At 41.4% G+C, this 121,139-nt stretch overlaps 6 protein-coding genes across 11 annotated transcripts; 3 read left to right on the top strand and 3 right to left on the bottom strand.

The window, feature by feature from the left end:
• Positions 1–58,702: 58,702 nt before the first annotated feature.
• On the top strand, positions 58,703–63,277 carry LOC147316410 (uncharacterized). The gene has a single exon (XM_086259908.1). It carries the CDS (start codon positions 58,799–58,801, stop codon positions 60,491–60,493), a length of 1,695 nt encoding a protein of 564 aa, XP_086116034.1. The 5' UTR covers positions 58,703–58,798; the 3' UTR covers positions 60,494–63,277.
• On the bottom strand, positions 61,501–65,672 carry LOC147316411 (zinc transporter ZIP9-like). The gene is made up of 7 exons (XM_086259909.1): positions 65,098–65,672; positions 64,818–64,923; positions 64,437–64,595; positions 64,273–64,341; positions 63,858–63,943; positions 63,640–63,774; positions 61,501–63,525 (listed from the first exon to the last, which is right to left on the bottom strand). Exons 1-7 carry the CDS (start codon positions 65,191–65,193, stop codon positions 63,265–63,267), a joined length of 912 nt encoding a protein of 303 aa, XP_086116035.1. The 5' UTR covers positions 65,194–65,672; the 3' UTR covers positions 61,501–63,264.
• Positions 65,673–68,837: 3,165 nt separating this feature from the next.
• Positions 68,838–94,506, bottom strand: LOC147316412 (mechanosensitive cation channel TMEM63B-like). 4 transcript variants are annotated; one of them, XM_086259901.1, is made up of 24 exons: positions 94,164–94,506; positions 87,620–87,831; positions 87,262–87,341; positions 79,087–79,149; positions 78,263–78,353; positions 78,120–78,157; positions 77,881–78,023; positions 77,275–77,326; positions 77,057–77,165; positions 76,894–76,964; positions 76,350–76,427; positions 76,150–76,270; positions 75,614–75,747; positions 75,371–75,508; positions 74,735–74,888; positions 74,454–74,560; positions 74,248–74,334; positions 74,094–74,159; positions 73,734–73,896; positions 73,247–73,352; positions 72,886–73,053; positions 72,658–72,773; positions 72,468–72,539; positions 68,838–71,477 (listed from the first exon to the last, which is right to left on the bottom strand). In XM_086259901.1, exons 2-24 carry the CDS (start codon positions 87,809–87,811, stop codon positions 71,298–71,300), a joined length of 2,529 nt encoding a protein of 842 aa, XP_086116027.1. In that variant the 5' UTR covers positions 87,812–87,831; positions 94,164–94,506; the 3' UTR covers positions 68,838–71,297. The 4 variants fall into 4 exon arrangements, with proteins under 4 accessions (XP_086116027.1, XP_086116028.1, XP_086116029.1 ...); XM_086259902.1 differs by lacking the exon at positions 79,087–79,149 and adding an exon at positions 79,453–79,497; XM_086259903.1 differs by lacking the exon at positions 79,087–79,149 and having other exon boundaries at positions 94,164–94,505.
• A 123-nt stretch (positions 94,507–94,629) lies between these two features.
• Positions 94,630–96,346, top strand: mrpl14 (mitochondrial ribosomal protein L14). Of its 2 annotated transcripts, XM_086259910.1 has the most exons (4): positions 94,630–94,648; positions 94,749–94,817; positions 95,014–95,116; positions 95,918–96,346. In XM_086259910.1, exons 3-4 carry the CDS (start codon positions 95,037–95,039, stop codon positions 96,282–96,284), a joined length of 447 nt encoding a protein of 148 aa, XP_086116036.1. In that variant the 5' UTR covers positions 94,630–94,648; positions 94,749–94,817; positions 95,014–95,036; the 3' UTR covers positions 96,285–96,346. The 2 variants fall into 2 exon arrangements, with proteins under 2 accessions (XP_086116036.1, XP_086116037.1); XM_086259911.1 differs by lacking the exon at positions 94,630–94,648 and having other exon boundaries at positions 94,701–94,817.
• Positions 96,347–96,544: 198 nt separating this feature from the next.
• capn1a (calpain 1, (mu/I) large subunit a) lies at positions 96,545–106,636 on the bottom strand. 2 transcript variants are annotated; one of them, XM_086259906.1, is made up of 23 exons: positions 106,494–106,636; positions 105,414–105,431; positions 104,496–104,742; positions 102,737–102,806; positions 102,523–102,641; positions 102,304–102,437; positions 102,029–102,197; positions 101,848–101,931; positions 101,662–101,747; positions 100,661–100,735; positions 100,006–100,166; positions 99,716–99,885; positions 99,606–99,617; positions 99,242–99,453; positions 99,111–99,150; positions 98,940–99,005; positions 98,698–98,755; positions 98,476–98,540; positions 98,298–98,366; positions 98,143–98,221; positions 97,678–97,791; positions 97,516–97,574; positions 96,545–97,429 (listed from the first exon to the last, which is right to left on the bottom strand). In XM_086259906.1, the coding sequence occupies exons 3-23, from the start codon at positions 104,739–104,741 to the stop codon at positions 97,403–97,405; spliced, it is 2,115 nt and encodes a 704-aa protein (XP_086116032.1). In that variant the 5' UTR covers position 104,742; positions 105,414–105,431; positions 106,494–106,636; the 3' UTR covers positions 96,545–97,402. The 2 variants fall into 2 exon arrangements, with proteins under 2 accessions (XP_086116032.1, XP_086116033.1); XM_086259907.1 differs by lacking the exon at positions 105,414–105,431.
• A 3,548-nt stretch (positions 106,637–110,184) lies between these two features.
• On the top strand, positions 110,185–118,122 carry LOC147316415 (calpain-2 catalytic subunit-like). The gene is made up of 21 exons (XM_086259912.1): positions 110,185–110,550; positions 110,683–110,752; positions 110,928–111,046; positions 112,286–112,419; positions 112,518–112,686; positions 112,789–112,872; positions 112,980–113,065; positions 113,390–113,464; positions 113,901–114,061; positions 114,156–114,325; positions 114,420–114,431; positions 114,570–114,781; positions 114,930–114,966; positions 115,151–115,216; positions 115,292–115,349; positions 115,434–115,498; positions 115,616–115,684; positions 115,777–115,855; positions 117,470–117,586; positions 117,671–117,729; positions 117,815–118,122. The coding sequence occupies exons 1-21, from the start codon at positions 110,314–110,316 to the stop codon at positions 117,836–117,838; spliced, it is 2,103 nt and encodes a 700-aa protein (XP_086116038.1). The 5' UTR covers positions 110,185–110,313; the 3' UTR covers positions 117,839–118,122.
• The last annotated feature ends 3,017 nt before the right edge of the window (positions 118,123–121,139 follow it).

Below are 121,139 nucleotides of genomic sequence, written 5' to 3' on the forward strand. Positions count from 1 at the left end.
CATAGGAGAGCGTGACCTCAGCCAGCTGACAGCCCCTCTTACAACACCCTCAGGCCCAGAGGAGCCCTGCCTGCTGAAGATGCTGCGTAAGGCTCACATTGGTGAGTGTCCATCTGATAAGTGAGAAGTTTGCTAAACAACGAGACTCATCAGAATCCAAATACTTTATTAACCCTTAAGTAAAAGACAGAGGGGGAAAGTAATAAAAGTTAAAGCGTGGAGAAAGAAGCAGGAGCAACTGAAACGGGCTGCATGCACACACAAGAATAAGCGTTGTTAACATCTGTTTTGTCTGTCTGTCTTAGGAATCTCGTTTGTTCCCAGGGAGATTGGTGAGCACCTTGTTAACATCAAGAAGAACGCCCGTCATGTTCCCAGCAGCCCAATTGCTGTTATGATCAAGCAGTCAGGGATTGGTGACGTGTGCGTGTGAGTGGACCGTGGCTGACCAAAGCCAGGACTTTTCAGCCTTGAGAGTTCTTCATTGATGCAGGTATATGCTCAGTGAAAGCATAAATACTGTGATATTTTTCTTTTTAAACATTCAAATAGAATATAATATGAGAATTTCGATGTGAAATTTAACCTTTAAGTGACTAGTACTTTGAGAACTGCCATCAATTACACAATGAAGTTCATTTACATACAGGTTCTTGTATTAGTAATGCTATATTGTACATAGAGACAGAATATGACATGAAGGGCTTCTGACCACAGAAAAGTAAAAGGTAACTGGGCCTAAAGACTAACGGGAGAGAAACACGCTTTCTGTGATTCTATTTGTGTTTTTGTGCTAATCTTGGATATCTTAGGTTGTCTCATTACTGTCATATATGTCCTGTCATTAAAACACTGGCTTCTAACAACTAACAGTGTCTCGAAAATAATTTAATAAATAAACTAATAATATGGATGCATGACTTTTAACTTGTCTATTTTTTAGGCTGAACACTGCTGCTAATGTCACTTAGGTAAATGGTTTCAGGCTCTCCCCTCCTGAGTTTGACAAACGTTCAGGATCAGAAAATGTGTCACTCACAGGTGCTGTAGCGTATGGCCACAGCTTCACTCTGAGCTCCATCTCCATAGAGTGCAGACAGTGATATCTCATACTCCTTAAAAGTCCTTGGTCAGAGGGCCCGGTGGCGCCAGTGTCCGGCAGCCTCGCCTCTGTCAGTGCGCCCCAGGGTGGCTGTGGCTACGATGTAGCTTGCCATCACCAGTGTGTGAATGTGTGTGTGAATGGGTGGATGACTGGATATGTAAAGCGCTTTGGGGTCCTTAGGGACTAGTAAAGCGCTATATAAATACAGGCCATTTACCATTTACCATTCCTTAAGACACAGGACAACAGTTTATTGAGATATTGTATTTTTTTTACTTCATAATATGTACTCCAACAATCCAATAGTTCTTCCCCACCTGTCTCAGGTCGCCTCCACTTAGTGAGGTAAGAAACATCATCATCAGCTGCAGCTTCCCAGCGCACTGTCATGTCACTGTCTGAGAAATTAGTTACCCTAAGGTCAGAAGGAGGAGGCACCTTCACTAGAGGATTCGTGCAAATTTGATATATTTGACTTCTCTGTTTTTTTTCTCTCTGAATTATTTTTGAAAAGGAAAAATAATAATTTGAATGTGAAGCAAAACATGTATGGTGCTCGGTAAAGATGACACACCGACCCACTCCTTTTTTGTTTTTGTTTTTTGTTTGAGAAAGTTTGTTTTCATATTAAATAGTGTCAGTGACGTCATTCTACCCGACTACCACAGGTAAAGAAAAGCCTGAATCTGTAGATCTTTTTCTTTTCTTTTTGTCTAAAACACAAGAAATAAAAAAGGCAAAAAAGCCAGGGAAACATAGGAAATAATGTTTTGTCAGGCAATGACTTGTTGGCACAAGAAGAGTGGTCGTTGGTAGCCATGACAACAAGGAGGTGTGTTTGTTGCTGGCAGGTAAAAGAAAAAAAGCAAAGCAAAGCAAAAAGTCAGGGGAAGCCCAGGCTACGAGGGGTCATCCCTTGGAATTTTCACTCCAAGATCGCCCGCCTGGACCTCCCCCTAGCAGGTGAACATACAGAGGGAAGTGAGCCGAGGGCTCGAACCCGGGCCTGTATGTTGCTAGCCTGCTAGCCCGCCACATGTGGCCACATGACGGGCGAAGAGAATGGGGCAAATTGTTCTATTTAAAGAGCACTACGCGCACATCGTGCGATCAGCCTTTTCCATTAGCTGGAGACCACACATTTTTGCACTCAAAAATAGCGGCGGGGCCTCAGTCTGTCTGTGGGGCATCGGGTATACCGGCCATTTGCCCGGTGGGCCGATGCTAATTTTGCCTTTTAAATGGCCCAATGTTTTGTTGTTGTTGTCGTCTTTTTTTCCTAACTGTGTAAACAGTGAAAGGTGGCGGATTGGACAGATGCTGGCAGACGTGTAAAAAGAACTCAGTTGTTTGGTAGTGGCTATGGTGGAGCTTTCACACATTCAGTCAAATTAGCAAGTGGTGGAGGCCAGCAGGTGGATGGGGGAAAGGACTGGAGGTGGAGAGACCCAAGGCGGCCGCCAGTCCGACTGTCAGGTGAAATGAGCTTCAGGTAAGAAGTTATGACCTGCAGTCTATCTGGGTCAGACCAAGTTTAGGTGGAGTTTATTTTCCTTGTGCTAACTTGTGCTAACGTTGTGCTACAGTCAGTTACAATAACTCGTACTGTGTACTAGCTAGCATGATGGAGTTTCTGTACAGTTGGGTGGGTGCTATGATGTTACTGGTGAACTTTATTTTATTCATATGGTTAGTTAGTAGAGTTGCCAACCGTGCCATAAAAAACGGAATCCTCTGGTATTCAGAGTTAATATTATGCGTTTTGTATTGAGCTGAAAATAAACTCGATTTGTCCCGTACTTCAGCTACAATATAAAAAAGACAAAAAGCTGGAGTTATTCTGTGTCTTTGCTGCACAGCTGCCTCTTCTTCTCTCGTTCTCCCTCTCCTGCTGCTACTTCAATCATGAAACTGATCAATGATCAGCTGATCGGCGTTTCTGCCACAAGTCCCGTCTCTCTTGCTTGTTTATCTCCCGCTTTGCGCCAGAAAGAGGAAACTAGCAGAGGTCGTGTTAAACAGCAGAAGCGCCTTTAAACTTGATAAGCTGTTGTTAGAATTTATTTAATTCGGTGCAATTACTTTTTCATATAGGACCAAGTATGTTTGGATAGCTTTTTCCCCTTGAAAACTGCCGTTTAATATTAGACATTCTTGTCTAATATTAAAATTTATTGATCTGAAACGTGTAAGTGTGACAAATATGGAACAAGATACGAAATCAGAAAGGAGGCAAATATTTTTTCACAGCGCTATAGTCTGTAAATGATCTTTTGGCTATAGTAGATCTTTGACTTGTTCCTTTTTTAATTGTTTGTTTAAAATAGTTTTCTCTAGGTTAAGGCGCACGGTCCAGGCCTACAGAGCAGTGGTCTGGCTGTTGGAAAACCCAGTGAACTCACAGTTGATGCCAAGCAAGGAGGAAAAGCTCCTCTGAAAATTATAGCCCAGGTATATCTGGCTTTGTATATGATCACAAATATGTTAAATATATTGTATGTACCGTATTTTTCGGACTATGAGTCGCACTTAAAATCCTTTAATTATCTCAAAAATCGACAGTGCGCCTTATGTATGAATTGTGGTTGTGCTTACTGACCTTGAACCGATTTTATGTAATACACGGCGCTTAAAAATCTGTCAAAAAATGTTTTAGTACGACTTTGGTAAGCTACGAAGTCGCACCGCTTGATGGATTGTCGGAGCATTACGGCTACGTAGTCAGGAGCCTGGCGGAGTGATACGTACTGTGCTGCAACATAATATTACTGTATTGTGTGTGGATCATGACCCCAAAATGCCACCTGTTAAGAGACATGCTGACGAAGCGGATTTCAAACTCAAGGCTGTCAGTCACGCAGTAGAACATGAGAATAGAGCAGCTGCGAGAGATTTCAATAATAATGAATCAATGGTACGGAAGTGGAGGAAGCAAGAAGAAAGAGTTGAGTAAAGTTTGACTTATCTGGCTGTTTTGTTTCGCTTAATGCGTTTTATAGTCCAGTGCGCCTCATGTATGAAACCAGACCTGTTCATCGACAGTGCGCCTTATGGTCCGAAAAATACAGTGTGTTAAATCTGATTGAACTATAATCCCTTGTCTTCTGCACAGGATGGTGAAGTCAATTCTGTGGATGTCCAGGTTAAGGATAATAGCAGCAGCACATACACCTGCACCTACACCCCACGTAAGCCTGTGAAGCACACTGTGATGGTCTCCTGGGGAGACGCTAACATCCCTGAGAGTCCATTCAGGGTGAGTATGCACTCACACACTCTCTCACTTTCACTCTGGCATGCAAGGTTTGCCTTTTCTTCTCACTGAAAAGTCTCTTGAGTTTTGGTGTTTGTGCCCACAGATGAATGTCGGAGCAGGCTGTCATCCAAACAAGGTGAAGGTCTCTGACCCTGGAGTGGCAAAGACGGGCCTCAAAGCCTTCCAGCCAACATACTTCACTGAAGGCGGGCTCTGCTGCAGATATTCCACTGGACATAGGAGAGCGTGACCTCAGCCAGCTGACAGCCCCTCTTACAACACCCTCAGGCCCAGAGGAGCCCTGCCTGCTGAAGATGCTGCGTAAGGCTCACATTGGTGAGTGTCCATCTGATAAGTGAGAAGTTTGCTAAACAACGAGACTCATCAGAATCCAAATACTTTATTAACCCTTAAGTAAAAGACAGAGGGGGAAAGTAATAAAAGTTAAAGCGTGGAGAAAGAAGCAGGAGCAACTGAAACGGGCTGCATGCACACACAAGAATAAGCGTTGTTAACATCTGTTTTGTCTGTCTGTCTCACAGGTGCTGTAGCGTATGGCCACAGCTTCACTCTGAGCTCCATCTCCATAGAGTGCAGACAGTGATATCTCATACTCCTTAAAAGTCCTTGGTCAGAGGGCCCGGTGGCGCCAGTGTCCGGCAGCCTCGCCTCTGTCAGTGCGCCCCAGGGTGGCTGTGGCTACGATGTAGCTTGCCATCACCAGTGTGTGAATGTGTGTGTGAATGGGTGGATGACTGGATATGTAAAGTGCTTTGGGGTCCTTAGGGACTAGTAAAGCGCTATATAAATACAGGCCATTTACCATTTACCATTCCTTAAGACACAGGACAACAGTTTATTGAGATATTGTATTTTTTTTACTTCATAATATGTACTCCAACAATCCAATAGTTCTTCCCCACCTGTCTCAGGTCGCCTCCACTTAGTGAGGTAAGAAACATCATCATCAGCTGCAGCTTCCCAGCGCACTGTCATGTCACTGTCTGAGAAATTAGTTACCCTAAGGTCAGAAGGAGGAGGCACCTTCACTAGAGGATTCGTGCAAATTTGATATATTTGACTTCTCTGTTTTTTTTCTCTCTGAATTATTTTTGAAAAGGAAAAATAATAATTTGAATGTGAAGCAAAACATGTATGGTGCTCGGTAAAGATGACACACCGACCCACTCCTTTTTTGTTTTTGTTTTTTGTTTGAGAAAGTTTGTTTTCATATTAAATAGTGTCAGTGACGTCATTCTACCCGACTACCACAGGTAAAGAAAAGCCTGAATCTGTAGATCTTTTTCTTTTCTTTTTGTCTAAAACACAAGAAATAAAAAAGGCAAAAAAGCCAGGGAAACATAGGAAATAATGTTTTGTCAGGCAATGACTTGTTGGCACAAGAAGAGTGGTCGTTGGTAGCCATGACAACAAGGAGGTGTGTTTGTTGCTGGCAGGTAAAAGAAAAAAAGCAAAGCAAAAAGTCAGGGGAAGCCCAGGCTACGAGGGGTCATCCCTTGGAATTTTCACTCCAAGATCGCCCGCCTGGACCTCCCCCTAGCAGGTGAACATACAGAGGGAAGTGAGCCGAGGGCTCGAACCCGGGCCTGTATGTTGCTAGCCTGCTAGCCCGCCACATGTGGCCACATGACGGGCGAAGAGAATGGGGCAAATTGTTCTATTTAAAGAGCACTACGCGCACATCGTGCGATCAGCCTTTTCCATTAGCTGGAGACCACACATTTTTGCACTCAAAAATAGCGGCGGGGCCTCAGTCTGTCTGTGGGGCATCGGGTATACCGGCCATTTGCCCGGTGGGCCGATGCTAATTTTGCCTTTTAAATGGCCCAATGTTTTGTTGTTGTTGTCGTCTTTTTTTCCTAACTGTGTAAACAGTGAAAGGTGGCGGATTGGACAGATGCTGGCAGACGTGTAAAAAGAACTCAGTTGTTTGGTAGTGGCTATGGTGGAGCTTTCACACATTCAGTCAAATTAGCAAGTGGTGGAGGCCAGCAGGTGGATGGGGGAAAGGACTGGAGGTGGAGAGACCCAAGGCGGCCGCCAGTCCGACTGTCAGGTGAAATGAGCTTCAGGTAAGAAGTTATGACCTGCAGTCTATCTGGGTCAGACCAAGTTTAGGTGGAGTTTATTTTCCTTGTGCTAACTTGTGCTAACGTTGTGCTACAGTCAGTTACAATAACTCGTACTGTGTACTAGCTAGCATGATGGAGTTTCTGTACAGTTGGGTGGGTGCTATGATGTTACTGGTGAACTTTATTTTATTCATATGGTTAGTTAGTAGAGTTGCCAACCGTGCCATAAAAAACGGAATCCTCTGGTATTCAGAGTTAATATTATGCGTTTTGTATTGAGCTGAAAATAAACTCGATTTGTCCCGTACTTCAGCTACAATATAAAAAAGACAAAAAGCTGGAGTTATTCTGTGTCTTTGCTGCACAGCTGCCTCTTCTTCTCTCGTTCTCCCTCTCCTGCTGCTACTTCAATCATGAAACTGATCAATGATCAGCTGATCGGCGTTTCTGCCACAAGTCCCGTCTCTCTTGCTTGTTTATCTCCCGCTTTGCGCCAGAAAGAGGAAACTAGCAGAGGTCGTGTTAAACAGCAGAAGCGCCTTTAAACTTGATAAGCTGTTGTTAGAATTTATTTAATTCGGTGCAATTACTTTTTCATATAGGACCAAGTATGTTTGGATAGCTTTTTCCCCTTGAAAACTGCCGTTTAATATTAGACATTCTTGTCTAATATTAAAATTTATTGATCTGAAACGTGTAAGTGTGACAAATATGGAACAAGATACGAAATCAGAAAGGAGGCAAATGTTTTTTCACAGCGCTATAGTCTGTAAATGATCTTTTGGCTATAGTAGATCTTTGACTTGTTCCTTTTTTAATTGTTTGTTTAAAATAGTTTTCTCTAGGTTAAGGCGCACGGTCCAGGCCTACAGAGCAGTGGTCTGGCTGTTGGAAAACCCAGTGAACTCACAGTTGATGCCAAGCAAGGAGGAAAAGCTCCTCTGAAAATTATAGCCCAGGTATATCTGGCTTTGTATATGATCACAAATATGTTAAATATATTGTATGTACCGTATTTTTCGGACTATGAGTCGCACTTAAAATCCTTTAATTATCTCAAAAATCGACAGTGCGCCTTATGTATGAATTGTGGTTGTGCTTACTGACCTTGAACCGATTTTATGTAATACACGGCGCTTAAAAATCTGTCAAAAAATGTTTTAGTACGACTTTGGTAAGCTACGAAGTCGCACGGCTTGATGGATTGTCGGAGCATTACGGCTACGTAGTCAGGAGCCTGGCGGAGTGATACGTACTGTGCTGCAACATAATATTACTGTATTGTGTGTGGATCATGACCCCAAAATGCCAGCTGTTAAGAGACATGCTGACGAAGCGGATTTCAAACTCAAGGCTGTCAGTCACGCAGTAGAACATGAGAATAGAGCAGCTGCGAGAGATTTCAATAATAATGAATCAATGGTACGGAAGTGGAGGAAGCAAGAAGAAAGAGTTGAGTAAAGTTTGACTTATCTGGCTGTTTTGTTTCGCTTAATGCGTTTTATAGTCCAGTGCGCCTCATGTATGAAACCAGACCTGTTCATCGACAGTGCGCCTTATGGTCCGAAAAATACGGTGTGTTAAATCTGATTGAACTATAATCCCTTGTCTTCTGCACAGGATGGTGAAGTCAATTCTGTGGATGTCCAGGTTAAGGATAATAGCAGCAGCACATACACCTGCACCTACACCCCACGTAAGCCTGTGAAGCACACTGTGATGGTCTCCTGGGGAGACGCTAACATCCCTGAGAGTCCATTCAGGGTGAGTATGCACTCACACACTCTCTCACTTTCACTCTGGCATGCAAGGTTTGCCTTTTCTTCTCACTGAAAAGTCTCTTGAGTTTTGGTGTTTGTGCCCACAGATGAATGTCGGAGCAGGCTGTCATCCAAACAAGGTGAAGGTCTCTGACCCTGGAGTGGCAAAGACGGGCCTCAAAGCCTTCCAGCCAACATACTTCACTGAAGGCGGGCTCTGCTGCAGATATTCCACTGGACATAGGAGAGCGTGACCTCAGCCAGCTGACAGCCCCTCTTACAACACCCTCAGGCCCAGAGGAGCCCTGCCTGCTGAAGATGCTGCGTAAGGCTCACATTGGTGAGTGTCCATCTGATAAGTGAGAAGTTTGCTAAACAACGAGACTCATCAGAATCCAAATACTTTATTAACCCTTAAGTAAAAGACAGAGGGGGAAAGTAATAAAAGTTAAAGCGTGGAGAAAGAAGCAGGAGCAACTGAAACGGGCTGCATGCACACACAAGAATAAGCGTTGTTAACATCTGTTTTGTCTGTCTGTCTCACAGGTGCTGTAGCGTATGGCCACAGCTTCACTCTGAGCTCCATCTCCATAGAGTGCAGACAGTGATATCTCATACTCCTTAAAAGTCCTTGGTCAGAGGGCCCGGTGGCGCCAGTGTCCGGCAGCCTCGCCTCTGTCAGTGCGCCCCAGGGTGGCTGTGGCTACGATGTAGCTTGCCATCACCAGTGTGTGAATGTGTGTGTGAATGGGTGGATGACTGGATATGTAAAGTGCTTTGGGGTCCTTAGGGACTAGTAAAGCGCTATATAAATACAGGCCATTTACCATTTACCATTCCTTAAGACACAGGACAACAGTTTATTGAGATATTGTATTTTTTTTACTTCATAATATGTACTCCAACAATCCAATAGTTCTTCCCCACCTGTCTCAGGTCGCCTCCACTTAGTGAGGTAAGAAACATCATCATCAGCTGCAGCTTCCCAGCGCACTGTCATGTCACTGTCTGAGAAATTAGTTACCCTAAGGTCAGAAGGAGGAGGCACCTTCACTAGAGGATTCGTGCAAATTTGATATATTTGACTTCTCTGTTTTTTTTCTCTCTGAATTATTTTTGAAAAGGAAAAATAATAATTTGAATGTGAAGCAAAACATGTATGGTGCTCGGTAAAGATGACACACCGACCCACTCCTTTTTTGTTTTTGTTTTTTGTTTGAGAAAGTTTGTTTTCATATTAAATAGTGTCAGTGACGTCATTCTACCCGACTACCACAGGTAAAGAAAAGCCTGAATCTGTAGATCTTTTTCTTTTCTTTTTGTCTAAAACACAAGAAATAAAAAAGGCAAAAAAGCCAGGGAAACATAGGAAATAATGTTTTGTCAGGCAATGACTTGTTGGCACAAGAAGAGTGGTCGTTGGTAGCCATGACAACAAGGAGGTGTGTTTGTTGCTGGCAGGTAAAAGAAAAAAAGCAAAGCAAAGCAAAAAGTCAGGGGAAGCCCAGGCTACGAGGGGTCATCCCTTGGAATTTTCACTCCAAGATCGCCCGCCTGGACCTCCCCCTAGCAGGTGAACATACAGAGGGAAGTGAGCCGAGGGCTCGAACCCGGGCCTGTATGTTGCTAGCCTGCTAGCCCGCCACATGTGGCCACATGACGGGCGAAGAGAATGGGGCAAATTGTTCTATTTAAAGAGCACTACGCGCACATCGTGCGATCAGCCTTTTCCATTAGCTGGAGACCACACATTTTTGCACTCAAAAATAGCGGCGGGGCCTCAGTCTGTCTGTGGGGCATCGGGTATACCGGCCATTTGCCCGGTGGGCCGATGCTAATTTTGCCTTTTAAATGGCCCAATGTTTTGTTGTTGTTGTCGTCTTTTTTTCCTAACCGTGTAAACAGTGAAAGGTGGCGGATTGGACAGATGCTGGCAGACGTGTAAAAAGAACTCAGTTGTTTGGTAGTGGCTATGGTGGAGCTTTCACACATTCAGTCAAATTAGCAAGTGGTGGAGGCCAGCAGGTGGATGGGGGAAAGGACTGGAGGTGGAGAGACCCAAGGCGGCCGCCAGTCCGACTGTCAGGTGAAATGAGCTTCAGGTAAGAAGTTATGACCTGCAGTCTATCTGGGTCAGACCAAGTTTAGGTGGAGTTTATTTTCCTTGTGCTAACTTGTGCTAACGTTGTGCTACAGTCAGTTACAATAACTCGTACTGTGTACTAGCTAGCATGATGGAGTTTCTGTACAGTTGGGTGGGTGCTATGATGTTACTGGTGAACTTTATTTTATTCATATGGTTAGTTAGTAGAGTTGCCAACCGTGCCATAAAAAACGGAATCCTCTGGTATTCAGAGTTAATATTATGCGTTTTGTATTGAGCTGAAAATAAACTCGATTTGTCCCGTACTTCAGCTACAATATAAAAAAGACAAAAAGCTGGAGTTATTCTGTGTCTTTGCTGCACAGCTGCCTCTTCTTCTCTCGTTCTCCCTCTCCTGCTGCTACTTCAATCATGAAACTGATCAATGATCAGCTGATCGGCGTTTCTGCCACAAGTCCCGTCTCTCTTGCTTGTTTATCTCCCGCTTTGCGCCAGAAAGAGGAAACTAGCAGAGGTCGTGTTAAACAGCAGAAGCGCCTTTAAACTTGATAAGCTGTTGTTAGAATTTATTTAATTCGGTGCAATTACTTTTTCATATAGGACCAAGTATGTTTGGATAGCTTTTTCCCCTTGAAAACTGCCGTTTAATATTAGACATTCTTGTCTAATATTAAAATTTATTGATCTGAAACGTGTAAGTGTGACAAATATGGAACAAGATACGAAATCAGAAAGGAGGCAAATATTTTTTCACAGCGCTATAGTCTGTAAATGATCTTTTGGCTATAGTAGATCTTTGACTTGTTCCTTTTTTAATTGTTTGTTTAAAATAGTTTTCTCTAGGTTAAGGCGCACGGTCCAGGCCTACAGAGCAGTGGTCTGGCTGTTGGAAAACCCAGTGAACTCACAGTTGATGCCAAGCAAGGAGGAAAAGCTCCTCTGAAAATTATAGCCCAGGTATATCTGGCTTTGTATATGATCACAAATATGTTAAATATATTGTATGTACCGTATTTTTCGGACTATGAGTCGCACTTAAAATCCTTTAATTATCTCAAAAATCGACAGTGCGCCTTATGTATGAATTGTGGTTGTGCTTACTGACCTTGAACCGATTTTATGTAATACACGGCGCTTAAAAATCTGTCAAAAAATGTTTTAGTACGACTTTGGTAAGCTACGAAGTCGCACCGCTTGATGGATTGTCGGAGCATTACGGCTACGTAGTCAGGAGCCTGGCGGAGTGATACGTACTGTGCTGCAACATAATATTACTGTATTGTGTGTGGATCATGACCCCAAAATGCCACCTGTTAAGAGACATGCTGACGAAGCGGATTTCAAACTCAAGGCTGTCAGTCACGCAGTAGAACATGAGAATAGAGCAGCTGCGAGAGATTTCAATAATAATGAATCAATGGTACGGAAGTGGAGGAAGCAAGAAGAAAGAGTTGAGTAAAGTTTGACTTATCTGGCTGTTTTGTTTCGCTTAATGCGTTTTATAGTCCAGTGCGCCTCATGTATGAAACCAGACCTGTTCATCGACAGTGCGCCTTATGGTCCGAAAAATACAGTGTGTTAAATCTGATTGAACTATAATCCCTTGTCTTCTGCACAGGATGGTGAAGTCAATTCTGTGGATGTCCAGGTTAAGGATAATAGCAGCAGCACATACACCTGCACCTACACCCCACGTAAGCCTGTGAAGCACACTGTGATGGTCTCCTGGGGAGACGCTAACATCCCTGAGAGTCCATTCAGGGTGAGTATGCACTCACACACTCTCTCACTTTCACTCTGGCATGCAAGGTTTGCCTTTTCTTCTCACTGAAAAGTCTCTTGAGTTTTGGTGTTTGTGCCCACAGATGAATGTCGGAGCAGGCTGTCATCCAAACAAGGTGAAGGTCTCTGACCCTGGAGTGGCAAAGACGGGCCTCAAAGCCTTCCAGCCAACATACTTCACTGAAGGCGGGCTCTGCTGCAGATATTCCACTGGACATAGGAGAGCGTGACCTCAGCCAGCTGACAGCCCCTCTTACAACACCCTCAGGCCCAGAGGAGCCCTGCCTGCTGAAGATGCTGCGTAAGGCTCACATTGGTGAGTGTCCATCTGATAAGTGAGAAGTTTGCTAAACAACGAGACTCATCAGAATCCAAATACTTTATTAACCCTTAAGTAAAAGACAGAGGGGGAAAGTAATAAAAGTTAAAGCGTGGAGAAAGAAGCAGGAGCAACTGAAACGGGCTGCATGCACACACAAGAATAAGCGTTGTTAACATCTGTTTTGTCTGTCTGTCTTAGGAATCTCGTTTGTTCCCAGGGAGATTGGTGAGCACCTTGTTAACATCAAGAAGAACGCCCGTCATGTTCCCAGCAGCCCAATTGCTGTTATGATCAAGCAGTCAGGGATTGGTGACGTGTGCGTGTGAGTGGACCGTGGCTGACCAAAGCCAGGACTTTTCAGCCTTGAGAGTTCTTCATTGATGCAGGTATATGCTCAGTGAAAGCATAAATACTGTGATATTTTTCTTTTTAAACATTCAAATAGAATATAATATGAGAATTTCGATGTGAAATTTAACCTTTAAGTGACTAGTACTTTGAGAACTGCCATCAATTACACAATGAAGTTCATTTACATACAGGTTCTTGTATTAGTAATGCTATATTGTACATAGAGACAGAATTTGACATGAAGGGCTTCTGACCACAGAAAAGTAAAAGGTAACTGGGCCTAAAGACTAACGGGAGAGAAACACGCTTTCTGTGATTCTATTTGTGTTTTTGTGCTAATCTTGGATATCTTAGGTTGTCTCATTACTGTCATATATGTCCTGTCATTAAAACACTGGCTTCTAACAACTAACAGTGTCTCGAAAATAATTTAATAAATAAACTAATAATATGGATGCATGACTTTTAACTTGTCTATTTTTTAGGCTGAACACTGCTGCTAATGTCACTTAGGTAAATGGTTTCAGGCTCTCCCCTCCTGAGTTTGACAAACGTTCAGGATCAGAAAATGTGTGACTCACAGGTGCTGTAGCGTATGGCCACAGCTTCACTCTGAGCTCCATCTCCATAGAGTGCAGACAGTGATATCTCATACTCCTTAAGACACAGGACAACAGTTTATTGAGATATTGTATTTTTTTTACTTCATAATATGTACTCCAACAATCCAATAGTTCTTCCCCACCTGTCTCAGGTCGCCTCCACTTAGTGAGGTAAGAAACATCATCATCAGCTGCAGCTTCCCAGCGCACTGTCATGTCACTGTCTGAGAAATTAGTTACCCTAAGGTCAGAAGGAGGAGGCACCTTCACTAGAGGATTCGTGCAAATTTGATATATTTGACTTCTCTGTTTTTTTTCTCTCTGAATTATTTTTGAAAAGGAAAAATAATAATTTGAATGTGAAGCAAAACATGTATGGTGCTCGGTAAAGATGACACACCGACCCACTCCTTTTTTGTTTTTGTTTTTTGTTTGAGAAAGTTTGTTTTCATATTAAATAGTGTCAGTGACGTCATTCTACCCGACTACCACAGGTAAAGAAAAGCCTGAATCTGTAGATCTTTTTCTTTTCTTTTTGTCTAAAACACAAGAAATAAAAAAGGCAAAAAAGCCAGGGAAACATAGGAAATAATGTTTTGTCAGGCAATGACTTGTTGGCACAAGAAGAGTGGTCGTTGGTAGCCATGACAACAAGGAGGTGTGTTTGTTGCTGGCAGGTAAAAGAAAAAAAGCAAAGCAAAGCAAAAAGTCAGGGGAAGCCCAGGCTACGAGGGGTCATCCCTTGGAATTTTCACTCCAAGATCGCCCGCCTGGACCTCCCCCTAGCAGGTGAACATACAGAGGGAAGTGAGCCGAGGGCTCGAACCCGGGCCTGTATGTTGCTAGCCTGCTAGCCCGCCACATGTGGCCACATGACGGGCGAAGAGAATGGGGCAAATTGTTCTATTTAAAGAGCACTACGCGCACATCGTGCGATCAGCCTTTTCCATTAGCTGGAGACCACACATTTTTGCACTCAAAAATAGCGGCGGGGCCTCAGTCTGTCTGTGGGGCATCGGGTATACCGGCCATTTGCCCGGTGGGCCGATGCTAATTTTGCCTTTTAAATGGCCCAATGTTTTGTTGTTGTTGTCGTCTTTTTTTCCTAACCGTGTAAACAGTGAAAGGTGGCGGATTGGACAGATGCTGGCAGACGTGTAAAAAGAACTCAGTTGTTTGGTAGTGGCTATGGTGGAGCTTTCACACATTCAGTCAAATTAGCAAGTGGTGGAGGCCAGCAGGTGGATGGGGGAAAGGACTGGAGGTGGAGAGACCCAAGGCGGCCGCCAGTCCGACTGTCAGGTGAAATGAGCTTCAGGTAAGAAGTTATGACCTGCAGTCTATCTGGGTCAGACCAAGTTTAGGTGGAGTTTATTTTCCTTGTGCTAACTTGTGCTAACGTTGTGCTACAGTCAGTTACAATAACTCGTACTGTGTACTAGCTAGCATGATGGAGTTTCTGTACAGTTGGGTGGGTGCTATGATGTTACTGGTGAACTTTATTTTATTCATATGGTTAGTTAGTAGAGTTGCCAACCGTGCCATAAAAAACGGAATCCTCTGGTATTCAGAGTTAATATTATGCGTTTTGTATTGAGCTGAAAATAAACTCGATTTGTCCTGTACTTCAGCTACAATATAAAAAAGACAAAAAGCTGGAGTTATTCTGTGTCTTTGCTGCACAGCTGCCTCTTCTTCTCTCGTTCTCCCTCTCCTGCTGCTACTTCAATCATGAAACTGATCAATGATCAGCTGATCGGCGTTTCTGCCACAAGTCCCGTCTCTCTTGCTTGTTTATCTCCCGCTTTGCGCCAGAAAGAGGAAACTAGCAGAGGTCGTGTTAAACAGCAGAAGCGCCTTTAAACTTGATAAGCTGTTGTTAGAATTTATTTAATTCGGTGCAATTACTTTTTCATATAGGACCAAGTATGTTTGGATAGCTTTTTCCCCTTGAAAACTGCCGTTTAATATTAGACATTCTTGTCTAATATTAAAATTTATTGATCTGAAACGTGTAAGTGTGACAAATATGGAACAAGATACGAAATCAGAAAGGAGGCAAATGTTTTTTCACAGCGCTATAGTCTGTAAATGATCTTTTGGCTATAGTAGATCTTTGACTTGTTCCTTTTTTAATTGTTTGTTTAAAATAGTTTTCTCTAGGTTAAGGCGCACGGTCCAGGCCTACAGAGCAGTGGTCTGGCTGTTGGAAAACCCAGTGAACTCACAGTTGATGCCAAGCAAGGAGGAAAAGCTCCTCTGAAAATTATAGCCCAGGTATATCTGGCTTTGTATATGATCACAAATATGTTAAATATATTGTATGTACCGTATTTTTCGGACTATGAGTCGCACTTAAAATCCTTTAATTATCTCAAAAATCGACAGTGCGCCTTATGTATGAATTGTGGTTGTGCTTACTGACCTTGAACCGATTTTATGTAATACACGGCGCTTAAAAATCTGTCAAAAAATGTTTTAGTACGACTTTGGTAAGCTACGAAGTCGCACGGCTTGATGGATTGTCGGAGCATTACGGCTACGTAGTCAGGAGCCTGGCGGAGTGATACGTACTGTGCTGCAACATAATATTACTGTATTGTGTGTGGATCATGACCCCAAAATGCCACCTGTTAAGAGACATGCTGACGAAGCGGATTTCAAACTCAAGGCTGTCAGTCACGCAGTAGAACATGAGAATAGAGCAGCTGCGAGAGATTTCAATAATAATGAATCAATGGTACGGAAGTGGAGGAAGCAAGAAGAAAGAGTTGAGTAAAGTTTGACTTATCTGGCTGTTTTGTTTCGCTTAATGCGTTTTATAGTCCAGTGCGCCTCATGTATGAAACCAGACCTGTTCATCGACAGTGCGCCTTATGGTCCGAAAAATACGGTGTGTTAAATCTGATTGAACTATAATCCCTTGTCTTCTGCACAGGATGGTGAAGTCAATTCTGTGGATGTCCAGGTTAAGGATAATAGCAGCAGCACATACACCTGCACCTACACCCCACGTAAGCCTGTGAAGCACACTGTGATGGTCTCCTGGGGAGACGCTAACATCCCTGAGAGTCCATTCAGGGTGAGTATGCACTCACACACTCTCTCACTTTCACTCTGGCATGCAAGGTTTGCCTTTTCTTCTCACTGAAAAGTCTCTTGAGTTTTGGTGTTTGTGCCCACAGATGAATGTCGGAGCAGGCTGTCATCCAAACAAGGTGAAGGTCTCTGACCCTGGAGTGGCAAAGACGGGCCTCAAAGCCTTCCAGCCAACATACTTCACTGAAGGCGGGCTCTGCTGCAGATATTCCACTGGACATAGGAGAGCGTGACCTCAGCCAGCTGACAGCCCCTCTTACAACACCCTCAGGCCCAGAGGAGCCCTGCCTGCTGAAGATGCTGCGTAAGGCTCACATTGGTGAGTGTCCATCTGATAAGTGAGAAGTTTGCTAAACAACGAGACTCATCAGAATCCAAATACTTTATTAACCCTTAAGTAAAAGACAGAGGGGGAAAGTAATAAAAGTTAAAGCGTGGAGAAAGAAGCAGGAGCAACTGAAACGGGCTGCATGCACACACAAGAATAAGCGTTGTTAACATCTGTTTTGTCTGTCTGTCTCACAGGTGCTGTAGCGTATGGCCACAGCTTCACTCTGAGCTCCATCTCCATAGAGTGCAGACAGTGATATCTCATACTCCTTAAAAGTCCTTGGTCAGAGGGCCCGGTGGCGCCAGTGTCCAGCAGCCTCGCCTCTGTCAGTGTGACCCAGGGTGGCTGTGGCTACGATGTAGCTTGCCATCACCAGTGTGTGAATGTGTGTGTGAATGGGTGGATGACTGGATATGTAAAGTGCTTTGGGGTCCTTAGGGACTAGTAAAGCGCTATATAAATACAGGCCATTTACCATTTACCATTCCTTAAGACACAGGACAACAGTTTATTGAGATATTGTATTTTTTTTACTTCATAATATGTACTCCAACAATCCAATAGTTCTTCCCCACCTGTCTCAGGTCGCCTCCACTTAGTGAGGTAAGAAACATCATCATCAGCTGCAGCTTCCCAGCGCACTGTCATGTCACTGTCTGAGAAATTAGTTACCCTAAGGTCAGAAGGAGGAGGCACCTTCACTAGAGGATTCGTGCAAATTTGATATATTTGACTTCTCTGTTTTTTTTCTCTCTGAATTATTTTTGAAAAGGAAAAATAATAATTTGAATGTGAAGCAAAACATGTATGGTGCTCGGTAAAGATGACACACCGACCCACTCCTTTTTTGTTTTTGTTTTTTGTTTGAGAAAGTTTGTTTTCATATTAAATAGTGTCAGTGACGTCATTCTACCCGACTACCACAGGTAAAGAAAAGCCTGAATCTGTAGATCTTTTTCTTTTCTTTTTGTCTAAAACACAAGAAATAAAAAAGGCAAAAAAGCCAGGGAAACATAGGAAATAATGTTTTGTCAGGCAATGACTTGTTGGCACAAGAAGAGTGGTCGTTGGTAGCCATGACAACAAGGAGGTGTGTTTGTTGCTGGCAGGTAAAAGAAAAAAAGCAAAGCAAAGCAAAAAGTCAGGGGAAGCCCAGGCTACGAGGGGTCATCCCTTGGAATTTTCACTCCAAGATCGCCCGCCTGGACCTCCCCCTAGCAGGTGAACATACAGAGGGAAGTGAGCCGAGGGCTCGAACCCGGGCCTGTATGTTGCTAGCCTGCTAGCCCGCCACATGTGGCCACATGACGGGCGAAGAGAATGGGGCAAATTGTTCTATTTAAAGAGCACTACGCGCACATCGTGCGATCAGCCTTTTCCATTAGCTGGAGACCACACATTTTTGCACTCAAAAATAGCGGCGGGGCCTCAGTCTGTCTGTGGGGCATCGGGTATACCGGCCATTTGCCCGGTGGGCCGATGCTAATTTTGCCTTTTAAATGGCCCAATGTTTTGTTGTTGTTGTCGTCTTTTTTTCCTAACCGTGTAAACAGTGAAAGGTGGCGGATTGGACAGATGCTGGCAGACGTGTAAAAAGAACTCAGTTGTTTGGTAGTGGCTATGGTGGAGCTTTCACACATTCAGTCAAATTAGCAAGTGGTGGAGGCCAGCAGGTGGATGGGGGAAAGGACTGGAGGTGGAGAGACCCAAGGCGGCCGCCAGTCCGACTGTCAGGTGAAATGAGCTTCAGGTAAGAAGTTATGACCTGCAGTCTATCTGGGTCAGACCAAGTTTAGGTGGAGTTTATTTTCCTTGTGCTAACTTGTGCTAACGTTGTGCTACAGTCAGTTACAATAACTCGTACTGTGTACTAGCTAGCATGATGGAGTTTCTGTACAGTTGGGTGGGTGCTATGATGTTACTGGTGAACTTTATTTTATTCATATGGTTAGTTAGTAGAGTTGCCAACCGTGCCATAAAAAACGGAATCCTCTGGTATTCAGAGTTAATATTATGCGTTTTGTATTGAGCTGAAAATAAACTCGATTTGTCCTGTACTTCAGCTACAATATAAAAAAGACAAAAAGCTGGAGTTATTCTGTGTCTTTGCTGCACAGCTGCCTCTTCTTCTCTCGTTCTCCCTCTCCTGCTGCTACTTCAATCATGAAACTGATCAATGATCAGCTGATCGGCGTTTCTGCCACAAGTCCCGTCTCTCTTGCTTGTTTATCTCCCGCTTTGCGCCAGAAAGAGGAAACTAGCAGAGGTCGTGTTAAACAGCAGAAGCGCCTTTAAACTTGATAAGCTGTTGTTAGAATTTATTTAATTCGGTGCAATTACTTTTTCATATAGGACCAAGTATGTTTGGATAGCTTTTTCCCCTTGAAAACTGCCGTTTAATATTAGACATTCTTGTCTAATATTAAAATTTATTGATCTGAAACGTGTAAGTGTGACAAATATGGAACAAGATACGAAATCAGAAAGGAGGCAAATGTTTTTTCACAGCGCTATAGTCTGTAAATGATCTTTTGGCTATAGTAGATCTTTGACTTGTTCCTTTTTTAATTGTTTGTTTAAAATAGTTTTCTCTAGGTTAAGGCGCACGGTCCAGGCCTACAGAGCAGTGGTCTGGCTGTTGGAAAACCCAGTGAACTCACAGTTGATGCCAAGCAAGGAGGAAAAGCTCCTCTGAAAATTATAGCCCAGGTATATCTGGCTTTGTATATGATCACAAATATGTTAAATATATTGTATGTACCGTATTTTTCGGACTATGAGTCGCACTTAAAATCCTTTAATTATCTCAAAAATCGACAGTGCGCCTTATGTATGAATTGTGGTTGTGCTTACTGACCTTGAACCGATTTTATGTAATACACGGCGCTTAAAAATCTGTCAAAAAATGTTTTAGTACGACTTTGGTAAGCTACGAAGTCGCACGGCTTGATGGATTGTCGGAGCATTACGGCTACGTAGTCAGGAGCCTGGCGGAGTGATACGTACTGTGCTGCAACATAATATTACTGTATTGTGTGTGGATCATGACCCCAAAATGCCACCTGTTAAGAGACATGCTGACGAAGCGGATTTCAAACTCAAGGCTGTCAGTCACGCAGTAGAACATGAGAATAGAGCAGCTGCGAGAGATTTCAATAATAATGAATCAATGGTACGGAAGTGGAGGAAGCAAGAAGAAAGAGTTGAGTAAAGTTTGACTTATCTGGCTGTTTTGTTTCGCTTAATGCGTTTTATAGTCCAGTGCGCCTCATGTATGAAACCAGACCTGTTCATCGACAGTGCGCCTTATGGTCCGAAAAATACGGTGTGTTAAATCTGATTGAACTATAATCCCTTGTCTTCTGCACAGGATGGTGAAGTCAATTCTGTGGATGTCCAGGTTAAGGATAATAGCAGCAGCACATACACCTGCACCTACACCCCACGTAAGCCTGTGAAGCACACTGTGATGGTCTCCTGGGGAGACGCTAACATCCCTGAGAGTCCATTCAGGGTGAGTATGCACTCACACACTCTCTCACTTTCACTCTGGCATGCAAGGTTTGCCTTTTCTTCTCACTGAAAAGTCTCTTGAGTTTTGGTGTTTGTGCCCACAGATGAATGTCGGAGCAGGCTGTCATCCAAACAAGGTGAAGGTCTCTGACCCTGGAGTGGCAAAGACGGGCCTCAAAGCCTTCCAGCCAACATACTTCACTGAAGGCGGGCTCTGCTGCAGATATTCCACTGGACATAGGAGAGCGTGACCTCAGCCAGCTGACAGCCCCTCTTACAACACCCTCAGGCCCAGAGGAGCCCTGCCTGCTGAAGATGCTGCGTAAGGCTCACATTGGTGAGTGTCCATCTGATAAGTGAGAAGTTTGCTAAACAACGAGACTCATCAGAATCCAAATACTTTATTAACCCTTAAGTAAAAGACAGAGGGGGAAAGTAATAAAAGTTAAAGCGTGGAGAAAGAAGCAGGAGCAACTGAAACGGGCTGCATGCACACACAAGAATAAGCGTTGTTAACATCTGTTTTGTCTGTCTGTCTTAGGAATCTCGTTTGTTCCCAGGGAGATTGGTGAGCACCTTGTTAACATCAAGAAGAACGCCCGTCATGTTCCCAGCAGCCCAATTGCTGTTATGATCAAGCAGTCAGGGATTGGTGACGTGTGCGTGTGAGTGGACCGTGGCTGACCAAAGCCAGGACTTTTCAGCCTTGAGAGTTCTTCATTGATGCAGGTATATGCTCAGTGAAAGCATAAATACTGTGATATTTTTCTTTTTAAACATTCAAATAGAATATAATATGAGAATTTCGATGTGAAATTTAACCTTTAAGTGACTAGTACTTTGAGAACTGCCATCAATTACACAATGAAGTTCATTTACATACAGGTTCTTGTATTAGTAATGCTATATTGTACATAGAGACAGAATTTGACATGAAGGGCTTCTGACCACAGAAAAGTAAAAGGTAACTGGGCCTAAAGACTAACGGGAGAGAAACACGCTTTCTGTGATTCTATTTGTGTTTTTGTGCTAATCTTGGATATCTTAGGTTGTCTCATTACTGTCATATATGTCCTGTCATTAAAACACTGGCTTCTAACAACTAACAGTGTCTCGAAAATAATTTAATAAATAAACTAATAATATGGATGCATGACTTTTAACTTGTCTATTTTTTAGGCTGAACACTGCTGCTAATGTCACTTAGGTAAATGGTTTCAGGCTCTCCCCTCCTGAGTTTGACAAACGTTCAGGATCAGAAAATGTGTGACTCACAGGTGCTGTAGCGTATGGCCACAGCTTCACTCTGAGCTCCATCTCCATAGAGTGCAGACAGTGATATCTCATACTCCTTAAGACACAGGACAACAGTTTATTGAGATATTGTATTTTTTTTACTTCATAATATGTACTCCAACAATCCAATAGTTCTTCCCCACCTGTCTCAGGTCGCCTCCACTTAGTGAGGTAAGAAACATCATCATCAGCTGCAGCTTCCCAGCGCACTGTCATGTCACTGTCTGAGAAATTAGTTACCCTAAGGTCAGAAGGAGGAGGCACCTTCACTAGAGGATTCGTGCAAATTTGATATATTTGACTTCTCTGTTTTTTTTCTCTCTGAATTATTTTTGAAAAGGAAAAATAATAATTTGAATGTGAAGCAAAACATGTATGGTGCTCGGTAAAGATGACACACCGACCCACTCCTTTTTTGTTTTTGTTTTTTGTTTGAGAAAGTTTGTTTTCATATTAAATAGTGTCAGTGACGTCATTCTACCCGACTACCACAGGTAAAGAAAAGCCTGAATCTGTAGATCTTTTTCTTTTCTTTTTGTCTAAAACACAAGAAATAAAAAAGGCAAAAAAGCCAGGGAAACATAGGAAATAATGTTTTGTCAGGCAATGACTTGTTGGCACAAGAAGAGTGGTCGTTGGTAGCCATGACAACAAGGAGGTGTGTTTGTTGCTGGCAGGTAAAAGAAAAAAAGCAAAGCAAAGCAAAAAGTCAGGGGAAGCCCAGGCTACGAGGGGTCATCCCTTGGAATTTTCACTCCAAGATCGCCCGCCTGGACCTCCCCCTAGCAGGTGAACATACAGAGGGAAGTGAGCCGAGGGCTCGAACCCGGGCCTGTATGTTGCTAGCCTGCTAGCCCGCCACATGTGGCCACATGACGGGCGAAGAGAATGGGGCAAATTGTTCTATTTAAAGAGCACTACGCGCACATCGTGCGATCAGCCTTTTCCATTAGCTGGAGACCACACATTTTTGCACTCAAAAATAGCGGCGGGGCCTCAGTCTGTCTGTGGGGCATCGGGTATACCGGCCATTTGCCCGGTGGGCCGATGCTAATTTTGCCTTTTAAATGGCCCAATGTTTTGTTGTTGTTGTCGTCTTTTTTTCCTAACCGTGTAAACAGTGAAAGGTGGCGGATTGGACAGATGCTGGCAGACGTGTAAAAAGAACTCAGTTGTTTGGTAGTGGCTATGGTGGAGCTTTCACACATTCAGTCAAATTAGCAAGTGGTGGAGGCCAGCAGGTGGATGGGGGAAAGGACTGGAGGTGGAGAGACCCAAGGCGGCCGCCAGTCCGACTGTCAGGTGAAATGAGCTTCAGGTAAGAAGTTATGACCTGCAGTCTATCTGGGTCAGACCAAGTTTAGGTGGAGTTTATTTTCCTTGTGCTAACTTGTGCTAACGTTGTGCTACAGTCAGTTACAATAACTCGTACTGTGTACTAGCTAGCATGATGGAGTTTCTGTACAGTTGGGTGGGTGCTATGATGTTACTGGTGAACTTTATTTTATTCATATGGTTAGTTAGTAGAGTTGCCAACCGTGCCATAAAAAACGGAATCCTCTGGTATTCAGAGTTAATATTATGCGTTTTGTATTGAGCTGAAAATAAACTCGATTTGTCCTGTACTTCAGCTACAATATAAAAAAGACAAAAAGCTGGAGTTATTCTGTGTCTTTGCTGCACAGCTGCCTCTTCTTCTCTCGTTCTCCCTCTCCTGCTGCTACTTCAATCATGAAACTGATCAATGATCAGCTGATCGGCGTTTCTGCCACAAGTCCCGTCTCTCTTGCTTGTTTATCTCCCGCTTTGCGCCAGAAAGAGGAAACTAGCAGAGGTCGTGTTAAACAGCAGAAGCGCCTTTAAACTTGATAAGCTGTTGTTAGAATTTATTTAATTCGGTGCAATTACTTTTTCATATAGGACCAAGTATGTTTGGATAGCTTTTTCCCCTTGAAAACTGCCGTTTAATATTAGACATTCTTGTCTAATATTAAAATTTATTGATCTGAAACGTGTAAGTGTGACAAATATGGAACAAGATACGAAATCAGAAAGGAGGCAAATGTTTTTTCACAGCGCTATAGTCTGTAAATGATCTTTTGGCTATAGTAGATCTTTGACTTGTTCCTTTTTTAATTGTTTGTTTAAAATAGTTTTCTCTAGGTTAAGGCGCACGGTCCAGGCCTACAGAGCAGTGGTCTGGCTGTTGGAAAACCCAGTGAACTCACAGTTGATGCCAAGCAAGGAGGAAAAGCTCCTCTGAAAATTATAGCCCAGGTATATCTGGCTTTGTATATGATCACAAATATGTTAAATATATTGTATGTACCGTATTTTTCGGACTATGAGTCGCACTTAAAATCCTTTAATTATCTCAAAAATCGACAGTGCGCCTTATGTATGAATTGTGGTTGTGCTTACTGACCTTGAACCGATTTTATGTAATACACGGCGCTTAAAAATCTGTCAAAAAATGTTTTAGTACGACTTTGGTAAGCTACGAAGTCGCACGGCTTGATGGATTGTCGGAGCATTACGGCTACGTAGTCAGGAGCCTGGCGGAGTGATACGTACTGTGCTGCAACATAATATTACTGTATTGTGTGTGGATCATGACCCCAAAATGCCACCTGTTAAGAGACATGCTGACGAAGCGGATTTCAAACTCAAGGCTGTCAGTCACGCAGTAGAACATGAGAATAGAGCAGCTGCGAGAGATTTCAATAATAATGAATCAATGGTACGGAAGTGGAGGAAGCAAGAAGAAAGAGTTGAGTAAAGTTTGACTTATCTGGCTGTTTTGTTTCGCTTAATGCGTTTTATAGTCCAGTGCGCCTCATGTATGAAACCAGACCTGTTCATCGACAGTGCGCCTTATGGTCCGAAAAATACGGTGTGTTAAATCTGATTGAACTATAATCCCTTGTCTTCTGCACAGGATGGTGAAGTCAATTCTGTGGATGTCCAGGTTAAGGATAATAGCAGCAGCACATACACCTGCACCTACACCCCACGTAAGCCTGTGAAGCACACTGTGATGGTCTCCTGGGGAGACGCTAACATCCCTGAGAGTCCATTCAGGGTGAGTATGCACTCACACACTCTCTCACTTTCACTCTGGCATGCAAGGTTTGCCTTTTCTTCTCACTGAAAAGTCTCTTGAGTTTTGGTGTTTGTGCCCACAGATGAATGTCGGAGCAGGCTGTCATCCAAACAAGGTGAAGGTCTCTGACCCTGGAGTGGCAAAGACGGGCCTCAAAGCCTTCCAGCCAACATACTTCACTGAAGGCGGGCTCTGCTGCAGATATTCCACTGGACATAGGAGAGCGTGACCTCAGCCAGCTGACAGCCCCTCTTACAACACCCTCAGGCCCAGAGGAGCCCTGCCTGCTGAAGATGCTGCGTAAGGCTCACATTGGTGAGTGTCCATCTGATAAGTGAGAAGTTTGCTAAACAACGAGACTCATCAGAATCCAAATACTTTATTAACCCTTAAGTAAAAGACAGAGGGGGAAAGTAATAAAAGTTAAAGCGTGGAGAAAGAAGCAGGAGCAACTGAAACGGGCTGCATGCACACACAAGAATAAGCGTTGTTAACATCTGTTTTGTCTGTCTGTCTCACAGGTGCTGTAGCGTATGGCCACAGCTTCACTCTGAGCTCCATCTCCATAGAGTGCAGACAGTGATATCTCATACTCCTTAAAAGTCCTTGGTCAGAGGGCCCGGTGGCGCCAGTGTCCAGCAGCCTCGCCTCTGTCAGTGTGACCCAGGGTGGCTGTGGCTACGATGTAGCTTGCCATCACCAGTGTGTGAATGTGTGTGTGAATGGGTGGATGACTGGATATGTAAAGTGCTTTGGGGTCCTTAGGGACTAGTAAAGCGCTATATAAATACAGGCCATTTACCATTTACCATTCCTTAAGACACAGGACAACAGTTTATTGAGATATTGTATTTTTTTTACTTCATAATATGTACTCCAACAATCCAATAGTTCTTCCCCACCTGTCTCAGGTCGCCTCCACTTAGTGAGGTAAGAAACATCATCATCAGCTGCAGCTTCCCAGCGCACTGTCATGTCACTGTCTGAGAAATTAGTTACCCTAAGGTCAGAAGGAGGAGGCACCTTCACTAGAGGATTCGTGCAAATTTGATATATTTGACTTCTCTGTTTTTTTTCTCTCTGAATTATTTTTGAAAAGGAAAAATAATAATTTGAATGTGAAGCAAAACATGTATGGTGCTCGGTAAAGATGACACACCGACCCACTCCTTTTTTGTTTTTGTTTTTTGTTTGAGAAAGTTTGTTTTCATATTAAATAGTGTCAGTGACGTCATTCTACCCGACTACCACAGGTAAAGAAAAGCCTGAATCTGTAGATCTTTTTCTTTTCTTTTTGTCTAAAACACAAGAAATAAAAAAGGCAAAAAAGCCAGGGAAACATAGGAAATAATGTTTTGTCAGGCAATGACTTGTTGGCACAAGAAGAGTGGTCGTTGGTAGCCATGACAACAAGGAGGTGTGTTTGTTGCTGGCAGGTAAAAGAAAAAAAGCAAAGCAAAGCAAAAAGTCAGGGGAAGCCCAGGCTACGAGGGGTCATCCCTTGGAATTTTCACTCCAAGATCGCCCGCCTGGACCTCCCCCTAGCAGGTGAACATACAGAGGGAAGTGAGCCGAGGGCTCGAACCCGGGCCTGTATGTTGCTAGCCTGCTAGCCCGCCACATGTGGCCACATGACGGGCGAAGAGAATGGGGCAAATTGTTCTATTTAAAGAGCACTACGCGCACATCGTGCGATCAGCCTTTTCCATTAGCTGGAGACCACACATTTTTGCACTCAAAAATAGCGGCGGGGCCTCAGTCTGTCTGTGGGGCATCGGGTATACCGGCCATTTGCCCGGTGGGCCGATGCTAATTTTGCCTTTTAAATGGCCCAATGTTTTGTTGTTGTTGTTGTTGTCCTCGTCTTTTTTTCCTAACTGTGTAAACAGTGAAAGGTGGCGGATTGGACAGATGCTGGCAGACGTGTAAAAAGAACTCAGTTGTTTGGTAGTGGCTATGGTGGAGCTTTCACACATTCAGTCAAATTAGCAAGTGGTGGAGGCCAGCAGGTGGATGGGGGAAAGGACTGGAGGTGGAGAGACCCAAGGCGGCCGCCAGTCCGACTGTCAGGTGAAATGAGCTTCAGGTAAGAAGTTATGACCTGCAGTCTATCTGGGTCAGACCAAGTTTAGGTGGAGTTTATTTTCCTTGTGCTAACTTGTGCTAACGTTGTGCTACAGTCAGTTACAATAACTCGTACTGTGTACTAGCTAGCATGATGGAGTTTCTGTACAGTTGGGTGGGTGCTATGATGTTACTGGTGAACTTTATTTTATTCATATGGTTAGTTAGTAGAGTTGCCAACCGTGCCATAAAAAACGGAATCCTCTGGTATTCAGAGTTAATATTATGCGTTTTGTATTGAGCTGAAAATAAACTCGATTTGTCCCGTACTTCAGCTACAATATAAAAAAGACAAAAAGCTGGAGTTATTCTGTGTCTTTGCTGCACAGCTGCCTCTTCTTCTCTCGTTCTCCCTCTCCTGCTGCTACTTCAATCATGAAACTGATCAATGATCAGCTGATCGGCGTTTCTGCCACAAGTCCCGTCTCTCTTGCTTGTTTATCTCCCGCTTTGCGCCAGAAAGAGGAAACTAGCAGAGGTCGTGTTAAACAGCAGAAGCGCCTTTAAACTTGATAAGCTGTTGTTAGAATTTATTTAATTCGGTGCAATTACTTTTTCATATAGGACCAAGTATGTTTGGATAGCTTTTTCCCCTTGAAAACTGCCGTTTAATATTAGACATTCTTGTCTAATATTAAAATTTATTGATCTGAAACGTGTAAGTGTGACAAATATGGAACAAGATACGAAATCAGAAAGGAGGCAAATATTTTTTCACAGCGCTATAGTCTGTAAATGATCTTTTGGCTATAGTAGATCTTTGACTTGTTCCTTTTTTAATTGTTTGTTTAAAATAGTTTTCTCTAGGTTAAGGCGCACGGTCCAGGCCTACAGAGCAGTGGTCTGGCTGTTGGAAAACCCAGTGAACTCACAGTTGATGCCAAGCAAGGAGGAAAAGCTCCTCTGAAAATTATAGCCCAGGTATATCTGGCTTTGTATATGATCACAAATATGTTAAATATATTGTATGTACCGTATTTTTCGGACTATGAGTCGCACTTAAAATCCTTTAATTATCTCAAAAATCGACAGTGCGCCTTATGTATGAATTGTGGTTGTGCTTACTGACCTTGAACCGATTTTATGTAATACACGGCGCTTAAAAATCTGTCAAAAAATGTTTTAGTACGACTTTGGTAAGCTATGAAGTCGCACCGCTTGATGGATTGTCGGAGCATTACGGCTACGTAGTCAGGAGCCTGGCGGAGTGATACGTACTGTGCTGCAACATAATATTACTGTATTGTGTGTGGATCATGACCCCAAAATGCCACCTGTTAAGAGACATGCTGACGAAGCGGATTTCAAACTCAAGGCTGTCAGTCACGCAGTAGAACATGAGAATAGAGCAGCTGTGAGAGATTTCAATAATAATGAATCAATGGTACGGAAGTGGAGGAAGCAAGAAGAAAGAGTTGAGTAAAGTTTGACTTATCTGGCTGTTTTGTTTCGCTTAATGCGTTTTATAGTCCAGTGCGCCTCATGTATGAAACCAGACCTGTTCATCGACAGTGCGCCTTATGGTCCGAAAAATACAGTGTGTTAAATCTGATTGAACTATAATCCCTTGTCTTCTGCACAGGATGGTGAAGTCAATTCTGTGGATGTCCAGGTTAAGGATAATAGCAGCAGCACATACACCTGCACCTACACCCCACGTAAGCCTGTGAAGCACACTGTGATGGTCTCCTGGGGAGACGCTAACATCCCTGAGAGTCCATTCAGGGTGAGTATGCACTCACACACTCTCTCACTTTCACTCTGGCATGCAAGGTTTGCCTTTTCTTCTCACTGAAAAGTCTCTTGAGTTTTGGTGTTTGTGCCCACAGATGAATGTCGGAGCAGGCTGTCATCCAAACAAGGTGAAGGTCTCTGACCCTGGAGTGGCAAAGACGGGCCTCAAAGCCTTCCAGCCAACATACTTCACTGAAGGCGGGCTCTGCTGCAGATATTCCACTGGACATAGGAGAGCGTGACCTCAGCCAGCTGACAGCCCCTCTTACAACACCCTCAGGCCCAGAGGAGCCCTGCCTGCTGAAGATGCTGCGTAAGGCTCACATTGGTGAGTGTCCATCTGATAAGTGAGAAGTTTGCTAAACAACGAGACTCATCAGAATCCAAATACTTTATTAACCCTTAAGTAAAAGACAGAGGGGGAAAGTAATAAAAGTTAAAGCGTGGAGAAAGAAGCAGGAGCAACTGAAACGGGCTGCATGCACACACAAGAATAAGCGTTGTTAACATCTGTTTTGTCTGTCTGTCTTAGGAATCTCGTTTGTTCCCAGGGAGATTGGTGAGCACCTTGTTAACATCAAGAAGAACGCCCGTCATGTTCCCAGCAGCCCAATTGCTGTTATGATCAAGCAGTCAGGGATTGGTGACGTGTGCGTGTGAGTGGACCGTGGCTGACCAAAGCCAGGACTTTTCAGCCTTGAGAGTTCTTCATTGATGCAGGTATATGCTCAGTGAAAGCATAAATACTGTGATATTTTTCTTTTTAAACATTCAAATAGAATATAATATGAGAATTTCGATGTGAAATTTAACCTTTAAGTGACTAGTACTTTGAGAACTGCCATCAATTACACAATGAAGTTCATTTACATACAGGTTCTTGTATTAGTAATGCTATATTGTACATAGAGACAGAATTTGACATGAAGGGCTTCTGACCACAGAAAAGTAAAAGGTAACTGGGCCTAAAGACTAACGGGAGAGAAACACGCTTTCTGTGATTCTATTTGTGTTTTTGTGCTAATCTTGGATATCTTAGGTTGTCTCATTACTGTCATATATGTCCTGTCATTAAAACACTGGCTTCTAACAACTAACAGTGTCTCGAAAATAATTTAATAAATAAACTAATAATATGGATGCATGACTTTTAACTTGTCTATTTTTTAGGCTGAACACTGCTGCTAATGTCACTTAGGTAAATGGTTTCAGGCTCTCCCCTCCTGAGTTTGACAAACGTTCAGGATCAGAAAATGTGTCACTCACAGGTGCTGTAGCGTATGGCCACAGCTTCACTCTGAGCTCCATCTCCATAGAGTGCAGACAGTGATATCTCATACTCCTTAAAAGTCCTTGGTCAGAGGGCCCGGTGGCGCCAGTGTCCGGCAGCCTCGCCTCTGTCAGTGCGCCCCAGGGTGGCTGTGGCTACGATGTAGCTTGCCATCACCAGTGTGTGAATGTGTGTGTGAATGGGTGGATGACTGGATATGTAAAGCGCTTTGGGGTCCTTAGGGACTAGTAAAGCGCTATATAAATACAGGCCATTTACCATTTACCATTCCTTAAGACACAGGACAACAGTTTATTGAGATATTGTATTTTTTTTACTTCATAATATGTACTCCAACAATCCAATAGTTCTTCCCCACCTGTCTCAGGTCGCCTCCACTTAGTGAGGTAAGAAACATCATCATCAGCTGCAGCTTCCCAGCGCACTGTCATGTCACTGTCTGAGAAATTAGTTACCCTAAGGTCAGAAGGAGGAGGCACCTTCACTAGAGGATTCGTGCAAATTTGATATATTTGACTTCTCTGTTTTTTTTCTCTCTGAATTATTTTTGAAAAGGAAAAATAATAATTTGAATGTGAAGCAAAACATGTATGGTGCTCGGTAAAGATGACACACCGACCCACTCCTTTTTTGTTTTTGTTTTTTGTTTGAGAAAGTTTGTTTTCATATTAAATAGTGTCAGTGACGTCATTCTACCCGACTACCACAGGTAAAGAAAAGCCTGAATCTGTAGATCTTTTTCTTTTCTTTTTGTCTAAAACACAAGAAATAAAAAAGGCAAAAAAGCCAGGGAAACATAGGAAATAATGTTTTGTCAGGCAATGACTTGTTGGCACAAGAAGAGTGGTCGTTGGTAGCCATGACAACAAGGAGGTGTGTTTGTTGCTGGCAGGTAAAAGAAAAAAAGCAAAGCAAAAAGTCAGGGGAAGCCCAGGCTACGAGGGGTCATCCCTTGGAATTTTCACTCCAAGATCGCCCGCCTGGACCTCCCCCTAGCAGGTGAACATACAGAGGGAAGTGAGCCGAGGGCTCGAACCCGGGCCTGTATGTTGCTAGCCTGCTAGCCCGCCACATGTGGCCACATGACAGGCGAAGAGAATGGGGCAAATTGTTCTATTTAAAGAGCACTACGCGCACATCGTGCGATCAGCCTTTTCCATTAGCTGGAGACCACACATTTTTGCACTCAAAAATAGCGGCGGGGCCTCAGTCTGTCTGTGGGGCATCGGGTATACCGGCCATTTGCCCGGTGGGCCGATGCTAATTTTGCCTTTTAAATGGCCCAATGTTTTGTTGTTGTTGTCGTCTTTTTTTCCTAACCGTGTAAACAGTGAAAGGTGGCGGATTGGACAGATGCTGGCAGACGTGTAAAAAGAACTCAGTTTTTGGTAGTGGCTATGGTGGAGCTTTCACACATTCAGTCAAATTAGCAAGTGGTGGAGGCCAGCAGGTGGATGGGGGAAAGGACTGGAGGTGGAGAGACCCAAGGCGGCCGCCAGTCCGACTGTCAGGTGAAATGAGCTTCAGGTAAGAAGTTATGACCTGCAGTCTATCTGGGTCAGACCAAGTTTAGGTGGAGTTTATTTTCCTTGTGCTAACTTGTGCTAACGTTGTGCTACAGTCAGTTACAATAACTCGTACTGTGTACTAGCTAGCATGATGGAGTTTCTGTACAGTTGGGTGGGTGCTATGATGTTACTGGTGAACTTTATTTTATTCATATGGTTAGTTAGTAGAGTTGCCAACCGTGCCATAAAAAACGGAATCCTCTGGTATTCAGAGTTAATATTATGCGTTTTGTATTGAGCTGAAAATAAACTCGATTTGTCCCGTACTTCAGCTACAATATAAAAAAGACAAAAAGCTGGAGTTATTCTGTGTCTTTGCTGCACAGCTGCCTCTTCTTCTCTCGTTCTCCCTCTCCTGCTGCTACTTCAATCATGAAACTGATCAATGATCAGCTGATCGGCGTTTCTGCCACAAGTCCCGTCTCTCTTGCTTGTTTATCTCCCGCTTTGCGCCAGAAAGAGGAAACTAGCAGAGGTCGTGTTAAACAGCAGAAGCGCCTTTAAACTTGATAAGCTGTTGTTAGAATTTATTTAATTCGGTGCAATTACTTTTTCATATAGGACCAAGTATGTTTGGATAGCTTTTTCCCCTTGAAAACTGCCGTTTAATATTAGACATTCTTGTCTAATATTAAAATTTATTGATCTGAAACGTGTAAGTGTGACAAATATGGAACAAGATACGAAATCAGAAAGGAGGCAAATATTTTTTCACAGCGCTATAGTCTGTAAATGATCTTTTGGCTATAGTAGATCTTTGACTTGTTCCTTTTTTAATTGTTTGTTTAAAATAGTTTTCTCTAGGTTAAGGCGCACGGTCCAGGCCTACAGAGCAGTGGTCTGGCTGTTGGAAAACCCAGTGAACTCACAGTTGATGCCAAGCAAGGAGGAAAAGCTCCTCTGAAAATTATAGCCCAGGTATATCTGGCTTTGTATATGATCACAAATATGTTAAATATATTGTATGTACCGTATTTTTCGGACTATGAGTCGCACTTAAAATCCTTTAATTATCTCAAAAATCGACAGTGCGCCTTATGTATGAATTGTGGTTGTGCTTACTGACCTTGAACCGATTTTATGTAATACACGGCGCTTAAAAATCTGTCAAAAAATGTTTTAGTACGACTTTGGTAAGCTATGAAGTCGCACGGCTTGATGGATTGTCGGAGCATTACGGCTACGTAGTCAGGAGCCTGGCGGAGTGATACGTACTGTGCTGCAACATAATATTACTGTATTGTGTGTGGATCATGACCCCAAAATGCCACCTGTTAAGAGACATGCTGACGAAGCGGATTTCAAACTCAAGGCTGTCAGTCACGCAGTAGAACATGAGAATAGAGCAGCTGCGAGAGATTTCAATAATAATGAATCAATGGTACGGAAGTGGAGGAAGCAAGAAGAAAGAGTTGAGTAAAGTTTGACTTATCTGGCTGTTTTGTTTCGCTTAATGCGTTTTATAGTCCAGTGCGCCTCATGTATGAAACCAGACCTGTTCATCGACAGTGCGCCTTATGGTCCGAAAAATACAGTGTGTTAAATCTGATTGAACTATAATCCCTTGTCTTCTGCACAGGATGGTGAAGTCAATTCTGTGGATGTCCAGGTTAAGGATAATAGCAGCAGCACATACACCTGCACCTACACCCCACGTAAGCCTGTGAAGCACACTGTGATGGTCTCCTGGGGAGACGCTAACATCCCTGAGAGTCCATTCAGGGTGAGTATGCACTCACACACTCTCTCACTTTCACTCTGGCATGCAAGGTTTGCCTTTTCTTCTCACTGAAAAGTCTCTTGAGTTTTGGTGTTTGTGCCCACAGATGAATGTCGGAGCAGGCTGTCATCCAAACAAGGTGAAGGTCTCTGACCCTGGAGTGGCAAAGACGGGCCTCAAAGCCTTCCAGCCAACATACTTCACTGAAGGCGGGCTCTGCTGCAGATATTCCACTGGACATAGGAGAGCGTGACCTCAGCCAGCTGACAGCCCCTCTTACAACACCCTCAGGCCCAGAGGAGCCCTGCCTGCTGAAGATGCTGCGTAAGGCTCACATTGGTGAGTGTCCATCTGATAAGTGAGAAGTTTGCTAAACAACGAGACTCATCAGAATCCAAATACTTTATTAACCCTTAAGTAAAAGACAGAGGGGGAAAGTAATAAAAGTTAAAGCGTGGAGAAAGAAGCAGGAGCAACTGAAACGGGCTGCATGCACACACAAGAATAAGCGTTGTTAACATCTGTTTTGTCTGTCTGTCTCACAGGTGCTGTAGCGTATGGCCACAGCTTCACTCTGAGCTCCATCTCCATAGAGTGCAGACAGTGATATCTCATACTCCTTAAAAGTCCTTGGTCAGAGGGCCCGGTGGCGCCAGTGTCCGGCAGCCTCGCCTCTGTCAGTGCGCCCCAGGGTGGCTGTGGCTACGATGTAGCTTGCCATCACCAGTGTGTGAATGTGTGTGTGAATGGGTGGATGACTGGATATGTAAAGTGCTTTGGGGTCCTTAGGGACTAGTAAAGCGCTATATAAATACAGGCCATTTACCATTTACCATTCCTTAAGACACAGGACAACAGTTTATTGAGATATTGTATTTTTTTTACTTCATAATATGTACTCCAACAATCCAATAGTTCTTCCCCACCTGTCTCAGGTCGCCTCCACTTAGTGAGGTAAGAAACATCATCATCAGCTGCAGCTTCCCAGCGCACTGTCATGTCACTGTCTGAGAAATTAGTTACCCTAAGGTCAGAAGGAGGAGGCACCTTCACTAGAGGATTCGTGCAAATTTGATATATTTGACTTCTCTGTTTTTTTTCTCTCTGAATTATTTTTGAAAAGGAAAAATAATAATTTGAATGTGAAGCAAAACATGTATGGTGCTCGGTAAAGATGACACACCGACCCACTCCTTTTTTGTTTTTGTTTTTTGTTTGAGAAAGTTTGTTTTCATATTAAATAGTGTCAGTGACGTCATTCTACCCGACTACCACAGGTAAAGAAAAGCCTGAATCTGTAGATCTTTTTCTTTTCTTTTTGTCTAAAACACAAGAAATAAAAAAGGCAAAAAAGCCAGGGAAACATAGGAAATAATGTTTTGTCAGGCAATGACTTGTTGGCACAAGAAGAGTGGTCGTTGGTAGCCATGACAACAAGGAGGTGTGTTTGTTGCTGGCAGGTAAAAGAAAAAAAGCAAAGCAAAGCAAAAAGTCAGGGGAAGCCCAGGCTACGAGGGGTCATCCCTTGGAATTTTCACTCCAAGATCGCCCGCCTGGACCTCCCCCTAGCAGGTGAACATACAGAGGGAAGTGAGCCGAGGGCTCGAACCCGGGCCTGTATGTTGCTAGCCTGCTAGCCCGCCACATGTGGCCACATGACGGGCGAAGAGAATGGGGCAAATTGTTCTATTTAAAGAGCACTACGCGCACATCGTGCGATCAGCCTTTTCCATTAGCTGGAGACCACACATTTTTGCACTCAAAAATAGCGGCGGGGCCTCAGTCTGTCTGTGGGGCATCGGGTATACCGGCCATTTGCCCGGTGGGCCGATGCTAATTTTGCCTTTTAAATGGCCCAATGTTTTGTTGTTGTTGTCGTCTTTTTTTCCTAACCGTGTAAACAGTGAAAGGTGGCGGATTGGACAGATGCTGGCAGACGTGTAAAAAGAACTCAGTTGTTTGGTAGTGGCTATGGTGGAGCTTTCACACATTCAGTCAAATTAGCAAGTGGTGGAGGCCAGCAGGTGGATGGGGGAAAGGACTGGAGGTGGAGAGACCCAAGGCGGCCGCCAGTCCGACTGTCAGGTGAAATGAGCTTCAGGTAAGAAGTTATGACCTGCAGTCTATCTGGGTCAGACCAAGTTTAGGTGGAGTTTATTTTCCTTGTGCTAACTTGTGCTAACGTTGTGCTACAGTCAGTTACAATAACTCGTACTGTGTACTAGCTAGCATGATGGAGTTTCTGTACAGTTGGGTGGGTGCTATGATGTTACTGGTGAACTTTATTTTATTCATATGGTTGGTTAGTAGAGTTGCCAACCGTGCCATAAAAAACGGAATCCTCTGGTATTCAGAGTTAATATTATGCGTTTTGTATTGAGCTGAAAATAAACTCGATTTGTCCCGTACTTCAGCTACAATATAAAAAAGACAAAAAGCTGGAGTTATTCTGTGTCTTTGCTGCACAGCTGCCTCTTCTTCTCTCGTTCTCCCTCTCCTGCTGCTACTTCAATCATGAAACTGATCAATGATCAGCTGATCGGCGTTTCTGCCACAAGTCCCGTCTCTCTTGCTTGTTTATCTCCCGCTTTGCGCCAGAAAGAGGAAACTAGCAGAGGTCGTGTTAAACAGCAGAAGCGCCTTTAACCCTCCTCTCGTGTTAGGGTCGGCACCGACCCATTTTAAATTTCAAATGCATAAAAAAATCACATACATTTGTTTATTGTATCAAGGCTTTTTGACTTTGTCAGGAACCTCTATTTCTACAAAATAAAATAAAAAAAATTATTTTCACTAAATTATAAAATGCCCTAGTTGAAATTATGACCTTTGTGTTGTTAGGGTCGGTTTCGACCCAGGTATAATATTATGAGTATAAAGCAATAATTAAAGCCAAAACTGAAATCATAAGTGCACTGTCAGCTAAAACACTTACAGCAAGCGCCTCTCCTAATCATATGAGCTTTAGGGGATTCTTATTTTGCATGTTTTTTGCAGTATACCTGCACAAAAACAAAACAAAATAAACACGGGCATGTGAGGTGAATTCACTATTTGAGTGGCCATTTGACTTCCAGAGTGCACATTTACAATTTGCAGCATACAAAAAATGAGAAGAAGATTCACAGTGAGCTAAGTTCTGGATCATATTTTTGGTGAAAATGAAGGAGAGGACACAGAGCAGCATAGCGATTCAGATGGGCAGGTTTCTAAGGAGGAAGACAATGTGGACTATCATCCAGAAGACACAGACACATCTGATCAGAGGTGGAGGTCGCTGGTGCTGAAGCTACTCCTGCTGAAAGATTCAAGTCCAAAAATGGTAAGATCTTCTGGAGCTCAGTACCTCATGATGTACATGGCAAGGCAGCTGCTGCAAATGTCATCAAAATGACCCCTGGAATCACAAGGTTTGCTCTGACCAAAGTCAGTGACATCAAGAGATGTTTTGAGATATTTATGCCATTGTCACTAGAAAGAATCATCATTACTATGATAAACCTTGAAGGAAAAAAAGTCAATGGCGACATGATGAGGAATACCTGGATGCTTTCATTGTTCTTGCTGGAGTGTACAGATGCTGCAATGAGGCCACTGATCGTCTATGGGATGCATCGACAGGCAGAAACATTTTCTGGGCAACGATGTCACTTCACACATTTGATATCATTTTGATTCAAGAGTCCTCAGATTTGACAACAGAGAGACCAGACCGAGGTCTGACAAACTTGCTCCCATCAGGGATGTCTGGGAGAGATGGGTGCAGCTTCTTCCACTGATGTTCATCCCAGGGCCAGTGACAGTGGATGAATGTCTTGTCCACTTTTTGAGGAAAATGCCCCTTCCGGCAATATATACCCAGTAAGCAAGGGAAAAACGGCAGAAAAATCTGGGAAGCCTGTGATGCAAAAACCAACTATGCCTGGAATGTACAGATTTTCACAGTCAAAGCTGCGAGTGGCACCCCTGAGAAGAAACAATGAAAATGTGTGGTCCTCCATATGACCACTGGACTGCAGGATCACAATATCAGCTGTGATATTTTATTTTATTTTATTTTTTACCAGATATGACCTCGGACAAGAACTTCACAAAGGAAACTGAGGTGAAGCTGTATCATTGGGAAGTGATAAAAAGCCCACAATTACCCACGGCTATAACCAAAACAAAGGAGGAGAGGACTTTTTCTTTTTTTCAGTTTATATTAAAGGTCTACTGCTGAAAAAAAACAAACTTTTTTTGTCTTTTCTTGATGTAAATGTCTATGGGTCGAAATTGACCCGTAACACCATCGATGTCATTTTAGTTATTAATCTTAAAATGAAAAAAATCAATAAAACAGATTTATTTAAGAGATGTGTCCTATACCCCTCAGTAATACTCAGGTAACACAGAAACCTTTTATTTATTAATATGATTCTCTTGAGGTTAATTTTACAATTTTTTTTTAATTGAAATCGAGGGGTATAGTGACAAAAAAAGACCCAGAGGCCCACACCAAAAGTATTAAAACCAACATTTTCATGGATAAGGAAGCCTAACAGGGTAACCAAGAGATGAGAAACAAATTGGATGATAACTTATTGTTTTTAGTATATTTTATAGCTGATTTAATTCACGGGTCAAAACCGACCCGCTAACATAAGACATGATAACAGAAAGCTAACACGAGAGGAAGGTTAAACTTGATAAGCTGTTGTTAGAATTTATTTAATTCGGTGCAATTACTTTTTCATATAGGACCAAGTATGTTTGGATAGCTTTTTCCCCTTGAAAACTGCCGTTTAATATTAGACATTCTTGTCTAATATTAAAATTTATTGATCTGAAACGTGTAAGTGTGACAAATATGGAACAAGATACGAAATCAGAAAGGAGGCAAATGTTTTTTCACAGCGCTATAGTCTGTAAATGATCTTTTGGCTATAGTAGATCTTTGACTTGTTCCTTTTTTAATTGTTTGTTTAAAATAGTTTTCTCTAGGTTAAGGCGCACGGTCCAGGCCTACAGAGCAGTGGTCTGGCTGTTGGAAAACCCAGTGAACTCACAGTTGATGCCAAGCAAGGAGGAAAAGCTCCTCTGAAAATTATAGCCCAGGTATATCTGGCTTTGTATATGATCACAAATATGTTAAATATATTGTATGTACCGTATTTTTCGGACTATGAGTCGCACTTAAAATCCTTTAATTATCTCAAAAATCGACAGTGCGCCTTATGTATGAATTGTGGTTGTGCTTACTGACCTTGAACCGATTTTATGTAATACACGGCGCTTAAAAATCTGTCAAAAAATGTTTTAGTACGACTTTGGTAAGCTACGAAGTCGCACCGCTTGATGGATTGTCGGAGCATTACGGCTACGTAGTCAGGAGCCTGGCGGAGTGATACGTACTGTGCTGCAACATAATATTACTGTATTGTGTGTGGATCATGACCCCAAAATGCCACCTGTTAAGAGACATGCTGACGAAGCGGATTTCAAACTCAAGGCTGTCAGTCACGCAGTAGAACATGAGAATAGAGCAGCTGCGAGAGATTTCAATAATAATGAATCAATGGTACGGAAGTGGAGGAAGCAAGAAGAAAGAGTTGAGTAAAGTTTGACTTATCTGGCTGTTTTGTTTCGCTTAATGCGTTTTATAGTCCAGTGCGCCTCATGTATGAAACCAGACCTGTTCATCGACAGTGCGCCTTATGGTCCGAAAAATACAGTGTGTTAAATCTGATTGAACTATAATCCCTTGTCTTCTGCACAGGATGGTGAAGTCAATTCTGTGGATGTCCAGGTTAAGGATAATAGCAGCAGCACATACACCTGCACCTACACCCCACGTAAGCCTGTGAAGCACACTGTGATGGTCTCCTGGGGAGACGCTAACATCCCTGAGAGTCCATTCAGGGTGAGTATGCACTCACACACTCTCTCACTTTCACTCTGGCATGCAAGGTTTGCCTTTTCTTCTCACTGAAAAGTCTCTTGAGTTTTGGTGTTTGTGCCCACAGATGAATGTCGGAGCAGGCTGTCATCCAAACAAGGTGAAGGTCTCTGACCCTGGAGTGGCAAAGACGGGCCTCAAAGCCTTCCAGCCAACATACTTCACTGAAGGCGGGCTCTGCTGCAGATATTCCACTGGACATAGGAGAGCGTGACCTCAGCCAGCTGACAGCCCCTCTTACAACACCCTCAGGCCCAGAGGAGCCCTGCCTGCTGAAGATGCTGCGTAAGGCTCACATTGGTGAGTGTCCATCTGATAAGTGAGAAGTTTGCTAAACAACGAGACTCATCAGAATCCAAATACTTTATTAACCCTTAAGTAAAAGACAGAGGGGGAAAGTAATAAAAGTTAAAGCGTGGAGAAAGAAGCAGGAGCAACTGAAACGGGCTGCATGCACACACAAGAATAAGCGTTGTTAACATCTGTTTTGTCGGTCTGTCTTAGGAATCTCGTTTGTTCCCAGGGAGATTGGTGAGCACCTTGTTAACATCAAGAAGAACGCCCGTCATGTTCCCAGCAGCCCAATTGCTGTTATGATCAAGCAGTCAGGGATTGGTGACGTGTGCGTGTGAGTGGACCGTGGCTGACCAAAGCCAGGACTTTTCAGCCTTGAGAGTTCTTCATTGATGCAGGTATATGCTCAGTGAAAGCATAAATACTGTGATATTTTTCTTTTTAAACATTCAAATAGAATATAATATGAGAATTTCGATGTGAAATTTAACCTTTAAGTGACTAGTACTTTGAGAACTGCCATCAATTACACAATGAAGTTCATTTACATACAGGTTCTTGTATTAGTAATGCTATATTGTACATAGAGACAGAATATGACATGAAGGGCTTCTGACCACAGAAAAGTAAAAGGTAACTGGGCCTAAAGACTAACGGGAGAGAAACACGCTTTCTGTGATTCTATTTGTGTTTTTGTGCTAATCTTGGATATCTTAGGTTGTCTCATTACTGTCATATATGTCCTGTCATTAAAACACTGGCTTCTAACAACTAACAGTGTCTCGAAAATAATTTAATAAATAAACTAATAATATGGATGCATGACTTTTAACTTGTCTATTTTTTAGGCTGAACACTGCTGCTAATGTCACTTAGGTAAATGGTTTCAGGCTCTCCCCTCCTGAGTTTGACAAACGTTCAGGATCAGAAAATGTGTGACTCACAGGTGCTGTAGCGTATGGCCACAGCTTCACTCTGAGCTCCATCTCCATAGAGTGCAGACAGTGATATCTCATACTCCTTAAGACACAGGACAACAGTTTATTGAGATATTGTATTTTTTTTACTTCATAATATGTACTCCAACAATCCAATAGTTCTTCCCCACCTGTCTCAGGTCGCCTCCACTTAGTGAGGTAAGAAACATCATCATCAGCTGCAGCTTCCCAGCGCACTGTCATGTCACTGTCTGAGAAATTAGTTACCCTAAGGTCAGAAGGAGGAGGCACCTTCACTAGAGGATTCGTGCAAATTTGATATATTTGACTTCTCTGTTTTTTTTCTCTCTGAATTATTTTTGAAAAGGAAAAATAATAATTTGAATGTGAAGCAAAACATGTATGGTGCTCGGTAAAGATGACACACCGACCCACTCCTTTTTTGTTTTTGTTTTTTGTTTGAGAAAGTTTGTTTTCATATTAAATAGTGTCAGTGACGTCATTCTACCCGACTACCACAGGTAAAGAAAAGCCTGAATCTGTAGATCTTTTTCTTTTCTTTTTGTCTAAAACACAAGAAATAAAAAAGGCAAAAAAGCCAGGGAAACATAGGAAATAATGTTTTGTCAGGCAATGACTTGTTGGCACAAGAAGAGTGGTCGTTGGTAGCCATGACAACAAGGAGGTGTGTTTGTTGCTGGCAGGTAAAAGAAAAAAAGCAAAGCAAAGCAAAAAGTCAGGGGAAGCCCAGGCTACGAGGGGTCATCCCTTGGAATTTTCACTCCAAGATCGCCCGCCTGGACCTCCCCCTAGCAGGTGAACATACAGAGGGAAGTGAGCCGAGGGCTCGAACCCGGGCCTGTATGTTGCTAGCCTGCTAGCCCGCCACATGTGGCCACATGACGGGCGAAGAGAATGGGGCAAATTGTTCTATTTAAAGAGCACTACGCGCACATCGTGCGATCAGCCTTTTCCATTAGCTGGAGACCACACATTTTTGCACTCAAAAATAGCGGCGGGGCCTCAGTCTGTCTGTGGGGCATCGGGTATACCGGCCATTTGCCCGGTGGGCCGATGCTAATTTTGCCTTTTAAATGGCCCAATGTTTTGTTGTTGTTGTTGTCCTCGTCTTTTTTTCCTAACCGTGTAAACAGTGAAAGGTGGCGGATTGGACAGATGCTGGCAGACGTGTAAAAAGAACTCAGTTGTTTGGTAGTGGCTATGGTGGAGCTTTCACACATTCAGTCAAATTAGCAAGTGGTGGAGGCCAGCAGGTGGATGGGGGAAAGGACTGGAGGTGGAGAGACCCAAGGCGGCCGCCAGTCCGACTGTCAGGTGAAATGAGCTTCAGGTAAGAAGTTATGACCTGCAGTCTATCTGGGTCAGACCAAGTTTAGGTGGAGTTTATTTTCCTTGTGCTAACTTGTGCTAACGTTGTGCTACAGTCAGTTACAATAACTCGTACTGTGTACTAGCTAGCATGATGGAGTTTCTGTACAGTTGGGTGGGTGCTATGATGTTACTGGTGAACTTTATTTTATTCATATGGTTAGTTAGTAGAGTTGCCAACCGTGCCATAAAAAACGGAATCCTCTGGTATTCAGAGTTAATATTATGCGTTTTGTATTGAGCTGAAAATAAACTCGATTTGTCCCGTACTTCAGCTACAATATAAAAAAGACAAAAAGCTGGAGTTATTCTGTGTCTTTGCTGCACAGCTGCCTCTTCTTCTCTCGTTCTCCCTCTCCTGCTGCTACTTCAATCATGAAACTGATCAATGATCAGCTGATCGGCGTTTCTGCCACAAGTCCCGTCTCTCTTGCTTGTTTATCTCCCGCTTTGCGCCAGAAAGAGGAAACTAGCAGAGGTCGTGTTAAACAGCAGAAGCGCCTTTAAACTTGATAAGCTGTTGTTAGAATTTATTTAATTCGGTGCAATTACTTTTTCATATAGGACCAAGTATGTTTGGATAGCTTTTTCCCCTTGAAAACTGCCGTTTAATATTAGACATTCTTGTCTAATATTAAAATTTATTGATCTGAAACGTGTAAGTGTGACAAATATGGAACAAGATACGAAATCAGAAAGGAGGCAAATGTTTTTTCACAGCGCTATAGTCTGTAAATGATCTTTTGGCTATAGTAGATCTTTGACTTGTTCCTTTTTTAATTGTTTGTTTAAAATAGTTTTCTCTAGGTTAAGGCGCACGGTCCAGGCCTACAGAGCAGTGGTCTGGCTGTTGGAAAACCCAGTGAACTCACAGTTGATGCCAAGCAAGGAGGAAAAGCTCCTCTGAAAATTATAGCCCAGGTATATCTGGCTTTGTATATGATCACAAATATGTTAAATATATTGTATGTACCGTATTTTTCGGACTATGAGTCGCACTTAAAATCCTTTAATTATCTCAAAAATCGACAGTGCGCCTTATGTATGAATTGTGGTTGTGCTTACTGACCTTGAACCGATTTTATGTAATACACGGCGCTTAAAAATCTGTCAAAAAATGTTTTAGTACGACTTTGGTAAGCTACGAAGTCGCACGGCTTGATGGATTGTCGGAGCATTACGGCTACGTAGTCAGGAGCCTGGCGGAGTGATACGTACTGTGCTGCAACATAATATTACTGTATTGTGTGTGGATCATGACCCCAAAATGCCACCTGTTAAGAGACATGCTGACGAAGCGGATTTCAAACTCAAGGCTGTCAGTCACGCAGTAGAACATGAGAATAGAGCAGCTGCGAGAGATTTCAATAATAATGAATCAATGGTACGGAAGTGGAGGAAGCAAGAAGAAAGAGTTGAGTAAAGTTTGACTTATCTGGCTGTTTTGTTTCGCTTAATGCGTTTTATAGTCCAGTGCGCCTCATGTATGAAACCAGACCTGTTCATCGACAGTGCGCCTTATGGTCCGAAAAATACAGTGTGTTAAATCTGATTGAACTATAATCCCTTGTCTTCTGCACAGGATGGTGAAGTCAATTCTGTGGATGTCCAGGTTAAGGATAATAGCAGCAGCACATACACCTGCACCTACACCCCACGTAAGCCTGTGAAGCACACTGTGATGGTCTCCTGGGGAGACGCTAACATCCCTGAGAGTCCATTCAGGGTGAGTATGCACTCACACACTCTCTCACTTTCACTCTGGCATGCAAGGTTTGCCTTTTCTTCTCACTGAAAAGTCTCTTGAGTTTTGGTGTTTGTGCCCACAGATGAATGTCGGAGCAGGCTGTCATCCAAACAAGGTGAAGGTCTCTGACCCTGGAGTGGCAAAGACGGGCCTCAAAGCCTTCCAGCCAACATACTTCACTGAAGGCGGGCTCTGCTGCAGATATTCCACTGGACATAGGAGAGCGTGACCTCAGCCAGCTGACAGCCCCTCTTACAACACCCTCAGGCCCAGAGGAGCCCTGCCTGCTGAAGATGCTGCGTAAGGCTCACATTGGTGAGTGTCCATCTGATAAGTGAGAAGTTTGCTAAACAACGAGACTCATCAGAATCCAAATACTTTATTAACCCTTAAGTAAAAGACAGAGGGGGAAAGTAATAAAAGTTAAAGCGTGGAGAAAGAAGCAGGAGCAACTGAAACGGGCTGCATGCACACACAAGAATAAGCGTTGTTAACATCTGTTTTGTCTGTCTGTCTTAGGAATCTCGTTTGTTCCCAGGGAGATTGGTGAGCACCTTGTTAACATCAAGAAGAACGCCCGTCATGTTCCCAGCAGCCCAATTGCTGTTATGATCAAGCAGTCAGGGATTGGTGACGTGTGCGTGTGAGTGGACCGTGGCTGACCAAAGCCAGGACTTTTCAGCCTTGAGAGTTCTTCATTGATGCAGGTATATGCTCAGTGAAAGCATAAATACTGTGATATTTTTCTTTTTAAACATTCAAATAGAATATAATATGAGAATTTCGATGTGAAATTTAACCTTTAAGTGACTAGTACTTTGAGAACTGCCATCAATTACACAATGAAGTTCATTTACATACAGGTTCTTGTATTAGTAATGCTATATTGTACATAGAGACAGAATTTGACATGAAGGGCTTCTGACCACAGAAAAGTAAAAGGTAACTGGGCCTAAAGACTAACGGGAGAGAAACACGCTTTCTGTGATTCTATTTGTGTTTTTGTGCTAATCTTGGATATCTTAGGTTGTCTCATTACTGTCATATATGTCCTGTCATTAAAACACTGGCTTCTAACAACTAACAGTGTCTCGAAAATAATTTAATAAATAAACTAATAATATGGATGCATGACTTTTAACTTGTCTATTTTTTAGGCTGAACACTGCTGCTAATGTCACTTAGGTAAATGGTTTCAGGCTCTCCCCTCCTGAGTTTGACAAACGTTCAGGATCAGAAAATGTGTGACTCACAGGTGCTGTAGCGTATGGCCACAGCTTCACTCTGAGCTCCATCTCCATAGAGTGCAGACAGTGATATCTCATACTCCTTAAGACACAGGACAACAGTTTATTGAGATATTGTATTTTTTTTACTTCATAATATGTACTCCAACAATCCAATAGTTCTTCCCCACCTGTCTCAGGTCGCCTCCACTTAGTGAGGTAAGAAACATCATCATCAGCTGCAGCTTCCCAGCGCACTGTCATGTCACTGTCTGAGAAATTAGTTACCCTAAGGTCAGAAGGAGGAGGCACCTTCACTAGAGGATTCGTGCAAATTTGATATATTTGACTTCTCTGTTTTTTTTCTCTCTGAATTATTTTTGAAAAGGAAAAATAATAATTTGAATGTGAAGCAAAACATGTATGGTGCTCGGTAAAGATGACACACCGACCCACTCCTTTTTTGTTTTTGTTTTTTGTTTGAGAAAGTTTGTTTTCATATTAAATAGTGTCAGTGACGTCATTCTACCCGACTACCACAGGTAAAGAAAAGCCTGAATCTGTAGATCTTTTTCTTTTCTTTTTGTCTAAAACACAAGAAATAAAAAAGGCAAAAAAGCCAGGGAAACATAGGAAATAATGTTTTGTCAGGCAATGACTTGTTGGCACAAGAAGAGTGGTCGTTGGTAGCCATGACAACAAGGAGGTGTGTTTGTTGCTGGCAGGTAAAAGAAAAAAAGCAAAGCAAAGCAAAAAGTCAGGGGAAGCCCAGGCTACGAGGGGTCATCCCTTGGAATTTTCACTCCAAGATCGCCCGCCTGGACCTCCCCCTAGCAGGTGAACATACAGAGGGAAGTGAGCCGAGGGCTCGAACCCGGGCCTGTATGTTGCTAGCCTGCTAGCCCGCCACATGTGGCCACATGACGGGCGAAGAGAATGGGGCAAATTGTTCTATTTAAAGAGCACTACGCGCACATCGTGCGATCAGCCTTTTCCATTAGCTGGAGACCACACATTTTTGCACTCAAAAATAGCGGCGGGGCCTCAGTCTGTCTGTGGGGCATCGGGTATACCGGCCATTTGCCCGGTGGGCCGATGCTAATTTTGCCTTTTAAATGGCCCAATGTTTTGTTGTTGTCGTCGTCTTTTTTTCCTAACTGTGTAAACAGTGAAAGGTGGCGGATTGGACAGATGCTGGCAGACGTGTAAAAAGAACTCAGTTGTTTGGTAGTGGCTATGGTGGAGCTTTCACACATTCAGTCAAATTAGCAAGTGGTGGAGGCCAGCAGGTGGATGGGGGAAAGGACTGGAGGTGGAGAGACCCAAGGCGGCCGCCAGTCCGACTGTCAGGTGAAATGAGCTTCAGGTAAGAAGTTATGACCTGCAGTCTATCTGGGTCAGACCAAGTTTAGGTGGAGTTTATTTTCCTTGTGCTAACTTGTGCTAACGTTGTGCTACAGTCAGTTACAATAACTCGTACTGTGTACTAGCTAGCATGATGGAGTTTCTGTACAGTTGGGTGGGTGCTATGATGTTACTGGTGAACTTTATTTTATTCATATGGTTAGTTAGTAGAGTTGCCAACCGTGCCATAAAAAACGGAATCCTCTGGTATTCAGAGTTAATATTATGCGTTTTGTATTGAGCTGAAAATAAACTCGATTTGTCCCGTACTTCAGCTACAATATAAAAAAGACAAAAAGCTGGAGTTATTCTGTGTCTTTGCTGCACAGCTGCCTCTTCTTCTCTCGTTCTCCCTCTCCTGCTGCTACTTCAATCATGAAACTGATCAATGATCAGCTGATCGGCGTTTCTGCCACAAGTCCCGTCTCTCTTGCTTGTTTATCTCCCGCTTTGCGCCAGAAAGAGGAAACTAGCAGAGGTAGTGATGGGCAGATGAAGCCCCATGAAGCACTGAAGCTTTTCATCCAATTGGTTCACCCCAACGCGAAGCTTCATGAAGCTTCATTTGCTCTAGCAGGACACCTACTGGACGTAAAAATAATAGCTGGCATGAATTTGAAGAGTGTGGCATTTTGCACACAGCCTGTAAATGTCAACAACAAAAGGAGTGTGTAAAACATGTATATTGTAGTGATGGCAGTATACTGTGTATATTTATAGTGGCAGTATGGAAAATGATCATTTGGAAATGTTTAAAATGGAAATGATCATTTCCTGTGAGGTGAGGTGTGGTTGGGGTGTGGACAGTAGTTGTGCTTTTGTAACGTTGAGGTATGGACAGCTACACACTGAGGCTTTGAGCCTCAGTCCTGCCTGTTCACATTTTATTCTGTAAAAACTAAATTTTCACTGCTTTTATGACCTTTTTAGTGGGGAGAACATAGCTAGGATTTAATGATTTAACAAATCTTTTGAATCCTTTGTCCTCCACAATGCTAAATGGCTGGGAGTCCTCAATCACCATGCTGACCAGGTCTTCATCTATTTGAGATTGTTCTCCTGAAGAAAGACAATAAAGACAAAGCACAAATATAAATATCACACACGTAACTTATTACAGTTGTATAATATTGTTATATCATTTAGTAACATTACTGCATGCTATATTATCATGACATTTGATGGCTCACCTGGTCTTGCTCCACAATCGGTGTTCCCCTTATTCTCATGCAAAGCTCTGTAGTGCCTAAGCATGGATGAGGTGTTGTTGTTATATCCCAGCTCCCTGGCACATAGCAAACACTTCACCTTGTACAACAGTAAAGACAGCTTAACACAAATTGTATTGCACCATCAGTATTGTGAAAATACATCTTCTGTAGAAATGTACATACCTTGTTGGGAGGAATAAGATCAAAATGTTCCCACACAGGGGAGGACATCCTCCTCTTCTTAGCTGGCTCCATTCTCTCCTGACTTTCTCTCCTCACTCTCATAAACCTCCAAACGGTCTCCAAACTCTCACTAACAACTCTCCATCAAACACCCACATTTTGAATGAAGTCTGAGGGGTTTATATCGCTGTCATATCTCGCGGCAAAGTTCGAACCACTTCATGAACCAGTCACGTGGTACAGCCGGGCAGCGAGGCTTCGGACGTCATCATTTTCAGCTCCTCCCATAAATGAAGCAAGCCTCGATACGCGCATCGCGGAAACGCCCCCTCCATTACTCGACACACGCTCCGAAGCCTCGATACAGAACGTCACATCACTAAGCAGAGGTCGTGTTAAACAGCAGAAGCGCCTTTAAACTTGATAAGCTGTTGTTAGAATTTATTTAATTCGGTGCAATTACTTTTTCATATAGGACCAAGTATGTTTGGATAGCTTTTTCCCCTTGAAAACTGCCGTTTAATATTAGACATTCTTGTCTAATATTAAAATTTATTGATCTGAAACGTGTAAGTGTGACAAATATGGAACAAGATACGAAATCAGAAAGGAGGCAAATATTTTTTCACAGCGCTATAGTCTGTAAATGATCTTTTGGCTATAGTAGATCTTTGACTTGTTCCTTTTTTAATTGTTTGTTTAAAATAGTTTTCTCTAGGTTAAGGCGCACGGTCCAGGCCTACAGAGCAGTGGTCTGGCTGTTGGAAAACCCAGTGAACTCACAGTTGATGCCAAGCAAGGAGGAAAAGCTCCTCTGAAAATTATAGCCCAGGTATATCTGGCTTTGTATATGATCACAAATATGTTAAATATATTGTATGTACCGTATTTTTCGGACTATGAGTCGCACTTAAAATCCTTTAATTATCTCAAAAATCGACAGTGCGCCTTATGTATGAATTGTGGTTGTGCTTACTGACCTTGAACCGATTTTATGTAATACACGGCGCTTAAAAATCTGTCAAAAAATGTTTTAGTACGACTTTGGTAAGCTATGAAGTCGCACCGCTTGATGGATTGTCGGAGCATTACGGCTACGTAGTCAGGAGCCTGGCGGAGTGATACGTACTGTGCTGCAACATAATATTACTGTATTGTGTGTGGATCATGACCCCAAAATGCCACCTGTTAAGAGACATGCTGACGAAGCGGATTTCAAACTCAAGGCTGTCAGTCACGCAGTAGAACATGAGAATAGAGCAGCTGCGAGAGATTTCAATAATAATGAATCAATGGTACGGAAGTGGAGGAAGCAAGAAGAAAGAGTTGAGTAAAGTTTGACTTATCTGGCTGTTTTGTTTCGCTTAATGCGTTTTATAGTCCAGTGCGCCTCATGTATGAAACCAGACCTGTTCATCGACAGTGCGCCTTATGGTCCGAAAAATACGGTGTGTTAAATCTGATTGAACTATAATCCCTTGTCTTCTGCACAGGATGGTGAAGTCAATTCTGTGGATGTCCAGGTTAAGGATAATAGCAGCAGCACATACACCTGCACCTACACCCTACGTAAGCCTGTGAAGCACACTGTGATGGTCTCCTGGGGAGACGCTAACATCCCTGAGAGTCCATTCAGGGTGAGTATGCACTCACACACTCTCTCACTTTCACTCTGGCATGCAAGGTTTGCCTTTTCTTCTCACTGAAAAGTCTCTTGAGTTTTGGTGTTTGTGCCCACAGATGAATGTCGGAGCAGGCTGTCATCCAAACAAGGTGAAGGTCTCTGACCCTGGAGTGGCAAAGACGGGCCTCAAAGCCTTCCAGCCAACATACTTCACTGAAGGCGGGCTCTGCTGCAGATATTCCACTGGACATAGGAGAGCGTGACCTCAGCCAGCTGACAGCCCCTCTTACAACACCCTCAGGCCCAGAGGAGCCCTGCCTGCTGAAGATGCTGCGTAAGGCTCACATTGGTGAGTGTCCATCTGATAAGTGAGAAGTTTGCTAAACAACGAGACTCATCAGAATCCAAATACTTTATTAACCCTTAAGTAAAAGACAGAGGGGGAAAGTAATAAAAGTTAAAGCGTGGAGAAAGAAGCAGGAGCAACTGAAACGGGCTGCATGCACACACAAGAATAAGCGTTGTTAACATCTGTTTTGTCTGTCTGTCTTAGGAATCTCGTTTGTTCCCAGGGAGATTGGTGAGCACCTTGTTAACATCAAGAAGAACGCCCGTCATGTTCCCAGCAGCCCAATTGCTGTTATGATCAAGCAGTCAGGGATTGGTGACGTGTGCGTGTGAGTGGACCGTGGCTGACCAAAGCCAGGACTTTTCAGCCTTGAGAGTTCTTCATTGATGCAGGTATATGCTCAGTGAAAGCATAAATACTGTGATATTTTTCTTTTTAAACATTCAAATAGAATATAATATGAGAATTTCGATGTGAAATTTAACCTTTAAGTGACTAGTACTTTGAGAACTGCCATCAATTACACAATGAAGTTCATTTACATACAGGTTCTTGTATTAGTAATGCTATATTGTACATAGAGACAGAATTTGACATGAAGGGCTTCTGACCACAGAAAAGTAAAAGGTAACTGGGCCTAAAGACTAACGGGAGAGAAACACGCTTTCTGTGATTCTATTTGTGTTTTTGTGCTAATCTTGGATATCTTAGGTTGTCTCATTACTGTCATATATGTCCTGTCATTAAAACACTGGCTTCTAACAACTAACAGTGTCTCGAAAATAATTTAATAAATAAACTAATAATATGGATGCATGACTTTTAACTTGTCTATTTTTTAGGCTGAACACTGCTGCTAATGTCACTTAGGTAAATGGTTTCAGGCTCTCCCCTCCTGAGTTTGACAAACGTTCAGGATCAGAAAATGTGTGACTCACAGGTGCTGTAGCGTATGGCCACAGCTTCACTCTGAGCTCCATCTCCATAGAGTGCAGACAGTGATATCTCATACTCCTTAAGACACAGGACAACAGTTTATTGAGATATTGTATTTTTTTTACTTCATAATATGTACTCCAACAATCCAATAGTTCTTCCCCACCTGTCTCAGGTCGCCTCCACTTAGTGAGGTAAGAAACATCATCATCAGCTGCAGCTTCCCAGCACACTGTCATGTCACTGTCTGAGAAATTAGTTACCCTAAGGTCAGAAGGAGGAGGCACCTTCACTAGAGGATTCGTGCAAATTTGATATATTTGACTTCTCTGTTTTTTTTCTCTCTGAATTATTTTTGAAAAGGAAAAATAATAATTTGAATGTGAAGCAAAACATGTATGGTGCTCGGTAAAGATGACACACCGACCCACTCCTTTTTTGTTTTTGTTTTTTGTTTGAGAAAGTTTGTTTTCATATTAAATAGTGTCAGTGACGTCATTCTACCCGACTACCACAGGTAAAGAAAAGCCTGAATCTGTAGATCTTTTTCTTTTCTTTTTGTCTAAAACACAAGAAATAAAAAAGGCAAAAAAGCCAGGGAAACATAGGAAATAATGTTTTGTCAGGCAATGACTTGTTGGCACAAGAAGAGTGGTCGTTGGTAGCCATGACAACAAGGAGGTGTGTTTGTTGCTGGCAGGTAAAAGAAAAAAAGCAAAGCAAAAAGTCAGGGGAAGCCCAGGCTACGAGGGGTCATCCCTTGGAATTTTCACTCCAAGATCGCCCGCCTGGACCTCCCCCTAGCAGGTGAACATACAGAGGGAAGTGAGCCGAGGGCTCGAACCCGGGCCTGTATGTTGCTAGCCTGCTAGCCCGCCACATGTGGCCACATGACGGGCGAAGAGAATGGGGCAAATTGTTCTATTTAAAGAGCACTATCAGCCTTTTCCATTAGCTGGAGACCACACATTTTTGCACTCAAAAATAGCGGCGGGGCCTCAGTCTGTCTGTGGGGCATCGGGTATACCGGCCATTTGCCCGGTGGGCCGATGCTAATTTTGCCTTTTAAATGGCCCAATGTTTTGTTGTTGTTGTTGTTGTTGTCGTCGTCTTTTTTTCCTAACCGTGTAAACAGTGAAAGGTGGCGGATTGGACAGATGCTGGCAGACGTGTAAAAAGAACTCAGTTGTTTGGTAGTGGCTATGGTGGAGCTTTCACACATTCAGTCAAATTAGCAAGTGGTGGAGGCCAGCAGGTGGATGGGGGAAAGGACTGGAGGTGGAGAGACCCAAGGCGGCCGCCAGTCCGACTGTCAGGTGAAATGAGCTTCAGGTAAGAAGTTATGACCTGCAGTCTATCTGGGTCAGACCAAGTTTAGGTGGAGTTTATTTTCCTTGTGCTAACTTGTGCTAACGTTGTGCTACAGTCAGTTACAATAACTCGTACTGTGTACTAGCTAGCATGATGGAGTTTCTGTACAGTTGGGTGGGTGCTATGATGTTACTGGTGAACTTTATTTTATTCATATGGTTAGTTAGTAGAGTTGCCAACCGTGCCATAAAAAACGGAATCCTCTGGTATTCAGAGTTAATATTATGCGTTTTGTATTGAGCTGAAAATAAACTCGATTTGTCCCGTACTTCAGCTACAATATAAAAAAGACAAAAAGCTGGAGTTATTCTGTGTCTTTGCTGCACAGCTGCCTCTTCTTCTCTCGTTCTCCCTCTCCTGCTGCTACTTCAATCATGAAACTGATCAATGATCAGCTGATCGGCGTTTCTGCCACAAGTCCCGTCTCTCTTGCTTGTTTATCTCCCGCTTTGCGCCAGAAAGAGGAAACTAGCAGAGGTCGTGTTAAACAGCAGAAGCGCCTTTAAACTTGATAAGCTGTTGTTAGAATTTATTTAATATCACTTTCTAGTAACAGCTGATGTTTGTTGGAGCCACAGCTGTAAAAGCTGCTGGTCATGATATCGGTTTGGTTATCTGGTGAGAGGGAAACATGAAGATGAAACCAGGAGATGTCCTTACTGAATCATCAGCGCTGAACAGGTGATGGAGAAACAGGTTTACCTTTTAGGTGACATGAATGGGTTGAAGGAAAGCCATGAACTGTTTCTGAGAGACAACTTACACCTTTTCTATGTAGCTGACAGCTGGTAACTGTGCAGGGGCGGGTCTAGCAAAGATTTGCCATGGGGCCAGGTAGAGCATTAACAGGGAGAGGGGGGCACAAAGAAATACTTTTCTTTCTTATTCTCATTTAAAATTTCTAGCTTTCAACAAATAATTATTTGAATCTTACAACCAAAGTTTTCATCCGATGTCAAATTTATAGAAATCCATTATTGTACATAGTAAGTTTTTTTCAGGGTCCCAACATAATTTCTTCAGAAGAAAGTACTGTACATGATGCCAGTATTTTCCCACATTTTCTAGATACTGTACTAGTACTTTGTGTAAAATGCCATCGAAAAGTCAGTTAAGTTTTATTCTTTCTCACCTGTCTTTCTGTCTCCTTTCACTTTTAAAAGGTTGCCATGTTAGAAAAAATATTTTGCCCTGCCATGCTGTTTATTGATGTGGTAAATAAATAGTTTATGAAAATATCACTAAATCTGTCATTTATTATTTTTAATATTCAGTAATGGTCATGTCTCACCTCTAGTCTTCTCTGTCTTAATTTCAGGTTTCCACCATATGTTGTAGATAGTTCAGGAAGTTAACTCAACCAAGCAGTCTTTGGGTTTTGGCTAAGTACTGTTTAGAATACCAGAATAGGGAGGATGGTGTAGGTTTAAGTTTATTAGATTGATACATATGTACCAACAAGACAGTGTACATCACTGTCACAACCACGTTTGTTTTCATTCAAAGGCTTTATGGTTTTTCCTATAATACCTGGTGGGCCGGTCTCTAGTCAAAATGCCCGGGCTGATTTTTTGTCCCAGTCCAGCCCTGCCTAAAATTAATGTATATTTATTAGGGAAAAAAACATAGATTTTTCCATGTGACAGTGAGAACATTGAGCTTAACAAGTAAGGTCCAGTTATTTGTTTTAACAAACATTTCTGGCACATCCTCCACATCCTAACACCAAGACTTTAATATTTGAGACTGCTGTTAAGCAGGTCAAGTCAGAAATGAAATTTCATGCTCATCTGAGGCTACAGATATACAAAACCCAATTTACTACACACCAGCTCATTTCTCATATGTAGGAAAAGGTAAGTTCATTAAATGAAACTTAAAGGCTCTTTGGCTCACATCTTCATCTGGATGGTACAGCATAACCAGGTTAAGACAAATGCGTCATCTCTACAAAATATATTTGTGAGTGTTTTTCAGTGTTTTCAATTATTTGTTTTAATTTTATTTTTCATTGTTCACTGTGGCCTGGTAAACATTTTATCAATATATATTTCACAAGGCCATCGTTAAATATTTACAAGAAATCAGGCATTATACAGTGTGTAAACCTCAATCCAGTGTGATTTGGATGCTCACCAGAAAATGTAGCCAGATATCAGCTGGGTTTAGATACATTTCAGATAAGATAACCTTTGTTAGTCCCAGAGTTGGGGAAATTCAAATTATTACTGCAGCAGAGTACACAAGGCAGGAACAAATGAACACATGCAGCATACCTGACATCAATAATGCTATGCAAAAATAGAAGAAATATAGACTAAGAAATAGATATGTACTTATATATTTAAGTCTATATATCTATATCCATCTATCTATATATATCTGTATCATTGATCTGTATACATACATGTACATATATATGATGCAATAATACAGATTACTATTAGAAGAAGAATGAAACATTTCATAGTGCAGTGTTTGGGTGTTAATAGTAGCAGGTATTTAGTATTGCACACTGATATATGTAAAGAGCCCAGTGTGTGTGCATATGTGGTGTACATTCACTGCTGTTGTGCAGTGTACAATTTGACAACAGCTAGAGGGAAAGGCCTCCAAAATGTCCCCTTTGCACACCGTGGGTGCAGCAGCCTGTCACTGAAGGGACTGCTTAGTGTTGTCAGAGTGACCTGTATGGGGTGGGAGCTGTTATCTGACAGAGATAACTACCTCCACTGGGTCAAGAGGGCATCCCAGAACAGAGCTAGTTTTCTTGATCAACCTTTTCAGTTTCTTCCTGTCCCCAGCAGACCACACTATAAAACATGGACAATACCACCAAAGAGTCCTAGAAGGTCTTCAGGAGCTCTCCCTGCTCCCTTCCAAAAGACTTCTCTGTTGCAAATACAACCGTCTCGTCTCTATCCTTTTGTGTACATGGACTCTCTGTTGTTACTCCAGATCAGTTTATTGGTCAGATCACTTATATGAGTCAGCTATCTTAATGCCCATTCTCTGGATGTTCACTGGTGTAGGTGGAGTCCACTACCTGCTCCTTGGTTTTCGGAGTGTTGATCTGGAAGTGGTTCTGCTGGCACCAGTTGGAAAAAGTCCTCAGTCAGTTTCTCTGTATTCCCTGTTGTCCTGTTGTCAGTAAAGTACACAATGAGGAGATGCTGTCATTGCCCACTCATTGTTTCAAAATAGAGATAGCCTACATAGTTCATACATATGAGAGACTGTTATGAGTCAATTAGGAGAAAGCGTTAAATGAGCTGTGGGCCACTGCTGGCACTGTCATCACATTGGAGGGTCACTTTAGTTTTCAAGTAGTATAAAAACAAACAAGAAAAACCCCACAAATATTTCAGAAAATGTAGTGTTTTGTTTGTTTGTCACTGAATAGTGTTGGAATAAAGTGTGAAAATTGTGAAGGATTAAAATATTCCAAGAGCTCAAATTACTTCACCAAAACATGTTTCAATCATATTTTATCAACACAAATTTCACAGGTTTATTGAATATGAATAACTCGTGTAATTCAACTCAATTGTTCGAGCTCGTGCCAAAGCAAAACATCTGTGTGCAACCAATGTCGACTATTAACGGTTGGCGCCGCTTTGGAAGCAGAAACTGTTGGTTTGAAAGCCTTTAGTGTCTCCTTGTGGCGGGACTCTTATACTGCACTGCAAGATGTCGAGCAGTGTCAGCCGTATGCTAGAAAGTGATACATTAAAATTTCTGGGGTCACCATGAAGAGCTTACGTCCTTTCTTGGTCAGTGTGTAAAATGTGGCACAGCAGAATGAAGAATACTGATGGGCAGGGCTGGACTGGGACAAAAAATCAGCCCGGGCATTTTGACTAGAGACCGGCCCACCAGGTATTATAGGAAAAACCATAAAGCCTTTGAATGAAAACAAACGTCGTTGTGACAGTGATGTACACTGTCTTGTTGGTACATATGTATCAATCTAATAAACTTAAACCTACACCATCCTCCCTATTCTGGTATTCTAAACAGTACTTAGCCGAAACCCAAAGACTGCTTGGTTGAGTTAACTTCCTGAACTATCTACAACATATGGTGGAAACCTGAAATTAAGACAGAGAAGACTAGAGGTGAGACATGACCATTACTGAATATTAAAAATAATAAATGACAGATTTAGTGATATTTTCATAAACTATTTATTTACCACATCAATAAACAGCATGGCAGGGCAAAATATTTTTTCTAACATGGCAACCTTTTAAAAGTGAAAGGAGACAGAAAGACAGGTGAGAAAGAATAAAACTTAACTGACTTTTCGATGGCATTTTACACAAAGTACTAGTACAGTATCTAGAAAATGTGGGAAAATACTGGCATCATGTACAGTACTTTCTTCTGAAGAAATTATGTTGGGACCCTGAAAAAAACTTACTATGTACAATAATGGATTTCTATAAATTTGACATCAGATGAAAACTTTGGTTGTAAGATTCAAATAATTATTTGTTGAAAGCTAGAAATTTTAAATGAGAATAAGAAAGAAAAGTATTTCTTTGTGCCCCCCTCTCCCTGTTAATGCTCTACCTGGCCCCATGGCAAATCTTTGCTAGACCCGCCCCTGCACAGTTACCAGCTGTCAGCTACATAGAAAAGGTGTAAGTTGTCTCTCAGAAACAGTTCATGGCTTTCCTTCAACCCATTCATGTCACCTAAAAGGTAAACCTGTTTCTCCATCACCTGTTCAGCGCTGATGATTCAGTAAGGACATCTCCTGGTTTCATCTTCATGTTTCCCTCTCACCAGATAACCAAACCGATATCATGACCAGCAGCTTTTACAGCTGTGGCTCCAACAAACATCAGCTGATACTAGAAAGTGATATTAAATAAATTCTAACAACAGCTTATCAAGTTTAAAGGCGCTTCTGCTGTTTAACACGACCTCTGCTAGTTTCCTCTTTCTGGCGCAAAGCGGGAGATAAACAAGCAAGAGAGACGGGACTTGTGGCAGAAACGCCGATCAGCTGATCATTGATCAGTTTCATGATTGAAGTAGCAGCAGGAGAGGGAGAACGAGAGAAGAAGAGGCAGCTGTGCAGCAAAGACACAGAATAACTCCAGCTTTGTGTCTTTTTTTATTGTAGCTGAAGTACCCAAAGTGTCGGCTGTAGCCCCCTGGGTGGGGTCACGTAATAATAGAAATTCTGTTTGAAATTACTTACAAGTTTGCACAGATACATGTTTAAATAAATGTATTTTATTTATATAAAAAGTGAGTTAAAAATTAAAAAAATGGAGATGGTTAAGATTGTGATGTTTCTCTTTACTCTGACCTACATTTACTGCTCTTGTAGTAAAATATGTGTCTCAATGATTGGACTTAACACTTTGCACATGACTCGGTAGCATTAGCGCTTTATACCGACCAGCCTGTGTTGTTTGCTTTTTGAATAAATTTTCAAGGAAAAGCATCAGTCTCTCTTGTATTGATTGCAGATTGGGTAGGTCCTTGCAGATTCTCTGGTTTTTAAGTGGACTTTTTATGTTTTAAAAATGGAGTTCATCATTTGGTTTTCTCTTACATATTTACACTGACCTGCTTACTATTGCTCAGGTTATCTGTTGGGAAAATCTGCTAATAGACTGGTTGTCTTTTAAAAGATCCTGGGAACTTCTGCAACTTCATGTAACGGTAAAAAGTGTGACAACCAACCCCAGTCTACCCCATACAAATGTGTTTTTTTTTAAAGATATGTAATTAATTAATTATTGGGATGTTTTTACTTTTTTTTTTTTTTAATGCACAAGAGTCCATGAAATGCTTTTAGCTAATGCAGCATTACATGTCATTATTAAAAACCAAAATGCAGGTGAATAATATAACAATGGGTAGTCTGCTAGAGATTCAATAAAATAAGACAGGCGCACACATTTATAGCTTGGTATGTGAACGCAGAACAAAGAGGAAGTGGCACCTACCTGGCAAACTAGAAAGAATGAGTCTTGTTAAGGATAACCTTTTGCTCAGGGGGAAATTAGTATTTTATGACAGCACCCAATCCAAAATGCCTTCTGGGATGTTTATTCAAACTGTGGTGTATTTACCACAGAATATAAAAATCTCCTATATTCTTCAAAATCAAAAAGTCCAGGTTACAACTCACAAATAAAAAATTAAAAACTAAATAAGTCAACATGTATAAAGACAATAAAAAGTTCAAAATCGAATCTTACCCAACCCAGCACTGCTGGATGAGCGCATGAACAGCAGGCATGTAACTTGAATAGCTCTAATGTATTTCTACTTGATCTAAGTAGGTCTAGGTCATGCTATTTTCAGTTTTGGCTGTATTTTGTTGAAAAAATTGTTCTTTTCACTCCATACTAATTATTTGAGCTTTCCTTACTTGTTATTTTGCAGATAAACTGCATTGTCATACATACAGCGACCAGGGATATATAATCATTTAAACTCATCAAAAGCAAACAGCAACAGCAAATTCAAAAGCCCATGAGCCACGCATCCGAGTCCCAGTTATATATAGTTTAGCATTTTAAAAGCTTTCTCTTTTGATAAACATGGTGGTGATTTTAGTTTGTGGCAGCAGCTAAAGCTTGGCTGAAGCAGACAGTGAGACTGGAAAAGAAAAAAAAAATCAAGACGTTGCAGTGATCCAGGGAAAGTAAACCTGAATGAAACGCTCTGGTGGGATCCTAAGTGAGCTGTGCATAAATAAATCCCTGTAAACCTCAACAGACTGACCCTTTTTTAAATCCATGCTTGACTGCAAGCGTTTATTTAACACGTTCCCGTCTGCTTAAATAAAGTTGGGTTTTTTTGTTTATTATTCGGCCTGTCATTGCTCACAGTTGAGGTAAAGACGGTTAATGAAATACCGACTGTTATTTGTCCGCGAGGAAGTAGCTAATCCCCTGCTGACCTCTCTGTGCTGCAGACCGTGCGGAAGCGCTGCTCGGTGTAGCACCTGTGAGCCTCAGGACCTCCGTATCTGGCATCCATTAATTTAGCTTTTTAGTTTTAGGATGGAGGAGCTGAGGTGCAGCTCCCCTGTGCTTAAGTTGGACCTGAACAACTTCGACTCTCCCGGAGCAGAGAGCAACCGACACGTCTTAACGAACTCTCGCTCGCTTGAGTCTTGCGCTCGGCTGGGTGTAAAACCGGTTCAGCTTTTAATTAAATCTCTAAACGACTTCATTGCTGAGCAACAGGACACGCCGTTTGAGACAATGAGAGTCATGCATGAATCTTATGAAAAGGAGAGGCTGAAGACTTTACAAAAGTGCGGCCAGGAACGGCGGAGGATTATCCAGGCGGCCGGGGACAGGCGGCCATGCAGCAGTAAAGCCTCGGGCTTGGAGGTGTTGCCTGACACCAGACTGGAAGAGCGCTCAACAGAAATGCCCTATGCAGATCTCTGCTCTGAAGAGAAGGCTGTTAGCAGGTCCTCCTGCTCTGCTCCTAGTAAAAGGGATCCAGAGAGGAGCACATTGTGCAGCTTCAACCTGGGAGACCTCATACACTCCCCAGCTACCGAGAAGAAGCTGAAGAGGCTCACCAAGAGCATCCAAAAGCAGATGTGTGTCACAGTATCGGAGAGAGACCAGAAGATAGCTGCTCTGATGCTGGTGAAGCATGAGGAGGAACAGGCTCGTTTGAAGCTCAACCAGCAGGAGGAATGGGAGCGACAGGAGGCCCGCAGGCAGGAGGAGGCCCAGCAAGTTCAGGCAGAAAAAAAGAGGAGGAAGAAGCTGAAACGGAGTATGAAACGCTGGAACGAGGAGCTGGAGGCCCGCAGGAGGCTGAGGGAGCATCGAGAAAAAGAGAAAGCAGAACAGCTTAAGCAGGAGGTGCTGCTGCAAGAAGACCGATGGAGAAGGCTAAAAGAGGAGGTGGAAGTGTACCGCAGGGCAAAGATGGAGAGTACACAGGAGGAGGCGGAAGAGCGCAAACGCTACCAGGAGAAGCTGCTGACCGAGAAGGAGGAGGCGGGGAAGAGGGAGCGAGAGAGGGAGAGACAGGTGGCAGCGGAGAAGGAGGAGAAGGTCCTGAGGAGCAAGATGCTGAAGGAGAAGGAGGAGCGGAAGAGGCTGCAGGAGGAAAACCATAAAGAGCTGCTGAGACACATCTTGCTGAAACACCAGGTTGAGCTGCAGGGGGAGGAAGAGGAGGCGCAGAGGAGGAGCACACTGGAGAAGAAGTTGCAGCGCTCCTGCCAAAGGCGTGCCAAGTCTGTAGAGGCACGACTCGAAGAGCTTCGGGAGCGGGCTGCCCGGGAGGAGGAGATGAGTCAAAGAGTGCAGCTGAGGGCCGAGCTGCAGAGCGTCCAGCAGCTCACACACAAGCAGATCCTGGTCCAGCTGAGCCAGAGACGCATGGAGAGAGCCGCCCTGCACGCCTCAGCGCAGCACAGACGCAGAGCTCAGAAAACCCGGCAGAACAACAAACACAGGCAGCTCTGCCACCAGAGGCTCAGAGAGGAACTACAGAGAGAGGAGGAGGCGGCGAGGAGAGTCAGAGAGAGCCGCATTTCCACAAAGGAGCAGAAGAGGGAGCAGCTGAGAAGGCAGCGAGAGCAGATACAGGAGGAGGCACAGAGGCTGGCTCGGGCCTCCTTTCACATGAGGGAGAGAGTGAGGCAGCAGACGCACAGCCGGACCTTTGATCAGATGGCGCTTGAGGCTCAGCTGACTGCGTCTTTAAACCGCATGAATCTGTGAACTCTATTCAGACTCTGTTTTGCACCTGTACACTCACCCAGAGCTGCTTAGAAAAGGATCTGCAGTCAAATAATAGCTCCAGAGACTTGCAGAAATACTGAGACATCACTGTTCTCTGCACTTTGAATGTAAATGAATTTAAATTCATTATAAATGGTCCCCGAGATGCAAGGGCCCTTGAACATCATATCAGAGCTGTTCTTAAAAATCATTTTTGGCCATTGTAATGACAGACACATGAACATTTGGTGATTTTAATAATCCAAAAAGTCAACTTTTTATTTGATAGAGTGCAGTAGCTGGGTTACAGTTTCAAAGACTTCCAAACGGTTTCATTTCATTTTATTTAGTTGAGGTTAACTGCTTAGATCAGCAAGACCTCTGAGTGACCTCCTGTCAGGGTAAACTTTACAGGCACCATTGTTTCCTCAACCATTTGTGTTCAGTACTTCACAGCAGTGTATTCATTTATATTTGACCCCTGGCTAGTTCTTAAGCCTGAGATGAGATTGATTGTGTAGCAACACATTATATGCAACCCACATTCAACTAGTGACAACAAATATAACCATCTGGCACTTAAAGATTGATGGCTAGAGCGTTTAGCTGTTAGTAGACTGCAAATAAGAGGGGAGGGGATAGTCTGCAGAGGTTGGAAAGGAATCAAAGTGCAGTCCTACTGCAATGCTCTGAATGAGCTATGAGGACACGAGGCAAGAGTTAATGTTTGCTAGACCACGGTGTTGCCTGTTTTCCTGTTAGTCTGACTACTGTGTGTTATAAAATCTTTATACCACTTGAAGATTTTTATTACGTGCAAGATTCAAACAGAACAACGCTGTATCACTTTAATGCTAGGCCATAACAGATGTTTGATTTCACCATTAGCAGCGTGATCATGTGTGCCACATTTTTAATAATTACATGAACTGTAAACGGGAGCACTTCCTGTATTCAAATTGGGGTCACATGTAGGACAAATCATCAAAGAACTCCAAGGAACTCTCTTTTCAGGCAATAGTAAAGAAATCTTTATTCTCATGGCATGGTGTTCAACTTATTAAAAAAAAAAAAAAAACTCCAGCAAATGAGCCCTGATCAGGGAGTTCATAAAAACACTGGATTTTATTCTAGTGGTGTTCCACCAATGGCAAGCTTCCACCGAGGGTCAGAGTGGAATTTTCCACCAGTAGGAGGAAACAGGAGTCATCAATATTTATCAGACAAACAAAAATTTAATAAGCAACACTAGACAGCATCAACCACAGACAGTGATTTAAGGCATTCTTGAAGACAAAGTTTTTTTTAAAGTAGTTAAAATCCAAGTCCTCGGTTGAATCAGGGTATTTGGTGGCCTGTCATTTATAAACCCAAAAACCTTCCTTTTGGCTAATACTCCTTTGTCATGTCTTCTGTGGTCACTTCCAAAGGTTTGTAGAGCAGATGGGTTACATTTATGCAAACCTAATTGGTCTCTAACCTGTGCATGTGTTTTCATATGGGTTCATACATGAACTGTGTTTAGAGCTTAATGAATAAAGGACAAATTTAAGTGTAAAATATCTTAACTTTGGTTTACAATACAAAAACTATGAAATTAAAATTCAATCTCAAGATATTTAGTGTAGCTGTTAAAAGGGGAATTCTGCTCCACACGTTAAACATAAGTAAACAAGCTTTAGGTCAGTCGATGCAGCAATGTACAGCGTTGTGTGACGAAAACAAAAAAGAATCAAGTATAAAGTAAATAAATAAGCCATTATAAAACCAGAAGACATTTCACGTGTTTCAATATTTCACATGTTGCACACACTAAAGGAGCTGAAAGAAGGAAAGTAAAGGTAAAAATTGCTCTAACTGGCAGTGAGTCAATAAAACATCTGTAACCTCCAGAATCTGCTTGATAGTTCTTGATACGTACCTCACCTGCTGCCAGGAACCCGTCTCCGTCTAACGTATCACCTAACATGAGAGTTGCTGGACCAGTTTACCGGTTGGTCTTCTCATTTGGCTGCAGTTATTATCACTTCACATTGAGAGGTTCAAACCTTTGCCCCTTTTCTGTGTTTGGATGTTCTCCGCGTGTCCCTGGTTTTGTCCCAGCCTTATTCCACACTGCACAAGCATGAATGCTCAGTCAGAGAGATGATTCTAAATTAGCGTTAGCTGCAGCTGTGAGTGCGAACAGTTGGCCCGCGCCTCTGTGATAGCAGACAGACGGTAACCTGTCCAGGCTGCCTCTCACTCAACACGATCCCCACCATAAACCAACTCAGACAAACAACATTATAAAAAAAACTTTGTAGTTTGTATTATTGCACATTTATAATCTGAAAATCCGGCCATATTTTCAAACTCTTAGCCGTAAAATATAATAATATAAAGTGTACGCCCTAGAGACCTTATTTTCTAGGTGAGAGAGTATCGAATTATTTGGTTGTTCCTGTAAATCTATTCACCTTTCAGGATATTTAATACCTCAACATGCCTTCAGCGGACCGTGGCAACAAATGAGAACTGGTTCTGCTTCCTCTGAATGGAAACTCAATTCAGCTATGAAACTATTAGTTACCCGATTCTTTATCACCTCCCGGAAAGCTTTTTGACACCCAAACAATAGCCTGACACAAATCCAAGTTACACTGAAATAAGAGGACCAAGGTAGACTCTGTCAAAGCCTATTTTGTCCTCTGATCATTGTGGCATACAGTACAGGTGCTCAGAGTTTTCCTTTCACCCCCTTTTAAAATAAATTGCCCTCATGTTTTCTTTTAGTCATCGTGCAGTCCGAGGGCCAGCAACATCGGAAGCCCCACACCGATGATGAGGGTGAGGCTCTCCAGGAGCCCCAAGTGTGTCTGCTGGTGGGCTTCGGCTCCAGACTGCTGCTCGGAGTCCAAGGGCAGCTCATCAGTCCTGCTGCTGCTGATCTCAGGGAGAACATGCACCGTGGCCACATAGAGAAACGTCCCCGCTGAGAAGAGCATTCCCACTCCCGTTGCACTGAGCTGATTCTCAGATGAGCTTCCAGACTGCAGACACAGCACACATCAAGTTAAATAACTCAGACCCAGCAACCGTCTAGTCACTGGGATTTAATGCATCTCCTTTCAAGCAGACACGACAGTCAGATTGTGCTTTCTTACTGCATATAATATGAAGTAAGTGGCAATAGCAACTATAGGCGCTGCAGCTGAAAAGGCCAGTAAGTGTCCCTGAATGAACTTCTTCTCGAGGCCTCCGTGCATCAGAAAGGAGACCAAGCCAAAAGCGGCGGGCGCCTAAACAGGAGACGGGAAAGACGGTCAATGGCATCGTGCTCGTCACCCAGACATCTGTTCATTTCAATGAGCCGTTCTCTCACCTTGTGCAGAATCACAGCAAAAAACACTACAACTTGTACTGTCACTTGACCTGTAGCCACAGCAGCACCCAGAGCAAATCCATCAGCTAAAAGCAAACAAAGAGATTATTACTCTATGGTACAGCTACTTCTTTTATGTGGATTTGTATAGGTCTCCGGTCTTTAAGATCTGCATCATGGATGATTGTTGTTTGATTTGTGACTGCTGTCAAGCTTGGTTGTCCCTGTTTAAATAACTGTAAAGTTAGATCCTGCAGGCTGTGCTGCAGAATCACATGCTGAGTCACACGGGGGCATAAGGAACGTTTCCTTATAAACTTTCCACCCCTGTGACCTCGAAGCCAGTGAAACAGTGCGTCTCAAGCAAAAGCAAGAGAAGAAATATGCAGAGGAGAGGTTTGGCTGTGTCACGTACCTGCAGCGTGAATAACCAGGCCCAACGTGGCTGTGAAGTGGACGCTGTTGGACAAACAAGTCGTCTGGTCTGAAATTAGACATCGCACACGCTGAGGTGGTTAACAAATCTGTGGAGGCAACACTCTGCAATGTAAAGCTGGCGTGAGAGTTCTGATAACTTGCCGCGTGTGGAAAGGTAGCTTCCTATCTGATCGACGACAAACATGAAGGTGAACCCGAGCGTCAAAGCCACCCCAATGAGGAACCGAGGTGGGCCTCTCTCTGCCACGGTCCCATTTTCTTTACTGGAATTTAGACCGGATGACACATCAGAGGATGACGCTGGAGAAGGAAGATGAAGAACAGAAAGAGCTTTTGATGAGCTTGTTTTTGTTGTTTTTACAGAGAGCAGCTTTTTCATCTCCCACCTGCCTCATCAATCATCTGGAGGCTACAATCAAACACATGCAAATTTGGTGGGTTAGCACACCCACATAAACACAAAGCTTGCACAGCAACCATTCTGCTTCGTTGTCATGTGCATGTTTGAGCTTTCCTGCTCACCTTTCCACGAGTCTTCCAGCAAACCCACTCCCTCCGGGATGGTGATGGCCAGCGCTGTCCCACACAGCAGACCTGCCCCCAGGATGGAAACGAACTGCAGGCTTTTCTAGGGTTAAGACACGTGATTTCAGCAGATGACTGAGATTCCCCTCACAAGTTCTAGTTGTTCAGCAAGTTTCCAAAACAACAGCCTTGCACATTATGAAGGCACGACAAATAAGACAAGATGAAGTAGATCCAGACAGTCTGCTATAAACAAAGACTGTGGGAAATCACTTACCTCAGACGGTCTGAACAACAGTGGGATGAATCCGAGGAGAAAGGAGCCTACAAACATCGCCACAGATATAAATGTAATAATCAGCCCTCCGTCCATGGCGACGACTTCTTCCTAACACAAGTATTTACCCGGTTCGCCCCTTTGCTTTCATTTCAGCGTTAGCTCCTACTGAGATCCGGGACGGTGTGCGTTCTCATTGGGTCGCTGGAGTTTAATCTCTACCATCAGACAACACCAGAATGCTGTTCTGCCTTTCCACGTCGCACCGCCGTGGCCGCCCCCCTCGTTTGCTACACAGCTGCTTCCCAAGCAGCAGCACCAAGTGTCCGACAGCGAGAACTGCAACCTGAGTGGAAGCAAAACTCCATTCCTCTGTGCCCCAGTTAAACATAACCCAGGCCGGTTTTGACAGGGTGGGTTAATATGGCGTTATTTTTGTGCCACTATTCTGAGCGCACGTAAAAAAGGTTTGCAGGTGCAAGTGTTGTATTTTGAGGAGAAATTTATTTTGAGCGAAGAAAAGCTGAATTTGAGTGAACAAAATTTATTGCTGCATGCAAAAAATGTATATCCGTGTTTGCTATTATCCATATACACACGCACAATAGCAGCCCCTCTCGCTCAGTTTTTGTATTTGCGCTCGCAATGTGTCGCTCACGCTCTCAACATTTCTGCCCGTGCACGCTCAACTCTTTCTGTACACCGTTATATTTGTGCCACAAAACCAGCCAATCACAGACTTGGATGCAAAAAAATCTGATTGGCTGTTTTTGTCTCCAATCAGCTCGAAAGGACGAAATGCAATATCCCAGAATCCATTTCGTCCAAAGCTCAAACGAGGCAGTGGCGGAGGAACACAGAGTGGCGGAGTTTGAAATATTACTCTTTCTGGGACACAAAATAAACTTTTAAGATATTTTCATGTTAGAATGTAGCTGTGTGAACTTCAAATATCTGCTCGATTTATCAAGACATCACATATTTGCATAAGTGCTCCAACGTTTTCGGAGATGCCTGTTACCCACCAGCTGACCGGGTGGGAACTCGGGTTAAACATAATATATAAGGCTGAACTGACAAAAAAATCACCGACTACACCACCAGGTATTATTGGAAAAACCATAAAGCCTTTGAACGAAAACAAACGCTGTTGTGACAGTGATGTACTGTTTTGTTGGTATATATGTATGATTTGTATCACCTTCATGTTTCCAGCTTTACAGCTGTGGCTCCAGCAAACATCAGCTGATACTAGAAATTAATTTTAAATAAATTCTAACAACAGCTGATCAATTTTGAACGTGCTGCTGTTGTTGTTTAGCGCAACATCCGCTGGTTTCCTGTTTCTGGCGCAAAGTGGGAGATAAACAAACAAGAGACGATCAGCTGATCATTGATCAGTTTCATGATTGAAGTAGCAACAGGAGAGGGAGGGAGAATGAGGAGAGAAGAGGCAGCTAAGACACAGAATAACTCCAGCTTTGTGTCTTTTTTATTCTCGCTGAAGTCTTTTCCCCTCAATACGGATGTATTGTAATTGGTCCAGCCCATAGTTGATTATTACCAGCTGGCTAATCCACCACCTTTCATTGTTTATACCATTACAAAAACAAACAAACTAACATAAAAATGAAAAATCACCATTGGCCCACCGGGCAAATGCCGGGTAAATGCCCAATGGCCAGTCCAGGTATTCGGTCAGCTGGTGGGTAACAGGCATCTCCGAAAACGTTAGAGCACTTATGCAAATATGTGATGTCTTGATAAATCGAGCAGATATTTGAAGTTCACACAGCTACATTCTAACATGAAAATATCTTAAAAGTTTATTTTGTGTCCCAGAAAGAGTAATATTTCAAACTCCGCCACTCTGTGTTCCTCCGCCACTGCCTCGTTTGAGCTTTGGACGAAATGGATTCTGGGATATTGCATTTCGTCCTTTCGAGCTGATTGGAGACAAAAACAGCCAATCAGATTTTTTTGCATCCAAGTCTGTGATTGGCTGGTTTTGTGGCACAAATATAACGGTGTACAGAACGAGTTGAGCGTGCACGGGCAGAAATGTTGAGAGCGTGAGCGACACATTGCGAGCGCAAATACAAAAACTGAGCGAGAGGGGCTGCTATTGTGCGTGTGTATATGGATAATAGCAAACACGGATATACATTTTTTGCATGCAGCAATGAATTTTGTTCACTCAAATTCAGCTTTTCTTCGCTCAAAATAAATTTCTCCTCAAAATGCAACACTTGCACCTGCATTTTTTTTTTACGTGCGCTCAGAATAGTGGCACAAAAATAACGCCATACGTTAAAAGGTATTTTCTGGAGAGGTTTTACGCGCCCATCCTACACTGTAGGACAACAAAGGCGTTAATTGCATCTTTTAGGGCTTCGATTGCGCAATTGTTCACCACCCGTTTTCAGTTTGGAGTAAAATCTCAATCTCAACAAAGTACTCCCAGACCACACTAAGTGGACACTATAAAGAGCACAGTGAGTGTGTTAAAGACGAATTCCTTCACAACGCGAGGCTCCTGATGGAAGAAGAGGGAGTGTAGGTCACTGGCAGGACAGGTTACATAAGAAGTCGATACACTCCTTTTTGCATACCACTAATATAGTTTAGTACGTAAGTAAAGTTTGTAAGTTTTATGTCAATTGCTATTAAAATAAAGCACTGTGCAACAATTAAAACACGCTATCAAAAGAGAGAGTAAAACACAAGAAAAATGTATAGAGGGCCACAAGTGCCAAAATAAATTAAATTACATACAAATTAAAGAATTAAATTTCATTTATTCATTGAAATTGGAAATAATTCTTATAAATGAAATGAACAGATGTTTAATTATTTAAATATTTATTCATTTTCAATTTAAATTAATTCACTACACATTTAATTAATATGTTATTTTCTGTATTGGCCTGCCATACAGTTCAAAAGTGAGAAACAGATTGAGACAGAAAGTGTTTCAGAAATGGCTGAATAACCATCTCTGGGGTTTACAGAAAATGGTCAGAAAACGAGAAGTGAGCAGCAGTTCTCTAAATGAAAATGTTTTGTTGATGTCTGAGCTCAAAAGGAGAATGACCAGGCTGCTTCGAGCTGACAGGAAAGCAGTAGCAGCTAAAATAACCACACGTTACAGCAAGCACAAGACCAAAGTGGGCATCACTTCTGTCGGCTAAGAACAGGAAACTGAGGCTACAGTTTGCACAGGCTCACCAAAATTGGACAATAAAAGAAGGAAAAAAAAAAGTTGCCCGCTGGCGAGTCTTGATTTCTGCTGAAACATTTGGATGGTAGAGTTAGAATTTGGCATAAACAACGTGAATGCATGGACCCATCCCGTCTCATATCAAAGGCTCAGAGGTGGTGGTGGTGTATTTTTTTGGGCACACTCTGGTACCAACTAATCCATTTAAACAGCACTATCACGTCAACACGGACCAAAACCTTTGAGTAATGTTTCCAGCACCTTGCCGAATCTGTGCTACGAAGAATTAAAGCAATTCTGAAGGCAAAAGGGGGTCCAACCCAGTACCAGTGAGGTATAACTAATGAAGCTGCTGCTAATTGACCAAATAAACCTGCAACAGCAAAACCCCGATTGTATAGAACTGAACACAAATTCAGCTTTCATGTGCAACTGAATAAAATAAAATTATAATATCAGAAAGATATTACTTTAAATTCCTCTACCACTGGACGATTGAACAGAAACTCTTATCATCAACTAAGCTGATTAAACACATTTATTGTTGAATGAACTCAGGGGAAGTACAGAATATGTCTGTACAGACAGACCAATGGAAAGAATGATAAACGAGTAAGTCGAATGTTGAGATATGCCATTGTTACTCTCAATATCTAGAATGATCTAAACCTAAAAAAGGCAAAGCACAAACAGAACAAACAAAACATTGTGACTGTGCACTTTTTGAGATGCAGAGACAAACAAGCCCACAACCTCCGTTAGAGATCTGCTGTTTAAAAAAAAATTACAACCCCATTATTTGCATTAAGTTTATACAGATCTTACAAAGATAGTACAAAAGAAAAATCCATCATTACAGAAATCACTGAAACCATGAGACTAACAAACGTAGATCTATAAGCAAATTAAATACAAGAGCACTGGGCTGGACAGCAGTAAGGTTGAATACAGTATAAAACATCTGGCTTAGTGAGAGAACCGTCCCATTAAAGTTGCTTAAATACAGAACCACTCGTATCCTACCTTTATCTCACCAAATACGATATATTTAACTACATCCAGTGCTTAGTGGAGACATGGAAATGTTAGTTGAACTGAGATTAGAGTTACTGGAAAAGATGTGTTACCTGTGCTGACACATTCAGACAGTTCAAGCCAGCTCAGAGGTATATTTAAAAAACAAACAAACAAAAACCAAACGAAATCACCTAATCGTGATGCAAAGAGCACAGGAATCAGCGGTGTCATACAATTGTCTTGTTAGTACCATGATGATGAACCTATACGTGGTACAAATACACCAAGATGTGCCCTTCTCCATCAGTCATACAAGTGGAAGATCAGTTAGCGCACATTTATTTTGTCTATGGTTCCAAAAGCTGGTACAAAACGTGTTTTAATATGATCCCATATCATTAAGTCAACAGACAGCAGTTGTGCTTTGCCTTTTATCATAAATGTTCTTCATTTTTTAAATATTTCATAGGGTAGCTCGTAGTGTTGCAATGTTGTTAAAGTATTCTGATTAGAGTTGCTGCGTTTCTTGATCAAATGTGGTCTTTTAGAGCATGTCTATATGCTCACAGACACTTCTGGGTCAAACTCGATTCCTTCACAATCCCCTCTTTCCTATTAAAGACAAGTACGACACAAAAAAAAAAAAATCTGTAACTGTTATAGTTAAATCTTGCCCATTATTTAGTGTTATCGAAGAAAAAAAAAAAAAAAAAAAAAAAAAGAACAGTCTACACCCCTAATCTCTCCTCATTGACTACAGAAACTTAAAATAAGCTATCGGCATGATAAAGTGTCTACATAAACACTGACATTAAAGAGGGCCTGACAGGACAAAAGAAGAAAAATGGCAGCCACCTGAACTAAATCTTAATTTCAAGCAACTTACAGGAAAACGTAAACAAAAAGGAAACGAGAACAACGCGTACAGAAGCACAGTCAGCATCATCTAAAACTGACCCGGGGAAGGGGGAACCAAAAAGGCCTTTCTCTCCTTCCTCATAGCTAGACCTTCCACAGGCTCTCAGCTCTGGTCCTTCTGCAGCAACCGTGCAAAGGTTTCCCCCCTTTTTATTTGGAGGCAGCATTAGTAGCAGCATTCCAACTGCAGTCCCAACAAAAGGTTCAGACCCAGAAACTAAGATCATTATCAGTGTAGTGTGCTGAGACATGAATGATCTTCTTCCACAGCTTAAAGGGTGTGTAAAGCATGACAGCGTTAAAAACTCCATGCCTACCAATAAATACATGTCGAAAAAAAGGCTATTTTACAAATCCAGAGATTTTTTTTTAATAGCTGTACAGTGTCAAAGCTTCCTGGAGTGTTAAGTAGCATTTTTTCCCCAGTTTTTCAAGGCTTCTATGGAACTGGAAGAATCATGTGAGACCATCTCATCTGGACTGATAGCACTATCTGGCATAAAGGCTGCTCCCATCATCTCATGCACTCATCTCTCCTAATCTTCTTATTTTCTGAAAACATCTAGTGCAGTTAGCAATTATGGGAGAAATCTCTCCACGTTTTTGAAGCTGCATGCCATACTGCAGTACCTTAGTGAAAGTGGAGCGTACTGGTCCTGTCATTCGGGTGCAATACCAAGGTAACTCCCCTTACAAGACAAGGCAATGATTAATGTCTTCTTTCCATTGGTCCAGAGAAAGCGACTGGGGTGTGCCTCAGTTGCGTCAGGAGCACGAAGATGTTGCTACCCTTTCGATGCCAGAGTAGATTCCTTCTCCAGTAGGTACACATAGGATGCGGCCTGGCGAGGCCCAGTAAAGGAAATGTGAGAGTCTTTGTGCGACAGTCCGTTTAATTCTTAGTAGACAGGGCAGGGTGCTTATGTTAGTGGAAGGTCCCCCAAGGAGGATGAGATGTTTCGGAGAACCGTTGGTTCAGTTCCTCATTTAATTCACTCATTCAGTGGGCTCCTAAAGTGACTTGGCTTTCTATTCCCAGGTGCAATCATTGCCGCACTTCATTATCAATTAGGCTGTCCTCACCAGACTGAAAGGCTTCATTTAAGCCATTGTCAACACTGATTATTTCCTCGTCTTGTGAGGACCCCTGGCCGTCGTCCTCACCGCTGCCAGAACCAGTCTCATCTGAATTTGGCTCTTGTAGTACCTCAGCAATGTACATTTGCTGTAGGGGACAGTCAGAAATAAAAGAGTATTACAGTTTGGTACTCATCTTTATGTTTCTCTACAAGGTTTTTTGTTTTTTTAAGGCTTGGTTCTACAGGTTCTACCATATGTGTGTGTTTTTCCTAATTTATCCTTAACTGAAATGTATTGTTAAACAAGAAGCATGCTGATTATACTCCCTTTGTCTCTTCCGTTTAACCTTGTCAGGGTTGTGGGCGGGGCTGGAGCCCATCCCAGCTACTATAGGGTGAGAGGCAGGGTACACCCTGGACAGGATGTCAGTCTGTCGCAGGGCTAACACAGACAACTATTGGCAATTTAGTGTTTCCAATGAACCCATCTCCACTAACTGCATGTCTTTGGACTGTGGGAAGAAGCCAGAGTACCCAGAGAGAACCCACGCAAACAAAAAAAGACCCCGGCCTGATGGTGGAATTGAACTCAGGGCCTTCTTGCTGTGAGGCAACAGTGCTAACCACCATGCTAACACGCTGGCCTACTGATTAACTGTACCCCACTAACTGCATGTCTTTGGACATGCAGGGGACAACGGGAGTATATCTCTTTGGCAATCGTGGTCTTGGATAGGTAGGTTTCTTAACAGATTCTGTTTGATGCATGCATCTTGTCTTCATATATGGATGTGTTTTGCCATCATTAAAAATACTAGCACCTGCCACTGCCACCCTTCAGCCTCCTAACAGATATAGCTACAGTATCAATTTCAAAATCAAGCAAGTTAGATAATTTTGGTTGTACAGCCTGCTGTAGTGAAGTTCTTCACAATCTCACCCCATCCATAATTCATCTGTAAACTAACATTGCTCCACATGCACTGAAAAAGCACAATTGTGCATTAAAACTATATGTTACCCATCTTTGTCCTTTGTTTTTGACTTCAGCTACTAAAGGCTTTGGCAGAGCATCCTGCTTTTTAACAGGATGCTCTGAGGTTCATGCTGACATTGATAAACCACTGAATACATACCGCTGCCTTGTTGGCAGCAGAAGGACACGCCGAGTCTCCATTTTCCGATCCGTCCACAGCCTCTGTTTCAATCTGACAGAGAAAACACACATTGAAAGTAGTTGAGCATGAGACTAGAGTAAAACACTAGAAAGGCTAATCAGCATGATTCTAAACAGCAATACGCTATAAAAAGTGACCATCTACCAACCTTGTAGTTGTGAGCGCTGAAATATTTAAAATACCCAAAGATGACGTGACAGAGGCAAATGATGATTGTGATGATCAAAACCACAAATGTAAACATGGATGTTGCGGCTGAAAACCCTGGAGGAAAGAACCGGGAGAGACATTTATTGCACTGGGATCTGTCTTTCATAAATAACACCAGACATGTGTTAAGGACCAGAGTGGCCTCTAGGTGGAGTCGTCTTCCTACCCGAGCGAACAGTGGAGAAGAAGAGAAGCCAAAACAGGCAGAGGATAGGAGCAGCCACCACTTGGTTTACAGCTCCAGAATGGATCTTCTTGTCCAATTTAGATGGCAGATACGCATAATACATGTTGTATCTGTCTGCTAGGTGTTTTAGCAGCATGTACATCAGCCCTGCACAGGGAACAGAGGCAAGCCAATCAGTAAAGCTAATCCAATTAGGCCTGCCGATAAGCCACTGTATAAAGAACTGAATCACTGCATGCTGTCTGTCCTCTACATGTTTATCCTGCTGTAATTTAATCAGCAAACCATGTTAAAGTGAAACAGGAGCAAGCTAGCAGGGCTATTAAACAGCAGAACTCACCGAAAGGGACTATGATTGGGCAGGTTATGCTGTAGGTCATAACCACAGTGAAGACACACATCATCCAGGCATAAGCTGCCCCAAACTGGAACTCATAAGCCTGGTGCTATAAAGAGACAACAAGCCAACTTAAAACAAACATTTTAACTACCAAATGTGGCTTTTTTTTTTTCTTTGAGTAATAATCGACAGTTGTTATAAAAAGGTTGGATTACATAGTTTTCACCATTGTATTTCAGCACACAGTACAAACATAAAAGTGGCAGTGAAACAACCGCAATCACACCAGGCGATTTAAAATATTACTCAAACATTTGATCCAATATGAAAATTGTCAGAGAAAATTTTTCTAACTAGTCAAGTATCTCATGTCAGCAATACTCCAAAAGCCCAAGACATTTATGTAAATATCTTTTCACATTAAGAGCACTGCACATAGTGCATCTACCCTTCTGTGCCCTTATTCCCATCATATGGTCTCACTAACCCTTTTGACATTCTTTCTGTCAGCTGCAGAGCGAGCCAGACAGAGGCGGATCATGTACATCAGTAAACCAGGAATCCTCAGCAAGTCCATGGCATTACCGATGAATGCAGATGCTATGACATAGTTTACAAAGAAGGCTCCATTGTCAGGAAGGAAAACACACCTAAAAAGCAAAGAAAAAAGAAGCAATCATCAAAAATACTAAAATGAGCTTTGAAAATTATTGCAGGATTCAGTTTCATTACAGATTAATTCAAGATGTTTTTGGTATTGCTAAAGGACTGATATAAATATTAAATACATTCAAATCACATACTGCTCTATATATAATAGCATAGCACTGTGCCGTACACTACTCACTCAAATCTTATTTTAGCTTCCTGCAAGAAACTTTTGTCAAAAAGCCACCGGAAGAAAACATCCAAACTGCAAAGAAACAGGAAATGAAATTAATTATCTGAAATATTTCAGATGCTTGTACTGCTGGGCAGCGCAAAATAAAAACATACTTTACCTGGTGAGTCCAAGAGAGGGCAACAACAGGACCATAAAGATCAAGAAAGTGTAGCATTTATGCATCGTAGTCCTGTTTTCTCCTGACCTATACAACCAAATAAAAAGGTGAACACATTAATTTATGCAATACACCAAATCACTTTAAACTTAAAATAAAGACTACATAACTCAAATACTGTTGACCGCAGAGAATTTAAACCGTACCGGGTCCAGTGCCTTTCGAAGAAGGCAGAGTAGTAGACGACAGTAGGAAGTAAGGCAGAGAAAGACCACAGGAGGAGGGTGGGGAAGAACTGGGTGATGATTGGATTCTGAGGAACAGATCAGACAGACGAGGATATGTTTATGTAACTAAACAGGTGAATTCATGTGCTTCTGTATTAGGATGCAGACTTGTTATGCCTTGAACTCAAATGCTAAGAGAAAAACATGAATATGCTTATAACTTAAAATTTAATCAAGCATTCAAATTTTGGGACGCTCACATTTAAGTACTCCACTGGTTTGGTAACATTGAACTTGTCCATGGTGGAGATGATAATGGCAGGAGTGGTGAGAAAGAAGAGGAGGATGAAGAGGATACTGTTGATTAACAAGCAGCGGAGCCACCACTTCAATCCTCCCAGTGACAGATGATCCCTGTGGGATAAAGGTTATACAGCGGTTAGACTGACACAGTCTGATGACCTGCAGTTACGGACACAGCTGGCTGGTAAACTGATACTGCAGCTTAAAAAACAATAGCTCATCTGGAGTGAGGTAGTATTTTTTTGGAAAAATGGACTCATTACATCCCAAGCAGCCCTACTGTGGTTTTGCTGTGTGGGGGTGTTGTGTAGATCTCACCCCACTAAGCAAGCCACAGTTGCTTAGTAGCAGATGTGCCTTGGCTGATTTTCTTAGAGTAGAACGGCTGATAAAATAAAACCTCAGTTTTAGTTCCCTTCCACCCACCCTGTCTTTGTGACTTCTATTTCACCCAGAAACCTTATTATTACTTCCCCACATCCCGTCGCCTTATATGGGTAAGTAATGGTACTGAATCAAATTAATCAGTTAAGAGCGTTATGAATAAACAGTTACGAACAGCAGCAGCACTTGTTACTTAAATGTGTTCTTACCAGTAAACATTTTGTGGATCAGGGGCATAGGCGATGGTCCATTTTTGTGTATGCAGTTTGCCGCTGAATATAGAGCTTCTGGGCTCACGACGGCACTGACAGCCATGACACTTGCAGGCATTGAAGTCCTTTAAAATTCTGGGAACAGAGATCGTTGGGTAATGAGCCAAAGAGCTTGTCAGTTCAAAAACAATGCAGCAGACACATATACATTTATTTTCCCATGAGGGTAAGCGTACGTACATTGCAGCTGTGCCTTCATCCTCGAAGGTGACAAAAGCCATTCCTAAAGGTTTCGAGTTGATCTTCTCCCTCTCCTTCCTGCATTGTTCTTTTAAGCTTGCCTCCAAACGGGTATAGAAGCTCACTGCCTCTTCCTATGAAAGACAAAAAAAAAAGTGATGATATTTTTTAATGGTTTACTGGGATACACTGGGATTACTGTGTGAATGGGTGGATGACTGAATGTGTCAAGCGCTTTGGGGTCCTTAGGGACTAGTAAAGCGCTATACAAATACAGGCCATTTACCATTTACCAATGTGAAACTGTTGCATTTAACCAGTAAAAGCCATTTAGTGTGTTAAGGGGTTACACAGTCCCATAGCTTCATGAAGGAGCAGTGGAAAAACCATGAATTTTTAACCTGATCAAAAAGATTCAGTTCATACCCATACCTATTCAACTGATCTCACTACAGAGTCCACACTTCATACATTATGTTTCGACATAAGCTACACCAGTATTAGAATGCACTGTTTTAAGGTAAAGTTATACTCACCTGTTCACACCCTTTAACGATACAACAGCACAGGTGTCCACAGGGCTTTGGGTTGACCATGGTAATCTTCCCCTGTGTCTTCAGGTCAATAAAGAATTTCTTACTGCGTTCTGTCTTTTTCCTGAAATTAACGCATCAGCAATTAGGATTACTGAAGATCTTCAAACACGCAAACACATATTTGTTTAAAACATTGTTACCTTTCAGTGCTAAGATACATCAAATTGGCTACATCGTAACAGAGACGAGTTTCCAGTACACGACAATTATATGCCTTCCTGTGAACCAAGGGCAGAGAAGGAGACAAAATGAGTCCATTTTAAAGTACAACGATTCATAACACATTCCTTATATCAGCACAGGGACTTTTCAAATATTACAATAGCATCTGCAAGTCAAAATACCGGGGACACATATACAATTGCAGTTAATACTGTTTGGTCAGGTAGGATCTGAGCCAAACCACCCCAATCTCAATCTTAAACCACTGTGGCACGTGTCTTACTTAATTCTGCTCATCTGCCTTCTATTACGGAGAATTACACATACAGTCCTGCCATTGTCTGATCCTAACCTTAAAAGCCATGACGATGCAACTCTTAACAGAAAAAGGAATGGTTCTCATCTAACTTAATAGAGTTACTGCAAAGCAGCCATGACACCAAAGTACTGTACCATTTATATACACAGATAAAGTCTCATTATAGTTAAAATTAACCGTGGAGCTGGGGGCAAAATCCTTACTCAAAGTGCTGGTTTATCTCCTTTTCTTCTGCATATTTGGAGATCCCATTTATGAATAAAGTGCGTTTAACCTACATGGAGATGAAAAAAAAAAGCGACAATCACTAACACCACACAGACTGACGTGTATCCAAACATGGTTTTCTGAAACCGTGCCACCCACCAGGTCATCCTCCTTGTATTGCATTTTGGATGTGTGCCGTCTCATGCTGTACACCGTGAGTAACAAGTAAAGAAATGCAAAGATGGTGTGCAGCCACAGTAGTGCGTTACTTGAAAAACAGAATGTAAAAAGGATTTGATTAGTGGCACAAAGGGAAGACCCAATTAACTTCTTTAATAGCATTTTATGCTGTATAAAAGGGACGCTCTGTTACTCACTCTGCTCCGAGATTTCCTATAGTGGTTCGCCCAAAACTATAGGCATTGTTTTCTGTGGAAAGAAAAAGCGAAGCAAGAGAATCACTTGATTGAAAAGCAACCTCTGCACAGAACACAGCAAGGAAATGTGGAAAGTGGTTTTAATTGGGAGAAAAGTAAAAGGATCATTTTTTTTGTAGGAAAAAGAATCGTTTGACTACTGACCTTCCAAAAATCTAAAAAGTGCTTATACCCTAGTAACCAATTACCTGTTAGTTTAGCAAATGACTATCCTCGCACAAGTGAAAGAACATAACTGGTAACACACAACATTGGTCTGCAGTAACATATAACACCAACAACTGCATTGGTTCTGTGCATTATAGGTTTTCTAAAACAGTCACAGAACTGCGCAGATCTATGCAGCAGAGAAGGTTGTCAAAAGGTCAACCCCGCCCCCCAACAAAAAAAAACCCCCAACAAGAACCCCAAATCAGAATAAAGATAAAATACCAAAAACCAAAGAAATAAAATAAACAAAAGCAGCAAACTGGTCAAACATTTAGAGAAAAACTATCGGAAATATTTAAAATAAAATGTAGCCTCTTAAATGTTACTCTTATTCACCTAGCAGATTTCCAGAAAAGTTCACTGGCAAGATGATGCCAACAGAGAGCACGCCCACCACTACTAACAAGCCAATGATGTGGCGCTGAAAGGACAAGTAATACACTGCATCGTCACCGCACTTTTCCCTTATCTCGTCTTCCCTTTAGAAAGAAAACAGGGGACACCTTGATCATTATTCAGAACAAAGAAAATTGCAACCTTTTATATAAAATAGACTTTAAAACAGGCTGACTCACTTGATCCGGAATATAGAAGTTAACCAATCGCAGAACCCCTAAAGAAGAACAGCACATATTTCACAATGTTGTACCAGTTTTCCTGTTTTATTATTGTTACTATTATTATCATCAAGATTATGCAGCAGCAATAGCACACTTACTGTGTCTCTATGATCAAAATCCACCGAGCTAGAGACTGATGTGAGGCGCTCATAGCGTTCATGCATGTCAGATGTAGTAGGAGAAACCATGCTATATGAAAAAGACACAACACACAGCATTTGCATGACATTACACAACTACCCAACATCACCATATACCATACAAGGATATTAGCTCTAGCTTTCAGGACAAAGGATAAACCTTCAGTATGGCAAAGGTAATGACACAAAGCAAACACGCTGTGAAATGATCTGAAGAGATTGACCCAAGGTAATGCTGTGTGTGGTTCACAGCAGATTTAAGGTGGTAAACCAGTAAACCTCAGAAACAATCTCTGCAGCCACATCTCATGCAGTGTTAGGAGCTAAGCGCTACAGGTTATTTGCACCGTTGCTGTCAGAATAAATGGTGCAATAAAAATGACACGGCAGAAACCATTCACAGAGGAAGAAACAGAAACAAAGCAACAATCCAGAGACAGACTTGGAGAGTTCTTCCAGCAGAGCCATAGGTTGTCCTTGCTAAATCTATTTACTTTATACGAATTTAATGCATGCCCCTGAGAGGAAATGGCAATTGATTTTACATATATCATTATGAAGAGAACTCAGACTCTGCTGGAATTATTATTTTACTTAGAGTTCAATACTACTGTAAAAGATGACGTCACCCGGGATTCTAAGAAATCTGATGGAATGAGTAAGGAGCCTGACGCTGGAAAAATCAGTCCTCTTGCACATGCCAGGTCTAGTACACAGGTTACACTGTAGGTGCTCCATGTTAGGGCCTGTCTATGAATAACCACAGATCAGGGAAGTATTACCTTTCCCCGCCAGCATCCTGTGTGTCTTGCTCATGCGGTGTGCTCACACAGAAGAAGCCCGTGCTTCATAAAGAGGTCAATACACAGATTAGCAGACAAAGATCCGATTAGGACAGTGAGAGAGGACAGGGACACCCAACGGCAAAAGCATGAGAGCGACAAAGAGAGGAGAATGAGTCGGAGCCTGGTGCTAGGAAATGCCTGAAGAAGGAAAATGCCAAACCATCAAGAGTTTAAAAAAAAAAAAAAAGAGGAAAAACACGAAGAAACCAGTGTACCCTGAGCAGAGAGTAATTATGAGTAAGACGGTCTACAGAATGTCAAAAGGAAAGAAGAAAAACTCAATGATAATGAGAGATAACATACAATTCCTGTTCTTCCAGACGACTGTAAAATGTATCCCTTTTTCTTCTATAATAAAAAAGAAAAAAAAAAGTAAATCAAAGCCATTCAGTTTAGTTAAGAGGAAATCACTCTGTTGGGGAAAAAACAAGGGAACTGGTTTAGAGAAAATCTGGGTAGGCATATTACACCACAAACATACCAATGAAGGTTTCTGTTCACACTAGGATACATTATCCAGCCATACACACGTGTTCAGGACCTGGGCCCTATTTCAGGAAGCCGGTTTAGAAAACTCAGAGTGAAAAACGATACTCAGGGTTGAGTAACCCCGAACTGTCCAACTCGGAATATTCGGTTTCAGAAAGGCTGATAACAAGTAGTTCAGTCAACGCGGAGTTGCTTTAACCCCAAGTTAAACGCGCGCACGAGGATACATAAAGCCCTGATTAGTGGAGCACAGATTAAGCGAGTCACCATGGAGACGGAGGGAAAGAAGGCGCGGTCAATGTATTTTACAGCACTTGAGGCCGAAATTCTGATGGCAGCATATGCCGATAACATGCAAATTTTGCGGAAAAAAAGTAACACAGCCGCAGCTGCAAAAGAAAGAGAGCATGCATGGCAAAACATAGCCGACAGAGTCAATGCGTGAGTGTTAATTTAAACATTGATCTAGGGATTTCCACCCATTTAACACGTTATTTTATCATATGTTATTTTATTTGTTATTTTATACATTTTATGTTGTGATGTGAGCGCAGGTGCAACCCAACAGGCCCCAAACGTGCCTGGCAGCAAGTAAAAATGAAATATAAAAATATAGTCCAAACAGGTAAGGTGTAATTGTATTATGAGCCATAGTGCTTGGTCTGTTTGTCCGATGTAAATCAATTGCAGTTAGAGGCTACATTAATTTCCCCTCTGTAAGCACTTATTGAAATTATCTGAGCACATTACAAGTACATATTTGCTTACTCTGTATGCTCAAATGTGACCTGTTATAGCCAACAGAAAAAAAAAGCGGAGGCCTGAAAAACAGGTGGGGGTCCTCCACCACCACCACTCACAGAGGCTGAGCAGTTGGCTTCCACATTTGTGATAATGTTGGCAGCATCACATATGATCTTCACAGTGCAGAGAACACAAATTAGCATCCATTACTATAATGAAATAATTTGTTAGTTTGAAATGCTACAGGGAACTATGTACCTGTACATTAATGCTGTGGAAAGACTTCCTGTTCACATAGTCTCCTTCATTTACTGAAGGAGCAATGATTGGAATGTGAGTGCCATCTATACAGCCAATCACGCCTGGGAACCCTGAAAATAAATGTGCAATTTAAGTAGTAGTCCAAGTATCACCACACCATAAATTAAGTTTTGGTCATCCTGATACCTGCAATTTTGTGGCATCCCTCTTTGATGAATCTTGTGGGTCTATGACCGGGGAACACCACAAACGAGTACAGGAGACGTTTCAGTGCAACTGTAACATTCCTGACTGCCCGACAGACGGTAGCCTTGGAAACGTGCTCAGCGTCACCAATATTATACAGAAAGCTCCCGTTTGCAAAAAACCGAAGTGCAATACAAATAATATGTACAGAACTGAGAGAATGTCCGCGATGTGTCACATGAGCAATATTAGGCCTGAGGATGTTATTCAAATAAATTATAGATTGTGCTGAAAAAAGGTAACGTTCACACAGGAAATCATCAGGAAATGATAAAATGTCCAAACGCGCTCTAATCACTCTCTCCCGGCGGAGAGCTCTGCGGAGGATTTGGGCTTCACGATCTACTGGCTCTTCAAGGAAGGAGCACGCCATGTCTGACACTTCCTACAGTCAGGTTTCTGACAAAGAGGCGGAGAAAGTCAGGGTTAGTTGAAGTAAACCTGCTAGGGGGCAGGTTAGCTTCACGGAGTGTCGTCATAGTAACTCACTCAGAATTAATCTAAACTCGCTTTGTGAAACCGAAAACCCAGAGTTTCCGTTAACTCAGGGTATACTTACTCAGAGTTTGCACTAAACCGGCTTCCTGAAATAGGGCCCTGGGATGTAGTAACCACTTTGTTTTTGCAGCTGTAACAAAACATTCATCATATGTAATCCCCGTTTTTGATTGTCCAACTTTCCTGGAGAGGTAACAGCCTCTTTTCAAAACATGAAAAAAAGACAATGATCTGAAGTCAGCACAGTGTCGTGGGACAACAAACTACATTTCCTGTCTGTTACAAAAGTGTTCCATGCTGCCACCCCCCTCCCATCCTCCCACCATGCTGCAACCTCATCCTCTGCTCACATGCAGCTGCAAAAATAGTCTAGCTGCAACATCACACAAACACAGCAGGGGGGACATGGGTAATGGAGCACTGTGTCATGTAGTTCCCAGAGTTCACAGTCAAAGAGGTCTGAATTCAGTCTCTTAATCCGATCCATTTAATTTTATGGTGTAGCCCTAAAATCATTCTTTGTTAATAGGCATCTATTTGGCTGCTTCCAAAACTTTTCTAGTTAAGCATCCTAATTTATCTGGCAATAATACATCATCATACAATAGCATGAACTACAGTCTTCCGGGCTTAGATGTGGACATTAATGTTGATGAACTAGGGGTACATAAAGTACCAATAGTTTAATTATTTTTTGCTTCTTTGTCAATTTCAGGCTTTTTCCTTATAATGTCAAAGTGGATAAACTATGTATTGAAGTACAAACCATCACATGGCAGACTGAAAGGGTGCTTTTCAAGGAAAAAGTGCTGAAACTGACTTCCTGTCTGGGCTAAAATCTTCACGATGTCTGCTTCTGTCAGAGGAATTAGCCTCCTCTTCGGGGTCAAAAAACATCCAAAAGGAAACGATGGCAGGACTTAAATTACGACCCTTGTAGGGCTAAATGATATAATTAATATTTTTACAAACAAATCAATTCTCTGTTTTCAGGCCTAATCTATTAGGTTATTTTATTATGATTAAAATTAGTTTAAAAAAAAAAAAAAAAAAAAAGCTAGTTTGAAAAGTTGTAAAAATCAAATCAGCAATCCTGCGGAGCAGGTGTGTCAAACATAAGATCCAGGTGCTAGAATTGACACGGCCCAATGGAAGGCTGGAAATGTGAAAGATGGCAAAAGGTTTTGGACTTTTATCTCCATTTTCAAAGGTTTTGCAGCTTTTCCTATTGATAGAGACCTCCCTTTATTCACGATAAACCAAAGGGATTAAGATACACAATTATGTGACAATAAAGTTTCTGTCTATATAAATCTTTTTTAAACAGACATGCTGTTGAAATTTTACTATTTTTTCCTTATAGAACCACATTTCATGAATTGAATGTGTAGTTAAATATCTTTACACTGATAGAGTGAGCCAGACACAGTATTACACTCGGAGCTGGGCCAAATGTCTAAAGGTAAATAAACCGCAGATAAAGAAAGCTGGATACACAGCAGAGTCAAATCTCTTGCAAATTATCCAGTTAATCCGTGCCCACAAACACACATCGTCATGATTTCACCATTTAAAAAAAGGCAACATTACAATCCAACTGTGTACACGGATAACCAAAGTCTGGCAAAGTCCTAAGCTGCTCACACCTACGCTAACAAACAAGCCTTGCATGAAACTTTGGTCCAAACCCCAGCAGAAAAATCAGGCTTGCTGTGTGCCATTTGTAAAGTTACACCTAATTTAGTATAAATATTTGGTGCATAAAATATAGCATAACCATACCAGTATAAATAATTTTGTAGTTAAATAAGTGTAACACAATGAGTAGGTTAATAATTTAAAAATCTGTAGTTTAGAGAACGTGGTAACAACTCAAAGTTCAACCCTGTGAACAATGTTTTCAGTCTGTTTTATCCACCAAAAGGTAATGAATATGTTTTTCAGCTCTGAAAAACATGAATGTGAATACATGAATGTTTTCCATTATCAACTACATTAAATACTAGGGGTGCAACGATACACAAAATTCACGGTTCGGTTCGGTTCGATACTTTGGTGTCACGGTTCGATATTTTTTCGATACAAAAAAAATGTTCATGCATTTTTAATTTGTCATTTATTAAAATTATAAATATATATTTTAACTCAAAAGTACAGTTTTTAAATTTAACCCTAACCCATGTGCGTGTTTTTTATTTTGACAGCGAATGCACACCTGCGGACCACTTATGTGCAGCCCTGGTTATTTAGCTCGTCATATTGCAGCCACAGAAATTCTTTTGTCCATGAAACCATAAAGCTGCACTTTCTTTTTACCTTATAGTCTGATTTGTCATAACTTCTCCGTTTTGTGGTAAGCTTTTCTTTGGCTGTCACTTCTTCACCCCGACCTGTCTTATTTGGCTCAGCAGAACTGAAATGCTTTTACACACTCACTCACATAAGCTCAGCGATTCTCTGCACGATCAACCTCTCACATGTTTAAGCTGCGGGAGATTTCACTTGTCATGTTTGCATAGTAAGCTAACGATTAATAAGACGATGTCAGAGGAATTGGTGCACAAATTATCATCACTCACAGATCAGTGCTGTCGCTCTCTATACACAGTTCGCACGATTGCAAAGTGAAAGCAAAAAAACAAGCGCAAATTCAAACGCGACTTCAATATGTCACATATTGACAGTGGCTCACCGATGCCAATGACATAATTACCCAGCTACATTTCTGAAAGAATGCAAAAGCATTGACATATATTTTTCCTACAATAGCCCGACGGGCAGGGCAGAGATAGATTTTGGTAGCCCGACTGAAAAAAATCGCTAGCTCCGGGACGTCGGGCTAGCGATATTGCAAGCCCTGTATCTGATTGAGGAATCACTCATCTTTGGAAAAGAGAGTTTATTACAGAGAAATGTCTCTTTCCAAAATAAAAGCTATACTATCCGCTTCTTCTGGGCTATATTCTCAGCAGCATAAGGAGAATCATGCTGTCTAAATGACTCGGCTACAATGGCGTGTCCAGCGGGGTGGCCTGGGGGGGGCACAGGCCACCCCCCAAACCAGACTGGCCACCCCAAAGGCAAAACAATAAAATTCAATCAAATATCAAATGTCCGATTATGTTTTCACGGTGACGCTCAGATATCCGAGTGTAAGTGAATGCAGCATCGCTTCTGCGCTATGCGCATCACGTTAGCAAAGGTAGGAGAGCCAAGCGCAAAAGATGGCACTGCAGGAAACAATTTTTCGGTGAAAGAAAATGAGGACAGAATAATAATAATCCCGGTAAGTAATATTAAGTTTGTTGAGTTTAGTAAACTTCGGTGAAATTAGAATACCAAGGAAAAAATAACACTTAAAGAATTATTGCAGCTGTGGAATATTTCAGACAGTATGCTACAGAGGGCAGCTAACATAAGAGTTATGAGTTATAAGATGTAATCTAAGTCGTAACATTGCTGTATGGAGCTGCAAATTTGGTTGCAGGTTAACATAGCTGGACTGGCCATCGGGCATACCGGGCATATCCCCAGTGACTTATTTTTTATTTTTTTTTGTAATGGCATGAACAATGAGAGGTGGTGGATTGGCCAGATGCAGGTCGATGTGTAGAAATAACTCCGTTGTTTGGTGGTGGCTATGACGGGGCTTCCACAGAGGCAACAGGTGGATGAGGGAAGGGGAGGCAGGAGGAGAGACCCGAAGCAGCCACCAGTCCGAGTGTCAGGTGAACTGAACTTCAGGTAAGAAGTTATGAGCTGCAGTCTATCTGGGTCAGATATGAACCAAGTTTAGGTGGAGTTTATTTTCATGTTGCTGACTTTTTACTGTCAGTTGCAATAACTCGTACTGCGTTCTAGCCAGCTTGATGGAGTTTTTATACAGCTGGGTGGGTGCTATGATGTTACTGATAGTGAACTTTATTTTATTCATAAGGTTAGTAGAGTTGCCAACGGCTCCTTAAAAATGGAATGGTCCCTCATTCAGAGAAAATATTACACGTTTCGTATTGAGCTGAGAAGAGACGCAGTTTGTCCCGAACTTTAGCTAGAATGGAAAAAAGACACAAAACTGGATTTATTCTGTCGTTACGCTGCACAGCTGCCTCTCCTCTCATTCTCTCCCCTCCCTCTCCTGTTGCTACTTCAATCATGAAACTGATCAATGATCAGCTGATCGGCTTTTCTCTCTTGTTTATTTATCGCCCACTTTGCGCCAGAAAGAGGAAACCAGCAGATATTGCGCTAAACAACAGCAGCACGTTTGAGCTTGATCAGCTGTTGTTAGAATGTATTTAATATTAATTTCTAGTATCAGCTGATGTTTGCTGGAGCCACAGCTGTAAAGCTGCTGGTCATGATGTCGGTTTGGATATGTGGTGAGAGGGAAACATGAAGATGAAACCAGGAGATGTCCTTACTGAATCATCAGCGCTGAACAGGTGATGGAGAAACAGGTTTACCTTTTAGGTGACATGAATGAGTTGAAGTTATCAACTGTTTCTGAGAGATAAATAACACCAGGATCCTTTTTTATGTAGCTGAGAGCTGGTAACTGTGCAGGGGCGGGTCTAGCAAAGTTTTGCCAGGGGGCAGGTAGGGCATTAACAGGGAAAGGTGGGCACAAAGAAATACTTTTCTTTCTTATTCTCATTTAAAATACCTAGTTTTTATTAAATAATTATCTAAATCTTACAACCAAAGTTTTTATCTGACGTAAAATGTATAGAAATCATACATATACCAACAAGACTGTACATCACTGTCACAACAGCATTTGTTTTCATTCAAAGTCTTTATGGCTTTAATACCTGGTGGGTCGGTCTGTAGTAAAAATGCCCAATTTTTTTGTCCCAGTCCAGCCCTGCAGGTTAATACTGGCAGTGTCACCATGCCAGCTGACTGCATTTCATCATCAGCCAGTGTTGTTCTTTATCAATATTACCAAAGTTTACCATAAGGCAGCATAGAAAGTATTTACTTGCTTTCAGGTTTTATTCAAATGTTAGTCTTTTCATTTGTTTCCCCACTTTTTTCCTGTTTCAAAATCAAACACCAGTTTGTGAGAAGATTATCTTCTTTTTTTAACAGGCAGAGAAAGTTTTGCATTGGCTAATTTGTCAATTGTTTGTTACAAATGTTCATATTTTAATATTAAAAAATGTTTTTGCCCAAAACATATGTGCACTATATGTCAATAAAAATACTATGCAAATATTGCTGTCCTTGAATGCTGAGTAAACACTGACAAAGCACTGATTGTATCTCTTGTACTTTATCAACGCAGTATCTAAAAACTTTGCACCGTAGTGGTTAAAATCTCATTCTAATAAGAGTTAAAAGTACATTTGGTTATTAGGTTTATAGGATTATTGAATTATGGTTAAGGGTTGGTAGAATTTTTTTTTTTTTTTTAAACATTATCTGCCAATTAAATCTGCCACCCTTCTCCAAATCTGTGCCCCTGCCCTGCGCTCTTCCTTCTGACTATGCTGTCTGTGTTGAGCGCTCAGTGGATCTGTGCTCGACAGTGCAGCCTAGGCGGAGTAGTCGAACACAGATTCACTGAGCGCTCAACACAGACAGCATCGTCAGAAGGAAAATTGATAAAATAAATTACAAATGTTGTATTGTTCGATACATATGCGTACCGAACTGAAAGCACTGTATCGAACGGTTCAATATCGATACGAATATCGTTGCACCCCAATTAAATACATATTTTTAGAAGACCATCGTAATACCTGGTTACGTCATCCAGAGATATGAATAACCATTACCAATCATGTTAATCCATTAAATGTACGATAAAATGAGGTTAACAGCTTTGTTGCTAGACTGGTCCAGTCTAGCAGACCAGTGTGTTCTTATTACCTTTCGGCATCAGTCACTAGAGCGAGGCGCCCATAGTCCCATGCCACTTTTCTCAAGATAGAGAACACAAACAGCAGACCCTAAAAGCACAAGAGAAAGAGCAGGTCAACACCTTCAGTACCTTTATTTACATTACAGGGACCTACTGAACTAAAGTTGCATAAGTGCTTCGGGCTATTTATAGTTTAAAAACACTTTCCTGGAACTATTTTTATTTCAGTTCTTAGAATTGTAATGACAACACAATACACAATATTAAAGAGCCCACATGTGATGATGAGGATAGCATTATGCCTTACGTAAAAAGGTGCTCATAAATAGTAATGTTATGGTCCATATGAGTGACAGAAGTACTCACCAAGAAGCACATAAAGTCAAGGGCAAGGACAGTAGGCACCCCACCAAAGGGCAAACCCTGGAGTACAGTACTCCTAATTCGAGCAGAGTAACACATTTCCGTAGATTTATTGTGGGATGGTGCCGGCGATGTTCCAATGCAGTTCACTGTCACCCCCCAGAAGGTTAGTATTAAAATCAGTACCTTGTACATCACTGCAGCATGACAAGAACCTGTAAAAAGAAAGATTAATTTTAATTTATTTATTTTTTACACAACTACATACACTGAAATCATCGGTCACGCCGTCCGTCTATGTCAGCTACTTTCAGAAGACGACATCAGTGTCTGCATACCCAGTAAATGATCAGAAATGGAAGGGGGACAACCAGAAAGGCCCTGTCACACAAGATAATGTCATTTTATTTCCCATTTTAATGACCAGCTGGTGTTTCCGTCATGTCAATAATCACATGTTGGAGAGGCAACTTCTGACCGCACAACAACTGAAATCCTGCTTTTAAAACATACACTTTCTGTTCCCTCTTTACAGACACTTTTGGTGTTAATGACACATATTTAACTTTGTACTGAATTCATGGGAAACAACTGTGGTAAGCACAAATTATACTCTGCGCATCTTGGCAGTCAGCTAGCAGACATTTCCTTTTCATTCCAGCAACAGTAAAGAGACCAACACTGTAATCGCACGAGAGAATTGTTTCTAGACAACATCAAAGTCAGCGTTTACGTCATTAACATGAGTCCAGTCAGGCTTAAAAGATCTGGCCTACTGGGATAAGCCTACCAGTAGCAAAATTTCTCTAATCCATTTCAGAAGGAAACAAACAGCTGACTTAAAAATCTACTTAAAGGATAATGATGAAAAGATACTGACATGTTTAAAAGTCTGAGCGTTATAATGAATTATGGGAGAAGTATTTCAAATCCCAAAAAGGATTTTACTACAAACATTTCAAAGTGAGTTTAAGTTTAGCTTAATTTTCCTCTCTAGCACACAGAAAAATGATGGATTACTTCAGACTACTTAAGGTAAATATTTGCTGACCCAGAAAAAGGATAACATTTGTCTGGAAATAAAAGTAAATTACTACTACTGTATCAAATATTAGGGCCATCCTAATAAAACACTAGCCATCCATTCAGTGCTTTTACCCTCTGAGACTTTAACATATAGAAGCTCTGGACCCACCATGCTACAGAGTCGTCATATAAATGTAAAAGTATTACAGCATTCTGGCTGGCAGGGAGGACACAAAACATCATTTTTAAACCTAATTAAACAGGGCAACACATTTAGAAGACTGGTTATTTCACACATACTAACCAAAAAGCTGTTCTGAGAAGAGCTGGAGAGGGCGTTTTCATAGTTGGACTGCTATACTTGTGCCCTTCTACCCACTATTATCAGCAGCAACCACAATGCTGCTCATCTGCCATAACACTAAGTCATTTATCCGCTCCCTGGAATGCTGTGACTTCACTGAAGAGGGACGTAGCCGGAGCTGAACAATACGCCGATAGAGACCACAGAGTTCAACTGGACCGGTCTCAACCCAATGAGGACACAACGCACATGCCCACGGTACATTCAGCAACACTGAACCACTGCAAAAGCAGACACCAGCAACTTAAGTATATCAAGAAGAACATACTGTAAGACCTGATACACACATTATATTATATATTATTTGTGATAGTAAGCCTAACAAATCAAGTATTAATTGGATTCTAGAGTGATGTCATCCACCATAATATACAAATCCCACAACTGTATAGATTTACACATCTGACAGTTTAACCAAGTACCGAATGTATTTTGTTATGTAATGTAGTTTAAAATAATCTGAACTCATCCAGTTGTGGGTTGAATCAAATATTGTTGGAAAATGCAAAAAGTTGACAGTTTTTAAAAAAAGCTTTGAAGTAGAAAGTTGTTGTTTTTTAACAATACAGTAAAACTGCAATAAAGAATTTTCTTTTTATGCTTATTTTTGATTATACTATACTAAAAAGGTATTTTGGGGTTAAAAAAAAAAAAAATGTTTTAATGGTGTTACTAGGGGTTCACGCCTGCCTGCCTCCCCCCCCCCCCCACACACACACACACACAATATTTTGGTCGCTACCGTCATCTTGTCTCCTTAAACCTGCTTTCTTACCCAATTATCTGCATTCACATCACACTGAGGTGTCTGTAAACATAACTTCCCTTCCATTTAGTATTTCTTGTTAAAAATGCATTGACTACACACTGGAATTTCATTGCATTCTTATCAAGCAAAAAAAGACTGATGATTACGCCGATACACATATTTGAAGTGCATTTCTACATTGCCTCTAGAGACGTCAAAAGTAAAAAGAAATATTAACTTATCGACAAATGATCATCAAACATCAAGCATTTTATGTGTATTAATTGCTTTTAAATGGATTTTAATGTCTGAACGCATTGTAACAGATTTTTGGCTATAACAGTTGTGATTGATATGGAGAAAGGATGTGGCGCTCACATGTATTCCATGAGGTCATCGTCTTAATCTTTATTTTCCACCTTCCCTTTACTGTAAACAGTGTGTAACATTAGCTAACACCAGCTTAGGAATAGAGTCTGTGTACATCGACCAGCAGCTTCTTCACATTAGCACAGTGAAACTTGTGGTTGAAAGTTCAAAGGATCAGTAGCATCAGTAATAAAGTGCTTGTGTTCTGTAGAGAACATACAGTGTGGACATTTCTTACAATGATAATGCAAGGTTACTTTTTATTTCATGAAATCCAAAAAACCCCAAACAAAAACAAAACTATAACTGGCGCAATTGTTTCAAACCCAACATGTTACTTAGTAACCCAAGCCATTTTACAATCTGCATTAGGAATGTGCACTTACTCATCCTTGCAAATCACTTCAAGTCATAACCTAGCCCATCTATTCTGTTTAGGATCTATGCTCAGATATCCCATGAAGTGAAGTTCAAATATTGGGCACTGTGAGGGCCCAGTTTATGTTTGATGGTTCATGGGTGAACTACTAATACATTTTAGAGTGCAGCCTTCCTTTTAATGTCAGTATCTTCCCTAATGACACAGTATTTTCATCTGCAAAAACAGAAAATTTCCATCCCTATGATTAACAAGTACAGTACTGCTTCCTATTCTCTCTAAATATACCTTTGGCAACTGTGGCCAAAGGGCAGCATTTTAACTTATCTGTATAGAGCACTCTTTCCAGACCATCCTGTGTTGTTTACAGACATATGCGGTTTTTTTGCTCTGCCTCACAGGGATATTTTGTTTGACAGCTCTACTGCAGACATTTCCTTCAAATTTGTTACTCATATGAATGATTCAAAGAAAACAGAAGCCTAAAATTGCCTTTTTAGACCAAAACTTGCGACACCAATCAATAATAAGAGTTCCGTTTTTCCTGCATGGAGTCATTTTTGGCACAATTTGTTAGACCCAAAGCAAATCAGCTCCATTGTAATAATGTTTTAACCAGTTTTATTAATATAATGTATAGATTTCAGTCAAATAAGCAAACAATGTGTCACCACTACATGGTCCTTCCAAGCCAAACATTTAACATTGATATAATTTAAGCAGAAGACATTGACTGAAAGAATGACAGATAAATAAACTATAATGAAGATGATATACAACCTCAAACTTAATCCAAAACCTGGAGGTTTGTTTAATTTTTGTTAGTAAAAAAAAACTAAAAACGAATTATACTTGGAATACACAATAAGGAACTTTAATTTGCAATATTTCCTTAACCAATAAACCAATGAAATTTTCATCAAGGGCTGATTTTTCTTGCTTTTGGATTGCAACTAACATCAAATCCAAAGAGCATTTGAATTACTTAAAATTTGAACAGCGCCATCACTGTGTGATCATAGCATGACTCAGCGTTGCATAAATATTGTACAACCTTTCCACCTGACGCTAGTTGTCATGGTACCATCAGTCTGGCTTGCTTCCTCCAACTACAAATATGAGGAGGGTGAATGTAATGGGAGGATAGTCAAAGCTTTTCCATCTGAAGCTCGATGAAAATTCACTCTAGACCATTTGTCGCAGCTTAAAAGAAAGAAAAAAATTCTTTGTTTCAATTTCTCAGATACTATAGCCATTTAATTAGTCAGCAATAATCACAGGAAAATCTCTACTGCAACAAATGAAATGAAAACAGACAAACAGACTTCCTAATTCAATTTGATGCCTTAATACAGACACATACGCACACCCTTTTTTTTTTTTTTTAAAGGCCACATTCATCTTAATGCACAATGTTGCAAAACTCTCATATTTTACATGTATAATTAGCAACAGCACACATATTTATGCCATTACCGCATGCAAGTCATTTCTTCTTTAACCATCCTAAGTCAAATATTTGAACAGGCTTTTTTTTCCCTACCTGTGCTTTAAAACACTGGGTTAGGTCGCAGATTTGCAGCTGTCAAGTAACACTGGCTTACTTTGCCAGCTAAATATAGTGAAATATAACACATGGTGGACACACATGAGGCGCTTGCAGGAAGCTGAACTGGTTTTGGTCAACTCACAATAAGTTGCTATGACATGTGACTTGAAAAAACAAAAACTGTTATTTCATTTGTATTTTTTTACAAGTGTTGGTTCAAAGCAGTCACCTTGTAAATTATTTCCTGGCGCTCATAACAGCAGCACTCAATGTATACAACCAGTGAACAAGTACTTCTTATGCATGTCATTCCAACTGACTTTCTGCCATCAGCTTTCAAACACTGCGTGATAAACTTATCAGCAATGTGAAACTGGAAAAACAAAGAATCCGTGCACACCCTGTAAGAAAACTGCCAAGGGAACCTGGCAGAGACAGCATTTCCACAACTGCTCATTTATTCAAACTCTACTTTTGAATCCACTGATACTTTTTCCTCTTTGTGATCAAAAAACCTCCTTTACATTTTAATGAATTTGTGCTCTGCATTAAGACAATTATCAGACTTCACAAGAGCTTTCCAATAACGTTGATGGCTGATAATGCAGAATTGCATCTATTTGAATTGTTAGCCAGTAAATCATTGACAAACACACAAAGGCTCAGCTTTGATTATCACAGATTTTGACAATGTCAGGCTGATTTCATAATGTCTTCAAGCATTAAGTTACAGTGAAAATGCATAAATTCAATAACAAAGATAATTTGCTATCCTAATAAAACTAGACAACAAATTGCAGCTGATGCTATATTATAGAAGACTACTACACAGTACAACCGAGCCTTAAGAGTTACATAAATCCAATGAAATGCATTATGCCTGTAAAAGTAATCCAGCTACTGTAATTTAATTCCAATTTAAATAAAAATGAAAGGAGGCACATGTTCCAATCTACTGAATTCACTGATAGGACAGAAAATCTGTTTTTAAAGTTGTAGTGGTTGTAATGAGGTTTAATGCAAAGGGAAGGTTATCCATTTCAGTGTCATTATTAATTCAAGACTGGGCAGCTGGATGGAATTTAAGGCATCCATTTGCATTCAGACTGAAAGGTGCTTTTACGTATATTTTTCATATTTATGGAAGCAAGGCCTGGCCAAAGAAAGGCTTGTATTTCACAAAGCAGTTAAAATAAGGCATTTAAGAAGGAGAAGAAAAATGGAAGGGCCCTTTGTTTTGCAGCTTATATGAAAACGGTATCAGTGGCAACATGTCAGAGGTATACTTTTTCAAAGGTTTTCCCCATTTATGCTTATTCATGCTATTGCACCACATTATGAGCAAACAATACGCCTGGTAGCAGCCTGTGCTTTCCCTGTATAGGCTACGCACAAGTATAGCATTTAGTTTTATATCCAAGCTACCACCAGCCATCAGTTCGTGAAGAAGCCAAAGTCAGAAGAGCCAGTAGATTTTAGCTTTTTACTATGATGCAAATCCCAAGACAAAGCGATTAAAACCACCTTGATGGACATCCGAGTAATGTTCGGAATTATTGATCTTCTATTGATTAGCTAAACCCTTGTCAAACTACTGCCTTTGAACACGCAGCTTAATGTCACGACTGCAAATTAAAGCTTCATTGTCCAACGCCTCCAAGCACAAGCAGTCTCTGCGTAGCCATGAAATTATAAGGAACTCCAAATATTCTTAAAAGCTTTTATGACGAACACTCTGGCATGTCTCCATTGATCCACCAGATCGTGGAAAAAAAGAAAAAAAGATCATTAAGAAACTGGCTTGGTCTTGGGCGTGTAGTGCGAGAAGGGCAACTGAAATAAAACCAACCTTAAAGCACATTTTTTAACAAAATAATAACTATCAACGAGGTTAATTTTTGTTTCATAACTTCCATGAACTGTGTAAACAACCAGCTCTCAATACAGCTGAGGCTAGTTAGCCTGACGCTAATAGTAACTGCATGTTTACCCTCTTATTGTTTGACAGGAGCTTACGATGGGCTTTCGATACTGTAAACGACAAAGTAATATTTTTATTTTTTATTTCTGCGAACTGCTGGTATAAGTTTACTGATAAGAAAATCAACTTACCTTGATATGCTACGCAGAAGGGACAGAAACTTTAACAAATTGCTAAGGTGAGCTAGCAATCAATTCAGCTAACGTAGCCCCGTAACGTAGCAAATAACAGGTGGAGAGTGTCCAGCATTTAAAGACCGTCGACTGATTTCGACCCAGTGACTGTGTGCCCACCAACAGCCAGCTGGAAGTAGTTTGTCGAAGTGTCAGTACTAAGACAAAAGTTACTATCACCGTCTGTGAGCCGGTTAAACAACTATCGCTAACCCAACCAGTTACACACTGGAGGCAGCCCGGGTTGGAGCGTGTCTTATGCAGAAGTAGATCACATAGGCATAGTCTCCATAAGGGAGCGCTTCACCGTGTAGCTTCTATTCTGTTTTATTTCTACAATTCCGCTGGCGCCTCTCTATGACGTAAATCAAATGACAAACAAGCTCCGTTTTTGTGTTTAACCTTTTCCTTTTTGTGAGGACTGTCTGTACGGAAATGAAATGGTTCGCAGTAATACGTATAAAACTAAATAAATAAAAACATATTTTCTTAAGTGCAATAAGAATTATTTAACAACAACATGATAACGCATATATCTGCTAGGTCGGTTGGTGGTCGCCTGCTGATGACGCCATACTTTTGACATTGGCATGGGGCGTAATTAAAATATAGGTAACGATTAGCGAGACATTTGTTTTAAACTTAAAGCTTCTTTCTATAATTATTATATGTGATATAGTATTTGTTGCAAAGACTATAAAGCAAGAAGTGTTCGGCTCTGTTATAAGCTTTAGTCTGGCTTCCATGTGATTGTTAGCTAATGCCTTTAGCTTACTAGCTGCTAACTACACACTATTTCTCTTTTCAGCGGACATAGTATTTGCTGTAATTATGGCTCTTCCCTGGCTCTCAAGATCCCTTTCTGGGCTACTCATGGAGACGGCGTCCCTAAATTGTCAGAGGAATTTCAGGTAAAATTCTTAGAAATGTTGTATTGTGTCCATTGTTAGACCATCTAAAGAAACCAATTCAGCAAAAATAATCCAGTTGACCAGAAAACGTAGCATTTTTATTGCAGCTTTAAATATATTGCGTAATGTGCGTATGTGACACCGCAGTGCTGTTTTTAAACTCTTATATATTTAAACTGCATTTACTGTAAATCTAAGTTTAAGACGTGGATGGAAACCCGAATAAACTTTTGAATAGTGAATGTCCAAAGTCATTAGTAGTCAAGCTGTAGTGCTGGGTTTTATGAGCTGATTATTTTCAGACATGCGGGAAAAAAGGATGTGAGGTTTGTTTGTTTTTTATTATTTGAAGGGAAGGTCCTTCCATGTGTGAGTATTTTTCCCTATTCTTCTAAAGTCACATGTAAACAGTTTTCCTGAAATATATGCAAGAGCTGGTCTCATAGGACAGGCTGAACACTTTCATTTTACAGCAGTGGCGTGCCCCTCAGCCTCAATGTCCTATTATACAATTGAATTTTCTAATTCAGTTATCCGGTGCAGTTTGTGTCCTAAATTACCCCCATGAGCCAGCCCTGAATCATTTCTTTATTAAGTGCTTATGGAGCAGTATAAGAGGCAACTTGTTCAATTTACAATATCACATGATATTTAGCTTTATATTTTAGTAGAAAAGTGGATTACTTGCATACCTGCTGACTGAGAGATCTAAGTGACTGTCATGGTCAGTGATGCTTGGTAATGAGTAATGAACTTAACTCCTTAAGTTGGACAGGACTAATATACTCTTTGTCTTGTCAGTGTATCTGCTGTTGCTGCAGCCATTCAAAAAATGACAAGAGTACGTGTAGTGGACAACAGTTCTCTTGGAAATACTCCATATCACCGTCCTCCGAGAGTGATCCATGTCTACACCAAGAACGGCGTAGGAAAAGTTGGTGACAGAGTGTTACTTGCCATTAAAGGACAAAAGAAGAAGGCGCTTATCGTTGGACACAAAATGCCTGGAGAGCGGATGGCTCCACGCTTTGATTCTAACAATGTTGTACTCATTGAGGACAATGGGAACCCCACAGGAACAAGGATTAAAGTCCCTGTACCCACACATCTACGTAAACTAGAGGGAGATTACTCTAAAGTATTGGCAATTGCTAATTCATTTGTCTAACTGTGTCAAATATGTGAACATTTTGTGCTCAAGTTGTCTTCAATAAACTTTAAACGAACAGATGTTATTGCAATTGTTTTTGGTTTTTAACTTGGTACTGCAATTAGGTCAAATCTTTATAAACATGTCTTTTTTACAGAAGCATCCCAAAGCTTACAATAAATACAGGCTTTACCTTTAAAGCATAGACACTTCTTGTCCAGTAGCCAAAGAGAATGTGGGGCAAACTTGTGTTGTGGAAACAATGGAAAAATATCATGAGCCTTTGAATATTTATTGACGGCACGAAATACATTCGTAACACATGACTGGCACATTTTACTGGTTGTTCGTACCATGATTTTTTTTTTTCTGTGTGTATAAGGCAATCATCAGTATCATGTGATTCCTGTAAAGGTCACTAAAAGTGAACGGATACATTATTAATGTGAGGCAACTTCTCAAGCAGCTTCAACTATAATGCAAGTGCAATTTAGTAAACAAAAAACCAAAAAACCTAAGAGGTGAGTGGCTTCAATTCATCAACGTCATGTTAAACAGGTTCAACTCAGTACATATTAAATGTTTCAAGTTTGCCACTGACATCAGATTGGCTCTGTAGTGACACCTACAGGTGTAAGAGTGAAACTGCTGACTCAACACTAAAACTAAAACAAGATTTAAACAAATGAATGCACAATTACTGAGAAACTAAAGCACTTTTAGAAATAGCACAGAAACAGATTCTCAGACAGACTTCAAAGAGTGAAATTGTCAGCAGAGAGTGACATCAAAATTAAAACATGTAAAACCAACTCGCAGTAAACATTGCAGCTAGTGATTTTCTACATGCACATGGCCATGCTCTGTAAATAAAGATGACACATTTATATCATATGGTGACGGCTACATGCTGTAGCTTTGCATAGATCCTAAAATATGTCCAGGATGCACCACGTTGGCTTTGCTGGACTTTGGTTTTCTGTTACACAGCTATTTTGCAACTTTTATTTAAGCTGAGGTGGGATGTGTAAAAGGATCTGAAGGTTTCTAGGGCGAAAGGGTCTTCATAGCTCCAGCTTCACGGCAGTCTGCAGGCACTGTGCCCTTACTCGATACACCTTAACAGAAGGTTCTCTTCAACCACACATGGTCAGATAAAGCCACTAGCAAGGTAACAAATAAAGTTAGACAAACAGAAAAGTTTGACAAAAGGATACTGGATACATTTTCTTTTTAAAACAGCACTCACCTCTGTCAGGGTCATCTCTGCCTCTCCTGATCCTGCCTCGTCAAATTTTCGGAAAGACCCTATTAATTCAAAGTTTTCATCATTTATTGCCACTGCATTAATAATGAAATATGGTGCCACTATGCTGCTTTTATTTCTAATGTGTCTGTCAACATTACTTACTAAACATGGCTTCAAGCTTAACCAAGCAGCATATGAAGCTGTCAAAGTCAATCATCTCATTCTCTGCATACCGGGCCACCAGAATCTGGTGGAGTCGATTATTCAGCTTGAAACCTACATAGAGTTTAAAACGGGTTAGTATTCACTTAGTGGTCAGTGTTACGTCCCTCTGCAGACTACTTTATAGCATAATTAGGTATGCCTTGCTACTGCCAGGTTGGATCTGCTTTTGCCTTCAGAGTTGCTTTAGTTCTTAATAGCACAGAGTCAAAATGCTTGAAACAATTCATCAGAGATTTTGGTCAAAGAACTTCTGCTCACTGGATATTTTTTTTCTGTTTCTGACCAGTCTCTGGAAACCTCAGAGACGCCATGTGATTGGCTGTTAACCTATACTTGGTTTAACAAGCAGGCAAGCCAGTGTGTAGCTGTGTCAATATGATGCTTTGATATGAAAAATTATACCTGCTGCTTCCACAGCAAGTCGCATCTCATATGAGCTCATGGCCCCTGACTTGTCGAGGTCGAATTGTCTGAAAACGACCTGAGAGAAGGAGACGGTAACATAAATAGAAATACAGACAATCTAAGTATAACGTTCCTGTTTTAATCGCTCTTACCAGCCACTTTCGGATCTTGTTCCAGAGGATCTGAAACTCCACAAGTCCTAAACGAGCACTACCATCTTTCTAGGAAACATTTTGTCAAGGGGCCAAACAAATCACATGCTAAAGGCACAATTTAATGCCTAAAATAGTCAGTTTTGTAAGATTTAGGTGTGATAACACCAGAGGATACATCCATCAGGTTCACCATGGTCCTACAAGACTCCATACTGAAGCCATCGGTCTTCAGGTCTTTGTCTGAAATGACAAAAAAAAAAAAAAAAAGACCTTCAAACCATCTGGCTAAAAAAAGACACACAGTTAAAGGGAATGGGCACTACAGTGGAATCTAATACAGTAATGGGAGATGTATTAGTAATATGTGAATTGCACCCAAAATAAAGAGAACACTCACGCCGGGCGACGACTCTGTTTAGAATAGTCCTCAGCTCATGAATAGAAATCTCCATGTCCTGCAAAACAATGAAGGACAACTAAACTTTGCAACTAAGAGCAACTTTACTGGCTTTGTTCCTATCATGAATACTGCAAACGCAACTATTACCACTACATATGGCGTTTTATCAGATAATTATATAAAAGTAGTATGTAGGTGAAAAGATGCTAAGCAGTAAGAGAGATCTTTTCAAAACCTACCTCTCCTGCAAGTTGAGCAAACATGGCCTTAAAAGAGTCATCAATGTCATCTTCAGTTATTTCTTCCTGTAGGAAAGCAAACCATGGTAGGTACAGGGTGTAAAATCAAAAAGCCTTAGCATTCTTGCAATACGTGTAATAATTTAAAATTTCCAACTGATGTATACGTACATCCTCTCCCAAATCGGCAGAGACTTCATCATCCAGCTCTCTGCAACAGACAAACTCTATTGGTACAAGGCCTCCTTTTCCACACATTGTAATGGGTGAAAATAAATAACAAAATACAAGCGTAAACATACTCGGTCTCTGACTGCTTCTCAGTGAACACCCTTAGGACAAAGTCGGCCTCTTTACCGGCCTCAAAGGTGGAGGGAACGATGAGGTACTCTCCTGGAGGCAGACGGAGCCGTGTGCTCACCTCCCGGAGGTTGATGAAGGTTTCCGAGCGAGCACAGGAGGAATGGCTCAAAAAGAAATTCTTCTTCAAATGGACATTTTGGCAGCCTCTGTACTAAAGGCAGCAGCAAGCAGAACACTGGTTCAAATACATATGCAGGCTTTTAGCTCCATTTACTGTAATCACAGACACACATGGTTCACATTACACTAAGAGTAATGGTAATGAATCTTTTTTAAAAAGTAGTAAAGTGATGCTCTGCTTACCTCTTCTGGAATCTGCAAAAACAGGGGAAAGAGTTTAAGGAATGAGCATGAGGATCCTTTTAAACATACAAACAAGGCAAAGGGACAATACAGATTTTCTCTGTTCGCACCTCATACAGAGCAAAGCCAATGGTGTGCATGTCTTGACCTTGACGTCGATATCTGCGCCGGTCTTTCTGCATGAGGGCTACTAAAAAACTGCACGCCACCTCATCGTCCTCTGGGTCGTCGTCCTCCTCCAGCAGCGTGATCTTATACTGAGGGTTGATCCAAAACGTGTCTGCACAGACGGGACATTTATGTTAGCCTGCTTCATGGTCCAACAGTCACTCACCTGCGGAAACTGTGTACACTTGATTGTAAAAGTCATGTTTGTGGGGTATACACAGTTAGGACTCACTGGGATGGTTCCTGCAGCCCCCGGCGGTGCTCCCTCTCCTCCACATGCCGTAGAACTTGATGGTGTTCCAGTGGCTCAGGCTGTCGTCACTCAGAGCATCTGGAGTCAAGTTGCAGATCTCTAGTCGAGAAAACTGCCTGATGAAATCACTGAAGGACATCCTGGAAGATGTAGTTGTAGCTTTCCTTAAACAGCTAGTTCAACACTGTGCTTTTTCACTCACTATAAGAGTTTGATGATCAAATTTGCAGCACTCTCATATCTGTGTGTTAATGATAAACCTGAAGCTGGGAAACAGTAAGCCTAGCACTATAATAGATCAGAAGGAAATAATTAACAGCACATTATACTGGTAATTACAGCTGTACAAACAAACCAGCTGGGTTTTTTTTTACAAGATAACACTCCAGCAGCAAGTCACTGCTTTTAAGTTGTTTTTGGATGGAATAAAACCACATTTATATCTTTACAAAATGGATTTAAAGGCAAAGATTTTCTATCTATGGTCAGAGTCAGTTTAGTGTTTACTCTTAAACTTTGATTGTTTATGCTGAGTTTTTGCTAAAAGCCTTGTTGTAGCTTATTGTTAAGACAAAGACACAATATTCTCATCCAGGCAAAAATATCTGTCTGTTTCTTTAAAATCATCTAGTACCAAAACTCGCCATCTTCCATCTGCAGATGCAAGTCTTCTCGTTCAGAAGGGTCGATCTGATCCCATTCAGGAGAACTACAAATGACAAGAAAAGCAGGCGAGAACAATTAGTGAAGATGGTGCACTGTATTTGACCCTTCCTGATTTGTTATTTCTTTTAAATATCTGTCATGTTGACATGTTTCAGATCAAACTAAGTTAAAACAAAATGCCATTTTCAAATCATGATTTCGTCCATTAAAAGAAAAAATGCTGCCTGGTCCTTTGTGAAAAATTGCCCTCCTTGTTAAATGGTGAATTAATTGTGATTATCCACTTTTTTTGGAAAGCTGAGTTCAATTTCATTAGCCACACACCGGCCTGTTTGCTGCCAAACCTGCTGAATCGAGAGACCAAATAGACTCGCTGTAAATGATAGAACCATGAATTCTGCTCTAACTGAGAATGTGTGGCCATCCGTTCATGCTCTAAAAATCAAGCATACTTGGATTATGCACCAGGACAGCAATCTGAAACACCTCTGAATGGCTAACAGAAAACAAAGTGGAGTGGCCTATTCAATGTCTGGACTTTGAATCAGAGTGAGATGCTTTGGCATGACCTTAAACAGGGTGTTTATGCTCAAAAACACTCCAACATGCCTGAATTAAAGCAGTCATGCAAAGTAGAGTGGGCCAAAATCCTTCGCAGTAATGTGAAAGACTCATTGCCAGTTATCCCAAAGGCCTGATTGTAATTATTGCTGCCAAGGTCAGCACAACCAGTTACAGTTTAAGGGGCAATTACCTTTTTACACAAGGTCAGGTAAGTTTGAATGACAAAGTTTCAGTTTCCATAAATGAAATCATAATTTAAAACTGGATTTTGTATTTTCTCAGATTATCTTTGTCTAATACAACAAAGTGTTTGATCCAAAACATGTAAGTGTAATAAATATACAAAGAACTAAGAAATCAAGATTATTATCATTATTAATATTACTCATATTTGAACACACTCACTTGTCACTCCATGCACCAGTCCACTCCACCTGGCCCCAAGGGTTACGTATTCGGATGAGGCGTTCGGTGTTGCCATGGAAATTAACCTACATAACAGCAGAATGACAGAAAAATTAAAACCACAACTTTCACGGTCAGGCAGAGACTAAAAACGATGCCCAATCCAGCAAACAACAGCAAACAGACCTCCTTCAGCCCAGTGACTGAGTAGGCGTGGCCTTTCACAAGCTTCTTGAATGTAACAGCCTCCATGTCAAAGGCACTGGTGATCTGTATTTATATAAAACATGATTAGTGCATCTCAGTATGAGCCTTTTAGCATGGAAAGAAACAGGGGTGCTTTTAATAAAATGTGTTCAGCACTTACATCGATGGAGCAGCCCAGCAGGGAGCCTCTCTCCAGTGCTTTGCCAATTATCCTGTAGAGATCTCTTGGAGCTCGGCGGAGCTCATACATCTCAGACACACCACCAGTGAAGTCCTCAAACCCTTCAGTGGTGCTCCCTCCAGACAAAGCCTCATAGGAGCCATTCAGCCTGATAGCACATCAAGAACACACTTCACATTGATTGCCGTACACAACAGCTCTTCAGATTATGGCTTGCTGTTAAATGCTAAGCGATGTAGCGGGCAGACACCTACTTAGCATAAGCTTTCTCCAGGAGTGCACTCCAGAATTCATTACCCTCAGCTGAATGGACAAACATTAGCTCCCCATCCTTTACTGGCAACCTGTCATCAATCACGACATCTACCCATTCGCCAAACTGCCAGAACTGCAACACAGAGCAATAATCAAGAACTCCATCCAAATGAAGTGCTTGCAAAGAGAGTTTGTAGAAGATGATGATGTGAAATTACCTGAAAGTGGAAGATTCCTGCATAGTCGTCTTGGAAGGACTGACCGTGTGGGACAACCCGATGAAGAAGCTTCTCATTCAGCGTGAGAGAAGCAATGGCTGCTAAGAGCCAGCAGTCACCTGCAATTTAAAAAAAAAAAAAAAAAAAGCTTTAGGAACCTCCATCCATCTGTGGCGTCCTGGTTTTCATGGCAGATTCAGCATTAATGACTCACCCAGTGCTCCCTGACAGATGTCTGTTCTGGTTGCACCACCAACGATGAACTGAGGGTCTTGTGTTAGTTCCTATGGAGAAAAAAAGAAAATAAGTTGTTCTGAGAAATATTTTTGGAAATCAAAAATCAAACAGTCAAAGATTTGAACATTTTTTAATCTACAGTCATTGTATAAAGAAAGCACACCCTCTTTAAATTCTGAGGTTTTTATGTATTGGGACATAATAAAAACAATACAGCCTTTAGCAAGTCTGAGAACAACACAGAAGTTGACTGTGGAAAACCCTTACTGCTTCACTGAAGCAAGTGTGTTAAAGATAATGCTAAGCAAGAAAGATACAGGTGCTGTTTGTCAATCTGGGAAGTGTTAGAAGGCCATTTCCAAATGAAATGTAGGGCATCATTCAACAGTGAGAAATATTACTCTCAAGTGGCAAACATTCAAGGCAGTCACCAATCTTCCCAGGAGAGGAAATCTCGCCAAATTCACCCCAATGTCAAATCATGCAAGTTAAACTGCAAAAACAAAAAACCCCAAGAGCTACAAACTCTACTGACCTCAGTTAGCATGTAAAATGTTAACGTTCATAACAGCACAATTGGCAAAAGACTGAAAAAGTGTGGCTTATTTGGAAGGGTGGCCAGAGGAAAGTCTCTTCTCCGAAAAAACAAAACAAAGGACGTGTCAGCATGGCTTAAAATTGCAAAGTTGCATTTGAACAAATCACAAAACTTTGAAACAATATTCTTTGGACAGATGAGACCAAAGGGGAGATGTTTGGTCTTGATGCACAAACCCAAACACAGCATATCGGCACAAACACTTTGTAGCAACTGTCAAGCACGGTGGTGGAGGAGTGATGATTTGGGTTTGTTTTGCAGCTGCGGGACATGAAGCTATCTGTCTGACTGTTAATGCCTGGCCCAAACTGGATCCAGCAACAGGACAATGATCCCAAGCACAGCAGCAAACGTCCAGACCTCAACCTGACTAAAATGCTGTGGTCGGTCCTTAAAAAGCTGTGCATAAACAAATACCAGCAATGAACTGAAGCACTGCCATAAAGGAAAGTGGGACAAAATTCCTCCTCAGTGATATGAAACTAATAAAGTCATAAAGAAAGCAAAATGTTATTGCTCCTAAAGGTGGCACTACAAGCTAATGAATCATGGGCAGTGCTTAGTTTTTCAAACACTGTTTCTCCGTAACGGCGTCATCTTTACTGAAGAATAACATTGTGTAACGCATTGCGTGTTGCTGTTCATGTGAGGATGTATTTATTTAATTCCAAGAACTGGAGAGGACTAGATAATGTTTATGTCCTGATATGTAAAACCTTAGAAAAGATGGTGTGTTTTCTCGTTATCATGACTATAATGTTTGACGCATCATATCATTTATGTGCCAACTTCCTGCACTGTAAACAAATGTCCCGGGGAGGGAGCGGTCAGAGAATGTGTTACATGCCAACAGCTGCTGTGGTCAGAGAAGTCCCTGTCTCTACTTGTCTTATTCTGTCTGAGCTGGCAGACATGAAATGAGAAACTGCCATCGATATGTTTGCTGGCAGGTCCAGTCATGTCCAGCGACAGACAAAACAGCACACAAGTTGTGAAATATCATATGAGATGGGCCAAAAGCAATAAACTTTTAATTGTCTTTATATAAACGTCTGCAAAATAAATGTTATTTTTTAATTTCAGACTCTCATATAAGACTACAGACTACGGTGCCTGTGCATCCTCTCGGTTAGCTCACCGTGGGCCTCATCCACTCCACATCCTTTGTTTTAGAGGAATAGGGGGCAAGTTCCTTAAAGCCCAGAGATGGAGGCTCGGCAGGGAAATAGGGGTCTTCAAACAGGCAGCCTGACTCCAGACATTCCTGCTTCAGTGCCTCGTAATCCTGGCCCGCAAAGTGCACAGCTTGGTCCTTGGAACCCATCCCTTCCGCCCGGAGCCTGTTGGCATATATGCTTGCAGATATCCCTCCAACTGAATACATGCTGGTGCAAGATAAAAATACAGAGTTGGTGGTTGGGTATGCACGGTGTCATCTATAAATAGCAGCAAGCTAATCTGTGACACACTCATGTCTAAGAGTTATAATACAGCAATCAAAACCTGCATTCAGCTAGCTGGGAACCCTTTGTGACGCAGAAATTCAGCATTATGATGTTAGCTTGCATCTAGCATAAAAGTGAAGGCTGTAGGCTCTGAGAACACTGAGGTCTGTCAAGTCATTTATTATTATTATTATTGTCCCTTATAGGTAATGTAAGCAACTTAAAAAATAGGCATTTCAGATTTTTTTTTACATTTCATATGCAAAAAAATAACAATTCCTTCACTTAATAAAATGCATTTTTTCAAAATTTTTCAAAATGTTTAAGAATTGTTTTTCTGAGTGTAGTGAGGTGCAAAGTGACCAGATTTATGACCTCAGTATTTCCTCATTCCAGGTTACGGCCCCACAGAAAGCAAATCCTGCGAGTTTCCCTGGTAAAACCTGTCATAACTCAGTTTTTTCATTCTTAGTTTAGCTCCAAGTTCATTTTGTATTATCATGAAAACCAAATGATAAGTGATGGCATTAACAAAGAATAGTGACTATGGGTAACTGTGTTATAAGAATCACCACCCTGAACCCAGAGCAGCAAAAGAAGAAATGTGATACCTTGTCTGTATTTGCAAGCTGAGAGGGGGAATCAGACAAAAACAGAGAGAAAGGTCATTCACATAAGCTGCTTTTTTTTTTTCTTAAATCAGATACACAATACAAGGGAAATGCAGAGTTTAAAATTGATTGGGGGGGAGGGGGTGTCTTATTTTCCAGGCTATATTCAAATCTTCAAGGAAAAGAAAAAAACCTATGCAAGGAAATCATGAGTTCAAAAGACGTAAACTTCCCTTAGACTTGAATTTGGTACCTCATGAATCAGTGCTGACTAGATCCTTTGGCTCTCTACTTGCCTCAAAAGGAATCCAAATGAGCCAAGTTAGGTAAATAATCTGGGCGCTGAAAGTTGGAAGGGTAAACTGGGCTGGAGCTGCAGTGGTGAGGGGGCCAGGACATTCGTGAGAAAAATGGTTAGGTTGGAGAATGAGCTGGTGTGCAAAAACAGGCTATGCTTTTGGTAAAAACAACCCGCAGACAGGAACATTGTTTAAAGGGCCATCGTGCCCCCGCTCTGAGGCCCCACTCCCCATTGAGCTGCGGGAATTCCTCTCTGCTCTTTCAAAGACTGCTGATCACAAGGATCTTTTTATTTCCTCCAAATAAAGTAATCAATAGGACTTCAGCAGCACCCTAACAAAAAACAACAGTCTGTCAATAAAAAAATAAAAACAAAAAACAGAGGAGCAGTATTAGTGTCTGAGTAATGCACGTTTGCTCCTTCAGTTCATTTGTGATTTCACAGGCCCCAGACTTAAAAGTGACATTATGTCATTACACAAATGGTTTAGAGCACCTGTTCAGAAGTGTGCTGCAGGCCTGTCTTTACGCGCACCCGCTTTAAAGATTTCTGGTAACAGCAGAGCACATTCACACTCTCATTTAACCCTGGATAACGCAGCTGAATTAAATCTGTGATCTCAGAATTAGACGGCTGTTATTTGTCTTGACTCTTGCGAGAGATAAAGCATGCATTAAATCAAATCAAACAAACCGCACTGTGGCCTGCACTTCACAAGGCACCGTTAACTTCAAGCTCTCCAAATAACAAAGAAATAAAACGCACAAAACGACACTCACCGCCGCTTTCACGCTAATTTCCAGCTCCTTGCAAATGAACTGGATACAGTAGTAAACTGTATAAATCTGGTGGAGACACTGGTTCCGTTGGATCGCAGGTCCAGGCCAAGGTCCAACCCCTCTGCACCGTCCACACTGCTGCACCGCCCACGCCCCTACAGGAGGAGGGGCCACCGCTCACACCCACCACACACTGCCGCTGGAGGCGCTAAAGATGGCAGTTAACCATGAACAAAACACTTACATTGGTCAATATCACGCTATGAAAATATGAAAGGCTGAAATTACAACTGACTGCAACATTATTCTGTAATACTGTATAACACCGTCAAAGCTGTGGGTGGACAATAAACTGGACTGGTCATGCAACACAGAGCACCTGTATAAAAAAGCCCAAAGCCGACTGTACTTCCTCAGGAGGCTGAGGTCTTTTAACATCTGCAGGAAGCTCCTGAGGATGTTTTACCAGTCGGTGGTTGCTGGAGTACTTTTCTATGCTGTGGTGTGCTGGGGGAGCAGCACAGCAAAGAAGGACTCATCCAGGCTGGAGAAACTGATCAGGAAGGCTAGCTCTGTGGTCGGCATGAAGCTGGACACTCTGGTGACAGTGGCAGAGAAAAGGACATTAAAGAAACTGATGGACATTATGGACAATGCTGGGCATCCTCTGCACACGGCCATTAACAACCAGAAGAGTCTGTTCAGTGACAGGTTGCTTCTCCCCAAGACAAGAACTAACAGACTTAAAAACTCCTTTGTCCCACACGCCATCAGACTGTTTAACTCCTCTCTGGAGGGGAGAGGGAGGGGAAACAGGAGGACAAAGGAGGGAACAACTAAGCTGTAGTGCCTCTTCACCTCACTGTACAATACCTTGTGCAATACTTTTTGTAAATAGTCAACAGTGCAATAGACTCAATACTTGAAATGTGCAATTCACTTGTATTTTTATTTTTTATTCCTATTTATTCTATTTATCCCCTTTGTATATTTTATTTATATTTGTCTCTGTATTTATATGTGTGTGTGTGTGTGTGTGTGTGTGTGTGTGTGTGTGTGTGTGTGTGTGTGTGTGTGTGTGTGTGTGTGTGTGTGTGTGTATATATATATAACAGTTCTGTAACTGTAACTTTGGTCGTTGCTGTGCTTTTTTTGGAAATCGAATTTCCCAGAGGAACCCACCCGAGGGATTAATAAAGTTCTATCTTATCTTATCTTAAATAGAAATCTTCTTGATTATTGTACCTGACTATTTTGAGCTATTAGCCTAAAACCTGGTATATTGGCACAGTGTGAGGTGGGTCCTGACAACCTGAGGGCAAAAGTAGAAGTGGCAGGCCTAAAAACTATCCTTGGGAGAAGAACAGTATCTGAAAGTCATCTCTTTAAGAAATAGGAAAAGGTTAATCAAAGACCTGAGGCAGGATTCATCTGGCCCTTCAGTTAAACCATCTGTTTTCTGAAGTTTTATCAGAAAATTAAGTTTTTCCTGTCAAGAAAAAAGAAAGGAAACGGAGACAGAGGCTGAGATATGACAAATTACACAAGAACCGGACTAAAAACCATTAAGAATGGAGTGATGAATCCAAAATTTGGAGTTTCTGGTTCAACTTTTGATTGACATGTACAGACAAGGTTCAGGAGAGGTTGCAACAGAGAGCCTCTGCAGCCATCTGCGGCTCTGTCATTGTTTTCGGATATTTTTCTGCCAGTAATGTTGGAGATTATGAACACAAAAAGTGCCATCAGATTTTGATCCACCATGGAATACCATCTGGAAAGCATCTGATTAACAGTGACTTCGTATGGCAATTATCCTAAACGCAGTGCCAGCGCAGGAGAAGCATGATAAATGAACTGCAGTCAAGTCAGAGCTCTCAAGTCTCTTTAGTCAGTTTCTGTAGTTGTCATTTTTTAGGGCACATTGTCTCATATGCTTACAGTACATAACCCTCTGCCCTGCACTGACTTCAGGTTGTCTTTCTAACAATGAAGAGTTTATTTTGATCATTACATCAGTGCTTATCTTGGGTTAAGAGTAGATGAATAAAACACTAACAATCATGCTTTTCTGAAAAAGGTAACCAAATATTAACCAAATAGTAACCAAATATTAAATACCCAATAATAGCTGAACCGCACTCTTTAAGTGCGAGCTAAAGAAACACCGAAATACAAACAATGTATCCTAAAGTGTAAATGCAATCATAAATGATTCTGTCTTCAGTTCTCGTGTTTATATTCAAAAGGTGTTTATAGGACCGAAAGCAAAACTACATTTGTGAGAGTTTAATATCATCGCTATAAAGGTTAATCATAAGCTTGATAACACCAAATAATTATTACCAGGGAGATAAAGTGTTATAAATGACTACAAAGATTAAGGTACAAATATAGCTGGTGTAAATATGATCTCATCCTTTGTTCAGGTTCAGGTATTTGAACTGGCCTGTTTTTAACGGAAGTTAAAAATACGCGACTATCACAGTGCCTCCAAGTGGCCAAAAAAGCTAATATTGCAGTTCAAGTCTGTGAATCGGCCGAGGCCTTTGCAGAGAACTAAAACAACATGTCATAAACACACAAGAACTGTTGTACTTATAGATGGATTCGATTTATTTAGCTGTAAGAGTGTTGGTTTGTTGTGTTCTGGTAAAGCAATGTTGCAGTAAGATCAACATTACATTTTGCTGACACAAAGACAGCAGGTGAAGTCTGTTTGTCAAAGGTAACAGACATCATGTGATTAATGTCCTGTTTTTGAGTCCGCCCCTGGAAATCTTCCTGTTTTTGTCTCTCATGCAAAACTTTTGGTTCAAAGTAGCTGCAACAGGGAGCTCAGTGCAGTCCCACCCTGTGGTAAATAATAATGAATTATTATGTCTGAAGGCTATGCTTGTTTTTGACGCTCATTTTCCATGTTATGTTTATAAACAAGACAGTGTAAACACAGCGGTTAGGGGTTTATGATGCAACGTTCATGAGCTGCTTTTGCTCCAGTGTTGGATAAGATTTAAGATGGAAATCGTCTCTTAAAAGAAGTCGTGTGTATTCAGGTCTCTGTTTTCCTGCCTTTCGCACATGAATCGTGTTCTGTTAAAAGAGAAAAAAGCAACAACAACAACTCGTGCCAACAGCTTGCAGTCAGTGTAACTCCTGATCAAACTGACTTCAGGAAGTGTTTGACTGAAGCTTAACTTTGCTGTGCTCTGCATGGAGGATGTGATGAATAAGAGTATATGTTTACACACAATTGGATCTGTGCATCAACCAGGCTTAGTGTTGCAGTGTCATTTAGATCCCAGTTGTTTTCAAGCTCAGTTTGATGGTTGCTTCATTCTATATGTTTTTAAGAGTCCCTTTCACAACTCTTAACTATAGTTACCACATGTAATCACGCTTGGAGAGAAAACATCTCTATTTTTTGGGTTATGGTACTTCTATAGATTATTACAGAATGTGTAAAAGTCCAAATTTAAAGTGGGAGGCATACCTATCTCCACCATACATACAGATGAGATTAAAATGTAGGATAAGAATGTCCCTTGGGTGTAGTCCGTATTTGTCTTTCAGTTGTGGTCACTGCCATATTAGTGCAGATTTGCTTAGAGCTGCTGTTGGCTGCTGTTTGCCTCACCTGTCCTAGCAGCCCCACCCTATTTGTCACCTGACCCCGTGTTCCAAGAACCTGAGAGAGCTATAAAGAAGGCTGACACAAAGGTACTTCGGATTGTGTTCACCTGGCGAAAGATTTGTTCATCAGTGAAGCCTGAAAGAAAGGACAAAGAAGGACATTTACTGCGACCGGATTCTTGTGACGATGACATCTACAGCAAGACGACTGGCCCGTCAGCAAGACAGGGAATTGGGCATTGGCACCAACGCACAGGCAGTGAAATTCTACAAGCAAGATTATGAGGCTCTGCGGCAGCAGTGTCTGGAGACCGGCCACCTGTTTCAGGACGATCGCTTTCCTCCTGAGCCTAAATCACTGGGCTACAACCAGCTGGGACCATACTCATCAAAGACTAAGGGCATCGTTTGGAAGAGGCCAACGGTAAGAGGCCAACAAAGCAAACAATCATTTTTAACACAAACATATCATATTTACAAGATTTTCATTATTTTATTCATTAATCTAATTATACTGTACTTCCCATTACTGAAGGATGTTTTGCTTTCATTGCAGGAGCTTTGTTCCAACCCTCAGTTCATTGATGACGGCGCTACAAGGACGGACATTCGGCAGGGAACTCTGGGTAAGTGATGACAGCTCAATAATGAGGTGAGCTGTGTTTTTTAGACATTTGTGAGTAGCACCCACATATTCTGCAATGGTTGTTTGTTGGTTGCAAAGCTGCTACACTGTTGAGACCAGCACATGCTGCCCATGACCTCAGGGCATGTAGTCATATATCTGTCCTTACCGTGCAGGTGACTGCTGGCTCTTAGCTGCCATAGCTTCTCTGACTTTGAACCAGGACATTCTGGCTCGTGTGGTGCCTCCTGACCAAAGCTTTACTGAAGGTTATGCTGGGATATTTCACTTTCAGGTCAGGAAACTTTTGCTCCACTTGCTAATTTTCTTATCTGGTTTTGTTAATAAATTCTAAATACAATTACACTTTTGGTAAGAAGTGACATACATATAATACTAATTCGATTACACTCTGCGGTACCTTGTGGCAGTTCAAACAGATTTGTACTGTCATTCAAAGCACTTCAGTTAACTTTTTTGACCAAAGTGCTTATTCCCACCTCTGCCAACTACTGAAGGGAAGATCAGTCCAGATGTGACTGCATCGATACAAATGCTGGTATTGGTATCAGATTGATACTAGGATCAATACTGTTTATATCCTCTTAGTTCAGTTTATAGCCAACTGTATGGTGTCAAATAAATTATGATTTACTTTTGGCTATGAAAAAAATATACCTTAGACATACACTATTAAACATGTCTGAACCTTTTTGTGCTGACTGTATATGTTATTTATAGCCTATTTAAACAACAGAGGTTGAGCCAAAGACCTTGTGAAACAAGCACATTTACATTCAGTGTCTAAAAAAATTGTTTGTGTTTTGTGGATTACTATTTGTAAAATTAACTAGTATAAATCACAAAGATTTAGTGGTCCTTAAAATGTCTTCAGAATTTGAAAACTAATGATGATTCATCTCATAACTCTCAGCACGCAGATCACCACTACAGTTCCCTTTTTAATTTGAAAGTATCAAAAATACTGGCTCCGTATTTACTTGCTATCAGATCGGCACCAAATTTTGCAATATCACACAGCACTAGTGTTTGGATAAGTTTTAACAGGCCCCAGCGCTTACTACGTGTCACAATGTTGACAGTGTTGACAACCTGAGGGCATGTCCAGGTGATGCGCTTGCTAACACCCCCCCCCCCCCCCCCCCCCCCCCCCACACACACACACACATACACACATATACAGTAAAAATGTATGAGAAAGCATTTAGAGAAGTTACTTATTATCTGCCTAGTTAGATGATAGAATAATCACCCCCGAGGAAAAAAGTCTCCTTGCACTTTTACAAGACGAGTGTGTATTTAATGTTTTCAGAGGTTTAGGGTGCTTTGGGTGTGCAAACAGACTAGGAAAGTGTTTTAAGAACCTGTCCGTTCACCAGATCATGTATAACCTGTCACTAAGAACCGACCAGAAGCTCGGGTAACAGTGCTAAGTTAACAGTTCAACAAACTTGATCTCAAAATCTTGTTCATTAATAAAAAAGCACTCACACTTATCAATGTTTTCTATCAGTTCTGGCAGTTTGGTGAGTGGGTGGATGTGGTGGTTGATGATCGTTTGCCCACCAAAGATGGAAAGCTGCTGTTTGTTCACTCAGCGGAGGGCTCAGAGTTTTGGAGCGCACTGCTGGAGAAGGCCTACGCTAAGTATGGATAGCTCTTCATATATTTTTTTGCTTCATCATAATGGCGTGTATGTGTACACATATACATTTACACTACCCATGTTCCTTTGTGCCTGACAGGGTGTATGGCAGCTACGAGGCTTTGACAGGAGGAAACACTATTGAGGGTTTTGAGGATTTCACCGGAGGAATTGCAGAAACATACAACCTAAAAGAGGCTCCAGCAAATCTCTTTCACATTATTCAGAGGGCCCTGAGCCTGGGTTCACTGATGGGTTGCTCTATTGATGTAAGTCTTATTTGCATCATGATTTGCATTACAGTTTGCACATAAGCATGACATCAGTCTGATAGACATTATCACACTGGATTTAAATTTCGCTGTTTTCAGATCACCAGTGCCTATGAGTCAGAGGCAGTTACATCTCTAAAGCTTGTAAAAGGACATGCATACTCTCTCACCGGTGCAGAGGAGGTACGCGGATTATATAGACTGTGAACTGGTATTCAAATTAAAAAAGAAAACAAAAAAAAAAGCGTGCACTACATTGGATTCCTATTAAATGTGCTTTATTCTTCAAGGCTAATTTTAAAGGGCAACAAGTGCAGTTGGTTCGCATCAGGAACCCGTGGGGTGAGGTGGAATGGACAGGCCCTTGGAGTGATGGGTGAATATTTATATTTTGTACATATAAAGGTTGTGCGAGGAGCTCAGAATATAGCCACTGGTTCTCTACATTGATGGAAGTCAGTGGCGGTGGTTCGGGACATGTGATTTGGATCCCACCTAGATGCTTCTTAGGTGAGATGTTTCTGGCAGACACAAGGCAACCTTGAGATATTATATCTCTCAGTTGGCCTGGGAACACCTCTGTGCACCAGGAATAAGTTAGAGCTGGATAAGTGGCATGGATGGATGCTTGGTTGGATGGATGGATGGATCATTAGCTACTATTTATTAATACTAGGATTCTTCCTAATATCAAAATTAGATCCAGTGAATGGAGCCATGTCACTGAAGATGAGAAGTTGAAGTTAAACAATGTGGCTGAAGATGGAGAGTTCTGGTAATTCTACATGCTTCTACATTATACTGACTGAAAATTACAATTTTATGATAATAGAATAATATCAAAAAGCTCTTTATGATCAAAACTGCTTTAAAAAAGCCTTCATTGAAGAATCGTGTAAAAGTTTCTAAAACAAGCCAAAACGATCAAAAGAATGACAAACCATCCAGGTATTATGTTGCAAAAGACATCATCTCAAGTTGAGTTAAAGCTGGACTGTATGTAATACCACTTTGAACAACAACATAGAAAGAAAAATATTTTAAAACTGTAATCCTGTTCAAGCTGGTCAACTACTTTCCGATAAAATGCTGCCACCTTGTGGTTTCCTTAAATCGTGCAGAGGTTTTGGACAAAAAGTACCTTTAACATTAAGACACATGCTTTAAAAAATGATCCGAATATTATCTTAAGGAGAAATTGTTCTTCTCAGGATGTCCTACTCAGACTTCATCAGGAATTTCTCCAAGCTGGAGATCTGTAATTTGACCCCAGATACACTCACTAGTGATGATGTGGGTCACTGGAACTACTGCCAGTTTGAAGGGATGTGGAGGGTCGGCTCCACTGCTGGTGGCTGCCGGAATCACACAGGTTAGAATGAAATCAAAAACCTTGTATGTCTGAATAAGAACTCCTTTCATGGTCCAGATTATAAAAATTATTATTATTTTGACTTGCTGTCCAGCCACATTCCCATCCAATCCTCAGTTCCTGTTGCGTCTAGAGGATGTGGATGATAATCCTTTGGATGGGAAGCACGGATGCACCTTTCTGGTGGGGTTGATGCAAAAGGATGGACGACGGCTGATGAAGGTTGACCCCAACCTCGAGACAATCGGTTTTGCCATTTATAAGGTACCTTAGCTTCATTTCATATTGCTCATAAAATCACATACTTTTTTTGACAGCTGACAAATTTTCTAAGATATATTTGTTTCCTTTCTTGCAGGTTCCAGATGAGGTTTGTATGTCTACTTTCCTTTAACTCTTTCCTTCTCTTTTAAGCTGAAATTTGAAAAAGAAAGTGGAAATCACAAGAATCACAAACATAGCTCGACTGATTGCATTGAGAGGAGCCTGACTTTCTGTATCTGTTCAGTACAAAGGTTGCAAAAATGTCCGCCTTGGGCCTGACGTCCTGCTGCGTCAGAAACATGTAGCCATGAGCCCCAATTTCATCAACACACGGGAAGTGTGTGGCCGCTTCAATCTCCCACCGGGAGAATATGCCATAATTCCCTCAACCTTCCATCCCCACAAGAACGGCAGCTTCATTCTCAGGGTGTTCACAGAAAAAGAGGCTGCAACCAGGTATCTGTAATGTGACAAGCAGAATAATTCCTCAGATTTCAGCACTTTACTTTCTACTGCCACTGAAGTTGAAAAGCAAAGCTAAAGCTAAAAAAGTAAGCTTTTTAATCAGAAAGACTGTGCTAAAGGTGTGTTTCTCTTTCCTCAGACGACTGGAGCAGAAAATTGATGCTAAGATAAAGGAGGTAATAATGTGACACCTGACAGCTGTTCGTGCATAAAATAAAACTGCTTTTTTGAGACTTACTTTTCTTTCTTCGTTACATCTGAAACTGAAGCATATATGCCATCCTGAAACTTAAATGCTTAACATTCATGGTCCAAATTGATCAGTTCGTTGTTTTTATCTTCTCTGTTTTTCTCTCACAGGACAAGGTATCTGAAAAGGATGTAGATCCTCAATTGAAGCAACTCTTCAAGCAGCTGGCTGGCAATGTATGTTGAGGGACATAAGAACCTTTTATTACTGTTATTTGGCTCTGAAGTTAATGACTGCCACTTTTCAAACAGAACACGGAGGTGTCCGCCTTTGAACTGATCAAAATTTTAAACAATGCAGTTTCTCAGCGTGAGTACAACAAAAGTTTAAAGCACTCTTTTTTTTTTATGAATTCATAGTTGGAGTGAGAAATATGTTGTCATTTTCCTGCAGGGTCTGACATTAAAACTGATGGATTCAGCCTTGAGACAGGTCGCCTTATGGTCAGTCTGCTGGATGTATCCTATTAAGGAGTCGACTGCAATTTTTTTTAGGTTTAAGTAATCGTATAATCTGGAAGTTAAAGTACATAAATAACTGATGGTGAGCTTCATAGTAACCTTGACATTGTCCAGAAAGATGAAAGTGGGAAGTTGGGACTGATGGAATTCCAGTTGATTTGGAAGAAAATCCAAAAATACTTGGTGAGATTTAAATAGTTTCAAATCCATGCTGCTTATCCTTGAACACATCTGTGTATATGTTAACGCAAGGCATGGCTTCTTGGCTCATACAGGAGATCTTCAAGAGTCATGACACAGACAAATCTGGTACCATGAGCTCCCATGAGATGAGAGATGCTGCCAGTAAAGCAGGTAACTTTAACCATCCAAAAAGTCCCGCTTTTGTCCCGTCAGTCCACAGAATGTTTTCCTAAAGTCTCGGGGATCATCAAGATGTTTTTGGCAAAAGTGAAACGAGCCTTTGTGCTCTTTTTGGTCGGCAGTGGTTTTCTCCTTGGTACTCTCTCATCGATGCTATTTTTGCACAGTCTCTTTCTTATTGTTGGATCATGAAGGCTGACCTTAACTGAGACAAGTCACACCTGTAGTTTTGTTGTTCTGGGTGCTTTTGTGACCTCCTGGATGAGTCCGTGGTCACTCCTGGGAAATGTCACCGCTGTTCCAAGTCTTCTTCATTTGTGAATAATGGCTCTCACTGTGGTTCACTGGAGTCCCAAAGCCTTAGCAGTGGCTTTGACACCCTTTCCAGACTGATAGATGTCAATTACTTTGTTTCTCATCTGTTCTTGGGTTTCTTTTGACAATGGCATGATGTTTAATAATTAATAATTAACACTTATGAACATAGATTCATTTTAGTGGCCAACAGGTGCATCACCTTTTGACTGCATTAAGTCTGACCTTACAGAAGTTTGTGGATTCAAGTCTTATTTAATGGTCCCAACAGTCAAAAAGAGCATAAAGAGAATGCTTTAGGGTGTGACTACACTGTCACTCCTTGTGGCATTGTGGCTATAGGATGATATACATATTAGAAACTGCCAGGTCTGATACGCTTGTGAAAAACCAAGAAATTCACATTTCAAAAGTTGATTTTTCTGGGATTATATTGTATTTGACTACTGAGACTTACACAAACAGACAAAAGCATGTGTGTGCATATTAATGTTTATCTGTGTTTTAATTTGTGTGACATGGAAAAGAAGTGATAGAACTATATTAGCCAGTTAGGGGACTGCCGCCTTGTATGTACGGTACTATTCAGGTGTACTGTTCCACAGGAACTAAACATGCATGGGTGAGGCTGTGTAACACGACTCCTAAGCTATTGTAGAGTTTACGTATATATGAAATCTTTTCAACACTGTACTTCCCCAGCATCAGATCTTCCTCAAATATATGGAGATAAGATTACGGTTCCCTGGATATGTCCACTTTTAAAGTTCTGTCCGGGGCATCCGGGTGGATTTTTGAGATTAATGAAAATGTCCCGGTTTTTCTATGGGCCTACAGAGGACCCATATGTGTGACGTCATCGACGAGCTGCTGCTTTGTGAGTGGTTGTTCTGCCTCACAGACGGGACAGAGTGCGCCTCTTTAAAAGTTTAAAAGATGCCAAAGCGCAAGTGCAGCTTTTCAGACGAACTGCAAAAGAAATTTCCCTTGTCCCGACCCAATACTGGTAATTTTTCTTATACAGATAAGGCCTTATTTCTGTACCATTATTTAATTCCAGAGGTTTTTAAGTTATTTTTTTGCACTTGTTGACTTGTAAATGCCTACATGACATTTTTTATTTCACCATTCATTAACAGCACACAGAAGGCATCGTTTAAATATGTTTTTAAAATTTTTCTTTAAGCAAACAGTATCATTAAAGTTCTTCATGACTGGGCCAAGTGTCCTCTTTTTTGGAAATCAAAATATGGTCACCGTAGATAAGATGGAAATGTTTTTGTTTCCCAGGGTTCCAGATCAACAGTGCTATGCTGAGAGCTGTTGTGAATCGTTACGCTGATGCTCAGTATGCCATACACTTTGACAGCTTTGTAGGCTGTCTCTTTAAACTGGAAATGCTCTTTAGTAAGTGTCACTAAACACAGCAACATCACTTCTACATGTTTTATCGCTGTCTGAAATTTATTTTTGTCTTTGCTGCTTTACCAGAAGTGTTTAAGACCCTGGAAAGGGATGACTCGGGCAAGATTGAGCTGAACATGCAGCAGGTGTGTAGGAATATAACAAAGGCTGCTGGTTTTTCAGCACTTCTCATTCGGGCCGCTAGCTGCATAATGTTGTTTTTTATTGCAGTGGCTGTGCCTGGCAATCTACTAGCCCTGACAGCGACACAACAAGGACCCCTTTCAGATGTGAGCACAGAGAAAGATCAGCTGATCAACAGAGAGTTCCTTTATTTCTGATTTACTTTTCACACAGTATATTCCAAATGCTAAAGTCCCTTTGGGCTATACTATGACTGACATGTATAACATGCCATGTTAGTTGGTTTTTCTGCAAATATTTCTGTTCAGTAGGGAAAAACTTGGTAGTCTTGGTGGGTATTTTGCTTTTCATTTCTTACAACTTCTGTCAAGCTATAAAAACATGTTAAAAATAAAACAAACTAAGAAACTATGGCATCTGCACTCTTTTTTGTTACAAGTCAAATGTTTAAATTACTCAGCAAAATTCAGAAGGTGGTCTGTGACTGAAACTGCTGAGCTGGAACAAGTTTTCTGGCATGCAAAATAAAGGGTGTGGTGACAGGTGAACTGCACATATGACACTCTCTCACAACAAGAGAGATGCAGAACAAAGTGGCTGCACGAGCTCCTCTGAGATGCGAAATGCTGTCGAGAAGTGCAAGATTTCACCCTTTTTGTTTCTCTACCGTTGCCCTAACATTTAAGAGGCTTTCAGAGATTGGAAAGGTCTGAAAGAGTAAAGACTGAAGCAGTCAGGTATGTTTTGCCTTTGTTTTTTTCCTCAGGTTTCACAATCAAAAAACCTCTGAATTACATAATTGTGGCCACTACACTGAAGCAAATCCCACCATTGACTTTGACAACTTCCTGTGCTGCCTGGTTCGCTTGGAGTCTCTCTTCAGGGAGTTTCTGTCCTCATGATCATATTTTTGTCTCACTGACATGAGACAAAATATTTCAATGTTCACTTAACTTCAACAGACTCCTTTAAAACTTTGGACAAGGATGGGACAGGTCAAATAGAGGTGAATTTTTCAGAAGTAAGAACTCATCTGCTACAGATTTAATCATGAGTCTCTACACTGCAAAATAAAATACCAACCATCGTTGTAATTTGATGCCATATAAATAAAACTGAATTAAACTCAACTGAACTGAAGTGAATGGATGGATAGTAACTTGTGCCTGTTTTTGTTTTTTAATCCACAGTGCATAAATGTTGTAGAGGACCTCAGCTGAAGAATTCAAGCTTGTGCTAAAAAGTCATATATATATATCTACACATTTGTTTGTTTGTGTTTCATGCAACTCAATTAGTTGATGGAAACTTTGTGTGAGAATCTGAAGATTTTAAATCTGCAAACATAGCACAGTGCATTTGCTCAAAGAATCTTTATTCAGGTAAAAACAACAACAACAGTCAGTTGTTTCTTTTTCCACTTTTTGTCCTTTAAAAACTAGCATGAAATAAATGTGATGTTTCGAGGAATATGCTTGAAATAACTTTGCAATTTCACACTTTTGCTTTTTGTTGATCAGAATTAGGCAAATTCATTTTTGATGTAAATCATTCTTTCACTGTTACTTTTGCCTGGAAATTATGTCTCAGGTCTATATGACATTCTTTCCGTTTACTTTGACAGTTTGGTTTTGATGCCAATTCCTTTTCAGCATTCACAAAGTCGTTACGCAAAGTAAAACCATTCTCATCTGCAAAAAAAAGAAATTGGATTCACCTTGGAAAAGTGCTGACCACACCCGACAGCAACAGTACAGCACACTTGAATAGACTAGAAACTTAAACCAAGGTCAGAAGAACAATGGTTTTTGACCATGCAAGTGTGGAATTACTGTTTAGAGATCAAACCAAATCCACCCAGATGAAAACAAACTCTCCTGAAAAACAAATGTAAAAATTTGGAAATGTAATTCTAAACCGCACCGTGCAGTGGGCCTGCATACATGCATCAAATAAGGCCCAGACAACTGCGACTGCAGCTTTAGAGCTGTATAGTCACTGTATATATCATATGTTCTTCAATATGTTGTAAATAATAACACTTATAGATTTTCATATAAAGTGAACCTGTTACACTTTTGCTTACTTTCAGCACCGTTACAACCATGGGTGCTAGAATTAAACTTGAGCAAAATCACAAATTACGAGGTCAGTGCACACAAAATAAATCTCTGGGTTACAAGTATGGTTTGGAGACCGTGGCAGTGACAAAAAGACCAGAGGCCTAGCCAGAGGTGGCAGAGCTAGCGATCAGGATGGACAAGACTGGAACTGAGTATATCTCAAGGACAGCTTCAGTTGAGCGGTTTGGAGAGAAAGGCTGAGATGTTTTGGACATGTGCCGTGGAGAGTATAGCGTGTGTAGCCTGGGAAACTAGTTGCCACACAGGACACAATAGCAGGAGTTCTTGAAGTGATTTAATGGCATACAGATAAGATACGAAAACAAAAAACACAAAACATCCAATGAAAAAATATGCCTGTGGCTACACACATAATCAAACTAATGCCAAACCAAAACCACGCGATCACGCGACACACTGGAGATTGCAGACTATGTCTTTCTACACATGTAAGGACATGGCGGTCTCTAGCACCTGCAGGTGCCGATCACTAATAACAACTACAAACATATAAACCATCTCATTAAAATGTTGCTTTATAACTTTTTTTATTGACACAACAAAGTCTCAACACATTCCAAGCACATTTACTAGGAACTCTGTCCGTGTCGTTGGGAGAGAAAGCCGACATCTCGCAGATTCTGATGCATTGGGTCCGCGCTTTGTGTTCACGTCTTTGTGTGGAATCAGTTTACCTGCTCTGATTTGCTGTTTTAGCTGTTTGGTGGTTGTAAAATCGATTTGAATTGGAAAATCGATTATTGAAACCCAACCCTCGTAGAAACTACTGTTCTTGGCAATTCTGCCACCTCATGGCGGAGGTTTGTAACATCAAGTAAATGTACCTAACAAACCCCAAATTAAAACCATTTTTAAAAACCAAAAACAGATTCAAAAGAACATGATGAGAGAAAATGTTTACGGGCACTCTAACATCCCAAGAGAAAACCTATATATCTCAATTATTAAATTACATTTTAACCACTCGACTACATTTGGACCGTGGAGGTTGAGGATGGAGCTGCCAGGCCGAAGGAACAAGATGAAGAACACAGAGAAGATTCATAGATATAGTGAAGGAGGACATGCAGAAGGTTGGTGTGATAAAATGTAATGCTAAGGATAGAGTGAAAAACAGGCAGATGATCGAGTGTGGTGACCCCTAAAGGGAACGGCCGAAAGAAGAAGAGGATACTGACAAATGCCATACATACAACAGAAAAGCCCAGCAGTGTCAACCATGTTAGTACCCATGATTTACCAGCAGATGTCACAGTTCTCACAGATTT

This window comes from Aulonocara sp. 'chitande type north' Nkhata Bay, linkage group LG13 (assembly GCF_057382095.1).
Source record: "Aulonocara sp. 'chitande type north' Nkhata Bay isolate Kocher_YH1m ecotype deep benthic linkage group LG13, A_spYH_male_GT1.1, whole genome shotgun sequence".
NCBI classification, from domain to species: Eukaryota; Metazoa; Chordata; class Actinopteri; order Cichliformes; family Cichlidae; genus Aulonocara; species Aulonocara sp. 'chitande type north' Nkhata Bay.

What these genes read in the sequence shown, in the direction of transcription:
- LOC147316410 (XM_086259908.1), top strand. Translation starts at nt 58,799, where the DNA reads ATGGAGGAGCTGAGGTGCAGCTCCCCTGTGCTTAAGTTGGACCTGAAC.
- LOC147316411 (XM_086259909.1), bottom strand. Translation starts at nt 65,193, where the DNA reads ATGGACGGAGGGCTGATTATTACATTTATATCTGTGGCGATGTTTGTA. An exon ending in TGTTGTTCAGACCGTCTGAG is followed by an intron (nt 64,924 to 65,097) that starts GTAAGTGATTTC and finishes TCTTAACCCTAG; the next exon opens with AAAAGCCTGCAGTTCGTTTC. An exon ending in AAGCTACCTTTCCACACGCG is followed by an intron (nt 64,342 to 64,436) that starts GCAAGTTATCAG and finishes GTCTAATTTCAG; the next exon opens with ACCAGACGACTTGTTTGTCC.
- LOC147316412 (XM_086259901.1), bottom strand. Translation starts at nt 87,811, where the DNA reads ATGTACAAGGTACTGATTTTAATACTAACCTTCTGGGGGGTGACAGTG. An exon ending in GATCCACAAAATGTTTACTG is followed by an intron (nt 74,889 to 75,370) that starts GTAAGAACACAT and finishes TTTATCCCACAG; the next exon opens with GGATCATCTGTCACTGGGAG. An exon ending in AACCAGTGGAGTACTTAAAT is followed by an intron (nt 74,561 to 74,734) that starts GTGAGCGTCCCA and finishes TCTGTTCCTCAG; the next exon opens with AATCCAATCATCACCCAGTT.
- mrpl14 (XM_086259910.1), top strand. Translation starts at nt 95,037, where the DNA reads ATGGCTCTTCCCTGGCTCTCAAGATCCCTTTCTGGGCTACTCATGGAG. An exon ending in AATTGTCAGAGGAATTTCAG is followed by an intron (nt 95,117 to 95,917) that starts GTAAAATTCTTA and finishes TTGTCTTGTCAG; the next exon opens with TGTATCTGCTGTTGCTGCAG.
- capn1a (XM_086259907.1), bottom strand. Translation starts at nt 104,741, where the DNA reads ATGTATTCAGTTGGAGGGATATCTGCAAGCATATATGCCAACAGGCTC. An exon ending in CTGGAGAAAGCTTATGCTAA is followed by an intron (nt 102,198 to 102,303) that starts GTAGGTGTCTGC and finishes ATGTGCTATCAG; the next exon opens with GCTGAATGGCTCCTATGAGG. An exon ending in CAGTCACTGGGCTGAAGGAG is followed by an intron (nt 101,748 to 101,847) that starts GTCTGTTTGCTG and finishes GCTGTTATGTAG; the next exon opens with GTTAATTTCCATGGCAACAC.
- LOC147316415 (XM_086259912.1), top strand. Translation starts at nt 110,314, where the DNA reads ATGACATCTACAGCAAGACGACTGGCCCGTCAGCAAGACAGGGAATTG. An exon ending in CATTCGGCAGGGAACTCTGG is followed by an intron (nt 110,753 to 110,927) that starts GTAAGTGATGAC and finishes CTTACCGTGCAG; the next exon opens with GTGACTGCTGGCTCTTAGCT. An exon ending in AAACAATGCAGTTTCTCAGC is followed by an intron (nt 115,350 to 115,433) that starts GTGAGTACAACA and finishes ATTTTCCTGCAG; the next exon opens with GGTCTGACATTAAAACTGAT.